The sequence below is a fragment of the Petaurus breviceps genome, unplaced genomic scaffold (assembly GCF_028583685.1).
Source record: "Petaurus breviceps papuanus isolate PSGF00001 unplaced genomic scaffold, PetGlider_PUasm1.0 181, whole genome shotgun sequence".
NCBI lineage: Eukaryota > Metazoa > Chordata > Mammalia > Diprotodontia > Petauridae > Petaurus > Petaurus breviceps.
Window position 1 is genome coordinate 19,237,999 of NW_027185784.1, and position 108,862 is coordinate 19,346,860.

The window sequence follows — 108,862 nt, forward strand, 5'->3', positions numbered from 1 at the left end:
GCAGCACACCCAGAAATAACTGGCCGTGTAACCTTGAGCAAGTTACTGATTGCTTTAAAAAAAAAATAGTCCTTGAAGGCCAGGCCTGTGTTCTTGCCTTTCTTTGTGTTTCCAGCACTCAGCACGGTGCCTGCACATAGTAAAGCATTTAAGACATTGTTGTTGAGGTAGTGACTGATTATACCTTCCTCCTCGCTGGGTATTGTGAAGATCCAATGAGACAATGGATTTAAATCAAACCCTCGAGTGACATATGAATGTTACTTATATTATTATAGACATGTCCCCCATCCTGAAAATCCTGCCTCTTTTCCCCAAACCTTACAGAAACTTGACTTCCTGGAAATTAGCCTGGACTACTGAGCAGAGGTAACTACCTCCCAATGGTGGGAGCCATATTAAAAGTATACAGCACAGCTCGCCTACCTGGGGCTCCACAGGAGCAAATTAGATTAAACTCTTTGACACTGCTGGAAGGAGTTAGCACTTTGAATTATCAAGCATCTCCATGAATAGGAGATGATTGGAGCTCCCCCCACCTGGCATTTACAATGGTAAATCATGCCTCTGTAAGCTGTCAGGCTTCTGGGCCCTGACAAAATGGGGGAGAAAGGAGATGAGACAGCCATCATTTATTTATACTTTCAAAGGGTTCTGAAAACATGGTTAACAATAGGGGTAGAAGAGCTAGTGCTGTCATGTATTAATAAACAGGAAGCCAGAGGGCTCAAAGGGAAGAGTCTCCCCTGTCATAATGGACAGAGGTGACTAATAAGGTTTCCTAGGGTTGGGGCTGAGAATTGATGCTGCTCTGCTGGGCTTATTAGTAACGGAAATGATGTGGTATTTAGACATATCTCTCTGATCTTTAAAAATAGGTTGGCTGTCTCTTTGTCCAGAGCAGACTAAAGGTAGATATGCCCAGAAATTGGGCTTATTAGGCCAATCAATCAGCTTACTTATTGTCTTCTATGGCCCAGCACTGTGCTAGTTGCTATGAGGGAGGGTAAAGGAGTGTTAGAAATTTTTCTGTCTTTGTAATAGAGTGGGAGACAGAGCTAACATAGAATGGATGATTCAACTCTATTGTGCCCATTATAATTGCCATAGGAGTTTGAAGAAGGAAGATGGATCTATGTAGGCTTAAGTGGTTAGAGAAGATATCATGGTGTCAGGTCTGAGGCTCAGGTGGCAGTAGAATACCAGATCACAGACTTGGAAGATTTACTGGAACAGGGCAAGTGATCTGAGAGGTCAGCAGGAGAGAGTTCTGGCAGGGGGAAATTTGTGAGTTTCCTAGTAGGAGGGCAGGGGTATCAAAGGTTCAAACTAGGCAATAGGCACTTAGTATCAGGGAGGGCTCCCAGAGGCTGGGTTGTCAAGGACAAAGGAGGACCCCAGCCCCAGAGGCCCAGAGGCTCAGAGGATTGATGATTCAGTCATCGGGGGTATTGGTCAAGGCAGCAATATGGAGACTGGGACAGTGGGGAATAAGATAAAGCCTCAATTACTGAGGCATGAGGAGGAAAAGGGTGTGGTCATAAGAAACTTTCTTACATTCGACCTTATATCATTCTTACTTGTATAAATGACTTATCCTCTGCTGAGCTGGTGAATTTAAGAGCTTAAGAGGGTTATTTGTAATTTTTGTATCCCTGGCACATAGTAAATGCTCTAGTGTTTGTGAATCAAATCTTCTGAGTCATTGTTGATTTACACATTTTTGATGAAATGATACTGATCAGAATTTTCCATCTTCCTCCTCTGTAATATTTTGCAAATGAGCTTGTACTCTAAACCACTGTTGACCTTGACTGCTTTGTCTCCCAACTTGACAAAGAGATTATATGTTTGATGACTGAGGCTATTTGGGGACCCTTTTATTCTCCTCCTTGTGGGGAATGTTTTGCATTTTTTTGAGGTTTTTTTTTTCCTGGGCTTGCAATTTCATCATTATAGGGAACTTTAGGTAAGTAAGCTCTTCTGACCAATGCAGATGGCAATTCCAGCTTAATCAGAAAGTTGCCTAGAGACAGGTTAAGTGAGTTTCCAGAGTCCCACAATCAGTATGTCTTAGAGATAGGACTCAAATAAAGGCTGTCTGGATTTGGAGACTGGCCCCCTATCCACAGTACTATGTTGTGTTAATAACAAACTTAAATATGTTTGGTCAGTGCCATTGTGATCACATGAAGTATTGCTTTCTCCTTTTATTCCTTTCTTTTCATTTGGTACTACATTTGTCGTATGGTAAAATGACAGTGAGTGAGACCATTAATCATTTTAAATGAAGTTTTAATTGTGGAGCATAATTAACCTGGGGACTGCCAGGGGTCATGTACCCAAATCAGACAGCCCTGAGCATATACATCTCGGGGTTTATATAGACAAAAGCCACAACATAAATGTTACCAAGGGGAGCAAGGAGGGAAAATACAGAAGCCAAAGGAAAGCGTTGCTTAACTATTGTTGCCCAGAGGACAGTTTGTTGCCCAACTAAAAAGTTCCCAAATCTATTTCGAGAATTGAACAGAAGGGTGGGGGTGGGGTTATGGGCTTTAGGTAGTAGGTTTGGGCAGGTTTACTTGGCAGGTGTGCTGCCTAGGCGGGCTTTGTTGGGGTTGGGCAGGTTTCCTAGGCAGCTCTCCTATGATAGGGAGAGATGGGGGATGTTCACAAAATGGGGGGTTACTACACATGCCCTTAATCTTTGCTCTAGACAAAACAGACCAGCTACTTGTCCATTAATGGCTAAATCTGAAATGACTGCTACATCTTTAATTAGACTGTGAGCTCCTTGAGGGAAGGGACTATCTTTTGCCTCTTTCTGTGTCCCTAGCATTTTATACAGTGCCTAGCACACAGAGGTGCTTAATAAATATGGATTCATTGATTATTTTCTGTCTTGAGATATAATTATTTTCACTTCTTGTTATGCCATTTACTTTTTGGCATTTCATAACAAACCCAATTCTTTTTTTGGAGAAACTACTCATGATATACAGGTATTAGGTTTCTTAGTCAACTATAAATAAAACCTTGGCCTCCTTCATTTCTTAAACTGTAATAGTATTTTCCAATATAATTTTTTTTACCATGCTTTCCTGGACCCCCTTTTGCAACAAAGTCACTAGGAATAAAAATATGAGTAACCTTTATTTGGAGAATCTTATCAAGATTTTCAAAGAATTTCTTTATATTTTCATTTCTGCCACAGATATTGGTATGTATTCCACAATCATCTTGACAGCGGTTGGTTTGTTTATGCTCATTTTGTATAGTGTCCAATGATCCAATGTCCCATGGAATGATGTGTCATTACCTTGGGTGCAAAATGAAACCAACTACTAGAACTCATTTGTCCTTACCCCTCCCTCCCTGCCCCCCAATAGAGCCTGTGAATCATACTCCCATTTAGCTACGGCTTCTCTTCCAACCCATCTCAATTCCATGTTGACTGCCCTCTATAATCTATCTCTGTCTAGAATTGAAGGTGCCATTCTGTGGCTTTGGGCTCTGATTTGTTGCTTGGTCTCAAGCCAGTCATTTCCCAGTCATATCCATACCACATGCTCATGAATGTAACCTCCCCTTCTTCCTCTATACCATTTTCCTTCTTTAGTTCTGAGTACAGCTAACCAGTAATCAATTCAATTCTACCACTCCTGGCAAGTATGTGTCAAATATTGGCTTTAACCAATTCTTTATTAAAAAAAACCCACATTTTTATTTATGTTATTTGTTTTTACATGTCATCATAATTTCACCTAGAATCCTGTCTCCCTTCCCCAAGAGCCATTGAATATGACAAATAATGTTTTAAAAGACAAAAAAGAAAAAGGAAAATCAAGATAACTGATCAATATAACAAGAAAATCTGAAAATATATGCAGTATACCACACTCATAAACCTCCCACCTCTACTAAGAGCTTGGGTGGGAGTGTTTTCTCATATATCTTCTTTTGAAACATGACTATTCTTTGTAATTTTGTGACCCTCACTTTTGATTTCTTTTTCTTGATTCTTTCTATTTATATTGTAGTCATTGTGCATATTGTTTTCTTGACTCTGCTTATTTCACTCTGCCTCAGTTCATGTAGCTCTTTCTCTGCTTCTCTGTATTCATCACATTCATCATTTCTTGTTTTGTTTTGCAGGGGGGAAATCAGGGCAAAATGGGGTTGTGACTTGCCGAAGGTCACACATCTAGTAAGTGTTAAGTGTCTGAGGTGGAATTTGAACTCAGGTCCTCCTGACTCCAGGGCCAGTGTTCTTTTCACTGTGCCACCTCACTGCCCCACTTTTGTCATGTCTTACAGCACAGTAACATTCCAGTTCTATTTATGTAACACAATTCATTCAGTCCTTTTCAAAGAATTTCTACATGTTTCCAATCTTTTGCTATCACAAAAAATGCTCCTGTAAATATTTTGGTATGCATGGGGTCTTTCTTCTTATCAATGACTTTTATGGTGTGTAAACCAAGTTCCAGAGTCTTTCAGAGAAAAGGTATGCCCCAAATTTCAAATGGTTTTCCTAAATAATTGTTGATTCACAGAGAAGTTGACATTCTAGTAGAGGAAACAAAAGCGGCATATGCAACCTCCACCACAAAGTCATGCTCTAAAATGCAGCCAGGAACTTAGTGATTGTGTCAGAATGTACTTAAAGCCCTCTGGGATATGTGTTCACATGATCAACGAGTACTTCTTGTCTGCTATGGACCAGGTGTTGTGCCAACCCAGGAATTTATGAATATCTCTGGGAAATCATGGAGACAGGCACGCAAGAGAAGTTCATGGTTAGGTTTTTGAAGTGCATAGACAAGAACATAGCTTGCTCCCCCCACAAAAAGAAAAAGATTTGTTGTGAGGTGTGCTAACTTAAGTTAAAGCTCATGAGGTTCATATTTCCATATTTCACATTTTTTGGCTTTCTTTTTGACAATTGGTCAATGGACTTCTTGTTGCACATTTCCCCCCCCATAAGCAAAGACAATAACTTCAAAGCCGAGAAGGGGTGGCAAGGATAGCTACTATTTTTGGTTAAAGATGGTCCAGCTGTGGAGAGGGAAACAAAACAAAGCATTTTTGGGCACTGCTCCTTCCTGAAAATGGATCAGCAAGTACAAGACTATCTGTAACTGAGTAAAAGCTGAGATAAGGGAAAGCAATTTTATGGAGTCCAGTAAAGCTAATGATAAATATTTGACTCTTCTAGAAAAAATACAAAATACCAAGAGACAAAGACTTCTCAGGAAAGTAAAGATAAAATTCACTGTCAAATAAAAACACTCTAGGCTTGGAGAGTATTTTCATACATAATCTTTTTTTGGGGGGGGGGAATGGGAAGGCAAAGCAATTGGGGTTAAGTTACTTGCTCAAGATCACACAGCTAGTAAGTGTGTCAAGTATCTGAGACTGGATTTGAACTCAGATCCTCCTTATTTCAGGCCATTCACTGTGCCACCTAGCTGCCCCTATGCACAATCATTTTACCCCTCAAAGTGTAGCCAGCAAGAATTGTCCAAAACTGAACTCATTACTTCTCTATTACCATTGAGGGCACCACCATCCTTCCAGTCACCTGGACTCCAAACCTACCTGGAATCCTTGATTCCTCACTCTCCCTCACCATCCCTAGCCCAGCTGTTGCTAAGGCATGACTTTTGTAACACCCTGGGACAGGCCCTCATCACTTCCTGCCTGGACCCCAGCAATGGCCTGCTGGTTGGTCAGTCTGCCATAAGCTTCTTTCCAATGCAGTCCATGCTTCATTCATCTGTGCAGGTCTGACTATGTTTACTCCCCTCCTCCATCGACTCCAGTTGCTCCCTATTGCCTCTAGAATAAAATATGAAATCCCCTTCATAACCTGGCCCACCTCTGCCTTTACAGTATTCTAACCCCTTTTTATCTCCCCTCCTTCCCCTCTGTCTCCTCCTTGCTGTTCTACAAACAAGATACTCCATCTGCTTACTCCATTCTTTTCCACTGTTTCTGCCCCTGGAATTCTCTCCCTCCTCATCTCTGCCTCTTGACTTTGTAGGCTTCTTTCAAGTCCCTGATAAAATCCAACCTTCTATGTGAAGCTTTTCCTAATCATTCTTAATTCTAGTGCCTTCCAGAGCCAGCTAGGTGGCACAGTGGATCAAGTTACTGGCCATGGAATCAGGAAGATCTGAGTTCAAATACAGCTTCAGACACTTACTAGCTATGTGACCCTGGGCAAGTCACTTAACTCTGCCTCCAAAAAAAAAAATTCTAGTGCCTTCCTTCTGCTTATAATTTCCAATTTATCCTGTATACAGTTGGTTCTTACGTAGCTATTTGTATGTTGTCTCCTCCATTAGGCTGTGAGCTCCTCAAGAACAGGGCTTTCTTTTACCTTTCTTGGTATTTCCAGTGCTTAGCATAATGCCCGACAGAAAGTAGGAACTTAATAAATGTTTATTGACAAAAATAATTATTTGACAGTAATAATAATAGCTAATATTCATATAATGTTTTATGGTTTGCAAAGTGCTTTACATATGTTATCTCATTTAATCCTCCCTCACAACAACCCTTGGAGGTAGGTGCTATTATTACTCCCATTTTACAGATGAGGAAGCTGAGGCTGAGAGAAGTTAAGTGACTTTCCCAGGGTCACACAGTCAGTGTACTCAAACTCAGGTTTTCCTGCTTAAAAGTCCAGCACTCTCTCAGTTGCACCAGATAGCTACCTCTTGATAGTACCTCCCTTTTCAACTTGGTGAAACAAGGCCTTTCCTCTTAATGGGAAATCATCTTTTCATTTTACATACATACACATACACACATGCATATAAAACACATACATACACACATGTACACACATACACACACGCACATGTTTATACATATACACCCACATATATACAAATACATAAATAGATATACACAACACAGACATGTAGACAACACACATGTGCACATATATACACATACATGCACACCCACACACATAAATACACAATACATAAATGTATACACACATGCATATGCATACATAATGCACACACAACACACCCATACACTCATGTACACACAAATACACATACATACACATATGTTTATACATCTACACCTCACAATATACATACATAAATGTATATACAATACAATATACACGATACAATACAGAGTATATATAAACACATATAAACACACATGTGTGTACACATATACACATGCACATACATACATGCAAATGCATGTATACACACAATATACCTTCCCTTTGGTTCAGTTATGTTTTAAAAATATTTATTCACTTTTTGTAGCACTCTCATTTCCTGATTATTTCTCACAGCCCCAGTAAAGCCTTGCCTCCCTCTCGTTGCAAAAACGTAGTGAAGGAAAATCCATGAACCCGTTGGCCATCTTTGTAATCTATGCCTCCCTCTGCCCCGGGGTCCCCTCCAGTCATAATTCATCACTTTGACTTCATTATTCACTACAGAGGCAGAACTCTTTCTTCGGTACCTGCCGGTTGGCAATATGAAACTGTCCTGTCACCTGCTCTGTATGGAGGCATTTTTAGTTGCTTATATTGATTGAATGATTTTTATTTTCAGATTTTTATGATAGCTAACACAGTACATTTTAAAGTTTGCTGAGTAATTTGTATATATCATAAACATATGCTTTATATCTTATACACATAAGATAATATATTACATATACACATATGGTGGATCATTTATGTATAATATTGCATGTCACACAATACTATCATGCATACTATATAGATGTTATATACCATACCCTATATATTTACATATGTATATGTGCGGACACACACATGTATATATATATGTATGTATGCATGTATGTATGTATGTATGGTCCTTATCTATATCTGGCCACCGGACCCAGATGGCTCCAGAGGAGAGAGTGAGGCTGGTGACTTTGTGCAGCCCTCCCTCACTTAAATCCAATTCATTTGCATGTCATGGTATCACCTTTCTGATGTCATGGTCCTCTTGCTGAATGAAGGACAAACAAAACAACGACATATATGCATATGATAGATTATATATAGTTTATGTATATATTATGTGCATGTGTGAACATATACATATATATGCACATACACATCTTTGTTGATACTTAAAAGAACCCTGTGAGGTAGGTACTATGATGATTTCCATTTTGCAAATGAGGAAATTGACCAAGGTTGGTGAAATAACTAGTCCAGGGTCACTGAACGAGTGGGTATATGCCTCAGTAGTTGAATTGAGGTCTTTCCCACAGCTGAGCCGTCCGTGCTCTGTGTCTGCCTGGTTGCCTCATCACAATCTTATACCCCTAACATATAGGTTTGTGCTTATAAGAAGAAATAGAAGTGACACTAGAGGGAACGAAGATAGGAAAGCAGTTTCTGCAAGAGGAGCCCAGTGCCTTCCCTCTGAGCTCACCTTCCACCTGCCTCTGTATTTTGTCTGTCCATAGTTGGTCACATGTTCTCTCCACTTCCTTTTCATCTCCAGCATGTAGCACAGTTCTTGGCACAGACAAGGAGGTGCTTGATAAAATGCCTGTTGACTTGACCATTTAGTTGCACTCATCCATCCTTCCTTCCTTCCTTCCTTCCTTCCTTCCTTCCTTCCTTCCTTCCTTCCTTCCTTCCTTCCTTCCTTCCTTCCTTCCTTCCATCTAGCTTTCTGTGACAAAGGCTCATCCAGCTTCTGCTTGAAGACCTCCAATGATGAGGAACTTCCTGCCTCCAAAGGTGGCTTCTACCACTATTGGATAGATCTAATTGTGATGCAATTTTTCCTTCCATTAAACCTAAGTTTTCCTTTCCACAGCTTTCACCTGTTGTAACCAGTTCTGTCTTTCAGGGCTAAGTGGAGCAAGTCTTTTGTGGGACGACCATTCTCATGTCTTCTCCGGGCTAACCAGCTACTATTCCTTCATCCAGCCTTCATGGGGTCTAGTATCCAAACTCCTCACAGTCCTGGTCATTCTACATTGTTAATGTTCTCCTTAAATGTGGTGACCAGAGCTGAGAACAATAGTTGACATGTGTTCTGAAAACAGAAACTTGGGAGCTAAATATCATAGGATTCATGGGATTTTAGGACTTAAGGACAGAAGAGATCCCCTTATTTTGCAGATAAGGAAACTGAGTCCCAGAGAGGCACATTGGCTCACCAAAGGATACATGATAGTAGCATCATTATTATGGGATCATTATCCCTGTTTATCATTACTGTTAAAAGAATAAGGGATGGGGGCGGTTAGGTGGCACAGTGAATAGAGTACCAGCCCTGGAGTCAGGAGGACCTGAGTTCAAATCCGACTGCAGACACTTAACACTTACTAGCCATGTGACCATGGGCAAGTCACTTGACCCCAATTGCCCTCCAAAAAAAAAAAAAACTATTCAAGGGGCAAGGCAACATGCATTTATGCCAGGCACTATGTGCTAAGTGCTTTACAAAATTATCTCATTTGATCCTCATTTGTGAATACCATGGAACAATTTTAATTTGTAGGAGCTGAAAGTACAATAACCTCAAAGGATTTTTTATTTGAGAATTTAAAAAAACAACAACAATAATAATAATTGCCACTTGTAGCATTTCATTGTTTGCAAATAATCTTTAATACCTTTGATTTTTGCTACCCCCTCGCTGTGGTACAGATAGGCATTATCCCTATTAGAAAACCAAGATTTGGGGCGGCCAGGTAGCACAGCGAGTAAGATCATCGGCCTCAGTGTCGGGATGACCTGGGGATCGAATCCGGGCTCAGACACTTAGCACCACACCCAGAAATAACTGGCCATGTAACCTTGAGCAAGTTACTTAACCCCAACTGCTTAAAAAAAAAAAAGAAAACCAAGATTTAGAAAGCATAGATTAAATGACTCACCCAGATTTATACACATCATGACAGAAGCAGGATTCAAACCCAGAGCCTTTTGAGCAGCAAATTCAGTATTCTTTTTTTTTCTTTTTGGAGGGCAATTAGGGTTAAGTGACTTGCCCAAAGTCACACAGCTAGTTTTTGTGTTAAGTGTCTGAGGCCGGATTTGAACTCAGGTCCTTCTGACTCCAGGATCAGAAATTCAGTATTCTTTACAGTCTACTAAGCTCCATCAAAAATAAGGATAGACAAAAACCCCTCTATGGTCTGTGAGGGGATGTGAACAAGACATGTGGCATTTTCGGGGCTTCTGTAAGGTGTGGATGCTTTTGCTTTCCGTTACACATACACACACACGCGTGTACACACACACATACACTCACACATACTACTTCACCCCCATCCCTCAGGCATGTGCATATTTCTTTTTCTCTACCTTGCATTAGGGCAGTTCAAGGCTCCCTTCTTCCAATAGGTCCCTTAGGACAATCTAGTTAGGGAGTCCTCAAGTCAGACCAACAGTGTTGGGACCTGCTGCTGGCTGTTGATTAGCAGTGGAATCTAGGGAGGAGAAATATCTTCCTTCTAAAGCTCTCCTATTGTTTACTGCTAGGCGGTAAGGTCACTGGCTGGGGGACAGCAGTTGAAGGGTTCATTAAACATAGATTCTGGACTCAGTTCTATTACCACAACCTTCCCTTTCCTAGTTGCCTCCATTCATAAACTTTAAGGATGAAAAATTGTTAAAAAGTCAGTAGAATAATTTTGTTGTTATTCTTTCAGGAGTGGGGCACCTATGGCCTCAAGGCCACATGCAGTCTTCTAGGTCCTTAGATGTGGTGTTTTGAATGAGTCCAAGTTTTACAGAATAGATCTTTTTATTAAGGGGATTTGTTTGGTAAAGTTGGATTCGGTCAAAAGACCACACTTGAGGACCTAGAGGACCACATGTGGCCTCAAGGCCCAAGGTTTCCCACCCCTAGTTTATACCATTCCTGTGGCTGATAACTTCATATTTCAACTACAGACCTCTTCTTGTACCTAGCACAGTGCTCTACACACAGTGTACACTCATGAAATGCTTTATGAATGAATTATTGAATGATTCTTATGACCTATAAACTATTTTGTCACTAATTAGAAGAAAATAACTAGTCTTAGTGGGATGGGGAGAGTATGTGAGTGGGAAGTGCTTTGACACTTCATAGCAAATGTCATAACATTCTTTAACTAGGAGCAACTTTTTGAACCCACAGTATTTCTGTCATGGAGTTAATGTGGTAAAAGATAGTCAGTCAACCAACAGACATTTATTAAGTGCTGTTATGTACCAGGGATTGTGCTGAGTACTAGGTATAAAAAGAAAGGCAAAGAACAGTCCCTATTCATAAGAAGTTTATTATTTAATGGGGGGAGCAACATGCAAACAGTTATATACATGCAAGATATATACAGGATAAACTAGAACTAATCAACAGAAAGAAGGTACTGGAATTAGGTGGGGCGGGGGGAATCAAGAAAGGGGCAGCTGGGTGGCACAGTGGATGCTGGAACTGGACTTAGGAAAACCTGATTTAAATCTGGCCTCAGCCACTTACTAGCTGTGTGACCCTGGGTAAGTCACTTAACCCTGTTTGCATTACATTCACCATCCCACTAGGATGGAAGTCCCTTGAAGGCAGGAGCTATTGTGTCCCAGTGTTTAGATCAGTGACTTATGCAGAGTAGTCCCTTAATGTTTGTTGAATTGGACCAGATGATTCCTAAGGTCCCTTCTTGGTCTAACCTTCTGTGATTCTGCAAACTGACCTTGACCTCTGTGTGGCTGTAGTGGAAGAGTGCTGGATTTAGAATCTGAGGACATGGGAACAAATCTGCCTCTGCCATCAACCTACTTGTAAAACCAGAAGCAAGTTGCTTAAGTTCTCTGGGTCTCAGTCTCCCCATTTGTAAAATAGGGTCCCCTTCCTGTTTGAAATCTATGATTCTGTCTATTGCAATCATTCCTCTCATCCATAGATCTTAGGGGATATAGATAAAAAACCAAAGAGAAAACCAAAACCAAAACACTACTTATTCTTTCTTTCCCAGAAAACTTTCACTGCAGCATTCCTCAGATCTCCCCTTCCTTTTTATTTATAGGACTGAAAGGTCATTATTGAATGCCTATATGCAAGTGACAACGGTCCTACCATTTCCTTTGCTTTACTTAGGAAGTATCATGTGCAAGTGGACCCTGAAAGAACTTGTATTCCCAGCAGTGGTGCCTCTTTTTATGACTCACGATCAGACAATTTTGGGAATAGCACATTAAATAGCTGTGGACCATTGGCTGCTGACGAACACTGGGTGATTATTACTAGCACTAGGAGAGTTGATTTTGGATGTGTGAAAACACACCTTGTTTCTTGAAGGTATCATTTGTCAGGTCATTTGAAAAGATTCTAAATTTTATGCGGCATTTAAAACATTAACTTCTTCACCTTTTTCTGGGAAAACACATCTGTGTACTAGGCACAGGACCTCTGCATGTGGTATTTGTCAGTCACCTTTATGTGTGTAAGTTTTCAAGTCCAGCATTACAGAGGCTGTTCACACACACACACACACACACACACACACACACACACACGCTTCCTTTTATGGAAAAAAATTTCTTCCAAAAATTTTTTTCAAACTAAATAATTGCTTTGAACCTTGCTGCATTAAACCTTTGACCAGAAGGACTTCAGATTTATCAGTGAACATCTGTCCTTTTCTCAAGAACACTTTGGTTGATGATCACACTCAATGAATGACAGATGTTACCAGCTCAACTTTAAAGATTCAAAAGAACTTGCTGGGTCCAGTTGTTTTTTTTAAAGGAATGGCTGTAGAATTTTAGGCTTTACTAAGAGTCAAACAAAGAGGCAAATCTAGTGATATCATCGGTTCTTAAAACTCAATGCACAAATCAAAGATACTCTTCCTCTAATGGTTTCTCAACACCTTCTGTCACCTACCAATGTTTGACATAGATGTTTAATTGAGCAGCTACTAGGCAACAACATATACTGGTTTAAATTTCACCTCTTTCTGCTTCTGCCATTTTCTTGTGGGGGTCTAGTAGGGATCAATTCAATGCTTGAATGATGGATTGGCAGTTGTCTGGAGTGAATAGGCAAAATTTTAATGTGTTTGATACGGCATTAAAAACTATTTTCTTATGTTCAAAGTTTTGCTTAAACGCCGTAGTGCTGAGTGACAGGGGGTATCACAGAAGCAGCACCAATTTGGATATACAATGAGAAGACCTAAGTGTTGACTCAGCCACTTATTGTGTGACTTGTATCTTTATCTGAAAAATATGCTATGTACCTCACAGAACTGCTGTAAGAGAAGTGCTCTGTGGAACAAAGCACTGTTTGGATGTGAGCAGTTCTGATAAGCAGACAGCAATATTATTTATACTGCTGGCACTTGGTTTTTCATTTATTCCACTTAATGAGTCCCAGCTTAGAAACTGTATCATTTTCATCATTCTTCTGGCATTACTAAATTCCAGTGAGGAATTTATTTTATAACAACTTAATGATTTTCTGGCATTTTTCAAATTAATGAAAATTGGGTAGAGAAATAAGATGTTTTTCATAATCACGAAATTCAAACATACCATTAATTCAACTTTAAACCTAAGCAAATGGGTAGAACAAACAATAGGTAACTGAAAGCTGTAGACAGCACTTAACAATTATAAAGGCACCTGGGTAGTGCTATGGGTAGAGTGCCCAGCCTGGAATCAGGAAGACCCATCTTTTTGAGTTCAAATCCAGCCTCAGATACTCATTAGCTGCATGCCCTTGGACAAGTCACTTAACCCTGTTTGTCTCTATTTCTTCATCTGTAAAATGAGTTGGAAAAAGAAATGGCAAACCACTCCATTATCTTTGCCTAGAAAACCCAAAATGGGGTCATGAAGAGTCAGACATGACTGAAATGACACAATTGTGAGTAACATCCAGCATAGATGTCCATTTGCTTATACTAGTACAGATGATATACAAAAATTTACTAAGTTTTGACATAATATTAACTTTTATTTTCAAAATTACTTTAAAACTTGTTTAGATAGATCTGGGACTTTTCAGATATGTTAAAAAGTGTTAGAATCACAAAAAGATCACAAATGATTTTTAGGTATGGCTTCATAGCTTCTTTATAGATCCCAGCTTCTGGAAAAATAATTTTATTAGGTTCATACATTCAAAAAAATGTTAACTCTCTACTTAAAGTTACTCTTTGTTTCTCATGTTTAATCTTCACCCATCAAACACCAAAAAACTCGGTTGTTCGTCTTTGGTTTCTGCAGAAATACCTTTAATTCTTCAATGGTCCATTTCACTGAGAGAATAGCCTTTTCTTAATCTTTATCCTTGGGCAATTTCAATGAAACACTTCTAGATTTTTTTTGATCATTCTCTCTCCTAGCTCCTCCCACCTGTTTTTACTGTTTCCTTTGCTGGGTTCATTTGGGTTTCTTGGGAAACACTGATTAACCTTAGGCACTCCTTCAAGGCAAGGGCTTGTCCTTGGCCCTTCCCATCTCCTAATTTACTATTTTACTTGATCTTATCAGCTAATATGGATTCTATAATCATCTCTATGATGATGATTCTCAGATCTCATTACCAGTTAACTACTGGCATCTCAAATTGAAAGTCCCCCAGACGTTCTAATTCATCATTTTCTCTCCAAACCTTTCCCTCTTCCCAACTTTCTTATTACTGTCAAGGGTAGGACCTTCCTCCCTGGCACTCGAGCTCACTGGCCATTCTTGCCCCCTCACTCGCACTCACCGCACATATCTGATCTGTTATGTTGTTCACATACATCTCTTCTTCCCTGAAACGGCTTCCACAAGATTATCAGTCTCTATCCCCTCTCATCTAGATTTTAACAACAGAGTTCTGGTTGGTCTCCCTGCTTCTCCAGTCCACCCTACACTTAACTCTCAGTGATCTTGCTAAAGTACGAGTCTGACCATGCCACTTATCCTACTCAACTCCAGGGGCTCCCTTTTATTTCCACAGTGAAGTTTCAAATCCTGTTTAGCTTCTGAAGCCAATTTCAGTGTCTCAACACACTGTACCATAAAGAGATACTGGTCTTGCTGTTCCTCACCTGTTACACCCTCCAGTTCTGGGCTTTTTCACTCGCTGTGCTCCCTAAGCCTGGAATGCTTTCTCCCCTTGCCTCTACCTCCTTGTTTCCTCCAAGACAGCTCAAATCCTACCTTCTGCATAAGGCCTTTCTTAGTCTCCTGTATGTCTAGTGCCTTCCCTCCCATTTACTGTGTGCAGTTATCCCTTCCACATCACGACTTTCCCCACTGTGGTTTTGATATATCAAGGGTCAGCATGAGATGATTCATCAGCGTTTTGTGCTGAAGGCTGACAGTAAGGGAATACCCTTGCCGGTGTTATTGCTTCTGGACAATGCCCCTGGCCACCTAGAACACTATGAATTCCACATTGACAACACTCTAGTTGTCCACATGCCACCTAACATATCTCTCATTCAGCTCCTTAATCTAGGTTAACATGGACATGTAAGGCATACTACAAATGCTACTCAATGGTTATGAAAAAAAAATTCCTTTGTTACACATGCAGCGTGTTCAGTATTATTCTCAAATTACTTTCATTTAAAACAATTTCATATTTATTTTGTACTTTTTATATAGTATTTTTATTTAACATTGACCTGCATGTGGCCTATGAATACTTAAAAGAGCTTAATAATAAGCACAAATACTTAAATCCTATTTTTACAATAAGGAGTTGTAAATATCCCATAAAAGAAAAAGAAAATCAGACTTCTCTAGTATGAAGGCAGAGCCAAAAAATTTTACATGGATTTTTTGGGGGGGAAGGGGGAAGGCAAGGCAGTTGGGGTTAAGTGACTTGCCCAAGGTTACACGGCTAGTGTTAAGTGTCTGAGGTTGGATTTGAACTCAGGTCCTCTTGACTCCAAGGCTGGTGCTCTATTCATTGTACCACCTAGCTGCCCCTACATGGATTTTCTAGATCACAGGGGTTCGTGCCCCTACTCCTTGTGATGTGGAAGGGATAACTGTATGTATCTTGTATGAGCATAGTTGTTAGTATGCTGTCTCCCCTATTAAGAATGTTAGCTCCTTGGGGTAGGAACTATGTTTTTGCCTTTCTTTTTTATCACCAGCTCTTAGCACAGTGCCTGACATATAGTAAGTGCTTAATTAAATGCTTGTTAACAATATTGTCTGATATTGTGAAAATAATACTAGGTCTGGAATGAAAGGACTTGGCTTCTATTCCATCTTCTGTAAAATGAAGGAGTTAGCTTACATCTTAATTTTTTTTTAATGTCATGGACTCCTTAATATTACAAAATGCACAAAATACATAGGATTACAAAGGAAACACAGAGAAATGCAACTTGCAAAATGTTTAAATAGTAGCACCTTAAGAATCTTTGGCATAGGTAATTTCTAAGGTCCCTTCCATGAGCCTGGATTGTATATGGAGCTCTCCAACACAGTATTAAGAGTATTCAACAGTCAAATTTGGTGTTTTTCATAAAATCTTGTTCAGTTCTGTGATTCAAATGTTTAATGACAAAAGCCACTCTTTATCACCTAACAGAATCTGGATGCTCAGTATATATTTATGATGCCGATATATCAAAATACTAGAGTAAGTGCTATAACTATCTGAGGTAATTGGAATGCTTTGGGGATTGATTACTGTTGGTTAAGTCAAAACTCATTTTTACTAAAAATCTTCCTAAAATGTATTAGCATAATGGACATAATAGAATCTATGTTCCTTCTAGTACTGATGCAGAAGAACTGGACAAATCTATACTGGATAAGTTACATTTGATTAGAAAATACTCTTTTCTTTTATAAACAAAAACCTTTTACAAACAACCCCCCTCAATACAAGCTTGAAAAATTCTGATTAAATGAAAGTTCAAGGTAATCAAGTTTTTGCTATATTTGCAGAGATGTCAGGGAAAGGTAGGTGAAATATATTCAAGGACAAAAAATAAAACTGCAGATTTGTCCAAGTGTAGCACAATTCAAGTTTATTCCATTTGTTCTTGCAACACAAAACTTAAACACAGTATTATTTAGCATTCTGATGTTCATGAACTAGGATAATATGAGAAACCTAACCGTGTCAAAAGAATTACATTGTGGAAAAATGAACTCAGATATATCAAAATGCACAAAAGCACTAGTTTTATTTTTCCGTTACTGCTTAGAAAGATATGATTGTTCCTCCATTTACAAAATAGAATTAGGACAGCTTGATTTGTTTATTTTTGCATGCAAAACACTGCAATTGCTTATGTGGGAGTGCACTCTCACCAGCTTCTTCTAATAGACACTCATGCGGACAATATTGCATGGGAGAAGGTAGCAGCTCAATTTAAGTTTCAAATGTAATTTAACAAAGTAGAGGGTGCAGAGGATGTAAAACTCAGTAAATATTCATAGGTCTTTAACCATGGTTTGGGTGAAAACAGTAAGGAGTGAGTGGCCTACTTGTCAGCAGCTTCCACATATTATATCTACCTGTCCTTTGTACACAATTAAAATTTAGGAAAGCGTGCTGTGCAAAGAAGAAACATATGGGTGTGTAAAGGTAAAGAGGGCCTATCTGAATTTCCAAGTCCACAGGAATTTGTCTTAGTGTGGCAGTTGTAATTTGACACTTCACTGATGTGCTGGTGTAAGATAAAGGTAAGCCACCTATAAGTATTTACTTGAGATCAGAAGAGGAAATGAAAAAATAGAAAACCAAAGCAAAAGAAAATGCTGAGATGCTTAATTTTACTTCAAGAGGACAAAAATGTTAATTTGACTTTTCCTTTCACTGATGCATGTAGTGCAAAAAAAAAAAGGACACAGTTTTAGTTTTTCTTTGCTCAAAAATATTAATGTTAAGGTGTTGTCAATTTCTCTGCCAAAGTGGTTCAGAGATACATTATAAATAATGATGTTAGTTTAAAAATTAAAGAGAAAAGAAACCCCAAACCATCTTGGTCAGTACAGTTTATCCTACATTACTATATTGTCTTAGCAAGGGAGCTCTTCACAATTATGGGGTTTGCTTACAAGATGTTAAAGAGAAAGGTGAAAAGGCAAAATTGCCTTTACTGCATTACAAGAAACAGGATAACTTGTACAAAGCATCAACTAGTTTAGTATACCACAATGACTGAGGAAAGCAGAAGGCCTGGCAAAGAGTACAGCATACATTCTGCAATAGTTAACTACAAAGAAACACTGAAAGGTAAGGAAGAAACTGTGTAAAGGATAAGTTCTAAGCCTTTAAATAGCATCATGCCAATTGGGAAAAAAAAAACTGAACCAAAACCACACACACTGTACTACTTTAATGGAACTAAAATGGACAGATGCTCTATATTTTAATAGAGGTGTCTCCATTTTAGTTCAGTGATGTAGGCCAACCCTGATTAATAAGTTTTTCTTAAATATAAAAAGGCTGTAATAAGACAGCAGAATTATCCAAATATACTTGTCATTTTTAACAATTATTCAGTGATTGGTTTCTCAGAATACGGGAAATCATGGGGGTTGGACTGGTTGTGGAAGTGGGAGATGGAAGAGGAGTCACTTAGAGAGGAAAGAATCCTGAATAAAAAAACCCACTACATGTAACCAATCAACAACTATTTAATATGTTTTGGTACTGGCCAGGCTGGCTGTTCTTAGTAATAATTTAACTCTCTGGAAAGATGCTGTACTATGTATAAAAATCTTCATTAAATTGTTCCCATTCCACAATCTGAATGCAAGGCCTTTTAAAAAAATCTGAGGTACATTCAAAATTGCGTGACTTGGTTAAAAAAAAAAAAATCCAACATTTATTATTAAACTAAACTTATCTGGATGTTTCTGTTTAGTGTGTACTCCTGATTTTTGTCATCATTTAAATGAGAGATATTAAAATTAAGTATTCATATTTTATTTTGCCATAATGTTCAGGAAACAAATATTATGTGGTGTGTACAATATTTTTTCAAGTTATAAAAACACTGTAATTGGATACTTATTCTAAATGTACAGAATCATTTTTAAAGTGTATCATCATACTCTATGTAATGCATAATTTTAAAACAGGAAGTTACAATGTATTATCCAGGTGGGTTGCCATATGTCCAGCAGAAACTTTGAGTTATTTGATAACAAATTATATTTGAGGAGACTGGGTCAAATTAAACTTACTCAAATATTAAACCCCATCCTAGCATGGTATAATAAGTAATCTCATTCCATAAGAATCAGCATTCAGTGTTGGACTGAGGAAACTATTCAAGTTATTTTCCTTGATTTTTCAAATAAAATTTATTTCAAAGAGAAATTTCAAATAGAAATAAGTAGAAGAAAACCTTCAGTTACTAGGAAACTTATTTCCTTTTTCTATGATACTAACACACTTATGGCTATGATTCTACTTTTAAATCCCTGCTCACTGCTAGAAGAGTTTGAAAGTGTTTCATGCATAATACAAATTCTCAAACTAGAGGAGAAAATGAATATATTGGAATGCTATTTCTCCTTCAGATCTCCCAAAATTTTATAAATAAGACTGGTCAGTTTTACTTAAGGACACATGAAAACCCACATGGAAAGGGAAGAGAAATTCAAAGTCCAGTCATCCAGCTTTAAAGGGTATGCCCCTCCTTATCTGAATCAAGCCTTTGTTTAAATCAAAGTTACTGAGGAGAGATTTGGTCACCAACCATAGGCAACACTCTTAACCAGGCCAGGAAATCCCCATTACAGTGCAATCTTAAGGCAGAGGGCTATAGCTAAATTGCTTATCTCAGCACCCTAAGTTTACAACATAGTAGCCATCACTGCTTCCACAGTTAGGGCTACAAAGTATATAGAAGTAGGCCTTTATATAATCAGACCTTTCAACACAATCTAATTAATAAAACTAGTTAGGGAGCTGCACAGGTTGAATGTTAAACAGTATATTTTGTTTTTGCCCTTCAGGGCATGAGTTGAATTTTATTAGAAACACGAGAGAGTGACATACATGATCAGGAATCCCAATAAAGTCCTGATCATATGGATTTACCCTCTCTAAAAATAGTTTTTCTGGTAGTATAATTTATCATGAATTTCTCTCTCCCCTCACCTCTCTTAAAAAGTATTTAGCTGAAGAAGCTGGCAGATAGAGAGTGACAGACAGACAGGCAGCAGTGTGAGGCCACGGGAGAGGCATTCTTCCATATTTATCAGTCCATCCAGCCATCACTGAAGAAGAGCTTTGATTGCCTGGTTGTCAGTGGCTTCAAAGGCAGTTAGTCCATCTGGGCCTTTCACAGTTTTATCAGCACCCTAAAAAGAGAGAGGGAAAGAGTGAAGAATTATCACTAAATGTTTATTTTTAGTGGAAAGGTGAGGCTGCCACAAGATTACTTAGTTTAGGTGAATGTTTTAATTAAGAATTAAAAATTCCTTAACTGTCTTCATTCTAATTTCCCCATCTAAAAAATGAGGGAGTTGGACATCATGACTTCTGAGGTACCTTCCAGGTCAAAATATATGCTCTCAGGAAGATCCTATAGTTCTGTAGGAAAATTCTTAAGAACAAACTATCACAGTAGAAAGGAGTCTAGGAATTAAAATAGGCTGGGAGAAGGCATAGATAATCTAATCTATCAGTCAAGTATTCTGATGATGTTGGCTACAAGTAATTTTCTTTTCCTGTACTATAGTATATGCAGTGTATTATATTTTATACACCATCTCTTCACAAAGCATTTGTAATTAACAGGAGAAAAGAAATACATTTGATTTTACCAGGGAATAATGTTATGAGAAGAATCAGTTATTTACAGCTTTCTCTTTAAGACTGGAAAGTGATACTGCATATAATACATAGTTAACACACATTAAATCCACAGCAGGGATATAAAACTAGATGAATTTCCTAAGGATGATGTATGATACCGCTCACTTTACTTGATAAAAATATGGGCTTAAAATAATATATTAAAGGTTATGGAGAATATTCTCTACTCCATCCTTGTTCTCTGATGGACTACCATGCTACTGTAACCATATAAGTTGAGGGAAAAATTTTGTATTAAGTGCTGCCACATGGAGAGTCTATGTGTAATGCTCAGATATCATTTGGGCTGTGTAGTCTTTGTGCACATGAACACACATATGTGTATTCATCAGCCTATCTCATCTCCATGAAGTAAATATGTATGTTTAACTTTCCCTGATTCACAGGGAACACCTATAACCTTGTGGGCCCTATACCAATATTCTTGTCATCTGTATATGTCCACTCAGCCCAGAGTTCTTGGTGTCTCCAACACCAGATGCTACCCCTGTGTACCCCTTCACTCCACTCCTGATTCCCCCTTAATCACTGTCACTGGCTCCAATGTGTGGAAGCTCTCCTTTATTTACTAAATTCTTTACCTTTTCTCTAAATTTCCCGATCCTAATTTGGAGGTTTTTAACTTGGAATCTAGGCACCTTTTACAAATTTTGGTAAGATTGTATTTCAATATGATAAGTTTTCTCTGAATGTTATCTTATTTAATATTATTGTGCAAGGTTCCATCAGCCTGCCAAAGGGGCTCCATGATAGAAAAAAGGTTAGGACCCACCCCGATTGTGACCTATCTCATTAAAGACACTGTTCTGCTTCCTTTTATTACCATCCCATCTTACCTCCGGTACCCATATTTCCACTTTTAAGAGGCAGCATGGTACAATGGAAGCAGTACCGAATTTGCTATATGACCTCCATTTTAATCACAGCTTTTACTGGTGACCATAGGCAAGTTGCCCAGTTTCAGATCTCTGAAATTTGGGGGTAGTGGGTTGAACAAGAAGGTCCCTTCCAACTGTGGATCTACAATCCTGTGGATCCTTCTTTGATAACTTCAGCACATAACTTATAATCCTTTTTGTCATTCCCCATAGTATCATTAATGTCTCAATTTAGATTACTCTCTAAACCTGTGGTCTCCAAACCTTTTTGTTTAGTCACCTGTCAGTAAACTATTTTTTGAGTATACATCCCTAATATGCATACAATTATTTGTTATATATCTATATGACTGTACCATTAATTATGTACATTATAAAATTTCACAAAAATAGACATTAAAAAAATGTGATGAAAAATGAAACATTTGATCCTTGACAACAGGGAGTCAAGCCACTTAAGTTTATTGAGTAATGGTATGACTACTGTCAGACCTGCACTTCAGGTGTTCCTGTAAATTGTTAGATCATAATTTCCCTGGGGGGCACTAATCCCAGGGGTGAGGAAGGTGAGGCCATGCATAGGGTAGAGTGGGGGAATGTTAAGGGATAAGAATAGGTAAGAATCTCATGCAATCCATTTTCTCATCCTTTGGTTGAGCCATATGGGTCAAGCCATACATAGCCCCCTAGATCTCTACTTTGGAAACCAGTGTTCTAGACCCTCAGAATTCACACTTACTCTTCTAACTTAATACAGTTTTTGAGTTGCAAGGAATCCCTAGAGATTACCTAGTCCAAACTCCTCATTTTACAGATGAAGACAGTGAGGCTCAGGAAGGATAAATGACTTATCCAAGATCACAAGAATAATAAGTGGAAGATCTTGGATTTGACCTCATGTCCTTTGACTCCAAAGTCTTCCATCATTATCCCATACCTTTAATTTGGCATTTCTTGTCTTGCCCCAAAACATAATTACGTGACATCTCTCCTACTCCCCCTCCCCCCCCCGCCCCAAAGTCTATCAAACCTACTCTCCCAGGGAATGTTAATCAAACAACAGGTCCTACTTTATCACATTCATTAGCTTTTTCCTTTCTATAATGGACTCCCTCCTTATCTTCTACATTATGGTCAACTACTTCATGCTATCCTCCCAAATCATCCTGGATCCTCTGACCTTTATGAGGTCAATTCAATCCATGACCTTGCACTACCCAACATGATTCTCTAGCATAGGATCCACAGTATCTTCAGCCTTTCCTCTCCTTATGTCCCTAATTCATTCTCAATCACTCTCATTCTCCATTTATACATCTCCTCCTAAAAGTGGGATGTGAAATTATGTGGAGTTCTCTCATGTATAAATCAAACTTCATTTCAACACAGCATGGTTGCTATATCTATCTATTTATTCTTTCTTTCCACCTTCAGTAAAGGGTTTCTTCCCCCTACTTTCAATCTAGTTGAAACAATCTAGTTGTTTTAGATAGCGACTATGTTCTTCTGGATCAACAGCATTCCCTGGTGCAAACTCTTTGAGGCAGCATCTCCTTGTCTAGGGGAGAGCACACACAGATTTCATAGATTTAGAGCTAAAAGGGGCCTCTGTGATCATCTAGTCCAATACTCTCATTTTACAGGTAGGGGGATGGGTCCTGGAAGGATAAGTGACTTGTCCACAGTAACATAAATTGGTAAATGGCTGAGATGTAAGCAGAGTCCCTCTTGATGCCAGAGCCAGTGTTCTTTTCTTATTAGTCCCATTCTAGTCTTTCACTACTCACAAGTACAGTTAATTACACTAGAGAGAAATCTTAACTATTAAACAAGAACCCTTCCCCTTCTTCCTTTTCTCTTACCTACTCCTATCCTGTTATAGTTATAAGCCTAAAAATGAGTAATAAGGAAAATCATAGGTTTTGAATAGAAATAAATCTAAATACCATTGCAATCAAAAGGAAAAGTAAACAGAAATCCTCAAATAATGGGGATTTCACAAGTCTCTACCTGCCTTCCCATTCTCTAACTGAATCTGCTTTCCTTTAAGTACCAGTATTTAATATAAATGGTATATTCAAATGTGTTATTGTTATATTTAATGACCAGTATGCAAATGTATCGCTTTCTATTTTTAAAATAATAAATGTTCAGTATTTTAGCAACATTAAGGATTAAAAGACTTCAATAGTCTATATAATTTGTGTCATAGACTCCTTAGGCAATAAGGTGAAGCCTATGAACCTTCTCAAAAATAATGCTTTTCATAATTAAAGGAAATGAATTTCAGTTAGAGGTTAGTGAAAACAATGATGGAATTTCCCCCCCTATCCAAGTTCATGGACCTCAGGTTAAGAACCCTTCATCTATAATGAAAACACATCAAGCTTCCAACAACAATGATTATTATGGGATCGGAGCCTAGATAAAGTATTTGTTATACTGAGAATTCACTGCAGTCAGAAAAACAATACATCAGGAGAGGAGATACTATAAAATCTTTGTTTTTAAAATTTTAAAATTCATTTGAAAATTAAATATAAAATGAGAAAAGGAAAAAAGCACATTTTCATGTACACAGCAGAACATAAGAGAAGATTTTAAATTTTAAAACAAATTTCATTTCACAAAAACCTATGTAATAAATCCTATACAGTTTTCAAAGCAACCCAGCTTTTCTGTGCTTTCTTTTAGGTTTTCTGCTGTGTACATTTAATTTTATTTGATTCTCCCCCCACCCTGCAAGAGAAGCCTGCAATTAAAAATCGAATACAGACATATCTATAAACACACACATCCATTTATGTAAGACCATATTATGTATATTTCTATTTGTCAGTTTTTTCTCTGGAGGTAGAAAGCATCTCCCTTTATAGGTCCAAGTCTTTTCCTATTTTTCTAAGTCAACCGGCTCATCATTTCTTATTTCACAGCAGTATTCCATCACAATCATATCCTACCTGAGAGATTGTCTATGAAAGTGTTTTTCCCCAATTTTCTGCTTTCATTCTAATCTTGGCAACACTGGTTTTATTTTTACAGTTTAGTAATACTTTGGCTTTATAACATAGTTTAAAGCCTAGTACTACCGAAGCTTTCCTTTACATACCCCCCCCCACCCCCCGCAGCTTCTTTAAAATTCTGGAACTTTTGTTCTTCCAAATAAATTTTATTTTTTCTAACTCAATAAAACATTTTAAAGTAATTTAATCAGGATGGCATTAAATAAATAGATTAGAAAAAATTGTCTTTAAAAATTATATTAGCTTTACTTATTAAAAGGAATATTTCTCCAATTACTTAAATCTGACTTTATCTGTATAAAGAATGTTTTATGTAGTTTCTGTCTGTTTTGGCAAGTATATTCTCAGGTATTTTATACTGTCTAGTTATTTTAAATGGGTCTAAAACAACATTGAATAATACCGGTAAACAAAGCATAGTTTCTCTATTTTTCTCTTTTAATTAAATCCATGTTAGCTTTAAGTTTGTCTGAGATCATGATTACTACTCTTGCTTTTTCTACATAATTTTATACCAGCCCTTTATCTCCACATCTCTCATTTTTATTTATTTCTTGAAAATGAAATATTGTCAAAATCAGATTTTTTAATCCATTCTGCTGTTTCTATTTTATGGATGAATCTATCCCATTCATTTCTAAATTATAATTACTTGTTATATATTTTCCTCCATCCTATTTCTCCTAACTATCCTCCTTACCTTATTTACACTTGCCCTATTCCTCCTCTCTCTTCTAATTTACTTCTAACCCTGTACCTTGCCCTCCTATTCCTTAATTTACCCGCCCCTCAAAGTCTCCTCCCACCCTCCTATCTACCTATCTTTTAAAGAGATTTTTCCCTTATCCCTGCCCCCTCCTACTTCTTAATCTACATACCCTTCTGAAAGTCCCTACCTATCCTATCCTCTCAGTCTCTTATATCTTTCTAAATTTAGAAGACTTTGGCACCCCCCTACATGTATGCTGTTCTCTCTTTAACCCATTTTCAATGAGTGATTCCAGAACTACCAGCCCTCCTTTCCCACTTCTTCTGTATCAATTCTTCCTTTCATGCCTTTATTTGTATGAGATAATCACTCCTTTTTATCTCTCCCTAAGCAGTTTTATTTTTAAGATTCACCTCATCATATACAGCTGAGCCCAAGTCTTTCTTTCAAATTACCCAAATAATGAGTCATAAAAGTACTGATAACATTTTTCCATATAAGAAATAAACAGCTTGACCTTACTGAGTCCCTTATAACTGGTCTTTAATGTTTACCATATATTTCTCCTGTATCTTATATGTTGAATTTTCTATTAAGTTCTGTTCTTTGTGTCACAAATATCTGAGTCTTTCAATATGTTAAATGTCCATCTTTTTTTTCCATTCAGGATTATATTTAATTTTGTTAGGTAAGCTACCCCTAGTTGTTAACTGTAGCATTTTTTTCTCTATAAAATATAGTGTTCCATGATCTATAGTTCTTTGGGGTGGCTAGGTGGTGCAGTGAATAGAGCACTGGCCCTAGAGTCAGGAGGTCCTGAGTTCAAATCTGGCCTCAGACACTTAATACAAAAACTAGCTGTGTGACCTTGGGCAAGTCACTTAATCCCACTTGCCTTCCAAAAGGTAAAAAAATAAAAACTACAATAAAAAGATCGTTAGTTCTTCAATGTAGAAGCTGGTAGATCTTGTGTAATCCTGATTGCAGCTCCGTGAAATTATATTATTTTTTTTCCCCTTGTTGCTTGAAATACTTTCTTCTTAGCCTGGGAGGTTTGAAACGTGGCTATGATATTCCTGTAAGTTTTCCTTCTGGGATCTCTTTTAGGTGGTGATTGGTGAATTTTCCCCCCTATATCTGCTTTACCTTCTTGTTCTAGAACTGTGGGACAATTTTCCTTAATAATTTCTTGTAATAAAGATTTTTTTTTTAAATCATAACTTTCAGGTCATCCAACAATTCTTATATTGTCTCTCCTCAATCTGTTCTCCAGATTGTTGTTTTACTGGGATGGTTCATATTCTCTTCTATTTTTTTCATTCTTTTGGTTTTGTTTTATTATTTCTTGGTGTCTTATAACACCATTAGCTTCCCTTTTCCCAATTCTAATTTTCAAGGAATTATTTTCTTCCTTAAATTTTTGATTCTATATTTCCAGTTGGCTGTCTTTCTACTCTGATTTTCTTGGATTACTCTTACTATGTTTTTCTAATTTTCCCTTGCTCTCTCTTATTTGATTTTTAAAGTCCTTTTTAAAGTTTTCCCAAGAATTCTTGTTGGGCTAGTGACCATTTGATGCTTCTCACTGAAAAAGGACTTTTTTTTTAGCTCCACTATCTTCCTCTGAATATAAACCCAGATCTTCTCTATCCCCATAGTAGTTATCTATGGTTGGGTTCTTTCTCCTTTGCTTAACTCATTTTTATTTAGCAGATTATTATAATCAAGTTCTAGTCCTGAGGTGTGGGATAATGGTGCCCCAAGCTTCAGGTCCTTCTTACTGTTATTTTCTGAACTCTGTCCCCAGAGCCCAACCTTGGGCACTCCTCTTCACTTCTAAACCATGGGTAAGGCCCTCCCAGCTTTGCCATCTAGAAAATGTTCTTGTTTGCTGTGGTCCCTCTAGTGGCTGCAAACTTCAACTGTCCTCTCTTTCCCATAACTGAAACCAGGGACTCTGTTCTCCTACAAGTACCCATAGCCAGCAGGGCCCTGCCCCTCTGCTATTGCACTCGTTAGGCATGTGCTAGCTTCTTGTCCTCCGCAGCTGTAGCCAGGGACCATGTCTGGCCAGCAAAGCAGTGTTTGGTGTCCCACAACAGTGTAAGGTCCTTCAGTCTTCTCCTACTCAACTGGTCCCAGAGCTTGTTGTCTGTTGATTCAGCAGAGTCAGTCTGGAGGTGTTTGTACTTCACTCAAGCCAATCCTCCACCCAAGGAGGTTGGGTCTTTCTTGGAGTCTTTTCAAGTTGTCTTAAGAGGACAACTGCTTTACCCCGATTTTTTTTTTTTTAAATTTCTGCTGCTCTATGTTCACTCTGAGGTGATGTTCTGTCTTTTTTTTTGTAGAGGAAATTTGGAGAGCCTAAAGTTTTATGACCTACTCTACCATCTCCTTTCTTTGTTTCTAAGAAATTCTCCCATTGGAAAGCCTGCTATTCTGGCAGCTTTGACCAGCTGAACCTCAGCATTTTCTATTCTTCATACATATGGCAAGGTGTGTGCCAATAAATAATTAGGTGGAGGTGACAGGAGTTGTCAAAATAAAGATCAAATTGTGGGAATCACAACAGATTTCAAAAATGAAGAGAGACTTACTCTAATCATCACTTAATCTATAAATTTAATAATGGTTGTACGTAAGTACCTTAGGGGATATGAAAAGAAACATAAAATCATTATCTCTGTTCTAAGGGAACCAAAAATCTAGCTGGGGAAATAAGATGCATACTGTGTTTCCCCGATAAGATACTGTCTTATTATTTTTTTTTGGACAGAAAAACACCAGAGGGCTTATTTTCAGGGGAGGGCTTATTTTAATGAACATTGACAGCAATTTTAATAAACAGGTAAATGTGAACAAAAAAATGTACATTTATTCAATAAGCAAATCACTGGGGAAGAACAGGATGACGCGCTCACTGCTGTAGCTCTGATTGGTTGCAGCTCGGAGCGTGGTGTGCATTTCACGGGGGGGGGGGACGGGACGGTGCATACAGAGGGTACCGTAATGTAGCGTGTAGCATAGGGGATCACCTTCACTACAGTAGCAATCTCAATAGGGCCTATTTTTGGGGGAGGGCTTATTTTAGAGGAATCTTACACAGTAAGGGGAGGGCTTATTTTCGGGATAGGGCTTATTATTGGGGAAACATGGTATATAAGAAACTACTAGAAAACAATTAAATTTAAAGTGGTTTAGGCAAGTCCTTTACTGACTTGATGATGTTGGAAAAAAGGTACCCTTAACAAGTCACTCCCCCAAACAGAAAGATAAACCAGGAGAAGAGACCAAGGGGCCAAGAGATTAGTTGTTTTGATAAATCATGTCCAACATGTGTTAATAACAATAATTCTGTGTTTGAGCTATTTAAAAATCAAAGTAGTAAACTAATTACTTGATAATATAAATGAAACAGATTAAGTGTTAAGATATGGATGTCAGGAAATATTTTTGATATTATAAAGATTAAAGAATTCTATGGGAAGGGAAAGTATTTATCACAGTCCACACTGTCACACTTCTTTGTGTACATGTCACGTGTACTTAGAGATGATTAAAAACTCCAGAGGGCATTCATAGTCTACTGTTCTTCATTTCTGTGCTTCAGCACCTTACATGGCATATTGTACCTAGCAGTGATTTACAGATTTACTGGTTTGAAGTTAAACATAGTACCATTAAAAATCCTAATTCACATGTTTTTGATGATTCACAAAACAGTATGAACTATTTATAATATCTATATTATAGTTCCTTTAAAGGATTTTAGATTACTAAGGTCTACTAAGAACATACACCATATTAAAACTAGATAAATGTTAAAGCAAATTTGAGTTTGCTGAATGAAAGCTCATCCTCCTAAACCCTCACACTTTAGTCTTTATACTGTAATTTATAACTCCAAATTTAGGATGCTGGAGGCATTAAAATTTATAATGTTACAGCTCATGATCTGGATATAGTCAGGCCAGGAACACAGGTTTATAATCTTATAAAATCTCTTATTCTATGTTGTTATTGACAGAGTAACAATATGATTTATAAGTTATGCCCAGTATTATTGCAAAGTGTGCTAATGCTAGGGTAATCCTTATTATGGTACCATATTAAAATTATAGAAATTAGATTATTATGGGACTGAATTCTATATAAAATGCACATTAAACTAAAGACCTAGAAAAATCCTGATGCTAATCATTTGATCATTCAAGGGAATTTTATCTGTAATTACCACTCCTATCAACAGTGTATTCAAATTACAAACTACAAAATATACTTACAAAAGCACAGGTATTTGAGGTTTTTTTTTTTTTAAAGCAACTGGGTTTAAGTAACTTCCTCAAGGTTACACGGCCAGTTATTTCTGGATGTGGTGCTAAGTATCTGAGCCCGGATTCGATCCCCAGGTCATCCCGACACCGGTGCTCTTACTTGCTGAGCCACCTGGCCGCCCCTGGTATTCTGAGTTTTTAATCAGAATAAAGTGGAGAGCAATGAATTAAGTCATAGTTCTCCAGTCCTAAAAGAGGGCTCTTGTTAGACTGTAGCACTCAATAATTAAAACTTTCACTAAATGCCAAAAGTGGTACAGTGGATAAGTGTCCAGCCTGCAGTTGGAAAGACGTAAGTTGAAATCTGGCCTCAGACACTCACTAGCTGGGTGACCTTGGCAAGTTACTTAACCTCTATTTGGATTTTATTCAACTGTAAAATAGAGATAATAATAGCATCTCTCAAAGGTTGTTGTGAGGATCAAATAAGATATATGTGAAGTATCTAACACAATACCTGGCAAATAATAATGTTAAATGCACATTAGAAAAACCTAAAAAAAAATGATAGCACCCACCAAGCTTGCTTCACTTCATAACAGTGATAACTGGTTCCCTCATACAGCAAGTTTTTGTTATTCTGAACGTCATAAACACTAACATGAACATTTCCGTATACAAAGAACAAAAAGGGGATTGTATATGAACTTGTGAAGCTCTAATACATACAACTTGCTTTTTAGAGGTATATAATAAATTTAATAAGTGAGTTTCAAAGTTATCTTGTTTTTATATCTCCTTTTGTTTTCTTCTAATGAGATGCTTCAATGAGATTCTTTTCTTTTTGGAATCTTTATCACTAACTCCTCCTGTTTTTCCCTGATGCTCCCAAACAAACCTCCCAAAAGCTTTCTTTGTAACACATAAGGAAGGTCATATAAAACAAACCCACATTCTGGCTATGTCTGACATTCCATGTCTCATTTGGAACATTTAGTCTTTTACCTCTACATCAAAAAGTGCTGCTAAAAAGTATTTTTATACATATGGGCCCTTTCATTATTTGATCTCTTTGGAGTCTATGCTTAGTAATGGTATTACTGGGTCAAGGGTATGCACTGTTAGTGATGTCTTGGATGTAGTTCCAAATTGCTTTCCAGAATGGCTAGACTAATTCACAGATGCATTAACAGTACCCTAATGTGCCTGTTTTCTGAAAGTAGCCCCTCCAACAAGGATCATTTTCCTGTTTTGTCATCTTTAGATGTGAGGTACATGGGAGTTAATTTGAATTTCTCTTATCATTCATGATTTGGACCATTTTCCCCACCATATTATTGTTAATATTAGTTCCCCCTCCCCCCCGGAGAACTTCCTATTCATGAGGAATGACTATTCCTACATAACTGAATCAGTTCTCCATATATCTAAACATCAGACATATTTGCTGTAAAGATTTCCTCTCTTGTTAACAGTCTCACTTCAAATCTTAACTGTATTGATTATTTGTGCAACAATTTTTGAATTTTATGTAAGTGGCATATTGTTGTTCAAGTTCTGGGTGCCACATTTTAGGAAGGTCACTAATAAGCTTGAAATCACTAAATTAAGTTGATCAAGTAGAAATGAAACCAGGGACCATAATAAAAGAACTTGCTGAAGAAACTGAAGATGTTTAGCCTAGAAAAGACTTAGTAGTGACATGATAGATATTTTAGATATTTTAAGACTGTCATATAGAAGAGATTTAAACTTGTTCTTTTTTGGCTCCAGAAGGTAGAACTAAAAGCAATGAAAATTAGTTAAGACAGGCAGATTTAGATTCAAGGGAGGAAAAATCTTCCTAATGAGAACTATTCTAAAGAAGAATCCACTACCCATAAAAGTAATGGGTTCCTACTAATTTGAAGTCTTTGAGTGATGGTTGAATTACTCAAGATGAATATTAGTAATATGCTACAAATATCATCCAAAAGCGGAAGCACATGAGAAAAATCTGAGAACTATTGAGTCCTAGATGCTATTGTCTGTTTCATATTTTACTCATCATATAACCTGAAGGAACTCACAAATTCTGGGATCAGATTTCTTTTATTTGTAAACCCTCCCCCCCAAATTTGCTAATAAATAATTCTTTGGCTCTTTCCTTCACTTAGAGGGCAAACCTGGAAGGTTTGGGGAGAGAGCTCATAGCAGCTGTAAAAATATTAATAGTATATTTAGAAATTTATTTGGCTTAAAGATGCTATGCTGATGTCAATTATATTTTTAAAAAGCATTCTACTTCTTCCCCTACTGATAAGGCAGAAATGTAATTAAACTCCATTGGTAGGTAAAAACACATACATACTGTAATTAAAGATGACGGACAGCAAGAATTATTTAATATCACAGGAGCATAGATTTAGAGTTGGAAGAAATCTTACAGATCATTCAATCCAACTCTCTTATTTTTCGGAAGAATAAGCTGAGGCCTTAAGAGGTAAAGTAACTTGTCCAAGGTCAAACAAATAGTCCCAGGTGTGAGGGATAATTTACAGTGAAGTTCTCCCTTCTGAAAAATCAAATTAGAGTGGCTTCAGCATCTACTAGGCCTAAGTTTAGAAGTCACCTGACCTTGTAGGAATCAGGGACTGAGAGCAATGGAGACCCTCCCAGTGCCACCTCAGCACAAGATATGCCAAATAAGGTCAGAAGTGCTTTCTCAAATGTACATTGGGTGATCTACTGTTTCCTTGTTCTGGTACTTGAGGCAGATTGCTGTGCTTAGATTGTACACCTAACTTCCAGCCAATGGAAGAAAAGGATCAGGAGAGTGGTGGGGGAGAATTCCAGCTTTATAACTTCACCACTTCCTTTTGTAAATTGCTTCTCCTCCCTGACCATCTGTCAGGAGGGTGGCCCTTTTTCGAGATCGTACTCAACTATTCTTTTCTGCTTCCTACCTTGAGAAACCTCTGAGTATTATTTCCATTGCACTCAGTTTTTGGGGTGCACACACAGGTAAGGTTCTAGAGTTTGAACTTGATTTGAACCTGAGTTCTCTAGGCTTCATTTTATTTTACAAAATAGAAGTACACTCATAGTACTCAAAACAAAAAAGTTTGACTATTTTTTAAGCGAACAAAAAAGACCAATTTTTCAAGAAAGTAGAAGAAATTAAAAGTGCCATAATAAAACAATATCTGAATATAGAACTTTAAAAAAAAGATGGTAATGAAGACCAATGCACAGTACTACTAAAGAAGCACTTATAAAACTGATGTTTACAATGGAGTCCTCTTCATTCACCCACTCTCTTAATCTGAAACCAGGCAGACTGGATTCGAAGGCAAAGGGAGGGTACAAATAAAGGACATTTGTCTCTGTAAGTACTAGGTCCAAGACAACCAGGTTTGTTCTAATAGGCCTTGAGCTGCTGGCTCAGGGCCTAGAAGGATGGGCGGTCCATTCAGTCTAGTTCACTAAGAGTGGGAGAGGTGAATATTTTTATAAAGTAGCCATGTTAATTCCTTTGGACCAATGGGTGGGAAACCTCCTAAAGGAGAAATGATCCCAATTTGGTTGAAATAGCTGAAGAATAGGTACTTGGCCTGTGGGAAAGAGACGAAGAAGACAATAAATTGCCTCCTTTTATTTCATTCCTCAGAGAACTAGGCCTGTCTCACCCCAAGAGGTAGAAAGGGAGCCATTGTTCACACATACACACAGTTAACAGTAATTTTATTCTACTTTGAGACATTAGGCAGGTGACAGGAATAACTGGAACTGACCTAGAACAACACATAAAGGGGGAGGGGGGCAGGGGAAGGATATGTCATGGTCTACATTTGTTCCAGTGCTAAATAAACTGTCAGCTGTAATTATCTGGGCTTAGTTGGCATAAAAGGGTGAGGTGTTGGGTTCATTGTATCAGTCAATCACATCAGCATTTTAATTATTATTTAATACTGTCCCCTTACCTCCTACTGCTTCGACCTATTTAGAAAGTATCTCTATGTCTTCTATGTTTTTTAAAACCACAGGTAAAAGATTTTTTTTTTTTTGCTTTTTGGAGGGCAATTGGGGTTAAGTGACTTGCCCAAGGTCACATGGCTAGTTTTTATGTTAAATGTCTGAGGCCAGAATTGAACTCAGGTCCTCTTGACTCCAGGACTGGTACTCTATTCACTGTGCCACCTAGCTGCCCCAAAATATATTTCTGATAAATCATATTTATAAAGTGCTTTCAGATATATGTAGCACCTTCTTCACAATACCCTGTAAGATATTTCTACTTTACAAATAAGGAAACTGAGCCTCAGAGAGGTTAAGAGATTTCTCTATGATCATAAAGCTAATCAGCTAACAAGCATTAAGTACAACACAAAAGTGAAATTGGTCCCTATAAACTCCAACGGATCAAACACAAAATGCTCTGTTTGTCATCCAAAGCCCTTCATAACTTACTCCCCTCCTACCTTTCCAGTCTTCTAATACCTTATTCCCCACCAAGTATTCTTTGATTCCATGACACTGGCCTCCTGATTGTTTCATGAACAAAACTAAACCACCTCCCATCTGCTGGTTCCCAGGAATTTCTGTGGCTGTTCCCTCATCCCTGGAATGCTCTCCCTCCTCTACTCTAACTATTGATTACTCCAGCTTCCTTCAAATTTAAAATAATAATCCCATCTTTTACAGGAAGCATTTCCCAACTCATCTTAATTCTAGTTATATAATTCTTAAATCTAGGGCAGTTAAATGGTGCAGTAGAATGCCCAGGCCTGCAGAGACTCATTTTACTGAGTTCAAATCTAGACTAAGACACTGACCAGTTTGTTACCCTGGGCAAATCACTTAATCCCAGTTGCCTCAGTTTCCTCATCTGTAAAATGAGCTGGAGAAGGAAATGGCAAACTACTCCAGTATCTCTGCCAAGAAAACCCCAAGTGGAGTCAAAAAGAATTGAATAAACAAAATGACTTAACTGTAGGGCCTTCCTTGTTAATTATTTCTTATTTATCCGGTATATAGCTTGCTTTGTATATATTTGTTTGCATGTCTTCTCAATAGATTATAAACTCCTCGAGGGCTGGTACTGTCTTTTTGTCCCTAGCACTTAGGGCATGTGGATAATGAGTTTTTAATGGAACTGAATGGGCACCTGGATCTCAGGAATTATTCAGAGCTTTTAACAATCCTGAGCTGCTTGTTTCTGGCAAAAATCCATCTTTTCAACACCAAAATCCTTGAAATGATGATTTATGGGTGAGAATCACAGATCATCACAGCCTTAGGATCAAAACTGAAGGAGATGCAAAGAACAATATAAAGATACATAGTAGGTTTAAGTAGGCTGTATGCAGCCTCCTATCAACCAATGAAGGTTATAGTATAAGAAGTAGTATGAGAAACTGGAAAAGCAGGTTGGCCAAATTTTATACTGAGAGACGGAAATTACAACAGATATTCTAAGTATTGCATTGGTATCCATAAAATACGGAATTAACTAGAAGACAACTATCTGTATGATAGATTAATCACCAACTGGTGAGTTAAAAAAGGGAATGAGAATTATACAGGATAAAAAAGCAAGGGTTTGTTATCATGAATCCATTCAAGTATTATTATTATTATTGGACTGGATCTCGTATTTCATTGATATAAGGAATTACTATTGAGGAAACTCCCTCAACACAGTCTCTACAACTTATAGTATTACAGTTGCCCTGGGGTACCGAGGGGTTAAGTGACTTGTCCAGAGACATAAAGTTTTATTTATTTGTTTTGTTTTTTGGAGGGGGGAAGGCAGGGCAATTGCGGTTAAGTGACTTGCCCAAGGTCACACAGCTAGTGTTAAGTGTCGGAGGACACATTTGAACTCATGTCCTGCTGACTCCAGGGCCGGTGCTCCATTCACTATGCCACCTAGCCACCTGAGTCATAAAGTTTTTAAGTGTGGAAGTGATGGGGTGCTTAGGTGCTTGGACCCCAATTCCAAAATCACATTTCTCCTTAGCCTCAAGATACACTGTCCCTCACAGTTTTCTCCCCAGTCCAAAGACACTATGCCTAGCAATAACTCATGAGTGGGCCCCAGTAAGACAAACTACTTTTCCCCACAATTACTCATAAATGGGCCCTAATAAAAATAAACTATCTTTTCCCATTACAAGAACCACCTGACTTCTGAAAAAAATCTCTTGCAAAAACAGGACTATCTTGTAACTATAGAATTATCATGTATTGATTCCCAAAGTTATCATATTCAATCCAGAGGTCAAGCTATGGACATCAATTCTCAAAGCTATCTTGCTACAGTCGTAACAGACCAAAAATACACCCTAGAGAAACCCCTTCCCCTGGTTTTCAGTAGTAAATGCTACCTGTGACCAAGGTTGCAAGTTACCACCTAATTAGCATATCTGCCAGATAATGTCCTGTTAAGTTGCAAGTTCCTTAGGGAATGCAAAGTTCCCTAAGGAGTTCTATCCACTATATTGGAGTTACAATAAACCTTTGCTACCTTGACTTAAAGAATGCTTGAATCCCTAAATTCATTCCAGACTACCTGTTATAGTACTCTGGTCTTTGGGGGGGACCCTCCCCTCACCAAACCTCAACAGAAGAAAACTTGAACCCAGGTCTTACTCATTTCAGGACCAGTTCTCTATGACAACACAAAGGCACATACAAATTTTAACAACCCAACCAGACTAACACCCACCCTTTCTGGAATGATATCCACTTTTCTTAAAATAACATGAAAATGTCCTAGTTTACAAAAAGAGTAGAACTTCTATTCTTATATCTATCTTTCTCATATTTGCTGTTTCAAAGGGGAAACTGAATAAAGCTTATGGTGGTATATAGTTCATCACAACTGAATTCTATGACTCTTTTTTAACCAAACCAGTCTTATCCTAATTACTCACAGGCAAATTAATAAAAATAATGTTTTTAAACTTGGGAATATTATATAACTAAGTAACAGTATATCTAAGAACTTCGTCAACAATGCCACTACCAGTTATGGAAATTGTGTGGTCATATAATCAATCAATAAACATGTAGTGTCATTTATGTGTCAGGTTCTCTCCTAGGTGCTGAATAAACAAATAAACATAAGTCACCACCTTCTCAAGGAGCTTACATTTTGAATATGGGTCAGGGTTGGGGTATGAATGGAATGAAGCAGTAAAAATTAGGTCAGGATGTGTATCTGTGGCAGAACCTGGAAGAGATTTCCCAGACTATGATGCTGCCATCCTATCCCAAACACTGACTGTAGTTCTTCCTGATATAACTTAGTTTAGGATTCTGGATGAGTATTTATTGACCAAACCGTTGAAGAGCATAAGGGACCACTTCATTTGTACAAATTTTTACAGGTACTATGGGAAGGGTCGATGAAGTGTAAAAAAAAAAAAATCATGCTTGCACTTGAACCATAATAGGAGAATGTTCATTATGATTATTACTGATAATAAGAGTTTAATTTATATAGTTCTTCAGGGTTTATAAAGGGATTTGTTCACAAAAGCTCCCTTAAATATAAGTATTGTTCACTTTTTTACGTATGAGTAATATGAGGCTCAAAGATGTTTTAAGACTTTCCAATGGACACACAGGTAACATATGTCAGGACAAGGTCTCAAACCTTATTTATCACCAAAATCCAACTCTCCTGACTCACTGGATGACTGCTATGCCATTGGCTACATTTTAAAATGCAATTTATTTAATTCTGCAAAATATTTTATGTTTAAGAATTAGGTAACAAGGTTTTCTTCAGTGCAATACATAAAGCCACTTCTATAAAACCAGTACACTATCTCAACAGGTCTATTATAATATTTAAATTACAGAGGAACTGAGTGCCAGAGAAGTCAAGTGACTTGCTAAAGCAGGGCTTGGATTAAAATTTAGGTTTTCTGATTCTGAATTCTTTCATTCATTTTAGCAAATAACATTGGAAAAAACTATTTCATACTAATTTTAAAAAATAGTTCTAGAATTTAACAGAAACTTGTAGAAGTTCAGAAGGTCAGTGTAGCAAATAGCTTAAGTAGGCTCAAACTTGAAAATGTAGATTTAAAATAGAATATGGGCTAAATATGAATCTAATTAGAAGCTAGGGATCAAACATTTATGCATGCACATCACTACCCTAAATAGTATTTCATCCTTTTGCAGATTTGAAACTCCAGGAATAACATCCCTTTTCACATTTGTCATGCAATTCACAGATAATTTCACAATTTATCTGTTACTAGGTAAATTTATGTCAGAATAACATTTCTATTTATTTTACTCAAATTCTTTGGATAAATGGATGATTCTGTTTTGCATAAATAATACAGAAATGGAACAACATGGACCTTAGGATTCAGTCAGAAAGAGTGGTAAGAACAGAAACATCTGTAGGTGGCTTGGGAAGATATGCGGGAGAAGTTTGTGGCCCCAAGTTTTCTTCTTCTTGAATAAACCTGTTTGGGGACAAAGTAGGTTCTTTCCCTATCTTATTCCCATGGCTGGCCTGTAAGTTATATAATTTAAGGGAAGACTGACATTTCCCCATCTTTCCCAATTAGAGATTCATTTGGGTTTAAAAGTAAATATCTTTGAAAGGCTTAAGAGTGGGTCATATCATATGTGTTGGTACTGCTGAATCAGTCATTCATACCTTAGCATATGTTAGTTTAACCACTTTGCTTTTCTTAACACTTGGGTAAGACATACTAAGTAAATGTGGATTTTGATTAGAGGATAGGAATGAGAAACAGGTACTTCCAAATCACTGGGCACTTTGGGGGAAAAGCAGGCTTGGGTGTGCCACTGCAGCAAAAGAAGTTTTGGAAGTGATACAATAAGGTTTAGAAGAGTTCTGAGGTGATCTAATATAACCCTTATCCAAATTATAAATCAGGCTTGCAGTCCATTCTATTTCCAGGCTGTTATAACTGTCAGGAAATTTTTCCTGAGTAGCTATCTTTTAATCTTTTAAAATATTCTCTTCTGCCCTCCATTTCTTCTTATACAGAAGACAGTACAAAGGCAATGGGTACCTAGAGAGGAAAGGAATAACAGGAAGTGGTAGAGCTTCATAAAAGGGGAGGTGGTGCTAAAGGAAAACTTTAACAACTTTATTGTAGTAGCAAAGAACTAGAAATGAAATAGATAATCCAACTGGGAAATGGTTAAACAAACTGACCTAACTTAGTAGACCACCAGAACGCAAGATTTCAAAAGGCAAATTAGAGATGAAAGGAGAATAATAAGGCCAGAACTTTATGTGGTGATATAAGTTTGTGTAAGGTTGTCCTTGTTAACTCCCCTTTTCTCACTGATCAAATGGAAAGAATACCCCTTTATCAAGCATAACTGCCATCTCGTTCATATCAGACCCAATTTATTACCTTTATGTCTGAAGTATCCTTATCTACTTAGATGGATGTGGTTAAAGAGGCATGGGGAAGATCTAGAAGAATAAACCAAGTTTTATAATGCCAAATTTTGAGCTTCCCACTCTATTCAACTACGTTTTTCCCCTTGAACTGGCGTCACATATCCCTTTTTCTTTTCCTCAAATGATGGCCTGATCCTATCTGACAAGTGATCTTTCCTCCTTTTCTGTTAACCTCCCATAGGGAGTTGGCTCTGGGGTGATTAGTACAAAAACCTAGAGGATGCTTTGTAGGAACAGGCCCAAGACTACATACACCAGACAGAAGGTATGAAAGAGCTTCTTTAGGATATGTACCATAATGTCTTTTCAACAGAACTATTACTAAACTTATTAAAAACCAGATTAGATTATCAGTTTTTATGTTATAGGCAGTTGATTTGCTGTGCAAAATCAATCCAAGAGCACTCCAATTCACAAAATGAAAAAGGTAAAAGTTACCATTTTATTTCCATGAGAGAAACTTTAAAAACATTTCTTCTATTGGTATCTTTTGCTTTTATAACAATTTCTTTTTAAAAACCTAGCTATCCATAGGGGAATAAAAAAGAAGGGAAAAACAACAGTTCTGCAAAAAGTAACTAATGCACCAACTGTATAGAACAGTATATGTTTTGTCTCATAACCAGAGTTCCCCATCTCTATAAAGGAGGGAGCAAGTTTTTCTCATCTTTGCAGCTAAGCTTCATTTCCTTTTGTTTGTTTGCTCCTTCCTCTTCCCGTTTATATTATTCTAGTTATTATGTACATTGCTTTCCTAGTTCTGTTTACCTTACGTTGCAACAGTTAAAGAAAGCCTTCCTGTGGTTTACTGTATTCTTCATATCCATTATTTCTTAAAGCACAGCAATATTCTTTTATTTTTACATATCACAGTTTGTTTAATCATTTCTCATTAGTGGATATCTATTTCATTTCTAGTTCTTTACTATTAGAGAAAGCTCTGTTATAAATATTTTAATGTAAATGCAGCCTTTCATCTTTCATTTCCTTTGACTGTATATGCCTACCAGTGGTATCTTCTGGTTAAGGGTCAGGAGTAGTTTAAGTCACTTTACTAGAGTAATTCCAAAATGATTCCCAGAATAGTTTGATCAACACCAACATTGTATTTATGTGCCTGCTTATTCCTACCATTTGTTACCTTTGTCTATTTGCGAGTGTGAGGTGAAACCTGAGTTATTTGGATTTGCAGAGAAATGTATTAACTTCTGAAGTAAACACAAGTTCACTAAGAAATGACTTAAAAACGTAACAGTTTATGTATCACTATATAAAAACCTTCTGGAGAAAAGAGCATGAACTGAAGAAATATAGGTCAATGAGTACATATGGGTCAGGAAAAAAGTTTTTGGTCCAGTTGTTAAAATGTCTCATCACTAATTGCCTTTTCTTTTTTTTTGGGGGGGGGGGGGGGGTAGGGGATATAATATTGATAAGGTGAGGTATATTTCACAGGAATGTATTTTTGCTCCTAATTCATAGTTCTTAAAGTCTACAGTATACAGGTAGGGGAAGAAATCAAGGTGGCCACAAATGGAAGACAAAACAAAACAAAACAAAAAAAATAGAAAACACACACTTCACAGACCTGTGATTGTGAGGTGATCTCTCCATTAATGCAGAACAAAACCTCTCTACAACTCAGTCTTCAAGGGACAATATAGCTGAAAAATGAATCACTATGCAAGCAACTGATGATATGGTTTTCCCAATGTAGCTACAGTCCGTCACCATACCCATACACAAAACCTTCCCAATTTGAACCTGACAGAGTTCATACTCTAATCATTCAGCCTTTGAGAGATGTACCTCATTAGTGATGAGTTCGCTTCTCTACATACTTCCATTCAATCGTTCACTTCTCATGTTATGCTTTGAAGACGAATGCAGGCAATAAGATAAATGTCAAGGTTCTGAAATAGGGTGTATGTGTTACACACACACACACAGAGCTCAGAAGAGTGCAGACCCCAGCTGGGTCTTCCAATGGGTCAAATTACATCCAAGGGATATAATCTATGAAAGCTATTATATATGATCACCTGACAGGTTAAAAACTTAATTTCCAAGCTGCATATTTTTACTTCTTCCCTGAATAAAAAAAAAAAAGGCACCTCAACAACTGTTTTCAATCAGTGGTCAAGAAAGAAGAGAAAAATGCAACATAAGATTCACCAAAGCTTTAAAAAATTTAAATTAAAATTTTTCCCATTAAAGAACTAAATGTAACAAAAACAAATAATTAAGGTAAAACACAGTCATTGTGGAACTGGGACAGAGTATACTTTCTGTTGTCTATTTTGAGGCATGTGGTAGGAGTAGAGATAGGATAGGAAATCTCTGTGGGTCCTTCTAGTCCAAACAGCCCTCTCCATCATGGATCCTTCTGGCTGGCAAAGAGAATGTGGTTGTGCTCTGGACTCTGCCATTATGACTATTCTCACCCTGGAACATTCCTCTGCCTTATTCTATCCTGGTTGTGCTTCTGACTTTTTGGACTTCACCACAATGTGGATATGTAATTCCCCTTCTCTCCCACTCTCTAACACTTATTCACAGTTCTATTTAACATGTTATCTTCCCTCATTAGAATACGAAGTCCTTGCTGGCGGGGACTGTTTTCACTTTTGCTTGTATTTGCATTCCCAAAGCTAGCATAGTACTGGGCAGTGAGTAAGTAAGTGCTTAATACAATGTCTACTGCCTGCCTGCTAAAATAGATAATTCTGTTCACTTCTGGAGAACCATATCATTTGTGCAATAGTACAAAATGTCTGAAAACTACTACTGAGACAGCAAAAATATTTTATTAAAAATTCCAGAAAGACCAATAACTTCTGGATAACATATAGTTAACTGAAGAAATATGATTGACCAAGATGGTGGAGTAAAGGCAGGGACTTGAGTGCCTGTGGTCTCCCCCAAACCTTTTCAAATAATGACTCTAAACAAATTTTGGAGTGGCAGAACCCACAAAAAGATGGAGTGAAACAACATTCCAGCCCAAGACAACTTAGAAGGCTGGCAGAAAAGATCTGTTGCACGAGGGTGAGAGAGGAGTGCAGAACAGGCCCCAGCAAACCAGAAGCAGGCCTCAGAGTAAGTAAGTGTTTAATACAATGTCTACTGCCTGCCTGCTAAAATAGATAATTCTATTCACTTCTGGAGAACCATATCATTTAATCAGTGGCAGTAGTGGTGATTTCCAGACCTCTTAGTTCACAGATGGTAAGGGTAACAGGTCAGATGAAAATTTAAAGGGGTCCCTTTGGGGCAGAACTCTGTTGCACTGCTTATACTTGGATCTGGATCACAGCACTGGTCTTAGTCCCAGTGCAAGGAGGAGCTCTAACACAGCAGAGCTTGTGAACACAGGGAAGCAAGGACCCTTATCACAGTTCCAGGGTTGAAAAGAGTGTTTGTGGTTCCGGCCTCAGACACTTAACACCCACGCACGCACACAAAAACTAGCTGTGTAACCTTGGGCAAGTTACTTAACCCCAATTGCCCTCAAAAAGGCAAAAAAAAAAAAAAAGAGTGTTTGTGCACAAACCAGTGTGCAGTACAGGAGGCTAGTAAACACTCCTCTCCTTGGATCATACTACCTTGTGTAAGGGTTATGGGATTTAAAGATCTTCCATACCCCATTGGACGTGCTGACGTAGCAGGAAGGGGCGGAGCAAGTGAAAGCGAAAGCCAGAGAAAGCTGAAGCCAAGTTAGCGTTCCTGCGGTGGCTGGCGGAGGTGATGGCGGCAGCGGCAGCAGCAGAGGCAGCGGCAGTGCGAAGCCCTTTTTGAGTTAGGACTGCTAAGGACTTTCTGCTAAGGACTCCTGCTGAGGACTGCCAGGGGCCGGAGCTGCTGGGAGCACGCTTCCAGGACGCTGGGTGGTTGCTGTGCGTGGGGAGAGGAGGACCTTTGCCTGAGGTAGCCTGTTCTGTTTTAAAGGCTTGAAAATGTGGGTGCTTTCTACTTTATCTACCTGTGCCAATGTCATAACTACTCTGATGGCTTTCACTTTCTGGTTTTGGGACTCAGTCTTTTGGTATCTTAATAAATTTTCCAGCTTATTCCCTTATATGACAAGCATGATGTATTTTGTGATGGATAATTATATCAGCATATCTGTAATCTCCATAGGCATTGTGAATATGGCATTGCTGATACACCTTGGAAGAGTAAAAAACTTACAGATCTCTAGAATTACTTCTGAAAACAGTTGTACAAGAAACCTAGAGCTTGGGACAGTGCCCCCTCCACTTTTGAGAAGGAAGAGGGTAAAAGGAGAGAGGAAATAGAATAAACAGAGAAAACAGGATGGAGGAAAATACATAGCTGGTAATCATTACTGTGAATATTTTTTTACAGTTTCTTTGATAAAGACTTCATTTCTCAAACACATAGAAAACGGAGTCAAATTTATAGAAAAGCCATTCCTCAATTGATAAATGGTCAAAGGATACGAAGAGGTGGTTTTCAGATACAGAAATCAAAGCTATCTAGAGTCATATGAAAAAATGCTCTAAATCACTACTGATTTGAGAACTGCAAATTAAAACAATTCTGAGATATTACCTTATGCCTGTCAGATTGGCTAATAGACAGAAATGTAGAATAGAGGAAAAATTAAAACAAGAATGTGCTATTGGTAAAGTTGCATATAGACTCAACCATTCTGGATAGTAACTTGGAACTATGCCCAAAGGGCTATAAAACCATGCCTACCCTTTGACCAAGCAATACCACTACTAGGTCTGTAACCCAAGGGAAAAAACAAAAAGGAAAAGGACCTATGTGTACGAAAATGTTTAGAGCCGCTCTTTCAGTGGTGGCAAAGAATTGGAAACTGGGGGGATGTCCATCAACTGGGAAACAGCTGAACAAATTGTTGTATATGACTATGATGGAATACTATTGTGTTTTAAGAATGAGTGGGGGATGGGGGAGGGAAGGGGCAAGGCAGAGTCAAGATGGCGTAATAGAAACAGGACTTCCCTGCAGCTCTGGCTTCCACCTCCTCCAATTCATGTAAAAAATGACTCTAGACAAACTTTGGGGCTACAGAACCCACAAAATGACAGAGAGAAGCTAACCTCCCACTGAAGACAGTCCAGCAGGCTGGCAGGAAGGGGCCAGCTGAGCACTGTGGGAGCCGACCACAGCCCCACATGAGCCTCAGGGTGGCCACAACCAGCCACAGCTGGAGGGTCTTCAGATAATCAGCAGCTGTGGTGGTTTCCAGAAGTATCAACACACAGATGCTAAGGAGAAAGTGAGAGGTCTGTGCAGTGTGGACTTTGGGATCCAGCAGTTTGGGAGTGTGGTCTGGCCTTTACCCCTGGAAGGGAGAAGCCGCTGAGGCACTGAGGCCATGCAGCCATTGCCACGTGGCTGCTTCAGAGCTCCTGGCTTGCAGATTGTAGGGGGACCAAACCACCAGCCTGATGGATAATCACTCTTGCTTTAACCTGCTTGGATCTGGACTGCAATCTAGGGTGGAGGTCCTGGGGTGCGCGACCAGCTTGCTAGAGTGTGTGGAAGCTCAGAGAGGGCACCCAACTAACAGGTCCAGCAGCTGCAAAAACCCCAGTGATTTGAGACAGAACTCCCCTTTCTGGTAGCAGAGTCCTACTGTGGCAAAAAGCTCAAAAGTCAAGTAATTGAGGGGCAACATGAGCAAATGAAGGAAGCAAAGCAAACACAGCAATCCAACTTTACACTCCTATTTTGGGGACAAAAAGGATCAAAGCATGGAACATGAGGACAATAGCAAAGTCAGAACTCTTACACCAAAACTTCCAAGAAAAATATGAGCTGGTTACAGGCTATAGAGGATCTTAAGAAGGATTTTGAAAACCAAATAAGAGAAGTGTAGGAAAAATCGGGAAGAGAAATGAGAATGATGCAAGAAAATTATGAAATGAGAGTCAACAACCTGACTGAAGAAAATAACACCTTAAAAAATAGACTAACTCAGATGGCAAAAGAGGCTCAAAAAGGCAATGAGGAGAAGAATTCCTTAAAAAGATGAACTGCCCAGATGGAAAAAGAATCTCAAAAACTAACTGAAGAGATTCATTCCTTCAGAATTAGATTGGAGCAAATGGAAGCTAGTGGCTTTATGAGAAATCAAGATACTATTAAACAGATCCAAACAAATGAAAAAATAGAAGGCAATGTGAAATATCTCATTGGGAAAACCATTGACCTGGAAAATAGATCCAAGAGGGATAATTTTAAAATTATTGGACTACCTGAAAGGCATGATCAAAAAAAGAACCTAGAAATCATCCTTCAAGAAATTCTCAAGGAAAATTGCCCTGATGGTTTAGAACCAGAGGGCAAAATAGAGGTTGAAAGAATCCACCAATCACCTCCTGAAAAAGATCCCACAAAGAAAACTCCTAGGAATATTATAGCCAGGTTGGAGAATTCCCAGATCAAGGAGAAAATATTACAAGCAGCCAGGAAGAAACAATTTGAATATCGTACAAACACAATCAGGATAACTCAGGATCTGGCAGCTTCTACACTGAAGGACTGAAGAGCTTGGAATATGATATTCCAGAGGTCAAAGGAGCTGAGATTAAAACCAAGAATCATGTACCCAGCAAAACTGAGCATCACGTTTCAGGGGAAAATATGGTTATTGAGTGGAATAGAGGACTTTCAAGCATTCTCCATGAAAAAAACAGAATTGGCTGATGCTGGCTGCTAGTGCTATTGCTGTACCTGAGACATGGGTGGTGCTGGCACAGCCTGCCACGTGGCCTGATCAGCCACATGGCATTTTAATAAAGGGTCCATTCTAAAATTATTACTTGGGTCTTGCTCGCATTAATCAAGGTACAGTACTACACTTTTAAGTATGATTTGCACCCATGTGCCTCTCTGACCTATTTTTCTTTTGTGTATTTTTTTATACGGTTGGGTGTTATTAACAAAATTAAGCATAACTATAGTCAGTGTGTCAAGGTAGCTAAGTGGAACACTGGATAGAGTGCCAATCCTGTAGTCAGGAAGACTCATTTTCCTGGGTTCAAATCTAACCTCAGACACTGACTAGCTGTGTGGCTTTGGGCAAGTCACTTAACACTGTTCACCTCAGTTTCCTCATCTGTAAAATGAGCTGGAGAAGGAAATAGCAAATCACTTCAGTATTGTGGCCAAGAAACCCTCAAATGGGGTCATGAAAAGGCAGATATGACTGGAAATGACCTAACAACAGAATATGTAACATTCTTGACAATTAGAGAGATTTGAAAGTAGAATCAACTGCCTGAGAAGGTAGTAGGTTACCCCTTACTAGAAACCTTGAAATAAAAATTGGATGACTACTTGTTGGTGATATTTGAGAGTGAATTCTTATTTAGGTGTGGTTTCAAAGAAAAATCACCTGGGGTCTCTTCTAAATCTGAAATTTTGAGATTCTTGATACTCTTCACAGCTATGCTCAGTCTGTCATTCTATATTCCTCTAATATTTATAATTCTAAAAAGAAGGGATCCATTGAAGTATTCAATGGGCTTAGGCTTGGGTCTGTACTGTTATCCAATTATTTTTTATTGAAGATGTAGTGGGGTGCAGTGCAAAGAGCCCTACCTCAGGAGGCAGCACAAAAAAAAGAAAAAAAACCAGAGTTGAACAGAAAATTTGACATTCATATACAAGAAGCAAGAGAAGCATGAAAAGGTAAACAAGGAAAAGAAATCATAAGGTACTTATCAAAGTTGAATTACTTACATTCCTACATGGAAAAACGATAATTGTAACTTATGAAACTTTTCTCAGCATGAGAATAATTGGAGGGAACAGAAATGTGTGTGTATGTATGTATACATATATGTCTATATAGGAGGGTATATGGGCGTATAAATACATATGTGAGTGTGTATATATATGTACAGGTATACATAGACAGAGGGCACAGGACCAATTTAATAGGAAGAGATGATATGTAAAACGTGAAATTAAGAGGTAAGAGGAATGTAATGAGAGGAGATGGGATAGACAGAATGGGGTAAACTATCTCATACAGAAAAGGCAAGGGAAAACGGTTACAATGGAAGGGAAGAACAGAAAGGCAAAAGGGAATGGATCAACCTTATTCTCACTGAATTTGGCTTAGGGAGGGAATGACATACACACTAAATAGGGTATCTCACCCTATAGGAGAGTAGGGGGGAAGGGGATGAGAGGGGGGGAAGATGTGAGGGCAGGCTGGGGGGAGAGGGAATTTAGAAACACCCACTTTTGAAATGGGACAGGATCGAAGTAGAGAATCGAACAATTGGGGGGTGGGATAGGATGGAGGGAAATATAGTCAGTCTTTACAATATATCCACTATGGAAATGTTTTGCATAGCTACACATGTACAACCTATACTGAATTGATTATCTTCCCAGTAAGGGCGGGTGACGAGGTAGGAAGGGAATGAATCTGGAATTCAAAGTTTTAAAATCAAATGTTTAAAAAAATATGTATATATACACACTATTATTAATATTATTTTATATGTAACTGGGACATAAGATACACAGGCACTGGGGCATAGAGATCCACCATGCCCTACTGGGAAATCGGAGGGGGAATGGGGGAAGATATAGGAAAGAGCAGATTGGAGGAGAGGATATCCAGTGGGGATTGCTATTTTGGGGTGGTGGGTAGGGGAAAAAATTAGTAACTCAAAATCTTGTGGAAATGAATGATGTAAACTAGAAGTTAATAAAGAATTCGACAAAGTAAAAAAATAAAATGAGTAGGATGCTCTCAGAATAATCTGGGAAGACTTACATGAACTGATGCAAAATGAAGTGAGCACAATCAGGAGAACATTGTACACAATAACTGCAATATTGCATGATGATCTATGAGTAACTTAGCTATTCTCAGTAATACAAAGATTCAAGACAATTCTGTAGGACTTATGATGAAAGATGCTGTCCATCTCCAGAGGAATAAGTGGTAGAGACTGATTGCAGATGAAAGTTACTTTTCCTTTGCTTTCTTTATTCTTCTTGAGGTTTTTTTTGGACTGTGTTTTCTTTCATAGAATGACTTACATAGAAATTTGCATTGCTACACATGTATAATCTCTGTCAAATTCCTTGCCTTCTGGGGGAAGGAGGAAGAGAATTTGGAAGTCACAGTTTGAGAAAAGAAAGTGTTAAAATGATCTTTCCATGTAATTGGGGAAAATAAAATATTAAATGAGGGAGAAAAAAAGAAATCCAATCTTTTGAAACCAATTAGGTGTCCCTCATCTGGGAAATGACAAATTCAGAAAAGCATGGAAAGACTTATATGAGCTGATATACAATAAAGTAAACATAATTAGGAAAACAAAACATATATTGCCAACAATATAAGTTCAAAGAATAATATGAAAAAGTGACCACTGTATAATTAAGACCAAACTTGGCCCCAGAGAAGAGCAACAAATTACAGATGTGTAATATTATAAAACAGCTACTACATTGGCTTTCTTTTTCAATCTCTATCATAAGAAATGGCTGTCTGGGTAGAGCTGAAATATTTAGGATATAGGGATATATTTAGAAATGAATGTAAATTAAAAACAAAAGACACAGGGGCGGCCAGGTAGCAGGAGTAAGAGCACTGGCTCCAGCGTCGGGATGACCTGGGGATCGAATCCGGGCTCAGACACTTAGCACCCACCCAGAAACACCTGGCTGTGTAACCTTGAGCAAGTTACTTAACCCCAATTGCTTAGGGGTGGCCAGGTGGCTCAGCAAGTAAAGAGCACCGGCTCCAGTGTCAGGATGACCTGGGGATCAAATCCGGGCTCAGATACTTAGCACCACACCCAGAAATAACTGGCCATGTAACCTTGAGCAAGTTACTTAACCCCGATTGCTTAAAAAAAAAAAAAGACACCAATAAAAATATACGGAATACTTTGAAGTAATAAAATCCAACCTTTTTACTCCTTTAAAGTAACAAAAGACAAAGAGATTTAACATGAGACTGTGGGAAGATACGCACACTAATACATTTTCAGTGGAGCTGTGAAGTGACCTAACCATCCTGAGAAACAATCTGGAACAATACTAGTCAGTAGTTAAAAACTGTTCATACCTTTTGACCTAGCAATACTACCAACTAGATAGTGGAAAAGAATTTCACTTATGCTGAAAAACATCTGAGTTCACTGCTTCTGGAATTTACTTTAATGATATAAATGAAAAACCCATCTAATATATTGGAGGTGTTCTTTTCAAGCTTCCTTGCCTGGAATGGCAAAGATACTAGTGGAGGACTCTGGCCACACACATCTTTCACTTCTCACTCTCACCATGTTATGTGTTATGTTAAGCAAAGATGTCAGTAGGCAACATACAAAAATTCCCATTGCAACCAGAACCAGATTAAAATGTAACTGGGAAATGCTTAATAACATAAATAAGAATATAGTACAATATAATGTCAATTTGTGGCTTTCTAAATCAGTGTGCCTAGAATCTATTTTTGAGTTTGACACCACTGATATAGAGGAAAATAAATAGAGATAAGAGAACAGATACAATGGCCATAATAATGTAAAAGAAGAAAATCTAAAAGACATTGGAACTCGGATCAATACAATTACTAATCTGGACTCCAAGACTAATATCAACATCTGGTAGAGAGGAGATAGACTATAGGTATGGAATAAGTTGTGTTCTATCAGACATGGTCAACGTGTTATAGAAGAAATATATCAATTCTACCCAGACAGTCATCTCTTACAATAAAGATTGAAAGAGAAAGCCAATGTATTAGCTATGTGTTATGATATTCCACACCCATAATTTGCTACTCTTCTCTGGGGCAAATTTTGATCTTAATTATACAGTGGTCAGTTTGTCATATTATTCTTTGAACTTATATTGTTGGCACATGGGAAAGGGAGATTAGTAGTAAGGAATAAATGGCAGTATTTTTTTTAAACCATCAATAAAACTTTTAAAAGAAAAATCCAATCTTCTGAGAATTGAGTCATCAATTGCTATTAGAATTGACTTTTTTTTTAAACCAAGTTTGAATATCACTGTTCTGCTACTTGTTAATGGTATTATCAGGGGTTACCTCTCTGAACTCAGTCTCTTCATGTATAAGAGGATACATTTTAAGATCCTTGGACTCTAGGTTTCAATGAAAACAGTGCACTGCCTGGACCACCATCTTTCCTAATTTTCTCTAATTTCTTTCAGCTTATGGAATGGGGGAGAAACCATCCCTTTTCTCTTAGGACTTTGGGACAAAACTCTGTTTTTATATGGCCCCTTTTAGCCAGACACTCCTTAAATCACCATGTATTCCTTTTATATTCTTTCTATAAACAAGAGAGTTTCTTAGGTCACTTCCTAGTCTATATCTTATATAGCTGTAACATTTATATTTTTTTGATTAATTCTTGAGATTGGCTTGGATCCTATACATCATCTTGGAGTTTCTAACTATAAAGCACAGGAAAACTGACCTAAGTTGAATAAGCATTCTAGTCTTTAAGATATTTCAAAATAATTCTAGAAAATATAGATATGATTCCTATGACCACAGACACAAAGGTAATACAATATGAGATTCTAAAACAAGAAATTCTGATTACTCACAAGAACAAGAAAAGGAGAAGAAATCTAAAGGAATCAATCAGACCATTAGGGAGATAAATACCTGATGACCTTAGGTTTAAAAAAAACAACATGCATAAAGAATAGAAGGACATATAATCCAAGTGAACTAACTACAAAAGGGTAATGAAAATGGCATGAAAATGGCAAAAAGTCCAGAATCAGCCGAGGTTTAGTGGCAAAAATACAAAGTAAAACAAAAAGAACAGATGGAAGCATTCCACAAATGTGATATAATTTCACTAAAGCATTGATAAAGTCTACTGACTCAGATCTATTAGAATCATAAAATGTTAGCATTTTTTAAGCTAGAAGTTAAACTGGTTTTTTTGAGTTGGCCAGGGAGACCAATCATTGTTTGTAACATTAGTTTTATCATAAGTATACATTGTGAGTTCTGAATCACTAACTTACAAACTTTTAGAAGTCAATCTATTTGTAAATTTAGGGTTGCCTGAAATGTATTTAATTCAAAGAACAATATTTTATGAGTTACAATGAAACTAGGTTGCATCCAAAGAAATCCAGTCAAGAAAATGTAAGCTATGAAAACCATGTCATTACATAAAGAATGGTGAGCAGAAATGAAGATATTTGGACTTCAGAAAACTAACATTTGAAGGGCTGCTATACAGAAGGAAGGAGTAGGGTAGGTCTATGTTATAAATAGGAAGAAAGGGTGAAAATCATAGGGAAACAAAATTCTCCCTATCGAAGGAGACTAACCAGATTTGCACAACAGTGAGATGCTTCATAAAGTGCTGAGCTATAGACCATATATTCAAGCAGAGGGTAGGTGACCACCTATCAGAGATGTCAGGGAAAGAATTCTTGCACTGAATGAAAAGGTTAGATTAAATGACCTCTGAAGATCCTTTTCAACCCTATGTTCTATGAAAGAGCTTTCTCTTTGAGAAGGGAAAGCTATAGGAAAAGTTAATCCTAGAGTTGAAAAGTGTTATAAAGCCTAAAATGCTTATTTTATAGATCAGGAGACCCACAGAAGTTAAGTGACATATCCAGGTCAAACAGCTAATTAACAGTGGCAGTACCAACACTGAAATCCTAGTCAAGTATTGCTTTGACTAAACCATTTTTATGGCATGTTTGTCTGTGTAAGTAAATATTTGGTCTGGGTACAGTATAGAAAGCAAAATCTGGGACCTCAAATCCTACAACTGAATTCTCAACGCCTGATAACCAGATACAATATGAAACAAAATGAAATTCAATAATTTATCTTCAATCAGTCAATCGATAAGATTAATTAAAGTGCTTATGATATGACAGGCACAGTGTTAAGTGTTAATGATACAAAAAAAAAAGTAAAAACCCCACAAATCCTTAACCTATCTTTGAACAAATCATAAAGTATCTGAGTGAGAAATAAAGAAAAAATCAGCTATAGCTCTTACCTTTGACAGAAGCAGTTTCACACAAGAAACATGACCTTCATATACAGCAGACAGTAGAGGGGTGATATGATGTTTATCTGGAGCCTACAAAAATAATAAATTAATAGGATAAACAAGCTTATTCATTTAAAGTACACAATTCCGAAGTTATTAAATGTCCTCAGAGATCATCTAGTTTAACACTCTCCTGAGCAGGAAGCCCATGTATAATATCCTTTAAAAATTGACAGCGACCAGTCGGTCATCTACTCTTTTAAGAGCTCCAGATAGAGGTCACTATCATCTTGGCAGGAAACCCATTTCAATGTTAGCTCATCATTACAGATACATTATGTTGAAAGCTTCTTATTTTTATTCTTTGAAATGGGATTTAGTACCTCCTCTTCCAAATAGCAATCCTTCAAATCTCTGAACATACTTAATTATCTCTTTCCCAAGTCTTCTCTTCTCCCAAATAACTATCTTCAGTTTCTTTGAACTGATTCTGATATTACATGGTTTCCCATTCTCTATGCTGACCAATCTCTTCCATTATTCCTAAAGTGTGGTGCCCAGAACTGAACAAAAGACTCCATATAGCTAACCAGGGCATAGAATAGTGGGACTAAAATCTCCCTTGTTTCAGACTTTATAGTTCTCTAAATTCAGTCTAAGATAAAATGAGATGTTTTTGGTTGTCACATCACACTGAAAAAGAAATGATTTAAAATTTAGTCTTAAAATTCAATTTGAAGTGTCATTATAGATATAGAGCGACTCAGCCTTCATTTTGTTAAGTAATATTTACTTGCTCCCTACAAACAATTTTAACTCTCCAAGCTCTAGTATATCTAGCCCTGCAAACTTCAAAATAAGTAGCTAAATTTTAAAAAAGTGAGCTCGAGACACACAAATATGTGCAATTTAAAGTAACTCTCATGTGCTATTAACTTAATTTAAATCACTAAACATGTAACAGGAAAGCCAATTCTCTTTACAATACTGAACCTCAAAATCAAGCCAATTTATCCTGCTTATGCTAAAGGTCTCAATCATTTCTTTCTAAATTATAAGAAACTGGCACACTTAACTTTAAATAATTTTCAAAATGAAAAAAGTTATTTTCTCACAAATAGCTTTTTAAAAATATATAATAACAAATTACCCAAATTATACACCAGAATTGGTCTAAACTAAGTCACTTTTTAAAAAATACATACATTAATATCAGCTCCTTTCAGTAGCAGAAATTCCAGAATTTCAAGCTGCCCACAGTCTGCTGCATAATGAAGAGGTTTCCTACCACCTTCTAGTGTCCGATTAACATCTTCACCCTTAAAAGAAAAGAAAAATTAGGATAAAAAGGTGCTGGTTGGAGAAGGGAATGAAGTTCACCCCCCTGCTGCCCCCCACAAACTATGAGGATTTTATTCAATGACTATATTTTCTAAAATGGACAGACCAATGACTTGAATGGAAATGTGGTATAGTACCTGGTATTCTTAAGTAATGAAAGTCATAACCATTAGAGGTGAAAACTAAATGACATAATGTGTGGAAATGTGTGGGAAAAAATTCAAACTCTTTAATTATTAATAACTATAAAACAATGTATATAGATGAACTACCCAAACATTTCTAAAATTTTTTTATTTTGAAAGTCAAGTACAATTAGACCTGATAAATACCTAGATTGGGACACTGCTTGGTAACTGGTATTGTATATTATAGACTAGAATCTTTACAGAAGTAGGACACATTCCTCATGATGGTGTGGAAGTAAATCTGGTTCTCAAAGGTTATGCAAGTAGAATATAAGTTCTGGAAGGTTCAACCCTACTGGAAAGGCACTGAGTACAGGTCTAGAATTAGCTAGATTGGTTCATAAAAAGTAGGCACAATCTAAGCATGGAGAGGATCATTACCAATCAATTGGACACTAGATGAAAATTCTTTGGCAATAGAAACCCATAAAACAAAGAATGGCTCTGACACCTGTAAGTCATCCTTCAACTTCTACACTGATGAAGACAGAGTGGTACAAAAGGATGCAGAGCGTGCTAAAAATACATAATTTTTAAGACGATCTATAAAGTCATTTAGTTGTCAGTATGCAAAATATAAGAACTTAGCCCAATCAATATCTGTGAACAATTCTATAACAAACTATTTTCCTCTTTCAATGATAGTGACACAATCACATTTGAACTTTAATATCAGTCTCCAATGTACTACACAAAGAAAGAGAAATAGCACTACAGGAAATAAAGCTGAGAAGATCAAATGGATTAGACCATGAACATATAGAAAAGACTCATCCTGAAGGTGACAATCTTATTTTATTTTTTTGCTTTTTGGGGGGCAACTGAGGTCAAGTGACTTGCCCAAGGTCACACAGCTAGTAAGTTTTAAGTGTCTGAGGATAGATTTGAACTCAGGTCCTCCTGACTCCAGGGCCAGTACTCTATTCACTGTGCCACCTAGCCTCCCCAAAGGTGACAAATTTAAAAGCATCAAGGAATCAATCTTCAAGATTTCTGAAAGGGAAGATACCAAATCAAGTTAAAAAAAAAAGGGTGAGACAAAAGTCAATATTACTTTGATGGATCTCTGATACCACTGATATTAGTACTTCCTCCAATGATACAGATTAGAACCTAACCTTGCTGGCTCATTCTACATGACTCTAGTTAATTTACTCACATAAATCTTCCAAGCAAAGTCCCTCAATCTGTCAGGGAACCTTCCTCTAGTTTCCTTAACATTGTGTGGATACTTATGGAGTACACCAGCTTACCAATAGCCATTCTTCATTTTCATTACATGAATGCCCGTCTCTCTCTGCCCCCCATCACATATCTCTGTGGTGACATCCTTTACTTTGTTTCTTCCACCCAAGTTAGATTTGTAATAATGTACTTTACTCCTGTTCACCATGTACCTCTCCATTGTCCTTTATGTAACCTAAATGACCCTCATCTTCAGTTATTAAGAAAAGCATTCCTGGAAGTGCACTGTTGTTAAAAGGGCCTTTGTTTTAGGAAAGAAGGTTAGGTCATTAAAATCATTGCACAACTTTCCAAAGACAACTTAGCCTGCTGTCTTCCTCCTGAGCATGTGCTCACCTCACTATTTGCAATAAATATTCAAGATAGATGTCTAATCAACTATGTCAGTATGGAGAACAGGAATTCTTCATTCACTTCATTTTCCTTATATATACAAGTAAACTCTTAAGTAATAATAATTGATCTAATTTAGGAAGTTCTAAGGTATTCTAAGCCTAGTTGCAATCAGGACAATATTATCTGCAAAAAGAAGCTTCTCCTCTACAGAAAATCTCTTTTCTATTTCACCTCTGTACTAGACATCTTCCATGACAGAAGCATACATCTCCTTGATTTATACCTTACTTGTCATTATTAATCACAAGTTTGAACAAAGTTCCATGTTGTGTCTCTCAAGGAATGCTGTATAAGTTTGACATGTGTATGAAAGATTTGTTAGAGGATGATTCCGTATAGTGAAGTAATAAGAGTAAGATCTTATACTCTATACCTTTCAGTTAACTGTGTGACTTTAAAGCTACAGTCTACTGTCATTTATTAAAGCCCAAAGTTTCCTTTCTCAAACATTTAATAAGAATGCCTTTGATGCATGTGTAGATTATTCTAAGGATTTTCTTTTTTTTTTTGCAGAGATAGGAAAGTAGACTTATGGATCAGTAGCTATTGATATTCTCTCAGCAGACTTTTTCTGGCAATAATAACATTTGATCCTATTCCCAAGCCTTTGTATCTCCCTTCTTTCACAATACTAAGGAACTGTGCTTCTTCCAACATGAACTGTCATTCCTTATATACCTGGTTTATTCGACCTGTTCTTTCTTTTCATCTTTGTTTTTCAGTACTATTCCACTTTCTTATATAATAATCTGGGGCTGTGATAGCTTCAATGTAACTTAACTGATGGTGAAAGTTATAAAATTCTCTATAGACTTCCATTTCTCACTTGCTCACCATTCACTATCCAGTTTCAGTTATAAAAATGCCCTTGAGATGTCTCTTCTTAATCAGACCTCTCAGCAACTTTTTTCCCCCTCCACTGTTTTTCACTGTTTTATGAAGATACTGCTTATAATCTTCCACTATCCTCCTCCACAAGATTTTACAAATGAATTTATATTTTAAATCAGTACTGCCAATGGCTATCATCTCACTCTTCTTTGGAAAGGAAATCAACTATTCACTAATTAAAAAAAGTTTTTAGGTTCTTTTGGCTTCCAAGTTTTGGAAATTTATTTATATTGGTGAAACTGGTGATAGTTTAAAGAACAATAACTGTTCTTTTATCCATTTCCCATTTTAAAGGGTCAGTAACTCATTTAAACAGGTCAGGTTGGAGTTATTTAAACTAAATGGCTTGTGATTTAATTTAATGAACTAACCAATATGCTCCTAACTCTAGGTTCTAAAAATTCATAATGGGAGTGATCTACATGTGTATCAAGGGCATAATTTATGGAAATACGAAACCAGTCAAGCTTTCACAGTCTTCTATACCTTTGTTATTGTTGTTTAGTTGTGTCTGACTCTTTGTGACTCTATGGACCATAGCACACCAATGTGGTCCATAGTTTTATTGGAGTGGTTTGACATTTCCTTCTCCTGGGGATGAATAGAGGTTAAGTAACTTACCTAGGGGTCATACAGCTAGTAAGTGTCTGAGGCCAGATATGAACCCAGGTCTTCTTGAGTCCAGGCCCAGCCCTCTCTCCGTTGAGCCACCCAGCTGCCTCTACACCTTTACAGTCACATAATTAACTGAAAAGTGGAAAAATGGTACCAAAATTCTACTGTGCTTTTTGCTGACTACAAAAAAGTACCATTAAAAGAAAAAGCAAAATGTAACATTAAAAACTCTACTAAAGGGGCAGCTAGGTGGCACAATGAATAGAGCACTGGCCTTGAAGTCAGGAGGACCCAAGTTCAAATTTGGCCTCAGACACTTAACACTTGCTAGCTGTGTGACCTTGGGCAAGTTGCTTAACCCCAACTGCCCTCCAAAAAAGCAAAAAACAAAAACAAAAACCTCTACTAAAATAAGTTGTCTCTCATGAGTATGTTAAGCCTCAAAAGAAATGTTACTACTGAGCAGTTACACATTAAACATCCTCACAATCATGGATAATATATAGCACAGATAGATATCGACAAGATCCTCTGTGGAGGATTTACAGGTACATGGCTCCTATCTTCACTGTTGGAAAGAGTACACACACACACACACTAATTACTCACAGATCTATTGTGATATATTAAAGGAAAGCAATAAATTCTCTAACATTCCACTTCTGAGGTTCTGTTATTCAGAAATGACGTCATATCAGGTAATACAAGACATTTGTAAAGTCTGGTATGGAGGATTCTACACACTTCATACAACCTGAATCTTCAAATCAATTCATCATTTATTAAGGATTTATGTTGTACAAGATGCTGTGCTAGGAGCTAAGGGTACAAAAATGAAAATGAAACTGACCTTGCTCACAAGAACATTCTATTAAAGAACCAACATATAAATAGCTAAGTAAATACAAAGTCAATTCAAACCTAGGTGGTGTGCAGTGTATAGAGCACTGGGCCTGGAATCAGGAAGACTCATCTTCCTGAGTTTAAATTTGTCCTCAGTCACTTACTTAGCTGTGTGACCCTGGGCAAAACATTCAACCTCATATGTAAAATGAACTGGAGAAAGAAATGGCAAAGAAACCACTGCAGTGTCTTTGTCAAGAAAACCCCATATGAGATCCCGAAGAGTCTGACACTAATGTAAACAAGTGATCAATACAACAAAAATACAAAGTCATTTTATTTTATTTTTTAAAGCAATTGGGGTTAAGTAACTTGTTCAAGGTTACACAGCCAGGTGTTTCTGGGGGGGTGCTAAGTATCTGAGTCCGGATTCGATCCCAGGTCTCCTGACTCTGGGGCCAGTGCTCTTACTCACTGTGCCACCTGGCCGCCCCTACAAAGTCATTTTAACAAGACTAATAAATGGTGTGGGAAGGGCAGGGGGTGAGGAAAGAATGGAAGGGAAAGTTAAGGCAAGATCTTGGGTAGGAAGGATGAACCTGGGCTGTGCTTTGAAGGAAGCTAGGGATTGTGAGTTGGAGGTGAAGAATGAGTGCATTTCCAGACATAAATTAAAACTTGTATAAAGATGTGGAGGCAGGAAATTAATTATTCTGTACAAAAGAGCTTAGCAGTCTAGTTTTTAAATTTCTGAAAGAAATTACTAACACTTTAATGAAAGCATCTATATATTTAAAGCATACTTCATGTCCTCTCAATATCTACTACAATGAGAATAAATTTTAAGTTCTCTAACGAGATAGAACACTTTTAGCTTTTTCCTGTAGTGTTTACGGCAAGAAGCTTTTATCTGTTTCTCAAATATCCTCAAATTGGGCAACATATGTGAAGATTTCACAAAATTTAAAGCACTATTATCAGTTACTGATTATTCAATAATTAATATTCTGTGATATAACTACTGATTAAATATTTTAAGCATCTACTGTGTGATAGATGTTGATGAAGTTATAAAGGTTAATAACAGGAATTTTGAACCAAGAAGTGGCAAGTCTAGATCTATACATTAGACTAAAGTGATATGAATAATGTATTCACAGGGAAGAGCAGAGGTGGGATGCTATCTAATGAGGACACTGCATTATTCTTGACAGTAAAGTTTAAAAAAGATAGTGGTGCAATTAATAAGATTAAAAGTGGTATAATTAATGATGATAACTGATAGAAGTGAGGGAGACAGTGATGCTTCTTTCAGAAACAGTGTCAAACAGAGAAGCAGATTCAGAGTAAAGACACTAAATTTGGCTTGAGGGATATTAAGTTAAAGGTATCACTGCTATTTCTACCTGGACATGGCCTCTGTAGAGTTGGAGATATGACTACGTTAGGATAAGGGATATGGATTTTTGAGGCATTTACATTTGCACCCTTATGGAGTTTGTCAAGGGAGAAAATATAAAGAAAAGAGAGGTAAGGGTCAAGGATAGATCCTTGGGTAACACTTACATTACAGGGGCTAGGAAGAAAACAAGAGAAGAGGAAGATCAAAAGAGGGTAGTCTGAAAGCATGATAAACAGAAGGAATACTTTGGAAGTGTTTTTGGCAGTGTCACTACAGATTGGTTAAAGAGGATAGAAAAAAGTTCACTATTTGGTGATAAGGAGGAAAATGGTGAGAGAAGTCAGATTTCAAGGGGTTGATGAAAAAGCTGGCATATAAGGGATATGTAAGGAAATGGAATATATGTCTTATCTAGAGTAGACATAATTATACTTTGTATTCCCTACAGAATTTAAACAAGGTGTTAGGGATACAGCTGGTGCTTAATATATTTGTTGACTCTATAACTTTATCCTTTTAAGTATAATGATTATTTTCTTTCCCAGATGAAGACAGTTCAGAACAATTTAGGATGTTTAAAGTTTCAAAGGAATTTTTTTGGGGTGAAGATTCTGGTTAAGTATTAAGTTGATGAGTGTTAACCTTCAATTATCTGATATTTCAACTTAATCACTATCTCCAGTCTGCAAATTTTGTATGAGGTTCAGAGGCAGTGCTGTCCATTCTCAGCATCTTCTAGCAACAGAGAGCTATACCTTGAATCATAAGGAACAGAAAGAATTTTAAGTATTGGGACAGAATCATAGATTTCCCTGCCATCTAGTTCAATTGATACATGAAGTAGACCCTCATTATAACACACCCTAAAAGTAATAATTCACCCTCTACTTGAAGTCCTTCAATAGAAGGAGAGAGAACCCAGTGGGGCATTCCATTCCAGCTTTGGAAAGCCTTAAGTGTTAAGGTTTTCCTGATACATAGCTTCTTTGCAACTACTGCTCTTTTCTTCTATGTCAAGTACTGTGCTTGACACTGAGGATACAAAGACAAAAACAATAAGAGTCTCTTGCCTTCAATGAGGTAACATTACATTCTATTTGCAGATAAACAATATGTATGTAAACAGTGATATAAAAACACATACCAAGTAATATGGAGCAAAAACAGAAGAAGGGAATAAGGAAAAGCGTTTTGTAAGAAGCTGAAGTTAGAGGAAGGGGTACATTCCAGGCGTGAGGACATCCAAGCCAAGGCTTAGAGACAGAGAACAGCAAGTGGGGGCAGTTTGTTTGAAACACAGTGCTATGTGAAGTCCTATTTCCAATAAGACTGGAAAGGTGGGCAGAAGTCAGAGTGTGAAGAATGCCAAAAGAGTTTCCATTTTATCCTGGAGGCAATAGAGAACACCTGGAGATTCTTGAACAAGGGAGTGACATGCTGTCATTTGTGTTTTGAGAATATGACTTTGACAGTTGTGTAGAGTGGTGGAGTCAAGTTCAAATAGAAATAGATCCCTGTAGGCCACAGGAGTCTTCATTGTGTCCAACTCCAGGGTCATACAAGTCATACTGAGGAGAAGCTGAATATTTATTCTACTTACTCTTACTCTGATTATATGAGAAGGATCAAAAGATCTACAAATAGTAGAGTGGGCTGGACCTTTCTGTGAGTTCTGTTCACCTTACATCTGTTTATACTGGTTTTCCACTTCAAACCTCATTTATTAAATGTGATCATCTCTGGATCCCAATTTTCAAGAACGAGAGTATTGGCACACATTTTGAATTCAGACAAATGCTGAGAGTAGACTAGAATACACTCAGTTACTTAGCCAGAATCATATATTTTACAAACAGCATCCATACAAGTGAACACACATGTACAGTGGAAAGCAGCATATTTCATGAATTTCCAGGTAATCAGACAGAATATACTCAGAGCTATGCAGCAAGCTGCTAGATTTCAGTTTTAAAATTAAGGCATATTCGGGTGGCTAGGTGGTGCAGTGAGTAGAGTGCCAGCCCTGGAGTCAGAAGGACCTGAGTTTGGATCCAGCCTCAGACACTTAACACACACCCAAAAAAACTAGCTGTGTGACCTTGGGCAAGTTACTTAATCCCAATTGCCCTCCAAAAAGCTAAAAAAAAAAAAAAAAAAAAAAAAAGATAGAAAATTAAGGCATATTCAAATATCTCTGGGGGTCAAATGCCAACTTTTCCACTTACTACCAGTATGAGTTTCAGCAATTCACAATGGGTGATCCTTAAAATTCCTGACCAACTCTAAATATGTGATCCTGAGATAAAATAATTCAACAGAGAGGTAATCTGCATTCTTCTTTTCATTTCTCCAATGATGGTTAGACTAATCTCTTTAAAAATAATTTTATTGACTACTTTTTATATGACCTATGTTTCCCCATTGTATCTCTCCCCTTACCATTTCCCAGGGCCATCCTTTATAATTCAGTATGAAGAAAGGAAGCAAAAGAAGTCCTACAAACTAAACAATTTATCAAAAAAAGTCTATTAGTATATGTAATATCTTGTACGCATAGTCTCTCACTTCTGCAAAGGAGGGATAAGTTTTCTCTTATCTTTTTTGGAGTCAACCTTGGTCTTACCTGACCTAGAGTTAAATAATCAACTGCAACTAAGTAAGAACTACTCCAGCTACTTTAGCAAAATCTAACTAAAGTTAAATCTCAAAAGTGTCTTCCAAAAAAGTTTTGTTTATTCTGCTTAGCTCATTATAAATGCAAATTGATTTTGAATGGATTTTCCATATTTGCACAAATGAACAAGTTTCTGAATTTTGTTTATTATTTTAATGCAATATATACTGTGTATATTCAGAAACAAATTTAAATTGCAATAGGGATTACTTGTAGTCAACGTGAAAACTCTTTATAACTGTCATAATTTGAAAGATTACAGTAAAAAGATACTTTTCTTTTCATCAGCCTTCATTATCAATTTTAACTTAGGCAACTAATCTTGTTTCATTAAAGTTCATGGAGGATAATTACCATGGCAATGGTTCAACAAATTTCATAGCTAATAAAAATTAACCAGACTTCTGTAAACTGTAACTTCCTCTGCTTTAGCTTAAAATAAACTTTACCAATCTGTCTTTTGGGCAAAATATAGCAAAGAAATACATTTTCTCTCTTTCACTTTCTGCTTATCTGCATAGATGTATGTATGTTTGTGGCAATGAGTCATTTGGAAGAGTGGAAAGTAGTTTGTCCTACAATAACACATAACATAAAATTAAAAGAGATAATCAGGGAAACTACATTATGCTAAAAGATATACTATAGATAATGAATATCAAAAATTTTTACAGCAACTTTCTCTGATGACCTCATTTTTGCTGAGTATAGAAATAAATCAAATTCCTGAAAATAAGTGCCATTTGCCAATTGGTAAATGGTCAAAGGATATGAATAGGCAATTTTCAAGAGAAATCTAAGCTATTTTTAGTCATATGAAAAGCTGTTCTAAATCACTATTGATTAGAAAAAGGCAAATTAAAACAACTGAGGTACCAACTCACACCTATAAGAAATGACAAGTGCTGGAGAGGATGAAGGAAAATTAGGTATATTAAAGAGTTGCTGATGGAATAGTGAATTAGTTCAACCATTCTGAGGAACAATCTGGAACTATGCCCAAAGGACTATAAAAATTGTGCATACCCTTTGACCCAGCAATACCACTACAAGGTCTGTATTCCAAAGAGATCAAAGAAAAAGGAAAAGGCTCTACAAAAATACTTATAGTAGCTCTTTTTGTGGTAGCAAAGAATTAGAAATTGAGGAGCTGCTCATTAATAGCAAATTCGGTTTGATATAATTTGCTATAATTGGATGTTTTCTAGTATCTAAGAAAGTTAATAAAAATGTGTTTTGATGATTTGTTTGGTACTGATGATTATTTTATCTATGCCACCAGCTGCGTACCCCCTCCACTATCTGGGAAAATGACTTATATTCATTTTATATGTAGGTGATTTTATGTATACATGTTGTTTCTAATAAAACATAAGCTATTTGAGGGCAAGAAGAGTTTCCTCTTTGTTTTTGTATCCTCAGTCCTTGTTGACTGAATTAAAGTCTAACTACCACGTTCTTGAATCTCCAACTATCTTTTTAGATGTCACAAACTCAATGTTCGGTAGACATCTTAAACTAAACATGCCCAAAATATAACTCTATCCTTCCCCTTGAACCCTCCTTCCTCGAACCTCCCTTTTTACTGTAGGTGGCAACATCCTTCTCCTATAAGCTTGCAATCTAGGAGTTATTGACTCCACACTATTTCATAAAAACACTCCCCCATCCAATTTGCTGCAGAGGTTTGTCAATTTCATCTCTGCACCATCTCAGCATCCAATCCCTTTTCTCCTGACACTGTCACCACTCTAATGTAGGACGTGATCATCTCTTGGACTAGCAGAATAATCTGCTAGTGAGTCTTCATGTCTCAAGTCTCTTTCCACTCCAATCCATCCTCCATTTAGTCAATAAAGTGATTTTCTTAAAATGAAGGTCTGAACATGCAACCTGTATTTAAATAACTCCAGTGGCTCCCTATTGCCTCCAGAATTAAACATAAGATGTTCTTTGGTATTCAAAGCCCTTCTTAACTTAGCCCAAAATCGAGGTGTAGCTCTTGACTCCTTACTCTCTCTCAACCTTCCATAGCCAATCTTTTGCAAGGTCTGTTGATTTAACCTCTATAACACCCTAAGGCGGACCCTAAATCAACTCGTGTCTGGACTACTGCAGGTTGTTGTTCAAGATCTTTCCAATATATTCAAATGACTTAGAATAAAATTTCAAGAGGCAAGAAATCATAATACTTTTATTATCTGTACAATCCTGGGGGAAAATGTGTTTATTAAATGGTAGCTATAGTGGTTTTATTTAAAAGACTTTCATCATAAAATATACATGGAAACATCATTCAACTAATATCACTTAAAACAAAATTCCCAATACTTGGGTTTAAATTTTAAACTGTTTTCCCAGTTTTAGTCTCTAATACAGTTCATCATCATTTCGGTTCTTTCAGGTATGCCTGACTCTTGTGACCCCCGCTGAGTTTTTTTTTGGCAGATATTGGAGTGGTTTCCCATTTCCTTCTCCAGCTAATTTTACAGATGAGGAAACTAAGGCAAACATGGTTTAAGTGACTTGCCCAGGGTCATACAGTTAGTAAGTGTCTGAGGCCATGCTTGAACTAAGGAAGATGAGCCTTCCTGACTTCAGGCCTGATACTCTAAGGCCAGGTTTTCTCAATATTGGGTTTTTTTTTTTTGAGGGGGGGAGAGCAGGGCAATTGGGGTTAAGTGACTTGCCCAAGGTCACATGGCTAGTAAGTGTTAAGTGTCTGAGGCCACATTTGAACTCAGGTCCTCCTGACTCCAGGACTGGTGCCACCATTCTGCCCCCATTGGTTTTCACTTAACTCTGAAATAACCATCACTAGGAGGTTATTCGGACTGTAATTTGGCTCATTAACTATTCACTTTAGATTAATTATTTCAAAGCTTAATGCTGAGGCAGCTAGGTGATGCAGTGAATAGAGCACCGGCCCAGGAGTCAGGTGGACCTGAGTTGAAAATCTGGCCTCAGACACGTGACACGTGTGACCTTGGGCAAATCATTTAACCCCAACTTCCCTGCCTTCTCCCTTCAAAAAAAAAAAAAGGCTTAATACCGCCTTAAAATATCCCCTCAAAGTAAAGGATCTTGAGGATAAAACAAACAAAAAAGGAATTATCTTTTATAACATACCTTCTTGTAATACTTATTTCATAGGTTCGCCAAACCCTTTATACATTCTTCAGTTTAACTTTTACAAAGATTTGCTTAAAATTTACAATATTAAATATAGAACAAATTAATTCAACTACAATATTTCATATAATAGTAACTAAAAATTCATTGACATTAATAGTTTGTTTTTTTTTTGCCTCAAGTACAATCATTTAATTTTTTTTATGTTTGTGTAGCCTGAATTATGAAGAGGGGAAAGGACTGAATTGGTCCTCACAATGGGGGCATCAGTCTGTTGGAAAAGACAATTTATAAAACCTTAAGAAATTTACACACTATTATAGCTTAGTATACAATGAGTTGCCAACGATGTTAGGTGAACAGAAATGCTAGACTTATGAGTAAGGAAAACCTACTTATTAATTCTGATATTTGCTAGCTAAGTCACTTGGTCTTTTTCGGTCTCACAAAACTCTAAATTATAGACAAGGGGTGACCTTTATAGGTGAAAGGAATTCTCAGAGCTTGCATTTACAAATTTCCCTGAAAGACTTAAAATCTCAGTAGATGATTATCTTTTAATTCTGCTTTTATGCCTCTGGTGAACTACTGAAAAGATTCTGTCTTAGAATGTAGTTCCATAGATTCTATACTAAAACACTTTTAACAAATATATGCCTTTAGAGTTCTTGCACAGTCACATCATAAACAATCAATTTTGCTTCTAATTGCTATCAATAATAACTCTCTCAATCTGGAAAGAAGCCATCAAAATCAAGAACTGAACTGTGATTTATCAAAAAAGTTCCTCTTATCAGATTAAATCTATATCTTTAAAATAATTAGCATACATAACGTCTGGGATCAGTAAAGTTGCCAAAATCTGAACTCACTTTTGGAATGTTTATTTCTCTCTAAGGATTTCATTTTTCAATTAATATATCTTTTCTCAAACTGATGAAAACCAAAACAAAGAAAGACGCCAGATAACCTATACTCTGGAGTCACTGGACATATATATATAGCCTGTGTTGTTGTACGGACCCATATGCATAAGCTGGATCCTCAGTCTCAAGATATCAACTGTGATCGTTTCCTCCTCCCAAGATTGCACACTGTACCACTTGCTCATGCCTACATCTTTGTATTCTGTTTCTGCCCGTGATTTTCAGCGTGATTTGGCTCCCTGGACAGTGGATTTTTGGGCTGTCTGTTTAGATTCTAAAACTTGCCAGTGTCTTCATTTTGCATGACACTCAGGACTATGACTTCAATTCTATGCTCATAACTCAAAGTAACAAATGGATCTTTGTATTGATGAGGTCAGTCATTAAATGCTTATTAGGTATCTATTATAAGGTAAGCAGTGCATTAAGCACTTGGGACACAAAGAAAGGCAAAAACGTTTAAATTAGTTGTGTTAAATTTGTAAATATTTAACCTTTTAAAAGTATCAGCACCATATACTGGAAAAACACTGGACTGAATGGGAAAGAGAACTAGGTTGTTATATGTAGTGGTTCTGAAATTAGCTCTGTTATCATAGGCAAGTCAATTAACCTCTCTGAGACTCAATTTCTTCATATATAAGACAATGATAATAATACACCACCTATTTTTCAGGGAAGAAAACACTTCTTGAGCCTCACAGCATGACGCAAATGACTTCTGTCCATGTCTTTCTGTAAGTTTACCATAGGGGATCCACTCAACAGTCTGAAGGCCTTCCTTGTTTTCCTCTGATGTTATGAGGATACCAGTGAAGCACTGTTTCACATCTGTGTGAAATCATGTAATCCCCTGCTCTCACCACATGACCTGGACATCTTCTCTTCTCAGCTACTATTTTCTATTCCTACCAAACTAAGCCAATTAAACTGATTTTTACTCATATTTGATCTGTTTGTTTTTCTCATGGCGTAGAGTTCTGTGAAGTTCTCTAATCTCAGTATTCACAATAGGTAGTGAAAAAGCATAGTATTACCATAACATTAAGCTTAATGTGTATGTTAAACATTCAAAAACAATATAAAGCATTTGAAACTTTAAAAAATTCTAATCTGATAACAACATTATATTCTAATAAAATAACAATTTTAACCATCAGTATTAATTTCTTCAGTTTTTCTTCCGGCAGAAAAACCCTAAGGAATTTTTCTTTTTAAATCTTCAAGAAACAGTATCTTCAATATACTGCCACTGATCTCTACTGCAAAAAAGTACACATTGTACTGTCACAAGAGACTAGTGTCCCCAAAATCTACTTAACAAACTTGGACTAAATTAGCTGATGTGTCACCATTCAGTAGCACAGCATGTAAATTAATACCGGCCAACTAACTGATAGTAGCAAAAAACTAATATTTAATTTAACAAACTTTTTATATAGGAGTTTATGCTTCTCCAAAATTTCAGTTACACACTGTACTACATTTATGCTTAATCACATCTTAAAAATTCTTTAGAGTATAACCTTGCAACAAAGAACTTTGCTTTTTGTAACACTTATCAACAGCAGTCCCCCAGTAATATCAGCTGATCCAACAATGCTACCAACTGGTCTGAATGCAAAATCTGCTATCGTGAGCAAAAAGAAAAACAATTAAAGAGATAATATAAGTGTGATGTTGAAAATGTAGCAAAAAAGAAAAAATAAGGCAATATCTGAAAATTATGGTATTCAACCACCACTTATGTTATATATTTCCACAAGTATGGATAAATAAGGGCAGAAACATTCACAATTATTGAACACGATCACCATTTACTTCATGTATACTTTAAGTATTCTACATCTAAAATATTAGTGAGAAATCAGAAAAGTTCCTGTAATTACTATTAATCAGAAAAGTTCCTATAATTACTATTAACCATCAAGTACTAAATAGAATTCCAGAATTTGAGAGCTGGAAGGGACTTTAGTAGTCATCTAGTCCAACTCACACACGAAAGGAATCTCACTATAACATAACCAAAAACGGTCGTCCATACTGATAGAAGACTTCCAAACAGAGAGATGCCATCCACTTTTCAGGTCAGGTCAATCTACTTTTAGCAGCTTTAATCATTAAAAGTTTTTGGCTTTAAAAACAAATATATTTTAGTTTAAAACCTAACCTAAATTTGCCTCTTTACAACTTCTACATATCGCTCCTTGTTTGGCCTTCTGGGATCAAAAAGAATAAGTCTAATCCCTCCTCCACATGACAACCCTTCAAATACTTGAAGAAGATAACTATCATGTCCTCCCTTGAGTCTTCTCTTATTCAAAGTAAATATTCTCAGAATTAAACTTCGCTTAGTTCACAGATTATATTACAGATCATTAAGTTAAACTTTGTTAAAGAAAGGCTACTATGAAGATAAGACAGCTCAAATGACTAGAAATAAAGTGTTTCTTACTATTAGTTAAAATCCATACTAGATTGATAGTAAAAATGTCTATCTACAAATACATCATTGAATTGATTCACTCCACTGTGACCTAGGAGAAAGAAAGGACAGGGACAAGGAAGGGGAGAAAGGAAGAGAAGGAGAGAGGGAAGAAGAGGGGAGGGGGAACAAAAAAACCCCAGCATCCTCAGCTACCTGCGGATCCATGACAACCTCGACCATCAGCTCAACAAAAGGTTTTACACTTGTTATCGTGCTTAGAAGAAAATTTGGCTAAAAATGAAATGGCATAGGGCCACCAAAAAATTATATTTTATCTGAGACAACAGTTACAGAATAGCAACTGCCAGGGGTATCTGTACTGTATTTATTTGGAGAAAGGAATTACTAATACACCCCTTTTCAAATTAATTTGCTTTTATGAAGGATAAGCTATAGGTGTGAAAACACTCTCATATTAACAAAATGACCAGTCTTGATTTACTATCCTTTTCCCCACAAAAATACACAATTTATCATTAACATTTAATTTACTGTAATTAACTCATATATGCTTTCAAAATTAATGTGCCATAGCAATTCTAAGCGTCAAAATATTTTCAAAACTAAAAGATTAAAAAATATAAAATTTACTAAATTTTTAATCAGTAAAAAGTCTTAAGCTCCTCCCCCCCTTACCAAATATAGTCATTAAATACTTTTCAGTGGGGATTTCCCTTAATGTTTTATTAGCACAAAATATTTTCATCTCATCCAACCACGTGTAACCTTTGCATAAGGCAATCTGTCAAAATCTAGATAAATCTAGATTTCTTCCTTAATTGTTTAAGCTACCGAACTTATTTGATCCACCAATGAAACTACTAGTCTTGTTAATAACAAATTTTGTTTTTGGTATTTAGTAATGCCTAGAAGAGAAATTTTAAGTTAGTTTGTGATCCATATTCCTTGACATTACTCATAAAAAGGAATTGATAGCAGTGAATTATTTTCCCTCAAATGAACAAACATGTAGTAATATGAAAAACACAAAATGGATAACCTATTTATCCTAATGAATGCCTTTAAAAAATATGGTACTAACTTTCAATTTAGGGTAAAAAAAATTGATCAACTACAAAAGTAGTTCCACTTCTACCTCAAAGTTTATCTTTTACTGGAATTTCTTCCTAAAAGTTATATGATGTTCATGAAAATATGAAAAATCATCATCCTGTAAGAGTACAAATAATTCTGTGTATTTTTGTAAACTGTCTCCAGATATAATTTAATAGCTGCACAGACCCAACATTATAAAGACAGGTGACATTCAAACATAAATGTTTGATTAATTAGGTGTTTTTAACCTGGGGTGTATGAACTTATGTTTTTTTAATAACTATTTCAATATAACTGGTTTCCTTTGTAATGTTATATATTTTATACATTTAAAACATTATTCTGAAAAGGGGTCCACAGACTTTACTAGATTGCCAAAGGGTCCATGATACAAAAATATATCCATAAATCTATCCTTCAAAGACAGCTCTGTAAAGCTTTCCTTGATTATACTAGCCAGGTATATGTCCTCTCTCTGAACTTTTATGGAACTTCATTGTTAGTTTTGTGATACACACCAAGTATATAATACTGGTATGTAGTACTATTTGTGTACATGCCATTTCCCTACGAACTACTAGAAGGTAATTATCAAAGGTTGGAAAGAAAAGTTGGAGATATTAGAGAAAACAACTTTTCTGAAGGAAAAAGTAGAGCTAGCATAGTAATTACTACAGGAAAACTTTAGCTATCTGTAGCCTCTGGGATATAGGTCATTTTGGATAGCCAATTTCCCCAAATAACTACTTACCTTCTTTAAATAATAAATTAATGGGAAAAAAGGGGGAGTCTACTAGGAGTGAAATTCTAGACAGAAATGTTTCTAAAATGTAGTAATACTTCTAAGTCTTAAATACAGTATGCCAAATATAACTTAACATGCTTTAAAAAAAAAATGATGCTAGAGAGCAGCAAGATGGCATAGGTAGGGCTAGATGGATACAGCACTGGCCCTGGAGTCAAGAGGACCTGTGTTCAAATATGACCTCAGACACTTACTAACTGTGACCTGGGCAAGTCACTTAACCTTGACTGCCTCCAAATAGAAAAATTAAAAAATGGTGAGTCAAATTAAACATTTAACAAATGCCTATGTGCAAGGTTCTGGTGGTTTAATTAGAGTACTGTTCAGTGATGTTTTCTGGGTCTATGAGAGTGTGTAGTTCTGTTTGTGCCTATGTTAAATAGTTGGAGAATTCTGTTCTTTTGAGTTCTGTCTTTGTAATTTTGCTATCTCTTATGTTAGGTTATCACTTCTTATTGTTGTTAGTACTTTGAACTATAGGCAGGTCTCCTTCTAGTTTTTACTTTTCTGTCTGTTTAGAAAGCAGATAGTCAAACTTCAATTAAGTATGGAGTAGGAATAAATAATTTCTGACTTAGGATCTGAAGGATTTTCCTATGAGTAAAACGAATGAACTGTAATGCAAAAATACTTTGTGCTACTTTGGCCACACAGGGGTTGTATTCTGGATAGGTTAATTTGCTGGATAGCTGAATTCCAGATAAGTGAGTCACTGCTAGACTTCTGTGAATGAAATGAATAAGCAGTTTAAGTCCCCCATGAAAAAGTATTCAAAGGCCTCATTCTCGCTCATGGAATTGTTCAAAAGGCTAAAGCAAACAAAGAGGCTGTTTTCAGATATAATACTTATTACAATATGTCTTGTGACAGTCAAAGAACTATTAAGGCTCATTAATTCTATCACAATTAGATTGTCCAGTGTATTTAAACATTATTTCACTGCTGAGAACAGGTTTCAAACAGAGGAAGTATTTTTCCTAAGCAATACTTGTATCCAAAATATCTCATCACTACGGTGCCCAAAATAATTTTTAATGAATTAAAAAAAAGCATGATATTATGTGTTACCTAGATGCTGAAAGAAATTAATGGACTTATATTTTTGTTGGCATGGCTACTGGCAGGGCAGGCTAGATTGTCTTTGTGGTATTTTTAAGCTTGAGAAATAACGAGGAGAAAATGACCAAGAAACTACTTCTTTCCAGACTTTAAACCCTCAATACAGGTTATGCTATCAATATGAATAGAAGGGAGATGGTTCAGATAATAGAACTTACCTATTATATGCCAATTTCTAACTTCGTGTTTATCAGCGATAAGTTGGATATTACATAAAAAGCTAACCTATTTACAAATAATCCAGAATTAGCTGTACAAACAGAGCTAACGGAGAAATTTCAACAAAAGTATTACTGTGAATCCTGGTTAACTAAAGTTTAGAGAAGAATGTCAATAAAGTCCAGTCATTAGCTTGTTATATAATTAGCAGTTCAAACTAACTAGGTCTTGTTAGTAATACTGTAGTTAGCTAGTAGGCCCATTTAAGCTAGATGGATGTGTAAATGTTTTAATTAGAACAGTTTAATCTGTGAAATTGTTTAAAGCCTAGTAGGAGTAGGGTGGATAAGATAAGGGAGAAGGAATTGGTTCTATCATCCTATGTATTTCTTTTGGTGAGATAGAGTAAGGAAAGATATTTCACAAAAAGCCAGATGGTAGACGGTGACCCAATTCTGGGAGAATTGAGTGGACAGATCTTACCCCTTATCAGGTAAAAGAGAAAGGGATGAAAAGTGGCTCTGAGGAGAGAAAGTTTAGAAACACTGATGACCACTCCTCTTCCCTTGAGTACTCTCTTCTTCTGACTTGGTTTTCCTACCTGTTTGACACTTCCTTCAATGAATCATCATCCATATTCTACTCCTTATGTAGGAGTATAACCTAAGGCTTTGCCATGAGTACTTTTCTCTTGCTACACTCTCTAGGTTTAAGTGTAGCAAGAAAAAAGTGCTCTCTACAGCTGAATCCCAGATCTAGATATTCAGTCCAAGTCCTACTTTACCAACTGCTTACTGGATATCTTTCCAAATGGACGTCCCCTTAGGCTTCTTAAATTCAGTATGTTCAAAACAAAACTCATTAGCCTTCTCCCCAAACCTTCCCCTCTTTTTTTTTTTTTTTTGCCATTTTGGAGGGCAATTGGGATTAAGTGACCAAAGTCACACGGCTAGTAAGTGTGTGAGGCTGGATTTGAACTCAGGTCCTCCTGACTGCAGGGCCGGTGCTCTACTCACTGAACCACCTAGCCACCCCCCTTCCCCTCTTTCTAATTTTCCTATTTCTTTGAAAGACACCAGCAACCTTCTGGTCATCCAGGTTTATAATCTCAAAAGTCATCCTTGACCAGACCCTTTGCGATTCTTTATCCTCCATATTCAACCAGTCGCCAAATTTTTATTATATCTCCACAACATTTATACACACACACACACACACACACACACACACACACACACACACACAGTTACCACCATAGCTGGACATGACCAAACAACAATGTAGTCACCTCCATAGTCCAGGCCCTATCAAATCACAATAGGTCTCTCTGCAGTCTCCTCTCTCAAATTTATTGTCTACACAGTTGCTAAAGTTACTAGATTCTCCTGAAACATAGGACTGAGGTCTTTCCCTTGCTCAGGATGTCTAGTGGCAAACAACTACATTTAGATAAAAGACAAATTCCTGTTTGATATTTAAAACCCTTCACAATCTGGCGCCAGGCTTATTGTATAATACTCTCCCCTTCATGTCCTCTATGTTCCTGCTAAACTGCTCTATACATATCATTCCATATCTTGGCACTGTTTGCGTATGCCTTTGCACACAGGCTGTCTCTTTTTAGAACCCACGGTTTCCTTCAAGGCTCAGCTCATGGGGTTTCCATATACAAAAGTCCCATCCCAATTTTCTTGGTTACTAGTGCTCTTGAAATTACTTTGTATATATTTTATATTAATTTATTTTGTTTACATTGTTTTCCCCCCAAATAGAATGTAGACTTTCAGGGCAGAGACAACTATTCTGTTTCTGTCTTTGCATTTTCACAGTCTACGCTGTGCCTTACTAAATGAATGGATGGTAAAGGTATAAGCAGCCCCAGTATGAAGTTCAGCAGGTAATGCTTACTGTTAAGTCATTTCCTTCCTAAGATCTCAGTATCTGTCCTGTTTAAGATCATATGATCTAGGAACAGAACAATCCTGTCATTCTGTACCTGCTGGAATACCTGTGTAGTGTTCTATGAGAGAAATAAGGAAGTCTTGCTTTGGAGGTCCCCTGTTTTTGATTACAGATCTTCAGAGAGACCTCAAACTTCAAGTTCCTCACCTAAAGGAAGTAAACTGGAGTTAAAGAATGCAGAATAAGGACTGGAAATAAATACTCTCTTCCCAAATCTGTAGGTAAATTGGCCAGAGTAGGGTGCGGTGGGGGAATGATTTTTTCCCACCCCCAAGTATTTCTCCTATATTGTTTTAGAGATTCATTTCTGTTAAACAAGTGTTCTCTCCTAGGAGGAATTAAGGGAGAGGCTAACAATTATTCACACTGTGGGGGTGGGTGGAAAAGGGGCCATTTTAATTTCTTTCCCCAGTGTTGTGCTCCAGGCCTGCAAATCTATATGTCCTAATCACACCTTAAAATCATTCTTCCCCTATATCCTTTAACTACTATTTCTGCCTATGGCAATGTATCCAATGTCTCCCATGCTCATAAACTTAGTTATCTCCCTCTACATAATCCTTACTGTCATCTTTCACATCCAGTCAGTTAGAGGGTACTATAGATTCTACCTTCACATCATTTTTATCCATTGTCTCCCCTCTATTCTTTTTATTGCCCCTGCCTTCAACCAGTCCAGTCTCTCATTACCACCTGCCTGGATTTATGGCGTAGCATCCAATTTCAACTAGATCCTCAACTCTCTCCAATCCTTCAAACAGCTACCAAAATAATTTTTCTTGAGCATAGATCTAGTTATGTTACACATTTTTTTTTATTAAAAGCATAAATCCAAAATAAAGATTAAACTCTTTGTCTGGCATTCAAGGACCTGCACAGTCTGGCATCATCTTAAATTTTCTACTTTTTCAACCTTCTCTCACATTTATTTCCTATATGCTTTATGTTCTAGTCACAGTGGACTACTTCCTGCCCCCAAAACACTACAATTTAACTTCACTTACACTGTTCCCTTTCCTTAGAATATTATATCTTCCAGTGTTTCTTGGATTCTCAAATATCCTTTAAAGTTCAGATTAAATGCCACCTCTTTCATAAACCCTTCGGCACTATACTACAGCCAGTTACTTCTTTTCCCTTCAGGTCTTATATAGCACTTTGCTTCATTATTTAATATTAATATAGTTATAAAAGACTGTGCTAAATGTTGGTGTCAGCAAGTCACAATATATCTGAGCCTCAATTTCCTAACCCATAAAATGCTACTTGTACTATCTATCTTGTAGGGTTGGTGAATAAACCTTAAAGACTCTGTTTTATTTAAACTGTTCTCTGTACATAGTAGGCACTTTAAGTGATTTGCTTTATTCAAACTACTTTGACACTGAGATAAGGAACTAAAGAATTTAAGAGAAGGCATGAGAGACCTAATACTGTGGGACACTTCACTGGAGGTCACTGCTATAATGGGCATATAAGGACATTTATGGGTCAAAGAAAGAAGCTTCAAATAATGGCATAGTATTTCTGGGATGAAGGGGAACATACAAAACGGGAGACAGAAACATGCCTTTATCTGGATACTATTTTCATTCATTTTGCTGCCATAAGTTACACAAATTTGTTATTTAAAGCACTCAGTTTCCCAGTCCCGAAAGGAGCTGTGAAAGGTGAGTGAGCTGGTTCTAGCAATGGCTATAGATTGTGCAGTAAACAAAAGTATGTGTGATGATATTAAGTACATGGCTCACCCATGCTAGCATCAATTTAGAAGTAACCATGGTTTTGAGTTGATTCCAATGATCAATCATTTCTATTTTAAGACAGAAATATTTTTCATTGTCACAGATTAAATACACCACTGGCCCTAGTCAGACACTCCGAAAACTTATGCTGACGGTTAAATGGATGAAATGAATTAGACTGAATGTATGGATCAATATAACCTATCCCCACTAACTCAAAGTACATGTCCTAATGATGGTAGATTATCTTCATACAGAAGGAAGATGTTTATTACTCTATAATATTCTAGATATTGCTTGGGGCTTAAGCAAAGGCAACCAATAAACATTTGGTTAGGTACTACTTATATATAATACTCCAGATCCTGTACCTACTATATATTTGACCAATATTGTTAATTTATCAAGTAAGCATGTACATGGAACTGAAGTAGCTTGTGCCTTTATAAATTTAAACATAAGGTTGCCCCAACAGAGATGGTTTCACTATAACCAAATCCATTGTACAGTTATGAAACTCCATGGTACTGTTTGGCCCAAAGCCCATTTATGATGTTATTCCTATGGAACTACCTCTTGTAACATTGGCTAGATTAAAGATGTGTTTTCCCAAAACCAATTAACATTAGATAGGTTATGCTAATAAAAGGTAAACCTTCTTATGAAAGTTTACATTAGTAAATATTCTATATCTAATTTATTATACTTATATATATAAATATATAATTATTGTACTTATTTAATATAGTGTGATTTAATAATTTGATTAGGTTTCCATTATTGCCATAAAGGAAAAAAAAAGTAAGATTTTCATATTCTCTGATGTAAGGAAAGCATTACATTTTAATTTCAAGGCAAGATAATTTCTTGAACACAATAAATACAAAGCAGATGGAACTGTGATCTGTTTTAATCTGGATACTGTTCAGGAAACTAGAAAAGTGAGCCCAAAGTTTTCAAATTTTTAAAGAAAACAGTCAATTCTTAGTCAAGTTTTTTTTTTTCCTTAGGCTCGTGATCCTATTTTCTATTGTACAATTGTTGCCTTTTTAAACCTGAGGCCCCATTAAAGTGTAGAGGATAGCACAGACAGAATGGGGGATGGAGAGGGAAAGGAAACCACAGAGAAAGGGAAGTTAGAGACCTGATGTATAGTATTTCACAGAAAGTGAAACAGAAGTACATGTAAACAACACAGTGAACATATCAGACCTGATGCAGACATGGACCTACTTATCCTGCTATTTCAATAATACTCATCTTCAGTGAATTTTGTCATCAAAACTTGGGAAAGGTTTTATACTCTGCACACAGTAGATATTTAAGTGACGCTATTGTCAAACTACTTTAAAACTTAGTTAAGATATAATGAAGGGCATCTCGTCCAAGTATGTTTCCTGGATTAGGCCCAATCCTACTCTGATACTTTTACTACTCTTCCTTTCCGTACTTATGCACTGTTTTCAACATGACAATGCTTTACTTTTTTCTTGACCTGTTAAGTGTTGTAACTTACTTTAAAAATTTTGGATATAAATCTCTAAAATTTATACTACATTCTAATGCTTTTTAAGTAAAATGAACACAATCATATCATTTGTGATCCATGATCTTCATGAAGATCAATTATTTTGTTAACAATGAGGTATAGGGGTGGCCAGGTAGCACAGCAAGTAAGAGCACCAACCCAAGAGTTGGCATGACCTGGGATCGAATCTGGGCTCTGATTCTTAGCACCACACCCAGAAATAACTGGCCGTGTAACCTTGAGCAAGTTATTTAACCCCAATTGCTTAAAAACAAACAAACAAAAAACCAATGAGGTATAACTATATGTATATGTATGTATACATATATATAAAATGAGATCAACTTCACAAGTCACATAAAAATATCAGGCTTTTTCATATCTTCTATGATACTGGCCTTTGAGATTATTGTTTATAGGGTTATTTACTCCATATGCCAAATAGCCCTTCTGCTACCTTTCCATCAGCTTACACATAATATACTTTTGTAAGTTTATGCCTACCTCATTCCTCATAGTTCATTTTAACTTGCTATGGCATTAGATCATATTAGCGTAATGTATCAAGTAAACATTAAGAATAACAATAGCTAGATTTATATAATGACTTAATGTTTGCAAAACACTTTCCATTTAAATAGTGTCAGGGTGTTGTCCTTAGGAATTAATCTACATAAACATTAATATGTGAGATTAATGGTTTTTATGAAATATATTTTGGCTACATGCAAACACTGAAATTCTCTTAGTTGTGCTCTACATAACTGAGGCTGCTATTGGTAAAAAACCTCTGATTAAGTGAAGTGTTGATTTGCTATCACTGGTATGTTAATTTAAGTCTCTTAAAGTATTTTATACATGCATAATGATATATTCCCAATCATCCAAATACACAAAGCAATATTAGAGACAGTACATGGATTGTCAGTTTAAAAAGAAAATGAATAAGTGAACAGAGAAGTTAGAAAGATGGTAGCCAAGTATCAGAGACTGGGAAATGGTTAGAACCCCGTCTAGGTCTGGTACTATGTCTTCTATTTCTTTTACACTCTCTCTATATTGCCCTGTAAAATGTTTAGGACACAGTGGGCACTCAACAATAAAAGTGCATGTTCAGAAGTTAAATGTTTGTTTTTTACATCATGGACCTGAGTCTTTACTGGTATCACACTGATGCAGGTGTAGACTAACTAGTGTTCTGCCTTAAGAGTTGCTTTGTGCATTGAGACCTTAGATAACTTGCCTATGGTCACACAGCCCATATAAGTCAGAAGTAGGACCTGAATCCAGGTCTTCCTGACTTGAGACCTGTTCTCTCTAACCACTATGACATTGCTACCTTGAAGCTAAAATACTTTAAACATGGCTTTTAATAAAATTCTAAGTCACATTTCAACGTTTAACTTGGATACATATTATTATTATTCTCCTCTGACATACACTCAGTCCATCCATGCCACGTTCCCACAGATTTGGGGATTCTCTTAACTAACTTTTCATTGGTCCAGATGCGGATTCTGAACCACTGTTTTCTTAACTCCCTCATAATTTTTTGACTTTGCTGAGGAGAAATTAGAAGTAGACTGAGGTAAGGCAGGAAAGGGAGGCACAACTGGTTGGAGGAACCCACAAGTTCCTAAACACAAATTTAAAGAGGGAATGGTCTACTAAAAGGGTTATCTTTGCATGTAAACAATGTCACAGAACTTAAAAATAGGATGGGGTAGAGGAGGAAGAAATTTTAACTAGTCTTCATGCCTCAGTATGAAAGCCAAAAATATCATGCACTCTTCTCCTATACCTTTTGACACATATATACTTTATATGTAAACACCTTATGAATATATACGAATAGCTTGGCCAGTGAATGAAGAAATGGGAAGGTGGGACTTCAGTGGGAGACACTAAGAAAAGTGGCTGAGAAAAACAAGGTGTGATCGGTAAATGCTAGCTTTTGGCTATTTTTTGTTGCTAAAGACAGAGGCCAAGTCACATCTGGAAATCTAAGAAATGGAAAAACTAAATGTTCTGCTTATCAGGTATTATTATAATCAAACCTTTTTTTTTTTTGTTGCTTTTTAGGGGGGGAAGGCAGAGCAATTGGGGTTAAGTGACTTGCCCAAGGTCACATGGCTAGTAAGTGTTAAGTGTCTGAGGTCACATTTGAACTCAGGTCCTCCTGACTCCAGGGTTGGTGCTCTATTCACTGAGCCACCTAGTTGCCCCTATAATCAGACCTTTTAAGGTAAACAGTTAATCCTTATTGCCTGTTTTCCCTCCCAGCTACATATATTTGAATGATATAGAATGATAATGGATAGAATACACCACCCCCCACACACACAAATCAAGAAAACATTTCATATCATTGAAAACAATGATATATTAACTTATAAAAGACACCTACTTAAACATAATCAAGAAACTTGTGTTGATATCTTATATACTTAGACTTTTCAAAAATACTAGTGGAGACCTTGGTATTATATAGTGTTCTAACTTGAGGCTTTTTGTGAAGTCAACTAGATGCAGTAGAAAGAATACTGGATCTGGAACTCAAATGGCTGAGATGGAATGGTTGCTTTTCTACAACTACTTAAGTGACCTCGGGTCAAATTTAGCTAATCTTTCTGGGCCTCAGTTTTTATACTGGTAAAATGAGGAGATTGGACTGGTTGACTTACCATGGTCCTTTCCAACTCTAAATCTAGGATTGTATCATTCATAGGACCATAATCATAAGTCAGGGATCTCAGCAATCTAGTGCAACCCCTTCACTATAATGACAGGAAATTATATGTACTTGCTTATTACTCAATTTATATTGATAAATTTAATGCCACCAGGAGAGATGGCACACCACTGTACCATAATCTGCAGCAGATAATTGACAGAGTGGATAACAAAGGCCTAAATAATGCAGTTGAATATGAGTAGAAAAAAATTATTACTTGTACACGAAGTCTTTAAGAAGCTACTTTAAGCATTAAGACCAATTCCACTTGTTTGTTGCTTCCTAATATGCAACTGACCTGAGAGAAAAAACAGTGGTAAAAAAAATGTTCATTTTTCTCAGAAAAAGTAAACTATTGACTTCAACAGGGCAGCAAGAATATATATATGTGTCTTATGTTTGTATCTGTTGTGAACTTATGATTTCCTTTGAGAACTGCTTTTAGTATTGCATTTTAAGCAACTAAAGGAAGAATAAAATCACGTATAAAAACTGTTATATCCATAAAAACAGTAACTTGTTTGATAAAAAAAAAGGGGGGCACTGGGGTCAACAAGGAAAGTCCCTCCTGAAAACTGAGATATTTAAATCCTTCTCTTTGAGACAAGGGAGATTCAATTTTTATACATGTGGCTTTGGTTGTAAATTGGTTTTCCTTCACACCAAATAAACCTTGGCTGAACAACAACACTAAGTATTAGACAAATGAGTATTTGGGATGCTTTCAGTCAGAAGGCTGGACTGAAGTCAACATACTCATACAAAAAAACAAACAAACAATTGCTAAGACGCCTTAAACATATGCCAGCTCACAGTCTTACCACTTGAAGCAAAAGTGTATTCGTGTTGTGGCAGGAGAGAGGAAAAGGGCCACACCCAAAATTAAGGCTCCTTAAAGTGATATTAAGTTTCAGATTTGTGATTTTCAGAATTATGACATTTAAAAAAAAAACTGCCATTTTCCTTGGATACGTATAAGCTAGGTCAGGCTCAACATTTTTAAAGGAAAGGTTCCACTGGTCAGTACCAGCTGGGTGACTTTATTCACCGTGGGAGGGTCCAACACAGATTTAATACTAATCACAGAGGTCTTCAAATAAGAAATACCGGGACAACGGCCTACCCCAAGGAGCCGCTCCTGGAGGTCCAGAGGAGTGACTTAGGGCTAACCAGTCTTCCCTGAGTGCCGAATTGCAGGACAGGCTTAGCTTCCAGGTAAGTAAACTTGACAGATACTAAGACTACGGTCATTCTGATTGCCTGACCCGGGCAAGCAGCACTCGCTCTGTCCTCTAAGGAGAACTAGAGCTCTCGACCTGCCCCTGTCCCTCTCGGTGATCCTCCAGGACCCCCCAGTCGTGGACCCTTGCAAGGAAGCCTCCTCCGCGCCGGCCGCCGGCCATTCCCCCTTCCCCTACCCAGGGACCTGGAGCCTTGTCCGCGGTTCCCAGTCCCTTCCACTCCCCCGGCCCACGCTTACCTTGGCCACATAGTCTTTCACCTCATCCAGGTCTCCATTTTTCAAAGCCCACATGAACTCCTTGTCACACATCACTGCGGAGGGGCCGGCCGGATGGAGAAGGGGAATGAAGACGGCGGGCGGGACTGAAGGAAGGAGGGCGAAGAACGAAGGCTGCGGCGGCGGGCGGGGAGCGGCCGCGGGAAGCCCGGACGGAGGGCGGCACAGGAGGGCTGCTGGCCAAGGCGGTTGGACGCAGCAGCCACAGGAGCCGGGAGAAGGAAAGTTCTCTCAGAGCCGGGGGCCGCGCCAAACAGAATCTGCCTGGAAAGGGAGAAGCACCTTCCACTTCCGGTTCACGCTCCCTCCAGTGACCCGTCCCGGGCTTCCTCTTCCCCTTCTCCCTCCAACGCCCAGCTCAAAGCCCCGCCCCCGTCACCAGCGGGAACTCGGAGGTGGGAAGGGGGCGGGGAGTGCTCTTAGTGACTGGCTGGCCTCCTTGCGCAGGCGCACTTAAAACACAAAGCGGGGCGGGGGGGGTGTGATGGAGTGATTTGAATCTGGAGAGGAGGCGTGGTAGGGGTTCCAGAGAGAGGGCTATTAATTGTAGAAGAGTCCTGGGTCTTTGGGGGCTTTTAGAGCTAGAGAGGATCAGTCAATTAGGCGTTTATTGAACATCTGGTATCTTCCAGTCCCTGGGCTAGGTGCTGGTTAGCTAAAGTTTATTTGGGGGAGATAACATACATATAATATACAGTTAAGAGGATACACAGCATATATGCAAAGCAAGTGCATAAGTACAAGATAATTTGGGAGAAGAGATACTAGACCTCAGCAGGGGAATCAGGAAAGCCGTATGTAGAATGCCACACCTGAGCTGAACTTTGAAGGATACAAGGAATAGTAAGAGGTGAGACAGGCGTGCATTCAAGGCATGGAAAGTGTCTGTATGTACAGTGTCATGGGAGATGGAGATGAACTGTCCTGTGTGCGTGAAGAATGTCACTTTGTCTATACCATAGCGAATGGGGCAATAACATAAAAAGGTTGTAAGGTAGCTTGGGACCAGCTTCTAAAGAACTATGAATGTCAGGTAGAGAAGTTTGTGTTTTACCCTAGAAGTACTTAGAAACTCACTCTAACTGGGCTCTGATCATCATACATCTTTTTTTTCTTTTGGTAGAAAACTAAGCCTTAACCTGAGATTATTCAATCCAAACTGATATTTTGCTATTTTTCTAATTCAGGCTTAAATTTAGCCTCATTCAACACAATAGGTGAAAGTCAGTTAAAAGGAGCAGAATGGGAGTCCAGCCTGAGCTGTTAGTTATGGTGGTTAGGGAGAGGCATTAAGAAATTCTGGCTGAGTGCATTCTTTTAGCGTCATATCTTATATGATCTCTAAAGCATGTTTTCATTTTGAGTCTTTTTCCCCCCATAGCTAACTTCATGCTTCAGAAGATTTTCAAAATCCAAAGTGCTGTTTTAGAGTTCAAAGGTGGTAATTCTAAGGAAACTGAAAGTACTTAAAGGCTTTTCTACAGTTACTTTATTTTTTGGCGGGCAATTGGGGTTAAGTGACTTGCCCAAAAGTGTGTTAAGGGTATGAGGCTGCATTTGAACTCAGGTCCTCCTGGCTTCACCGCCGGTGCTCTATTCACTGCGCCACCTAGCCACCCCTCTACAGTTACTTTCAAAGTCATTAAGTCTGGGGCAGAACTTTCCTGAGACAATTCTTAGGGCAAATGCTCACTCCGTAAAATTTATAAAAAATGAAACTGACCCAGATACACTAGGAAGTCTAGTTACCTAACTAGAAAGGTAAGTACTACATATCTTGCTGCCTTCAAAGCGCAAAAACTTGATTCATTAATACTGTATGGGTATCTGTTGTTATATAGTATAAATATATATTCCAGAATATTAACCATAAATAGGAGTTTCTGTAAAATGAAAGCAACTTTCCTTATAACACAAGATTTGTCTTGTCTTCACAAATTAGAGATGTGTTCTCAGAGAAAAGAAAGTAAATCCATTTGAAAACTGGACTAATGATGATTGGAAGAACTTTGACAGCTTAGTATTATAATTCTGATTATAATACAATACTAGAAACACTTTCAGAGAACCTTCATATCTTCCAGAATTTTCCCTTTTCTAGCATTTAGACTGTCCTATGTTTCACTCTCAGTACTTCTCTTCCTACACAAGACTACTGGGATTTCTCCTATACTTGAAAGTTGCTTAATTCCACACTTGCACCTCCAAAAATTCACCTTCATTATTTTTGTTTTAATACTTATATCTAACAGAATTAGTCTAAAATATTACAGCCTGTCATTGATCCTTTTGTCTAATATTACTCAAGCTTGCAAGTTCCTTTAAGTTGAACCTTCACATTTTTCAATGTAAAATAATGCTTTAATTCGTCTGTTTAGTAAGTTTGAAATGCTGTAAAATGTCTTTACTCTAAATGGTAATACATCAACCAAGGCTACATTCCTTTGATGTAGCAGTAAGAAAAATGTATCAACCAATGCTCTGGGCACTTTTCTAGGAGCTGGCAATACAAAGATAAAAATGATTGACGTCCTTGACTTCAAAGAGCTTACATTATATTGGAAGAGGCAACTTGTTCCCAAGAATAAAACATGTACATAATAAGGATATACAAAATATATACACAACTAGTTTCTTGGTGCAGGCACTCCTTTCCTCCCTTTATGACCTGTCCCACGATGTTCTATCCATAATCTTTTATCACATTAAATGCAAAAGTAAGAAACTAAAGGCCTTTTATTCACTTTTCCTGTTGAGACTCCACTCATTCCCTTACTGCCCTCCTCCCCTAATTTTTACTGTTGCCTCTCCCCATATTAGCATTTATTTTATTATTTGCAATTTGGCTCAATCTTGCATATAGTACTTTATAGTTTTCAATTTTTTGAGGATTGTTTGTTTATATCTTTTGACTACCTACCTACTGTGAAATGACTTTTGGTTTTATATATTTCTACTAGTTGTCTTTCTAGCTTTGTTATAAGACTTTTATTATAGCTATTTGACCCAAAGATTTTTTTTCCCTATCAAACACTTTTATTGTTATCCTGTTAATTTTGTTCATGCAAATGCTTCTTCGTTTCATGTAATTGAAATTATTTTTATTTTTACTTAAAAATTTTAAAAAATTTATTTCTACTTTATTTTTTTAAATCAACTCTATCCTATATCTTTTTAAATCAACTCTATCCTGTATTTGTGAAAGCTATTGTCCCTGTAGAGCAGAGGTGTCAAAGTTGCCAAGAACTGGGAAATATAATTGGGAAATATTTAACAAAATAAATACAAATACAATACAACATAGGTAATGTTAATCTGTAGTTTTAGAATTCAATATGCAGCCCCATAAGGATCTTTTTCTACTTGAGTTCTTGAGTTCTTCTACTACTTTAACTTCCCTTTTGTATATATGGTAATTGATGAAGAAAAAGGAAAATGGTATTTTTGTATAAGAAAAGAAAAAAATTAAATCTACTGATAAGGGATGTAAAGTATTTCCTCTTTCATGGAATAGCTTGATAACTAAGAGGAGTAGTAAAGGAAATTTTGTTCAATGGAAACTTATTAAAATCTCTGTTAAGAAACACAGTTTTCAGGTAGTCTTGAGCAAATGGAACAGAAAATGAATCATGGCATAAATATAAGGGCTATACTACCCAATAAAGTTTGTAGGGTGATGCCAACCAGTCAGCAAACAAGCATTTATTTAGTATTTAGTATGCATAAGTCACTGTGGTAAACTGTGGGATACAAAAAAAAAAAAGGCAAAAACAATTTCCTACTCTCAAAGAGCATATATTCTAAGGAGAGACAACATGGAAATAACCAGTTTTGTAAAAGATAAAAATGGAGTAGATAGATGTTCATTTCAGAGTGGAAGGCATTAGCAGCTGGGGGCAAGTGGGGGAAAACCAGGAAAGTTTTCTTATATATGAACAATTGATAATTTAAAGAGGGCAGATAAATAACTTATTTTGAACAAACTAATAAAACTGAATATGAAAGTATGAAACAGTTGTCAGAGGTGCATTTTGTTAAATTGGACCTCTGAAGACTATGAAATGACTGAAGCTGCAAGGCATTTTGGTCTCTCAGGTCATTTGCATGTAACTGTTTTAAGCTTCAAGAGGATAAAGATCTTAAAATGAAAAATTGTATAACTGGAGACTATGGAATGTCTAATAAGCATTGTTGATTTCATAGGGGTTACTTATTAAGTCTTTAACCTCATAAGAGAAAAGTGAGTCACTGAGTACTAGGAAATGTGTGAAGGTTGAAGATGTGAAAGGAGAAGCTTGATTGGACTGGAACAGGGGCTAGAAAAGCTGTGTGAAGAGATGGCAACCAGCAATCAGCTGCCAGATGGCTTCAGCTGCAAGATACTCATTGACTGACTGAAGAGAGGTTGGAACTCATTGTATAAAAATTCATCAGGTGTTGTGCTTCAGTGCCACCTAGAGTTTTGTATTTTATTAATTTATCATATCTTTTATTACTTAGATTCTTTAACCCATTGATATTCTTTTTGCTTTCTCAGTGTCACTCAGACAATGTGTATGTGTGTATTTTAAAAAGAAATTCAAGCAAGAAAAAAAAAATGCTCCCCAACCCTATATTTCTATCTTTATTGTTCTGTGCTACCCTCTCTGGTTTGAGAAGGAAAATTTGGTGAAAGAGGTTTTACAGCTGCTTGGTTGTATCGAAAGAGAAGTTGATATCTAATTGTATGACTCAGGATCCAGATGAGTGAATAATTGGCTGGGCTCATCTGTCTTGCTCAAAGATTCATCTTGAACTATTTTGCAGTGAGTTCTCTTTGCTTCAACTGGATTAGACAATATAGCATGTGCTGAATGGATAACTATCTCTATATGAAGAAAAAAATACAGACTTGATGAGCTTTCAGTACTTTGATTGAAAGAGAACTGCTAACTAAATTAAAAAGTCTGATATTTATCACCCTTTGAGGGTGATTATTAGGTGAAAGCACTTGTAAATGTTTTATTAGTTTGAAGGCAGGTGGAGATGAGTGGTTAACCATCAACCCTTTGTGAAGTGTGAGGTGCTACAGTGTGTTTAACCACACCATACCCTTGTTACATGTTGTTAAGAATTCTTCCTCTAGTTATAGATGTGAAAGGTACCTGATCTAGACTATTCCATTTTTCCAGATAATCTAAATTGCCTGTTCCTCCAAATGAGTTATTTGATCTCTCCTGCTTTCAATTTTTTTTTCCTGTTTTATCTTTTATGTCAAACACATGGCCCATGCACTGTATTTAGCCCACAATACTCCAAAGTGTAGCCCAAACCTGAGTAAACTGTAATTGGAAAATGTTGAACAAAGTAAATAAAAATGCAGTAAAACACAGATAACATTAATATGTCATTTTCTAAGTCAACATGTGGCCTGCAGGGATCATTAATGTATGGTTTCATAACTCTTGTGGTCCTCTGTATTTCTTTGAGTTTGACACCACAGCTTTATACAACTAATTTTCTTCATGCCTTCTCACTGTCACTGAGAGAATTTGTGCTTTAAAAAAGAGGGAAAATCAAGCAAACAGAAATGTGCCCCAATTACACATTCATATCTTTGTCTAATCCTCATCACATGAAAATAAATACTGCATTTCTTAGACTTTGAGTATTATTTGAAAGTCTTTAACTTTTTGTTTTTTTAGTCAATTTGAATGTAGAATATCCTGTGATAATTAGAATTCTTCCCTTTTACTGAACATCCACTTATTTCCTTTGATGCTCAGTTTCAGCTTTGCAGATATGTGTGTATATACACAATAAATATATGTACATATATAAACACACATACATATCATATATATATTGTTGATAATCAATCTTTACTCTTTGGAGCTTTTTTTTTCTTTGCCATTTTTCTTTGTTTAATTGTACCTATGGGGGTAATCATGCAGTATTCTGAGTGGTTCACTTTTTAATGTGAAAGATTTTTCCCTTGGTGCTGGCAAAATTTGTCCTATAATATAGTAGTTTTGACATTTGACTATTATGTTTCCTGATGAAATTAACTTGGGATTTATTTATGTTGTTGCTCTATGGATTCTCTTAATTTGAGTTTTGCTGTTTGCTTAAAGTGTTTCTGGAAAATTATTCTATATGATTGCTTGGAGTAAGATTATTTTTATGATTTTTTCTGGGTAACAAACTTCCTTAGGATATTTTTGTAGTCTATTTTGAAGTTCAGTATTCATATTTTAAAGAAATCTTATATATTCCATTAGCTTTTTTACTTGCTTCTGCATTTTTATGTTTCACTTATATTGCTCCCATTTTCAAGAATCTCCTATTACGTAGAGTGTCTCAGTATTTTTTCCCAAATTCTGTAGTCTTTGATTATATAAGCACATATATTAATGGCACATCAATCAAGTTACTTAAACCTCTATCTGTTGCTTGTAGATTATTCACTTTTATTAGTCTATACCCTCCCCTCCCCTTTATAAGATCATTGTAAGGAACAAATAAAAAATTTTAAAGATTCTTAGCACAGTTATTTGGCACATAGTAGACACTATATAAATGCTTATTCCCTTTCTTTCTCTGGACTCCCCCTTCATTAAAGCATTTTTTAAACATTCAGAGAATAGAGGAGAATAGAAGGAAGGCCAGAGAGAAGTCTAGAAAAGTAGTACAGTTTTGAAAGTTACATCTCAAATTAATTATATACTTAAAAAAGCAAACTATGTAATAGAAATTTGCAGCTTCATATACAATTCCCCTTTTCTGTTCTACTTTCTGTATATTTGGTTTATTTTATTTGGTATACTAATATAAGATCCAAGTGTATTTATTTTTTGTTGATCATAAAAAAAAATTTACTCTGTAGAGTGGAATATACTTTTAAAGACTATCTTCCAAAAGGTGTTTCTCCTTTATATTTTAAGATCATACAACATTTTTACAAAGGTACAACCACAAGATGACTTTGTTTATTAATTTACTATCAATAACAAGCAAAACTTAAAAAGAGACCTATCTCAATCAATCAGCCATTCAACAAGCATTATTAAGCACTGACAATCTTCCAGGTACCATACTCACTGCTGGGGATACAAACACAAAAGTAGGCTCTCTGTATTTTTAAGGAGCTTACATTTCAATGGGGAGATCCAGTAAGGTGTGGTGATCAGAGACAGTAGTTTGGCATAAGAAACCCTCTGGCTTCTTATTGTGATTGGAGCATAGAGTAGTAAATTGTCACTGTCATGCCCTTTTCAGTGTAGATGGGATGAAGCAGACAATAGAGCTTTGATTAAATCTCCAGAACAGATAGGCAGATCCATCCACCAACACAATTAGCCTTTGTAGGACTGTAGATTCCAAGATGTGAACAGATGAGGGATGTGATAGCTGTCTGAATTTAGCCTTCCTTTTAACTGCCCTTCCTCCCATTAGTAGACAAGGGTATATGTTTGTGCATGCATATGCTAACATTGACCTTCAAAGCAAGGCAGAATTTTGCAACAAATATTTCTAGATTGCGTGAGTGAAAGGAATTAATGAATGCAGGTGCTGGTAATTGCCATAGAAGCCTAAGTACTTTAAGCATCCTTGGAATATTAAACCAAAACAATATTATTCCATCTTTCTTGCCCACCAGAAAAACATATTGGAATACCTGTAAGCATTGAGGATGAACATGAAAATCCCATTACATATTGTCCCAAAGGACTTTTGGGATTTCAGCTTAGGATTTGAGAGGAGGCAGATTTGCCTGAAGAGTACATGGATACTAGGATAGATGTCAGTGAGACCGTCATAAAGAATAGTGGGTCCCTTTTTATTGTCTCCTAGCAATTCATATACTTGGCAGAGCATTGGGATACTTTGATAGACATTGAGATAGTCTTCATAGCCCTGAAGATGATAAAAACCTTCCTTACCCCTTTGCCTGTCAGCTGGAGCATCTCAAGTATTCTCTCTGATTGTCCCAGGTCCCAGGAAAGAGACAAATATGTTATTTTACAGTGAGGAGATTGGACTTGTCCTCTTTTCTGGATCTATAAAATGACTGAGTCAGGCCCAAAAAGCACACACACACACACACAAACACACAAAAGCCACAAAACAAAAAAACTGCACTTCCAAGGTACTAGGGAAAGAGAGGCTTGCGGACCTTTCAGTCCTGGCTGGAGAAGAATTTGAGATTAGCAGTGTTTCCTGGTCAGGGAACCATAAAAATGAAGAGGTTATCCACTAAGAGGGTTAGGGTTGCTCTGAAGACCCCAAAATACCAACATGCTGGGTCCTGCCAAATGAATTTGACTCAAGTCTTCTCTCAGCCAAAGAAAAGTAAAGTTTATTAAAAGTTTGCTTGCATTAGACATAGAGTAAATCTGTGCTAGGTCATTCTATGGTGCTCTCACAAACATGAAGACAGTATGTGGTCTTATATACAGAAGATTGTGGGAAGAATCTAGGGGTGGCCTAGGGGAGGAGTTTGGGGAGGGTCTTCAGGAGGAGTTAATGAGGTCAATGAGTAATTAAGGGTGGGAAATCGCTGGAGACTACAGACAATGGTGGGCCAAGCCAGTTTGGCTGGGAAGTAGATGAACAATGGAGGGCTAGGCTAGTAACTAGGCTAGAGTTAGTAGTTAGTAGTTAGTAACTAGGCTAGAGGTCTGGGCCCAGCCACAATGTAAAGCTTTTTGCCTCATGCAAATGCCTCATCAAATGAGACAATTTATAATCAGAGTCCAAGGGAGGTTCCCAGAGCCTTTACCTCAAGGACTCAAGGAGAGCTCAAGGGGGCTCCCAGAGCCCATACCTCATCAAAACAATCAGGGAATGTTAAAGATTTTAAATTCATGATCTGGACAAGGCCCTAATTAGAGTTGTTTTTTGCTATTTTAGGTTGAGTAGCATGCATGGCCTGCAGGAGGATTCTGTGGCTTATAGGTTTGTATAACAGAAAGGACTGAGCAGTTTCTTTTTTTTTTTGGAGGGGGGAGGGCAGGGCAATTGGGGTTAAGTGACTTGCCCAAGGTCACATGGCTAATAAGTGTTAAGTGTCTGAGGCTGGATTTGAACTCAGGTCCAGCGCGGTGCTCTATTCACTGCCCTACCTCATCACCCCTGAGCAGTTTCTTCCACAGATACAAAGCATGACAGAACCAGCAAGGCCCGAGCAAACTCCTAGTTAGAGAATTTGCTGTAGTTGAGCATGGTTGTTACTGGCTCATAGCATCACAGATTTAGATCAGCTTCAAAGCTCATCTATTTCAACCCCCTCATTTTTCATATGAGGAAACTGAACCCTAGAGGTAAAGTGACTTGTTAGGAATCCATTTTAGGGAATAATCTCAGGAGGATGATGACTTATCTTAATGAGATACTGTTTTCCAGACTGAAGAGTATGAGCTCAGAGATAAGAACATCTAAGGATGGTTTGCAGTTAAAAATTGGTGAGGAGGTACAAAACTCTATGAATGGGTGGGTATTTCTTCTCATAGTATTCTATGTCTGAGTAAGTTTTTTTGATGATCAGTAATTAGTTGCCATGTTATTATCACAATTATTTATTCTTATAGAAAAAGTATAATTGCCTAGAATAGTATGTGACATCCCTTTATCTGTCACTGATGAGTTTTGGAAATTTAAACTGTTTGAGAAGTTGAATTAAATCCAATAATTATTAAGTATCTACTATGTACAAAATATAGTGCAAAGTACTGGAGGCGTGGATAGATACAAAATTGGATAGGACATGATTCTTGCCCTCAGAGAGCTTACTGCGTAGTAGAAGGATAAAACACCAATGATTCTAATGTACAATAATATGCATTAAGTACATTAAAGAGGTACAAAACCAATTGCTTTCTGACCTGTAAATTGTGAAACTAGGGGAGTACTGTTGATCTGGTAGTTAGTAGAATGTGAAGTCCTTAAGGCCACACACTGACTCACTTTTGTGTTCATGTTCTCAGTGTCTAGCCTAGCACCTGGCAATAGTGGTACCTAATAAATGCTTAACCAGTTGATGGGCATCTGCCCATATTTTAAGCCTAGTTCCCAAAAGAAGATCAATAGTTTCAGAAAGGCTTCTGTTGTAAATATACTCATACCAAAGTGCTAGCAGTTACTGAGTTTGAATTTTCTGGGATTTATGCCCAGTTAAATTTATTAAGAGATGTTTTTAGCTTGCTGGGCCTTTGTCATTTTGGGTTGAGTTTATGGTACTACTAAAGATCTAAATCATAAAGCAAAGTCTCACTGGTTTATTCAGCAAGAATCTGCCTTTATGTGTTTGTTTCAATAAACTGGGAGCATAGTCACATTATCAATATAGACATTAACAGTTTAAGCATATGCATCAACACTAAGCAATGGCTTTGGAATTCAAGTAACTTCTATATATTGGTACAAACCATCCATAAATCAAGAGAGAAATGTACTTGCCTCTGTTCAGCTAGGAGAAAATATGCCTAGAATCCATGAGACATTCAAGAGAGATTTTTATTTCTGATTTAGGTGAGCTATAATGAATATGACTAGAACAGCCTGGTCCTATACAATATTAATCCCCAGTGCAACATAACCAAACCACTTTCTTACCTCTCTACATGTACATAAATAAGATTGAACCGCCTCTCTGTTTTAGCCTATATTCTGCCCGGACTTCATTTGGTACTTAGTTTTGTGTCTATAAGTCTTTTTTATCTGAGGCAGCTGCACTCAATAAGTAGGTTGATTGTGATAATGAAATACAGTTTTGTAATTTAACACAATTATGAATGGATACTTGACTTACTAAAATTTTAAATCAATTTCTACTAGGCAGAGTATTGGCTCTTTGAAAAGCAATTCATGGTTTCTGGGTGGTCCAAATAATTTGTGGGTTGGTCCAAAGTGAAAGTTGTGGCCAAAAATCCTTGCTAGCACATTCTGAGCACTTTCCTATTTTTTTTGGTCAGAAGACCCTAACAGATTGACTTTCAGCAGGTGGAGATAATTGGGTGCTGAGGCCATTGCAGGAGTAAGAGGACCTGGTTTTGAATTCATAATCTTGGATAAATCATCTAAGCACTGTGGGCCTCAGTTACCTTATCTGTAAAAAGAAAGACTTTGAACTATGATCCTTTGATCCTGGGTGAATAGCATCAGTAAAGGCATAGAGGTGGGAGGAGGCATATACTTGGGGGAATGTAGAGTTATTCCTATTTCACTGAAGCACAGGGCAGGAGAATGGTGGGAGATAAAGATGAACAGGTAGATTAGGGCTAGAATGTGAGGGACATTTTGAATTTCAGTCTAAGAAACTAAGTAATTCAACAAGTAGTGGGAATCCACTGAAGTAAGTTTTTAAGCAAATGTTTGGAAGGGGATGATGCTATAGTTAAGAAGGGTCATAGGATAGTTAATTTGGCAACTGTGTGTAGGGTAGATTTGAAAGGGCAAAGAATGGAAAGGTGAGGAGACAAGTTATGGAAGCTATTGCAATAGTTTAGATAGGATATAGGATAGATAGGAATTTAGGTGATAAACTTGGAAGGAATAAGGAAGGAAAAAATGTGAAAAATATTGGAAGAGGAATTTCCAAGACATGTTGACTAAATAATGGAATGAACAAAGTATGTTAAGTAATTTGCAATTTCTGAAATCTCTCTTTTTCCACACTTTGTTCAGTCAACTTAGTCATATTTCCCCCCATCCCCCAATTTTTTTTAAATTTATGTACACCCTGCCATATGCATCAAGAATGGGCAAAGCTGAGATTCAACTAATCAGAACAGGTTCTTCAATCCAGAAATTTTCTAAAAATAAACAAGTATTTTTAGGTCAAAGTTGCAACCATATCATGATGGAGAGTGTATAATAATAATAATAATAATAAATTGTTCCTGTTACAGTCATTTTTTTGCAACGAATAAACCAGTACAACAAATGCTTTCTCCCAGCCCTGCCCATTATAACAATCATTTTGAGAATGGCTTGTACTTTATTCTTTATAGATAGCTCATAAAGTCCCATTTAATACAAAATGTAGCTGAAATATTGTACATCTATAATTTAACAATAGTAAAATGACACTTTTGCATCCAGTACTGGTAATTTAACAAAACAATAACAAATGAATAAAAATATTTGATTTAATATGAGGGAATTGAGGAAAAACAGTTTCAATTAGAGAATGGGAGGAAGATTTAGACTTGTAACAACCTAATAAAAAATTCTGGATACTTTCTATGACTTTAGGATTTGATGATGCTAGTACTTTAATTTCATTTTAAACTTACTAATTTACTTTTTCCTTAATATAGGGATATCATTAGCACTATCCATCCTTATCAATCACAATTGGTATCAATTTAGGTTCATAAATAGAACAAAGCATGGGTGGATAAGACAAAAGAATGGACATTTTATTAAACTCACAGTTTAATAAAAGTTAAAAAACAGATGAGGAGGAGAAAGGGGTTTGTAGATAATGTGTTTGCATGTCTATGGTTTTTGCTTAATGTTAACCGAGTTAAGAATGGGAAGAAGCTGGATAAGAATGACTCTGGCATCAAATGACCTGGTCATGTCTCTGTTCTGCCTATTACTAATTGTGTGACTTTGGGCAAGACATAAAAACTTTCTGTACTTCTGTTTTCTTTTCTACAAAATGAGTATGTTGGACCAGATGACTTTTAAGGTTCCTTCCAGCTCTACATCTATAATCCTATGATTTGTTCCAGTGTGAAGTTTATGAAACTATAACCATGGTGACCAGAGATGTAACTAGTGCTGGGCAAATGAAAGCACTGATATCTCAGCGTCTGGGGAATGTTTGCTTCTTGGGAGAACATGTTTACTCCCTGTTTAGATTGCTTCTCTTGTGAGCTTCCACTGGCTGGACACAATTTACTCTCAGACTGACCATGGTTATAGTCACTCAGGGAAAGTTGGGGTGGAGGGCGATACAACTCTCGGTTCCATGGGAAGGCAGAACACAAAAGAGGTGCACTAGAACAGGGGTATCACCGGATTTCATCTTTTCCTACCCTTCTATAGGGGTGTAGGCTAGATCACATCTTTTTCCAGCATGCCAGTGCTGTGAGCTGTCTTTTGTACTGCGACTGCTCCCAAACACCTAAGCTATTTTTACCCCAGGTGAAAAGACTCTGAGGAAGATTTGAGAGGGAAAAAGGAGAGAGAAAAGTGCAGGATGACTCAAGGGTTCCAAGCTGGGCTAAAGAGGGAGGCCAATGTGACATTTAAAATGACTCAGTGGCAGCTGATCTTCATAAAACCAGGAGGCTCGTAGCCAAGGGTGGGAAACTTGTGATCTCGAGGCCACATGTGTCTTTCTAGATCCTTGGGTGTGGCCTTTTGACTGAGTCCAAGTTTTACAGAACAAATCCTTTTATTAAGGGGATTTGTTCTGTGAAGTCTGGATTCAGTTAAAGGGCTGCACTTGAGGACTTAGAGGGCCACATGTGGCCTTGAGGCTGCAAGTTTTCACCTCTGTTCATAACTGCACATTCAGCCCCTTTTGTGTTTCATAAATTAAAAAAGTTGAAGTCTCAGCAGTATAGAGGAATGTTTTGTATCAGGTTTACCAGCTTCAAACTACAAATGAAAGTAAAAGATCCAACTGTCTATGCTGAAAGAAGTTATCATAGCTGGCTATCCCATTGAAAGAAAATAAGTACTAGGATATTGAACATCTTCCAAGGAAGTAATTACTTTGGACAATTCAATTTTTAAGGGTGAGAGGCTTGTCATACAACAGCCATTGAGTGACGAATTGGCACAGGATTTATACTAGAGTAAAATATATAATTAGTGATTTGCTGGTAAAGGAAAAAAAAATGCAACCCTGCTCCCTCCCCTGCAACAACCCAGCAACTTAAATCCCCTAAATGTCAAAGTACAAATCCTAAATCAAATCTACTGAATCAACCCGTTATACATTTATTTAATTGAGTTTTCCCAGTTCACATCTCAAGGGAAAAATAATATGCTTTTGAAGATGTATAGAAGAAAATATCTTCATTGACTTTTTTTTTTTGGAAGGGCAATTGGGGTTAAGTGATTTGCCCAAGGTCACACTAGTTTTTGTGTTAAGTGTCTGAGGTTGGATTTGAACTCAGGTCCTCCTGACTCCAGGGCTGGTGGTCTATTCACTGAGCCACCTAGCCACCCCTCCACTGACTCTTTAAAAAGTTTTTAAAAATTGTATTTTTTTTATCATTTATGTAGATTTTGTTAATTCACTCAATAAGGTATCTCATGCTATTATGGTAGAAAAGATGGAGAAATATAGACTAGTCAATTAGTCCAATTTGATGGATTCAGAACTAATTGAGCGACCAGCTTCATAGAGTGATCATTAATGGTACAACGTTAGCTCAGCAGATCTTCCCCAGAGCTCAAGAAATTGGGGCCTGGTCTTGTGTTAACTTAGTTTTTTTTCTTTTTATTTCCATGTTTATTTATTTTTAATTTTTGACATTCATTTCCACAAGATTTTGAGTTCCAAATTTTCTCTCCATCTCTCCCCTACCTGCCTCCCCAAGATGGCAAGCATACTGAATACCTCTTCCCCCAGTCTGCCCTCTCTTGTATTCCCCTCCATCCTTCCCCTTCCCCCCTTCCCCCTTACTTTCTTGTAGGGCAAGATGGATTTCTATACCCCATTGCCTGTATGTCTTAATTTTCTGGTTCCATGTAAAAACAAATTTTTAACATTTGTTTTTAAAACTTTGAATTCCAGATTCTCTCCCTTCTCTCCTCACCCACCACCCACCCCCATCCATTGGCTCTTACTGGTATAGATCGAGGGATTTTAACCTTTGTTTTTTCAGACACATTGAAGGGGATTATGACATTTCTTTTTTTTTAATTTTATTTTTGTTTTCAGTTTCAAAATTTTTCCCTCCTTCCAGCCCCCCTCTTAACTGTTGAAAAGGCAAGAAATATGGTACTCATTGTACATATGAAAACATACAAAACATATTTACATATTAATCATATTCTGAAAAAAATGACAAAAATTAAAGGAAAGATCTGCACTGTGTATCCTTTAGTTTTCTGTCTAGAAGTAGACATTTCTAGCATTTTACATCATGAATTCTTTGGAGGTGTGGTAGATCATTGTATTGATCAGAGTTACTAAGTTTTTTGTAGTTGATTATCTTTATATTGTTGTTACTGTATGGATTGTTCTCCTGGTTCTGCTCAATTCACTTTCCATCAATTCAATGAAGCATTCTCAAGTTTTTCTGAAATCATATCCTTCGTCATTTCTTATAGCACAAAAGTATTCCATTACACTCATATACCATAACTTACTTAGCCATTCCCTAATTGATTTATTGAATTGAAACCCTTTAAGTTTCTAATTCTTTGAGACCACAAAATCAACTGCTGTAACTATTTTGTACATATGTGTCCTTTTATTTTTTCTTTGATCTCTTTGGGATAGAGACCTAGTAGTGGTATTGTTGAGTCAAAGAGTATGCACAGTTTTAGAGCCCTTTGGGCAGCATTCCAAATTGTTCTCTAGAATGGTTCACAGCTCCACAAACAATGCATTAAGTATCTATTTTCTTTTATACCCTCCAGCATTTGCCATTTTCCTTTCTTTGTCATGTTAGGAATCTTATAATTGTAAGATGGTACCTCAGAGTTGTTTTAATTCACATTTTTCTAATTATATTAGTGATTTAGAGCATTTTTTCATAAAACTATTAGTAGCTTTGGTTTCTTCTGAAAACGGTTTGTTCATATAATTTGACTATCAGTTGGGGAATGGCTTTTGTTTTTTATAAATTTGACTCAGTTCTCTATAAATTTAAGAAATGAGACCTTTATTAGAGAAACTTGTAAAATTTCCCCCGTTTCTTGATTTTCTTCTAATTTTGACAGCATTGATTTTGTTTTTGTGAAACTTAACTTTTGTGTAATCGAAATTATCTATTTTGCCTTCTGTGAACCTCTCTATTTCTTGTTTTATCATAAACTCTTTCCCTATCCATAGATCTGACAGGTAATTTCTTCCATGTTCCCTTAATTTTCTTATGATGTCACCCCTTTTGTCTAAATCATATACCCATTTTGAGCTTATCTTGGTATGTGGTGTTAGATGTTGGTCTAAGCCTAGTTTCTGCTAGACTATTTTTTTGTTTTCCTAGCAATTTTTGTCAAATAGCGAGTTCATTCCCTAAGGAACTTTGGGTTTCTCAAATACTAGGCTACTGTGTTCATTTGTTTCTGTTTATTGTGTATCCAATCTATTCCATTGATCAACTACTCTATTTCTTATCTATTATCAGAATGCTTTTATGATTACTGCTTTGTAATACAGTTTGAGATCTGGCACTGCTAGGACCCCTTTCTTAATGCTTTTCCCCCCCAAGTTGATTCCCTTGATAGTCTTGACCTTTTGTTTCTCTATACGAATTGCGTTGTTATTTTTCCTAGGTCTATAAAGTAATTCTTTAGTACTTTGGTATGGCATTGAGTAAGTAAATTAATTTAAGTAGTAATGTCATTTTAGTTATAGTGTATCATTATATTTATAGTGGCTTATCTATGGTCAATGAATATTCCTCCAGTTATTTAGATCTTTAGATTGTATAAAGAATGTTTTGTATTTGTGTTCATATAGTTCTTGTATATGTATTTAGCAAGTAGACTTCCTGCTGGGTTTGTTGTTAGCTTCCACTTAGCCAATTTTTAATTTCTGATCAGTTTCAGGTAAATGATGAAGGTAGAACTGAGACTATAGAGAGCTAAGAAGAGAATGGAAGAAAAAAGAAGTGAAGGTCCTGATTGTAGGCAGTCTTCTCAAGGAATTTTGCAAAAACAGTTGAGATACAGGATGATAGATATGGATAATCTATATATAGACAGATATGGGTTGGATGTCAAGTGAGTGTTATTTTTGAGGATTGGAGAGACACAGGCAGGTAGGAACCATGAAAGTAACCAGTAGACTGGGAGAAATTGAAGATTAGTGTGAGAGTAAGGATAATAGAAGGAGCAGTCTGCTGGAAAATATGAATGTAATGGGATCACTTGTGCATATAGAAGAGTTGCCCTTGGCAAAGTGAAGGGCCAACTCTTCATGTGAAATGAGTGAAGTTGGAGATAGTGTTGGAAGGCATCCAAGTGATGTGAGATGAGGAGGGGAGAAGAGGGTGCTCCAAGAGAACAACTAACCATGTTTTCAATTAAATATAAGTCAAATTTCCAAGCTGATAGGATAGGGACAGAGGGAACCATGCAAGGTTTGAGGAGGGATGAAAAGGTTTACAAAAGGTACTATGATAGTGGAATAGTGAAATAATCAGAGAGGTATAGATGGATTGCTTTGCCAAAATGAGGCTCTAGTTGAGATTATGTAGCATAAATTTGTAGTGGACCTGGTCAGCATGGTTTTATTGATTTCTCCAGCTTTATTTAGCAGTGTGTGAGTGGGAGCAAAGGCAGCAGATGATGGGAGTAGTCTAAGATTGAGGGTTGGCAGGGCAAGATCAGCATTAATATAAAGCACCAAGGGGCTCAATTGAAGAGTACAGTGTAGTACTGAACTAGTTCACCATATGGGCAATATTGGAGAAGCAAGGACAGTGACCAGTGTGGGGTGATAGCCTGGAAAAGTCCTGAGGAGTAGAGGAATTGGTGGTTGTGATGAAGATGAAGAATAGGGTCTGGGGTTGCAAAGTAGAAGGATAGGTGGCATGAAACAGATTGCAATCAGATAATAGAATTTCAAAGTTCACGTCTATATAAATGGAGCACTTGTTAGTGTTCAGTTGTATGGGAGAAGTAGATCATGAGGAAATGATTAAGTTGAGGAACTTGGAGGTTAAAGTGTTTGAGGGGATATTCATATGTTTGTTGATGTCCCTTAGTATAAAGGCAGGAGTTGGGGTGGAGAGAAAGATTGTGAGCGAGATATTGAACTCATTGAGGAGCAAAGGACAATATACTAGAAGTAAGTAGATAGCAGCTACAAAATCTTGATTGCATGCCAACTATGGATTGAGTGAAGCTCAAAGGAGGAGGGGTTATTAAATGATGGAGGTAGCAGAAGAGCCCAAAAATGACAGAGGGGAGCAAGGAGTATTCCAATTGCTCCACCTTTACTAGGGAGTATGACAGGATATGGCTGAAAATGCAACTAGTACAGGAAAGGGTGGCTAGGAAGACTGTGTTATCAGGAGAGGGTTGGGTCCAAAAGAGAGCCAGAAGATGGACATAGTTGGAAAGAAAAGGTTTAAGATGAAAGAAATTTTGTTACCAATAGAACAAGCATTTTTAAAAAATTAATAAATTTTTGGTTTTTAACATTCACTTTTATAAGATCTTGAGTTCTAAATTTCTTTGCCCTCCTTCCCCTCCCCCACCCCAAGATGGCATGCAATCTGATACAGGCTATACATGTACAATCATATTAAACATATTTCCATATTAGTGAAAAGAAGAATATTGTGAAAGAAGAATCAGAACAAAAGGGAAAAACCACAAGAAAGAAAAAAACAAACAAAAAAAAGAGAAAATAATATGCATTGATTGGCATTCAGATTCCAAAGTTCTTTCTCTGGACGTGGATAGCATATTCCATCATGAGTCTTTTGGAATAGTTTTAGATCATTGCATTGTTGAGAAGGGCTAAGTCTATCAAAGTTGGTCATCATGCAGTGTTACTGTTACTGTCTACAGTGTTCTCCTGATTCTGCTCACTTCACTCAGCATCAGTTCTTCTAAGTTTTTCCAGGTTTTTCTGAAATCTGCCTGCTCATGATTTTTTATGGAACAATAGTATTCCATTACATTCATATACTACAACTTGTTCAGCCATTCCCCAATTGATGGGCATCCCCTTAATTTCCAATTCTTTGTCACCACAAAAGGACTGTTATAAATATTTTTGTACACGTGAGTCCTTTCCCCTTTTTAATAATCTCTTTGGGATACAGACCTAGCAGTGGTATCGCTGGATCAAAGGGCATGCAGTTTTATAGCCCTTTGGCCATAGTTCCAAATTGCTCTTTTCAAAGAGCACAATGGAAAGGGTGGATAGCTTAAGAGTGAAATTTTGGCAGGATTGGGTTCAGTGGGATAGGATTAAAGGAACAAGCAGAAGGAGGTGGAGAACAGGGTTTGAAGAATGACAGTTCAGAATTACTGGAATGTAGAGGGCATAAATGGGTGGAAGTTTGTTAATCATTGCGAAATGAGTTCAGGTTATCAATATCTCTAGGAGTTTGGACTCAGAACAGATTCTTCTCAGGATGTTAGGCAGCAGTGTATAGCTGGAAAGGAAAGAATGGGGTCGTGTGGGGGAAGTATTTGTATAGGGGTAGGTTCAGATGAAGCAAAGCAACTCATGGAAGGATAATGGTTCCCACCTTCCCCAGCAAGCATGCTCAGCTCAGGCAACTATTGAACACAACTGGAGGGAATCACAAAACCATGCTGACTGGATTATTATAAGTATATGTTATCTGATCTCCACTGGGCCCTCACTGCAGCTAGGTAAACATTTGATTCCTCACTAATTAATTTGTTAATTCACTCTCTTCATTGGCTGCCCTAAGCCTCATTTTTCCTTAAGTCTTTCTTGACACCCACTTCCTTGACCCTGTCATATAATGACCTTGCCTCATACGTCACCAAAAATATTAAGGCCATTCACAAAGCATCACTCATCCTCTTCTCCACTCAAGATGACCTTGTGACCTTTTTGTGACCTTGACCCAGTTGACTTCTGAATTCTCTAGCAAATTGCCCCCACTATCATCTTCACTCTATTATCTTCTATTTTTGTCTACCAAATTTCATGTCTCTTCTATTGTTAAGAAAATCCTCACTCTATTTTATTAATCTTTCAGTCTATCATCCCATACTACTCTTTTTCACAGCCAAACAACTTGAGAAAGTCATTTTCAGTCAGTGCTTCTACTTCTCCTCTCACTTGCTAATGACCCCTCCTCAATCTGGCTTCCCACATCATCATTTAACTGAAATGTTCTTCTTCAAAATTATCAAAGAGCTTTTAATTGCCAAATCTTAAAGCATTTTCTAAATCTTGATGTTTATTGATCTCTCTGCAGTATTTGAAACCATTGGTCATGTCTTTCTGAATATTTTGTTTTTTCTAAGTTTTTAGTTTGAATTTTTTTTAAACATTGTAATCTCCTGGTTCTCAGTAGCTAGATGGTACAATAGAGTGCTGAGCCTGAAGTCAGGAAGGGTTGAGTTCAAATACTATTCCAGATACTTTCTTGCTAACTATATGATCCTGGGCAAGTCACTCAACTTTGTCTGCCTCAGTTCCCTAGATTGTAAAATGGGGATAATAATAGCATTCACCTCACAAGATTGTTGTGGAGATCAAATAAGATATTTGTAAAGTGTTTAGCAGAATGCCTTAATAGGTACTTAATAAATATTTGTTTCCTCCTTCCTTCCTTCCTTCCTTCCTTCCTTCCTTCCTTCCTTCCTTCCTTCCTTCCTTCCTTCCTCCCTATGGATAAAATCACAGGTCACACATATATATATATATATATATATACATATTCTATATGAAACATTTATATAAACATATGTATACATAGGTGCTATATATATGTATGTATACACATAGGTTTATTTTTGTTGCTGTTGAGTTGTTTCAGTTGTGAGCAACCCTTCATGACCCCATTTAGGGTTTTCTTGTCAAAGATACTGAAGTGGTTTGCTGTTTACTTCACCTCATTTTACAGATGAGGAATTGAAAGCAAACAGGGTTAAGAGATTTGTTCAGAGTCACAGAGCTAGTAAGTATCTGAAGCTGGACTTGAACTTGAAGTTTTCCTGATTCCAAGTCTAGTTCTCTATTCACTGTGCCACTTAGCCTTACAGATTTAGAGCTGGAAAAAGTTTAGAGTCTCTCTAGAGTTTAGAATTTAAAAGTTGTTTAGTCCAAACTCCTTATTTTACAGATAAGGATATTGATGCCAAAGAGACCAAGTGACCTGCCCAAGGTCAAACAGGAAGAATGTAGCAGAGCTGTCTTTTTACCCTAAGTCTTCTGACTCCAAATCCCATATGACACATGACAGGCAGAAACAGAGGATAGAAATCTGACTTTGAAGATTTATCTGTGTTTAATTCCTTTTGGTCTCTGATATATCCTAGCTTTCATTACTGAACAGCTGCCTATATACATTAGCTTGGGACATTTCTACGTCTGTGAAATCACAAGTCCTGACTGAAAATCATGTTTTAATACACATTTGGGGGAGAGGGTTTCTACCTCTCCTTAGCTACTACATGCCAATTCTTCTCCACAGATGTAACTTCCCCTCTTCCCTCGCCCCCCCCCCCCCCCCCTATCCCTTACCTAACTTGCTACAGAGTAAAATACAGAGACTCAGTACTAATAACCCCTTGCTATCTGCCTCTTCTCCTATGTAAGAGCTCTGCACTGCAGTGGGGCTAAACAAAGAACTATTGCTTGGGTCCAATCTCAGATATTTGAAACCTTGAATTATGAATCTCTAAGAGTGGAAGGTCTTCTATAATAGAAACATCAAATCATGAATCCTCGAAGAGAGTCTTTTGTATTGTCAAATGAACTCACGAGAAATCTATTATGACCAAAGATAACATAAAAACTTATCATTTTAGGTAGGGAAAATTGTCCATGCTCATAAAGTATTCTTAGAGGGGGTAGCTAAATGGGATTTTTCAAAGATTCTTTTCCAGTCATGAGTTGATGACAAAAAAGAAAAAGAGAAATCAATTTTTATTATTACATAATTAATATGCAGGGATTCTAGAACTTATCTATAAAATTCCTAGAAACAAACCTTTCTTTTTATAAAATTTTAGATTTTGCATAAAATTGTATCAGCTTCACATAGAAATACAGTAGAATTTGGTTGACAACCTATTTTAAATAATAAACTGTTGGGGCCTATAGTATTGTTTGAGGGATAATGGTAGAGTTTAACGTCCAATTTGTGAAAAGATTAATTTTCTATTTTCATGCTTCCACTTCCCATTCCATAGCTATTATGGGAATTTTACCTGAACAAAGGCCATTTTTGTAGAACATTGCAGAATTTAATTTGCAGCATTCAATTGCAACTTAAGTTGAAAATAAATGTTTCTAAAAAAAAGTAATTACATATTTCTGTGCTTGCTTTTTTGCCTTTAAATGTAATGTGAATGTTGAATGCATTGTGTTAGAGAAGTCAACCAGGAATTATGCATAGCTAAATGTATTGTTCTCTGGTCTTGCTAAAATATGCAAAATGGAGTGGTAGCAATGATAATATTTTAGTATTTTATAGTGTGTTTTGTAAACTGCATGAAATGAACATTTTAAATAATCCATCACTTTGATTGTTGACAACAGCTTGTTTTCCACATAAAAAACCCCAAATAAGCCCATGAGAATATTCCATATGGCAAAATGCCTACAAATAAAATACCAGCTAAAGGTTGGTTCATGATTAGAAATGATGATTCTTTGACTTCCTCTTTTCTTTGCTTTGCCATTCCCTGCAACAGACAGGCAACGTACGTGATATATTATAATAGTATGTCACAGGAAAATTACTTAGAGGGTTTAGAACTGCAAGGGACTTTTGAGATTATCTAATCTAATTCTTGCATTCCACAGACGAATACCCTGAAACACAAGGAGGTCTAGTGACTTGTTTGAGGTCATACAGGACAAGAAGTAAGTAGCAGAGTCAGTATTCCAGTTCAGTACTGTTGACTCCAAATTAATTGTTCTTCTCACTATACAATCCTTGCTCACCTCAAGTCCAGTCTGCTGTAGGAAGAGGCAGATATGAGCTTCTGCAATGAGGAAGGAGATTTAAAGAGAGAATTCCATACAGTTCCATGGTAGTTTTGGGAAGTGAGAGATGTAGATAAATAGGAGAGTTCTCTACCTATTTTCCCACTGTCAGCATATGCCATTCCAGCTTACTTAGTCATTCTGCTTTTATGCTGGAGTTTCAGAGAATCAAATTTAGAGATTCATAGAATCACAGAATTTTAAATTGGGAAAGGACATTAGAGATCATTTAACCCAACCTCCTCATTTCATAGATGAGGAAACTCTAGCTGATAGGTATGAAGTGACTTCTAGGCATTCACAAAATCAATAGCAGAGTTTTGTAAGGCAGACCCTTCAGATTAATGTTCACCAATACCTATAGACTAGGTAGGTTCCTGTAATTCACCTGTAGGGCAATTGATCTAGGTCTCAGCTAAAGCAGAAGAAAGAGTCCTTAGTAAGTCACTGGGGTGAGGGGGAATGTAGCAGGAGGCCAAAGAGAGAAATCTGGTAGGCTCGCAGTCAGTATCAAGCAAGTTCAATAATGTGAATGGTAGTGTGTCCAAGAAGGCAGATGTCAGAGTATGGTGTCTGGGCAGCTGAGTGGAAGGCAGGGAGTGAGTAGAAATGTGGAAAAGCAGGCAATCAACTTGAGAAATGTCTATCAACAAGGAGTGGGGACCCAATCAAAGGGGATGCTATTTGGGGGCAGGGCTCTACTCCTTGAAAAGACTGGAAGAAGCAACACAGTCTTAGTCACAGGAAAACTGGATATATAGAGCAGATTTTCAAGGAAGGGACTTGAGCTTATGAAAACTATATAAGATTCTAGTATTAGGATCAGGATATCAGATAAGTTTGGGATAGACAGTAGGTAGGAAGTGGTCATAAAAGCTAAGAGAGTTGGATCCATGTCAGAATCATAAAGTCACAGAATTTTAGAACTGGAAGGGGCCTCAGTACCATCTAGTACAACCCAAGCATGAGAAGAAACCCTTACTATAACATATTCAACAAGTGGTCATTCAGTCTTTGCTTGAAGACTTCCAAGGAGGAAGAACACACCACCTCTCAAGGTATCGCACTGTACTTTTGAACAGTTCTAATTATTAGGAAGCTTTTCCTGTTATTAAGCCTAAATTTATCTCTTTGTAACTTTTATCATTGCTTTTGGGTCTGCTGCCTTTTTCAACCAAATGGTACAAGTGTAAGTTTTTATTTTTCCACATGACATCCCTTTAAGTACTTGAAGACAGCTATCATATTCCTCCCTCGTTCCCTTCCCCCTGGTCCCTAGTCTTTTCCAGGAAAAAGATAATCTATTCCTTCAACCAGTCTTCATATGGCACAGATTCATTCAAGGTCTTTTACTCTCCTCATTCCCTTCTGGAAAGTCTCTCATTTATCAATGTCCTTCTGAAATCTTGGTTTCCAGAACTGAACACAAGCCTCCAGATGAAATTTAACCACTACAGTGTACAGTAGGACTATAACCTCTGTATTTCTGGAAGCTGTGCCCCTCTTAATGCCATCCTATATGATATTGACTGACTCATATTGAACTTTCAATCCACTAAATCTCCACATCTTTATAAGAATGCCAGCTCATACAGGCTTTCTCTCAAGAGCCAAAGACTTCAAATTTCAATGTGAGGGTTCACATTTCAGCACAGATCTAGGCTTGATTTATTGTTTTGTTGAAAGACTTGAGAAAATGATGGAAAAAATGTTAATTATGCAGATTAAATTTTAAAAATGCGTGCTCCCCATTACCCCAGTCCCAAGAGCTGGTTGTTAAATATTTACTAGGACACCACTAGATGTCTCTCTATGCCTCCCTCATCTCATACTTAGAAGCTGATTTTTTTTTTTGTACCAAAGCACAAGACTTTACATTTATCTCTCTTGAATTTCATCTTATTAGATTGAACCCAAATGATCTAGTCCTAGCAGTTCTCAAGGTGTAGTTTGGGGACTCTTGGGTATCTTGAGGCCAAAACTATTTTCATAATAGTACTGAAACAGTTTAATTTTTCTTATGGTAAATTTGATAGATATAAGAAAATGATAGACATAAACTAAAGTTTTTCTGTTGTTATTCAGTCATGTCCTACTCTTTATTACCCAATTTGTGGTTTTCTTGGCAAAGATACTGGAATATTTTGCCCATTTTCTTCTCCAGCTCATTTTACAAATGAGGTAACCGAGGCAAACAGGATTAACTGACCTGCCCAGAGTCACACAGCTGGTAAGTGTCTGAGGCTAGATTTAAACTCAGGAAGATGAGTCTTCCTGACTCTAGGACAAGTGCTCTGTCCACCATGCCACCTAGCTGACACTCAATTATTGAGTATAAAATAAGAGTACAAAATTGTCTGTAAAGCAAAAAGTTTGATAATCATTGCTCTAGCTTATTAAGACTCTTTTAGATTCTTACTGTCATGTACGTGTCTATATTCTTTTGTATCTTACAACCAATCTATGCCCTGTCATTTAGTCAGTCAGTCAGCAAACTTTTATTAAATTCCTAATATGTGCAAAGTACTGTGCTAAGTTCTGATCATACAAAGAAAGGCAAAAAATGGTCCCTACTCTCCAGAAACTCAATATCTAATGGGAGGAGACAGCATGGAAATATGATACATAGGAATAATCTAAGAGGGAAGCACTAAGATTGAGGAAGACTAGGAAGGGCCTCTTGCAGAAGGCAGAACTTTATCTGAGATTTGAAGGGATCTAGGGAAGCTAGGAGGCAGAGATGAGGAGGGAGTGAATTCTAAGAATGGAGGACAGACAGTGAAAATACTCATAGTTGAGAGATGGAGTATTGGGTGCTATATTGCCAACACAATATTCACAACATTGATGGTGACTATAAATATGCCAACACAGTTCTGAATCACAAAATATAACAGACTCTTCATATAGAAGACAGAAGCAAAACATTTATTTAGACACCAGGAAACCAAAACACAAGAAAGTCAAATCCATCATAGCAACAAAGAAGTTAACACACCATAACACAGCAGGGAGCCACACCATCCTTTAGCCTCCCCACAAACACTCACAAGTCTAGCCGTCTCCTTGCCTGTGTCCTCTCTTTTTCCCACTGTGCTAACTGCTCTGACTCCCAGCTTCCTCTAGGCTCTGCTCCACCCTTCAGCAAACTCCTCCCACCACAAGCTCCATGTGATTACATTCAACCTATTAAGGGGCAGGGAATATCTTCACATTCCATTAGGCCTTTTAAGGGGCAGGGAAGATCTTCAAATTCACATTCCCATTACAGGTACAAGGAACAGCTAAGAGACCAGTGTCACTGGATCACAGAGTATGTGAAAGGGAATAAGGTATGAGAAGACTGGAAAAGTCAGAAAAGGCTAGTTTATGAAGGGCTTTGAATGCCAAGCAGAGAATTTTGTATTTGGTACTCAAGGTCCTGGGGAGACACTGGAGTTTATTGACTAGAGGGAATGGCATCAGCATGAGCTTGAGGAAGATTATTGACAGCAAGTGTAGGATGGATTGGAATTGGGAGAGATCTGTGTCAGGGAGACCAACAGGCAGGTTTTTTGCAGTAGTTCAGATGTAAGATGATGAGGGCTTACGCTGGGGTGGTAGCAGGATCAGAGGAGAGAAGGGGATGTAATAATAGAGATATTGTGAAAATTGAATCAAGAAGGTTTGACAATTAATTGAATATGGGGTTTGAGAGAGTGATTAATAGAGGAAGACACAGGTTTTAGCCTGACTGTGAGGATGGTGGTACCCCAATAGTACAGAAGTTGGGAAATGGGAAGAATTTAGGGGGAAAGATAATGAATTTAGTTTTGGACATTTTGAGTTTAATATATCTGTGGGATATCTAGTTGAAGATGTCCAATAGGCAATTGGAAATGGGAAAATGGAGGTTAGGAGAGAGATTATGTCTGGTACATTTGGCGATCATCTGCATGGAGATGAAAATTGAATCCACAAGTGCTGATGAGATTGCCAAGTGAAATTGTAGAGAAGAATGGGGCCCAAGACAGAACCTTGGGAGACACCTATGGTTAGAGGGTATGATGCAGATGAAGATCCTGCTAAAGAGACTAAGAAGGAACAGTCTAACAGGTAGGAAAACCAGGAGAGTACAGGGTCATGAAAACCCAGATAGAAGAGAGAGTATGCAGGAGAAGAGGGTGATTGATAGTGTCAGAGGCTGTGGAGAGGTCAAGAAGGATGAGGGGATTGAGAAAAGACCCTTAGATCTGTTGATGAAGAAATCTTTGTCCATGCTCCCCTGTAAATCTCCCACAGAGGAGTTACCCAACATGCTGAGGGCCTTTCTCTTGTTCTCTTGACATTAGACTGTGAGCTTCTTGAGGGCAGGGATGATACTCCCCTCCCCCTTTTTGTATCCTTAGTACTTAGCACAGTGTCTGGTACATAATAGGCACTTAAATAATTATTGACTTGTGTTGATAACAGTGGGGTATAGGGCAGATCATTATTTGTCTCTTGCTTTTGCGACTAGTTCCCCTCATTTTCCACTTACAGGTTTTTCTGATGACATCTTTTAGGCTGTTTCTCTCTCCCAATTCTTAGTAATGCGTTGCAGATAATCCTTGCTCACCATTTGTCTCCCTGTTGTCCTCTGGCTAACCTCAACTTTAATTTTGTGGAGATATGAGAATTCTATGATACATTCATATAGTATCTCTGAAAGAATATTGTTAAAAAATTTGACATTTTCAAAAGTGAGAAGCTTGGATTCAGAACAGGGAGATAACTTTTATTGAATTAAAAATATTTAAAATTTTTAAATTAAATTTTTTTTTGCCTTTTGGAGGGGGTAATGCAGGGCAATTGGGGTTAAGTGACTTGCCCAAGGTCACAGGCACTAGTGTTAAGTGTCTGAGACTGGATTTGATCTCAGGTCCTCCTGATTCCAGGGCTGGTGCACTATTCACTGCACCATCTAGCCTCCCCTATTCAATTAATGATAGTAATATCAGTACTAGCTAACATATGTAAAGCATAATTAAGGTTTGCAAAACAATGACCCTGGGAGGTAAATGCTTAATTATTGCCATTTTGCACATTAG

At 37.1% G+C, this 108,862-nt stretch overlaps 1 protein-coding gene across 1 annotated transcript; it reads right to left on the bottom strand.

The window, feature by feature from the left end:
• Window positions 1-16,977: 16,977 nt before the first annotated feature.
• MTPN (myotrophin) lies at window positions 16,978-81,302 on the bottom strand. Its single transcript, XM_069087297.1, has 4 exons — window positions 80,924-81,302; window positions 53,400-53,513; window positions 52,201-52,284; window positions 16,978-20,299 (listed from the first exon to the last, which is right to left on the bottom strand). Exons 1-4 carry the CDS (start codon window positions 80,993-80,995, stop codon window positions 20,213-20,215), a joined length of 357 nt encoding a protein of 118 aa, XP_068943398.1. The 5' UTR covers window positions 80,996-81,302; the 3' UTR covers window positions 16,978-20,212.
• Between the last annotated feature and the right edge of the window lie 27,560 nt (window positions 81,303-108,862).

Excerpts from the sequence above, each read along its gene's own strand:
- MTPN (XM_069087297.1), bottom strand. The coding sequence starts at position 80,995 with ATGTGTGACAAGGAGTTCATGTGGGCTTTGAAAAATGGAGACCTGGAT. Across the intron at positions 53,514-80,923 it reads TGAAAGACTATGTGGCCAAG|GGTGAAGATGTTAATCGGAC; the intron begins GTAAGCGTGGGC and ends TTTTCTTTTAAG. Across the intron at positions 52,285-53,399 it reads TGAAAGGAGCTGATATTAAT|GCTCCAGATAAACATCATAT; the intron begins GTATGTATTTTT and ends TTATTTTTGTAG.